Source organism: Lichenostomus cassidix, chromosome 3 (assembly GCF_008360975.1).
Source record: "Lichenostomus cassidix isolate B80296 chromosome 3, HeHo_3.0, whole genome shotgun sequence".
In the NCBI taxonomy this organism is placed as follows: domain Eukaryota; kingdom Metazoa; phylum Chordata; class Aves; order Passeriformes; family Meliphagidae; genus Lichenostomus; species Lichenostomus cassidix.
Genome location: NC_139483.1, coordinates 40,430,112 through 40,552,007, shown reverse-complemented (window position 1 = coordinate 40,552,007; position 121,896 = coordinate 40,430,112). Strand labels below are relative to the sequence as shown.

At 42.9% G+C, this 121,896-nt stretch overlaps 5 protein-coding genes across 15 annotated transcripts; 4 read left to right on the top strand and 1 right to left on the bottom strand.

Moving 5' to 3' along the window:
- Positions 1-2,467: 2,467 nt before the first annotated feature.
- Positions 2,468-44,117, top strand: TRIM67 (tripartite motif containing 67). Of its 9 annotated transcripts, XM_085055418.1 has the most exons (11): positions 2,468-3,693; positions 9,799-9,894; positions 13,754-13,876; positions 15,106-15,216; positions 17,434-17,593; positions 25,703-25,896; positions 28,739-28,877; positions 29,835-30,138; positions 36,937-37,099; positions 38,072-38,169; positions 38,493-44,117. In XM_085055418.1, the coding sequence occupies exons 1-10, from the start codon at positions 2,758-2,760 to the stop codon at positions 38,135-38,137; spliced, it is 2,292 nt and encodes a 763-aa protein (XP_084911544.1). In that variant the 5' UTR covers positions 2,468-2,757; the 3' UTR covers positions 38,138-38,169; positions 38,493-44,117. The 9 variants fall into 9 exon arrangements, with proteins under 9 accessions (XP_084911544.1, XP_084911545.1, XP_084911543.1 ...); XM_085055419.1 differs by having other exon boundaries at positions 17,434-17,587; positions 38,072-44,117; XM_085055417.1 differs by having other exon boundaries at positions 38,072-44,117.
- A 9,707-nt stretch (positions 44,118-53,824) lies between these two features.
- On the top strand, positions 53,825-73,158 carry GNPAT (glyceronephosphate O-acyltransferase). Of its 2 annotated transcripts, none has more exons than XM_085055429.1 (16): positions 53,825-54,076; positions 57,451-57,639; positions 59,661-59,837; positions 60,184-60,313; positions 62,523-62,650; positions 63,111-63,186; positions 63,771-63,922; positions 64,008-64,138; positions 64,819-65,042; positions 67,240-67,485; positions 67,899-67,978; positions 69,708-69,848; positions 70,766-70,865; positions 70,959-71,052; positions 72,138-72,199; positions 72,501-73,158. In XM_085055429.1, the coding sequence occupies exons 1-16, from the start codon at positions 53,840-53,842 to the stop codon at positions 72,542-72,544; spliced, it is 2,211 nt and encodes a 736-aa protein (XP_084911555.1). In that variant the 5' UTR covers positions 53,825-53,839; the 3' UTR covers positions 72,545-73,158. The 2 variants fall into 2 exon arrangements, with proteins under 2 accessions (XP_084911555.1, XP_084911554.1); XM_085055428.1 differs by having other exon boundaries at positions 57,448-57,639.
- Positions 73,159-73,349: 191 nt separating this feature from the next.
- PDCD2 (programmed cell death 2) lies at positions 73,350-78,087 on the top strand. Its single transcript, XM_085055430.1, has 6 exons — positions 73,350-73,695; positions 73,779-74,030; positions 74,379-74,555; positions 75,575-75,690; positions 76,894-77,010; positions 77,669-78,087. Exons 1-6 carry the CDS (start codon positions 73,395-73,397, stop codon positions 77,831-77,833), a joined length of 1,128 nt encoding a protein of 375 aa, XP_084911556.1. The 5' UTR covers positions 73,350-73,394; the 3' UTR covers positions 77,834-78,087.
- A 1,885-nt stretch (positions 78,088-79,972) lies between these two features.
- TBP (TATA-box binding protein) lies at positions 79,973-89,709 on the bottom strand. 2 transcript variants are annotated; one of them, XM_085055431.1, is made up of 8 exons: positions 89,609-89,709; positions 87,736-87,977; positions 86,759-87,090; positions 85,624-85,711; positions 83,568-83,659; positions 82,249-82,416; positions 81,865-81,959; positions 79,973-80,679 (listed from the first exon to the last, which is right to left on the bottom strand). In XM_085055431.1, the coding sequence occupies exons 2-8, from the start codon at positions 87,787-87,789 to the stop codon at positions 80,600-80,602; spliced, it is 909 nt and encodes a 302-aa protein (XP_084911557.1). In that variant the 5' UTR covers positions 87,790-87,977; positions 89,609-89,709; the 3' UTR covers positions 79,973-80,599. The 2 variants fall into 2 exon arrangements, with proteins under 2 accessions (XP_084911557.1, XP_084911558.1); XM_085055432.1 differs by lacking the exon at positions 89,609-89,709 and adding an exon at positions 89,525-89,545.
- A 1,861-nt stretch (positions 89,710-91,570) lies between these two features.
- Positions 91,571-98,431, top strand: PSMB1 (proteasome 20S subunit beta 1). The gene is made up of 6 exons (XM_085055433.1): positions 91,571-91,738; positions 92,942-93,049; positions 94,479-94,560; positions 95,002-95,131; positions 96,661-96,767; positions 98,155-98,431. Exons 1-6 carry the CDS (start codon positions 91,635-91,637, stop codon positions 98,338-98,340), a joined length of 717 nt encoding a protein of 238 aa, XP_084911559.1. The 5' UTR covers positions 91,571-91,634; the 3' UTR covers positions 98,341-98,431.
- The last annotated feature ends 23,465 nt before the right edge of the window (positions 98,432-121,896 follow it).

Below are 121,896 nucleotides of genomic sequence, written 5' to 3'. Positions count from 1 at the left end.
TGTCAAGAGTAAAGGTGTCCAAGGTCAGTCTGCTCAAGCTCAGTGACACTTTTCAACTCTTAGACCATCAGAGTCTTCCATCAGAGCAGTGCACATACAGTTATATAGATAAATACTTTTCACAGGGAGAAGAATCTGTGCTTGGCCACCTAAACTCATCAGAGAATTGAATACTGTTAAAGTAGGTGCTAGTTCCAGCAGCAGTCTCTGGTGTCATGGGGATGAAGATTTCTGCTTTGAAACTCTACAACTCCTTGGCAACAGAAGCTGTTCTGGGACCAGTAGGACAAGTAAACAAGTGTACCACACCATGCAGCTCTCCCTGCTCTCAGAGCCATAGGTCTCCTGGGCATTAACATTTCAGACTCACGCAGAAGATTAAAAAAGACTCAGCATGAAGTAAAAGTCACACCACAGAACAGAGAAGACCTGATCACCTTTTAAATCTCCATTTCTAATGTTACCTACTATAGTGATATGCTCTCAGGTCAAGTCAAGTTTGTGGAGAGAAGAAAAGTTGAGTTTGAAAGAGAGCACTTGTACTTCCAAGACCATTTCTTTCTTACCATTTCCCATGTGAAGCGCCAAGAGTTCTAGGATTTTACATAAACTCTAGTAGGATTGGAAATAGAAAAGGTAAAATTCAGTGTATTAAAACTCAGGAAGTTGCAAGCCCCTGTGAGAAAGCAGCTGTAAAGGGCAAATAGTCAGTTTTGGTGTTCATATCTTCACATTCCCACCATTTACCTCTCTATACTCTTTTTTCTCAGATGTCTCAGAGCTGATACTACCATTATATACGTTATGATTACTGTCATGTTACACACAGGACAGGTAAAGAAAGATGGCAAAAGTCCATGAAAAAGCTACTGTGCCTTCCTGATTACCATTAGGTTTATGACTTCCAACACAGACTTGAAATTTGTGACTCAGATTCCACTATAGGTCTGTGAGAAATCTTTAGAGTACATCCAATCCCACTGCTGACAGATGGTAGAGCAGAGAACAGCGACTATGAAGATAACAGTATTTCACCCACGGATTTTTCTTACTATGTAGTAGCATAAGGTAGCTGTGAAATCAGTAGTGTTTCAGAACATTTCTTGCACTGCTGAGGTTTCTGGCTGGAGGTAGCCCAAACACACAATCAGTCTATAAACTCTCAATCTCAGCACAGAGGTCACATAAAAAGAAAAGATACCTAGCCAGATGACAGGCAGGTTTATGTGGGTCACCACTGTTTCTACTATGTGCCAGAGGCCAAACCTGCTGCTTTTTGCCCTGAAATGGGGAACTACAAAGCTTTAAACCCCTTGGGGCTTTCCCCCCCGCAGCTTGTCATGAGAGTGGCTGGGCAAGATACAAAAAGGATCTGCAGAGAGGAAAGACTGAAAAAAAACTGAAGCTTTAATATATTCCTACTCTCTGACCCCATTCCTCCTTTTCTGTGCATCAACAGTTTTAATAATCTGGGAAAAGCAAAACCTGAAGCTAGAAAACCCTTTCCTAACTGGTGTCACAAAACCTCTTGTCATTTACCAACAAACGTTATGATGAGACTCAATGGTTTTAATACGTTATCTCTTCTTCTCTTTTCTTATTTTTCCCTTTTCATTTGACAGCACTTAGTTCCTAATTTTTTTAACAGCTGCTCTGAAACGACCAGTTTGCATTCTAAAAGAAATGAAAAATTAGGATCTGCTTATGGAACTGGAGTTAATACCATTTAACTTTTAAAGATAGACAAATAACAATAATAAAAATCAGTGAAATCACTCTTACATATAATCTCTTCACCATGAAAATAAACCACTGTTACATCCACGCTAAGCGTATGTAAACAAAACAGATGGGGGATTTCCCACTGCTGGTTTCTTTCTTCTAAGGATGGTTATTTTCAGTTCATAAACTCTCAGCTGTCATCCCTGATTTATCTTGGCAGCAGATTCCTGTTGGGGTCACCGGGCTGGGAGCTGGGGCGATGCGGCACGTCCCCCGCTCGCTGCGCTCTGCCGCCCCTGCCAGCCACAGTGCTCAGAGCCGGGGTTCGTGCTTCCCTTTTAACCCCTTTCTCAGCCTTCCCTCTGTCAGTGCCTGACATTTTGTGCATATCGCTTGTGCTCCAGCATGGTGAGAGCCGTGTGAAGGAGAGGCACCAGCTTAGTTTGTTGGTGAGCATCCTCCTTTAATTCGGGGAGGGGAGAGAGAGCTACTAGAGATAACGAAACCCCGCCCGCCTTCAGTCCGCTACCCAAACAATGGCTTTATTTAAAGATATGAAGACATCGCCGTGTAGAGGTCCTTTAAAAAATGTTTTCGCCTTTCCCAGCCGTAGAGAGAGCGACCACTTTATTTGCTGGAAAGGGCTCTTCCCGCCCCTTCCTACTGCTGCCCTCCCTCCGCCCCCCTCCTCCCTTCCCCATATATTATTACTCTATGCCACCAACGTTAAAACAGTCCCACCGCGCTGCCTGCCCGAGCCGCGGCCGGCGGGCAGCCCTTCGCTGGCCCCGAGCAGGCTGCGGCCGCCGGGCGGCTCCCCCGGCGCCAGCCCCGGCCTGGCCCGGCCGTGCGGAGCTGTCTGTCCCCGGAGGGTGCTGAACCGCTCGGCGGGAGCTGCGGCCGGAGCCCTGCCGGCCTCGCCCCGGCGCCGGAGCGGAGGGAGGCGGCGGAGGGGCGCCGCGGGGGATGGGGGGAGCCGGCGGCGACCCCGCGCCTCCCGCCTGAGGAGCCCGCGCACAAAGCGGCGCCGCGGCCATGGAAGAGGAGCTCAAGTGCCCGGTGTGCGGCTCGCTGTTCCGGGAGCCCATCATCCTGCCCTGCTCGCACAATGTCTGCCTGCCCTGCGCCCGCACCATCGCCGTGCAGACCCCGGAGAGTGAGCAGCACCTGCCGCCCCTGCTCCACTCGCGGGGCCCCGCGCCGCCCGCCGCGCCGGGAGCGGGATCGGGGCCGGGAGCGGGATCAGGATCGGGGCCGGGATCGGGAGCGGCCGCGGGCTCCGCCGCCTGCCTGGACTCGGAGTGCGCGGCGGGCGGCGGCGGCGGGGACCACGCGGACAAGCTGAGCCTGCACAGCGAGACCGACAGCGGCTACGGCTCCTACACCCCCAGCCTCAAGTCCCCCAACGGCGTGCGGGTGCTGCCGCTGGTGCCCGCGCCCCCGGGGGCGGCGGCGGCTCCGCGGGGCGCCGGCCCCGCCAGCTCCTCCCTCACCTGCCCGCAGTGCCACCGGAGCGCTTCCCTGGACCAGCGCGGGCTCCGCGGCTTCCAGCGCAACCGGCTGCTGGAGGCCATCGTGCAGCGCTACCAGCAGGGCCGCGCCGCCGCCGCCGCCAAGTGCCAGCTGTGCGACCGCAGCCCGCCCGAGCCGGCCGCCGTGCTGTGCGAGCAGTGCGAGGTGCTGTACTGCGCCGCATGCCAGCTCCGCTGCCACCCGGCCCGCGGGCCCTTCGCCAAGCACCGCCTGGCCCCGCCGCCCGCACACCCGGGCGCCCCCGGCGGCGGGGACGGCGGCGGCGGGAAGGGGGCTGGCGGCGGCCGCAAGCTGCCTACATGCGCCGAGCACGACCTGGAGAACTACAGCATGTACTGCGTGAGCTGCCGCAGCCCCGTCTGCTACCAGTGCTTGGAGGAAGGCAAGCACAGCAAGCACGACGTGAAGGCCCTGGGAGCCATGTGGAAGCAGCACAAGGTGAGTCCCGCCAGCCGGCTGGGAGGAGCTGCGGTGATGCCCAGCGCTGGGGTTTGTTCGTCCCAATGCCCCAGCAGCGGGTTGCAGTTTGTAGGACATGAGGTTCTTCCTGTCCATCATCCTCTCAGACTTTTCTACCTTCGGGATGGTGCTCTTAGGTCTTACTGACCCTTCAGCCCCTGCTCAGAGTTAGAAATCCCCCAGATGCACTCCTATGTTTGCCTTACCTTGACCAGAAAATGAGGCTCAACCACGTCAGGCAGATACCTGGGATTGTCAAGTCCATTTCCCTAACTTGTCTGCCTTCCACAAGGTCCTTGGCCATCCTGTCCTCAGCCTTCCCATTCTCTCATGGTGGCAGCAGCTACCTGTGAGAAGATGGGATGGTTGTTCCTTCTTTTCACTGCCTCCCTTTCATCGAGGACCCAGTGCAAGTTGTCACAACCATATGTCAATGAGGGAGAGTGGTCCACAGCCATCCAAATGTTTTAGACATGAAAGCCTGGTACAGGTGATCATGGGCATTGGGCTGTCTCCTGGACCCACTCTGTTCCCAAAGAAGACAGAAGTAATGGCTGGAGGGACTTCCATGACACAAAGATAAATAAGGAGTTGTAGATGGGGACTAGGGACAAGTAAAGCTTTTCTGATTCACATATTGTCACTGTCTGATTCATGCTTCCCTGCAAGTGATGCTCCCTACTGCTCCCTGGATCCCTCCGTGGAGAGGTCAGAGCCATCTGCTTTGACACACAGGGGGTTTGCTGAGGTCTGGTTGAGCTGGTAGGTCACTTGGTCATGCTTTTCTTGCTAACAATAAAGCTTTGCAACCATGTGAATAAAGAGCGAGACATGGCCTTAGAAGCTGAAAATGTGTGAAGTTAGCTCATTCTTGCTGAGAATAGTGGACCCTGGAAAAATGATTATTTAATACATATGAACGTACATAGGGGACTTCAATACCTGAGAGCTGGGAGCAGTCCTTTGGAGCTTCCTGCTGTACTGGGGATAAAGCACTTCTCCCACAGCTGTGCAAAGAGCACTTGACCAGCTCTGCTGGCCACAGGAATCCCTTCTTTTTACTCTCTGTTTGCAGTTAGCAGTAAAGAAAGCACTGAGAGATCCTTTCAGGCACTTCAGGAAAGGTCAAAAACTAGTCTCATCATCCCTCAGCCACGGAGTGGTTGAGCACAAGCTGGGCTAAGGTGTTTGGGAGGGAAATAATTGACTTTCTATTTTAAGATCCAAAAAAGATGCCCGCTGGGGTGATCTGCATTGTTTATCCATCCAAGAAGAAAGACAAACTTCTTCTGTAGATGTTTCAGTTTGAGTGCTCTGCAACATCTCAGGCATCACCTCCCTAAGATGATGAGTATTTGTGCAGGGAAGTTCTCCTGGCCCAGAAGCAGCAGATAAAAAAATTACTGCTGCTGTTTATATCCCAGTGGCAGAATCCACTTCAGTGAAGAATTGTTTTGATGACCAGGATCTGAGTTCACGGTTCAAATGTGGCTGATGTTTTAGAGAGCATGAGAGACCAGCTTGTGATGTATTAAAACTGTTTGGTGCCTTTTGGAACATTACACTCCTATATAATCAAAGTTCAGAATCAGTCATTTTCTCTCTTTCCTACTGTCAAACATTGAAAAAGACCCTTTTGGTTTGTATTTTTACTGCATTTTTTTCTGTGACTGAGGTATCACAGAATATGATTTTTCTCTTGATTTGCATATTCAATCAATGTCAGAATTCTAGCAAAAGGAAACCCTCGAAATTAAGTAATTTGGGGACTCTAAAACTGTGCTCTTGTGAATATTATATTTTCCAGAAAAACGTGCTTGGCAGAAAATAAATATAATGGAACTGCATAGCGAGGCAGCCTAAATCATCAGCTCACATTCATTCAGATAAATTGTTTTGGAATTAGATACTTCGGCTCAGAAATAGTTCTCTGATACAGCAATTTCTACAAGTTTATTACCTGCAGTTACTTTGGCCAAACCATAAATTACTTACTTTGACTGATATGCCAAATGTAATTTAAGGTTTATGTGCTCTCTCCAGATGCTCCAGACATAGCTGGTAGAGGCAGCTGAAAGGTTTGTTCTTAGACCAAGAAGCCTTCCTTGTACTAGCCCTTTGTTTGACTCCTCCTTTGTCTGGGCCTTACATAGTGACCAAGTGGCAAATTACAGAGTGTGTAACCTTTCCAGACAGTGCTGCAGACCATGCAAAGAAATGCACTTACCCATAGCTCCACTGCTGACACCAAGGCTGTACTAGACTGGTTGGCCCCTGTTAGTGGTGCAGATTCCCTGTTACACTGCTATATGTAACTTCTCCTACAGAGAAAGTAAAATTGGTGTAAAATAACAAAAAGGCCCCAATGGTATAAATCTGTGAAAATCCCCTGGTTTACCTGGACTTCATTATATTCACTTGCCTAAAAAGTGCATCTGGACCAGCAGGTCAAGGTTGTTAAGTAAAACTCTTAGTCTTCTGTTGAAGTTCAGTCCTTTCACGTCTTCTTAGCAAGAGCAGTGACACTGTTATCACATTTAGGTAGGACTTCCAGCCTAGGAATATGAGGGATGATGGGGGACACATTTCAGCTCTGCCCATTCTAAATGATTAAATCTATGTACATACTGAAATGCTGAAACACCCACAGCTGGATAGGTCTGTGAAGGGCAGACAGGCAGGGAGTTGCAAACAAGAGTAGGAGTCCACATGCCTGCTTTTATTTCCTGGCCTAAAGACTTGTATTCCCAAAACCATGTGGGTTTTATGAGAATTCAACACCAGGACAAGCTCATCTAATCAATAGTTAATCTGCTGCTAAAGAGAGATGGAGGGAAGGCAAGTTAAATGAGCACAAACTATTTGGTTGAAAAAGGACATGGGCATTATCAGGTTCATTTTGGGAAATCAAAGGAAGCATCAGTCTTCTCTGCCCATCTGGGTTTAATTACTTACCCTTGTGATCTCTGTGTTCCTATAATTGAAGGAAATAGAAACTTGGTGTCATTCTCCAGCCCCCACATTACTGGTTGCAAGACCAGGTATTAAAGATACCACCAGGTAGAGTGCCATTTGTCAGGAGTTTTCAATTGTCCCAGTCAATGGAGCTTGCTACATCTCAGTTTGGCTTACAATAAATATTTCTGTAGCATGAAAGATTGCTCTGGGTGTACAGGGCATTTTTTATAGCTTAGTTGTTTTACTGAGGGCTTAGTCATGTAGCTCCACTTGACTTTAATGAGAGGTGCATGACTAAATTCCACTGCTTTGCGAGGTATCTTTTACAAATGCTTGGAAAAACAAGGCTATTATCTCTGAGTGAGTTTCACAAATGGAAATCTGGTCTTCTACTCAGCTTCATGCTGCAGTCAAGTTAATGCAACCACAGGTTTTAATGAACAGATCAGTTTGCTTATGAGCCCTTTAGACAGTGACATGGCAGAATTTCTGTTGCAGTTCTTTACCATGGGAGTGTGCCAGGAGCCAGGAAGGACTGTGTTAATTGCCATCAGTACGTATGTTGGTTACAATTCATCTGTGGTGATTTTCTGCAGTGCTGTGATGCCCACATTCAGCTTTTGTCTCTTCTGATCTGGTGAAATGCACTTTGAGATTATTTGAGAGCTAGGGAAGAAGTTGGAAAAGTGGAAATTTTACTTTTGTAAGGACCAGCCATTCGTATTGATTTGAAAGAAAGGAGCCCTTGTCTCTCTGGGACAATTTGGTCAGGACAGTCAATGACAGAGGATGTAGTGGTTTTGCCACCTATTTCTTTCTTGTTTGCACCTCAGCTGCTTGGTCATATGCTGCTTTTACCTTGTTCTGTGTCAGCTTAACAAACCAAAGGCTCAGATGTGCCTTGTGAATGGAGCAGAGAGTGTGATCAAAAAAGGTGGGCTTCAAACTTTGGCAAACATGATCAGCCCATGCAGAGCTTACCTGAAGTTCTGATTGTGTGGTCTGGCAGAAAACAAGGACTCTTTCATAGACCTGGAGTTTGCTTCTGTGACCTCAAATAGTGTTAATATCATCTTTCAGGTTTTTGTGCTTTTACAAGAGTTTGTGTAGGAAAATAGTAAATATTCAAATATTGAGAAACACGCACAGTAATGTGTCTTCCCTTTACATTTGTTACAAATGAATTCTGTAAAGTGTATTTTCATTTAGAATTTAGCAGTAATATGCTTTCCAGGGGGCTGCTTTCCAGCCTTTTGTTCCCCACTCTGTCCATACACCCAGGGTTGCTCCATCCCAGGTGCAGGTGCAGCATTTGCCCCTGTTAAACATCATATGCTTGGTGATTGTCCAGCCCTTAATTTGTCAAAGTCTCTCTGCAGACCCTCTCTGCCTTTGAGAGAGTCAACAGCTTCTCCCAGTTTAGTGTTGTTGGCAAACTTAATTAGCATAACTTTGAGTCCTGCATCCTAGTAATTTTTGAAGATGCTGAAGAGTACTGGCCTGAGAATGGAGAACTCCACTAGTGACAGGTTGCCAGTCTGATGTCACCCCATTTACCCTTTGTGCCCAGCTCATGAGCCAGTTGCTCACCCATCTTATGACTTGTTTATCCAGCTGTGTCCTGGACATTTAGTCCAGAAGGATCCTGTGAGAGTTCGTATTGAAAGCGTTACTGAAATCCAGAGAGATGGCATCTCTTGATCAACTCAGTGGGTTACCTTGTCATAAAAGGTAATCAAGTTTGACAAGGAGAGCTTTCCCCTTGTGAAGCCATGCTGACTGTGACTGATGACTGCCTTGTCCTTCACTGTTTTTCAGTAATTCCCAGAATAACCTTCTCCGTAATTTTACCAGGTACTGAAGTGAGACTGACAAGCCTGTAGTTCCCAGGGTTATCCTTCTTGCCCTTCTTGAAAACTGGGGTGATGTTTGCCAGTTTCCAGTTGACATCTCCTGATTCCCAAGACCATTCAAAAATAATTGAGAGGGGTCTCACAGTGACATCAGACAGCTGTTTGAGGATATTTGGTGAATCCTGTTTGACCTCACAGATTTACAGGGATCCATCTGGAGCAGGAAATCCTACACAAATTTGGGGTTGACTGGGATTTTATAATTCTCACAGTCATGGTCTTCCAGCTCAGGGCACTGGGACCTCCATAATCCGTCACTGGTGTTGAAGACCAAAGGAAAGAAAGCATTGAGCACGTCTGCCTTGTCTGTGTCCCTGTTTGTGAGGTGACCATCCTGATCAAGTAATCAGCCTATCTGCATGGAGAAACAATGCTGGAGCACAAGCAGAACAATATGGTTTCTGTAATGCCATCCAGGTTCCCAGAGAAGCTCCACCTAGGTCCAGTCAGACCACGGCAGTTCTGGGTTTGCTGGGGGCAAAAATGCTGTTTCCTTCCCATCCTCAAAGTTCATCAACAAGCTTCTGGTTCAGCGTAGAGACCTCAGGTGTCAGCTCAGGGAAGGGAAGATTAGGCCTTCAGTGTGGACTTAGAAAAGACTTATGTTCCTTACCTTATATGCCTTACCAGTCAAAAGTTAGAGGAAGGGATTTTTCCAGCTTTTCCAGAAACATTTACCCCCTTGTTGATTTTGAGCATGAGAAACTGGAGCCCCAAAGGGCCATTACTATGAAATCTGAGAAGGCAGATTTGTCTTTAAAGTCCTAGTGTATCTCAGGTTTGGTAGGATCTACCACATTTATAAAGATTTCAGACTTGAAAGAAAAAAAAGTGTCATTTTGGAAAGCACTTGGGGATTTTTCAGCATGACAGATGCTACTGTGTAAGTGTAAGACTATTACCTCCTTATACATGTGGGTAGCTGTCTTATAAAAAGGTATTTTGACTTACCAAGTTACTGCAATAAAGTGGCATGTGCAGACACAATACTTGACTGCCCCCACATGCATATTTCACCCTCATTAAACCTTATTACAGTAAAAATTTTAACTATTCTTTTCTAGCACAAACACTTCGTGGAATTAAGAATACATGCAACTACAAGTAAGCCTTTTAGCACATTATTAATCATCAAATCCAAGGATTAGTAAGAAACACATTTGCATTTTATCACTAACCTTTTCTTTTTTCTCCTCCTTTTTCTCCTTTGCAGGCACAGCTCTCTCAGGCTTTAAATGGTGTTTCAGATAAAGCAAAGGAAGCTAAAGAATTTTTGGTTCAGCTGAAAAATTTATTGCAGCAGATCCAGGTAACTGTAGAATATTATCTGTTTTGACAATACAGTAATCAATAGAACTGAGTGAATAATTTATTTGATGACTTTGTCTCCTGTGCTATTCTCATCTTTCCTGGAATCATCTGACCTTTCTTGAAAGGATTTGCTGGGCAAAATTATTCATCAAATAATGCCTGCAAGCCCTTCTTAGCTTCAAATTGTTTGCTGTTTATTGCAAGAAGCTGATATTCAATACTGGACATCTGAGCTGTGTTGATTAGTGTTTGATTGAATCCATTAGTCATGCTTCTGGCTCCTCCCTGACTGCAATTGCTTGAATTCAGCGTTCAGGATAAGTTCTCATTTTAACACAATCAAAATTTACTACTGGGTTTTCATCTTACATTTCCTAAAAATGCACTTATTTCTGCACAAAATCCAGTCAACCTGCCTATTGGAGTACTTGTGGGCATGTCCTACATGTACTTAAAAATATAGGAATATTCTACTAAAAAAAAAAAAGTGACTGCTGCTAAATCAATGTGTCGTTTATTGGAGCATAAGTTATTTTCATGCCTGTAATTGTCCAGATTTAATAGTCAGAAAAAGGGCTCATGGTGTGTGCAGTAATTGAGGGCACACACCCAAAATGAAACAAGTCCTATTTTCAATCAAATTTAGACTCATCAGTGCTGGAGGTCAGCTGATCCCCAAGGTCCTTCTCACCCTGCAGAGAGTACCTGGAAATGTGCCACTGTAGTTTGAGCTGCGTGGTGCCCAGGAGGTGATGCTTGTTTTCTGCAGCAGCAATGCTCTGCAGTGATGGGATATACATCTTCTGCTCTTCAATAGCCCTCTCTGCCACTTGCTCATCTTTCATCAGCAAGTCCCGTGCTTGTTAGTAGCAGAAAACCAAAGCCGGAGTTCAAAAGTCCATATTTAGCTCATAATTTAATCATTAAAATATTCCACTTCAAACCCTAGATTATTAATTCCTACCACAAGAGCTGCCCAAGCTCTTGGGTTGCCTCAGGGCAGTGTAACTACCCATCCTCACAGTCTTCCATGGCCACGTGGGGAAGGGAACAAACCAAAACCGAGAAAATGGTAAAATTAAAGGATATTTAACTGAAAGAAACCAGTGCAAAGCCACTGACTGGAACCTGTGTAATGTGCTGCATTTTGGCTATAGTGTGAGGTTCCTCTCAGCTGACTTACCCATTTAAAAGTTACACAGCTCACCTAGTCTACTCATTTAGACTTTCACTGTCCAAGGAGAAAAGACAGGCACCTCTAGAGAACACTTCTTCCTATAGGTATGAACAGCTATTTTAGAATGGGATAACCCATCCAAAACAGTAGTCTATCACCAATCTTTCTTGAGTCATCTGGCTCCATTAAAAATGTGTTTTTCTCTCCTGAAACCTAGAAGTGGCCTATTATGACTATTTATGACTATGCTGTAAAATCCTTTAATGTGTTTCAATAAAATCACTGCCAAATTGCTCTGCATAAGGGAGCTGCTACAGTTGGATCAAAAGACCAAGCCATTTATTTGATGCTGCTCATTGCTTAAAATGCTGGAGGAGAGCTCAGAAGAGGAAATTATATCCAGCATTACCCTCTAACATTTAGCCAAGTCTGGGCTCAAAGCTGAATCTGACCCTCACATGTTGAGCCTGTCTTCATTCTGAGCCTGAGTGAAACGTCAAATTTCAGCAAACCAAAACAGCAGGACTAATCAGCTGCATGTGTATTCCTAAATGAAACAAGGCTGGGGCATTCCAAGATTATCACCCAAGCACTTTAACCCTTAAGGAGCTCCCTGGAATGGTTTTCTCCTGTGACAAATTGCACTCTTCTCATGTCACATCCAAGTAGCCTTTAATGATAGCATGCACCAGGTATGTACTCCTGGTTGTCAGGTTTGGTACAACCACACTCTTTGAGGGGAAAGGGTTTGGATATGGCATGAGCCAATCTGTGCCTTCTGACATTTGGCCTGACAAATAATTCTTGTACTGTTATTTTGGGGGGGAACAGATGTAGCCTTTGTGCATAAGTTTATTGCCAGACCCACATATCTCAGCACAGGTTATTTCTGGTAGAAATCTTACGACAGTGGCCACACTCGCATATGGACATTTACCCCTCAGCAAAAATGTTTTTATTAATATGTTTACACAAAGGAGCAAGCAATATGTGCATTTCATTATCCTGTCTCAATGCACAGTAGACCAGACAGCCATCCACATTCTTTAACTCCTGTCTGAGTTTGCCAGAGCTCCCAAGAACCATGCTTTTATCTTACCTGGGGCAGTTTTGCAAATTCATAATCTACCTTTCTTTCCCCTTCTTTGCAGATCTGTTGTTTCCCCCCCTTTTTTCCTTCCCTTCTCTTCTCTTCTCTGAGGTCACTTTTATATCTCTTGGTCTTTTCAGATACTGCCTGTTCCTCATTGCTCCTGTTGCTTCCTTGCTTCTCTTTGTTGCTGTCATGATCTGATTTTCACATTTTCCCATCTGCTGTAACAGTTTCATACTTTCTCACTTGAAGGAGGCATATCGCCAAACACCCCATTTGATGTGTGAATAGAAAATGAGGAGAGATATGATGCACTACAGCCATCGACTGAGTCAGGCTCTGTGCACAAACCAGCACTTCAGGAGTAACGGGATGGAAATGGGCTTAAGGGGGAGCTGGGTGCGATGTAAGCCGAGGAGGGAGAGATGCAAACAGGAAGAGCCTGAGACAAACCTGTGAGCAGGAACTGAGCCGTCTGGTGTCTCCCCAGCTCCAGATAAACCCCCCGCCCACGTCTCGCTGGCAGCTCTAGGGCTGCAGTGGAGCCTCTCTGGGAACACTGACCCTGCATCCATCAGCTGGAGAATGGGATGCACGGGTCACAGTGAGGGAAAGGAATGCAGTGCTGAAAACTTTGAACTCAAAACAATGAAGACAAACAAATGAGTAGAAAAGAAGAGAAAAACAAAAGAGCTAAGAGATAGTTATGAGTGTGATGGTTTAGCAAAGAAGTGCAGCATGTGTTTAAAATCTTCGCACATTTAATGATGCTTTTTTTTTTTTAATTTGGGTATTTGGGAGGAAAGCTGGTAGTACACATAAACATCTCCTTGGAAGAGGAACTTGAAAGCTTTCTCCTTCTAGTCTCATGAGCAGAGGAGGTGAGGGAGAATCTTCCTTTGAATGGGTACTACAGTAACAGTTCCAAGGATTTATGTAACGCTAAGCTGCACCCAGATCCTACTAAGGCTAGCGTTGTCTACCACCTGCTGGTTTCTGCCTAGCAAAGTATTTTACCCTAATGTGAATAAAAACTTGCCTTTTTTTTTTTTATACCTTTGGAAAGCTAATCAAGTACATAGCTCCACTGCCAAGTGCTAGCTATTTTTTAAAAAGTACTGGAAGCTATACACAAACCTTAGAGCTTTGTACCTCATTAATTTCCTTGTAATAAGCCAGTAGACCAGATTCTGGTCCATAATTCTGTTCTAATTGCTGTGGTATAGAGCCAGTCATTTCAAAGTTGCTACAGTGGGATAATTAAAACAGATTGGAGCAGAATCCTCTTACGTATGTATGCACTGTGTATGTTACATTTAGCATTTGCATTATGTTGTACTACATCTGTTGTCCGTAAAGTGCCAGTAAATCAAGGTTTTGAATGAGCCCATTGGTGGCACGGCATCTTACTGTTTTATTTTATAGCATGCAGCTAGTACTGGTACAGCTGTAGTGAAATCAAAAAGGCAACAAAAATGCTGAGGGTCCTGAAAGGAAATCTTTTCTGAATAGAAAAACAGGTATGATCAATAGCTTAAGCTGCAAACTATGCTTTCTTTCATGAGTATGACTCTCACCTTCTTCCAGGAGAATGGGTTGGATTACGAAGCCTGTCTTGTCGCTCAGTGTGATGCTTTGGTTGATGCATTAACTCGGCAGAAGGCAAAACTGCTCACAAAGGTCACCAAAGAACGTGAGCACAAGCTGAAGGTGAGCACTCATCAGCTCAGCACAGCTGCTGATACTTGGTGTGTTTTGTCAGGTTCCTCAGCCCTTTACAGCATGAAATTTCATAGTGACCAAATCCTAGAGTCCTTTAGCAGGTTCCAGTTCAGCAGCTTGGTGGAACTGTGCTTACACACAGTGTATACTTCAGCAGTTTGTTGAATCAGGCCATCAATCTATGTTTATCTGACGGTTTGGGGCTATGTTTTGAGAGGTGCTTGTCAGTGAAACCTGTATGTGGTTTGGGTTTTGGGACTTTCTGCCCAAGTAAACTGTTGTGATTTTGATATCTCTTCAAATCTTGAAATCCAGGCAAGCCACGTCCAGAAATACATGAGCTACTCAAACTATATTAAAGAAATGCAATATAAGGAGGTGGCGAAAAGAAATCTGAAACAGTTGAACAAAGTGACAGTCAAGAAATATTTAAATTGACACATTTCTTAAAATGCTGAATTTTATGTGATTTTGAGGTACTATAGTGCCATTCACATTAAAAAGGAAAAATTGAAGTGAATAATCTAACATATCAATTAATAAAATCTACCTGAGGTCAGCATTTGCCTTGCTTAACAAGGACCAACACTTAGAACATACTGATGACAGCACAGCAAACCCTTCCATAAACCCTGCAGCTCGTTGCTGTCACGAGTTGTCCTACAGAACCCAATGTTATCAGACCTAGTCTGCAGCCATGTGGCAGCAGAATCAAGGCCAAAATCTGGAAAAATGAGATGCAGCTCTTTTATTTCTCAGTTCCAGCCATGTGTTCTTAACTAGAGCAGGTTCAATGATAAATTATGAGGAGAATGTTAGAGTATAATCTGCAAGAAACCACTCTAGCAGTTTGCCTCTAAAGTGAAGGATTTTTTAAAAGCTCAGATGTTGGTGAAAGTGTGATTGGAAATGTGAACACTGCAAATACAGGAACATGTTCTGTGCTCTTTCTGCCCCCAGCAAGCCTAATCTTTGAGCAATTAATCTGCTCTGAAAATTGAGATTCCTCATGCACAGCATTTTGCCAAGCTAATTATCGGTATTTACGATACAGAGCAAGTGAGTGAAGCTGATGAAGATATGGCAACGGCCATATGGCAGCTAAATTAAGCATAGATTTAACACACTCTTCCATTCCTTGTCTCTTCTGAAACAATTTTATACAATTCACTACAAGCTGAGACAGTCATAGAACTGTACTGTTGTTTGTTTTCCAGGTTGTTTGGGACCAGATAAATCACTGTACACTGAAGCTACGCCAGTCAACAGGGCTTATGGAGTACTGCCTAGAAGTTATCAAAGAAAATGATCCCTCTGGATTTTTACAGGTATTTTTCTTCCTAATGTTCTTGGGGAAGAAAGGCAAATATGTTAAAACTAAGTCTAAGAATGTGTGGCTTTTTAATTAGTCTCTTCCACCTCCAAGGCAGGTTCACCTTAATTCCTGTTAATAGTGTCTAAAAGCCCAGAGAGCCTGGTGACTGCATGAATGTCCCGGCAAAGAGATGGCTCTAACAACTGCACTCTGACCAAGCTGATGTCTTTCCTCTTCTGGGCTGAAAGAGGGATACTATGCAGTTAGTGATAGATTTTTGCAGAATAGTATTTTATTGTTGTCTGAGAAACCCAACACAGAGCCCCACAGAGCCCTCTGATCAGTTTGGAGAGGTCAGTGACTCAGCAGAGTAGTACTTCTACCCCTTGTGCTTCTCCCATTTGCTTTCCCATGTGAAAGAGTCCTTTCAACATCTGCCCTGTAAGGAAATCTAGTGTGAAAGGGCTTGCATGTAGCTTTTCTTCACTGAGATTGTTGCATCTTATGTGGCTTCAAGACCTATTATAGCTCCAGGTACGCTTTCTTGGCAAAATGCAGCCTAGCCAATAATTGCCTTAATTTCCAGGATATTGTTTCTTAGGTGCAAACAGTGAGAGTGTCTATAGACACTCTATAGAGTGTATATAGATGAGATAAAACATAAGAGTGTTACTTTCCCATTAATTATTTTACAGAATTCATTCTGATACGTTTATTTTATTTTGCCCTGTTAGTTTTATTGCTTTATTAATTTCCTAAGAAAGACACATGAAACAAAATGACCTCACACATGAATGCATGAGTGTTGGGGGGGCTGTCAGAGCATCCCTAAAAACCAGGATGAGAATTAGCCAACTTAAACCTATTATCACTCCAGATTGATTGTTACTGTCATGTCTGGTCTCAAGCAAGAGAGGGGAATATGTGGTGTAGATTAATCTCAAGATTACAAAGATTTTGACAGGCTTTTGGTTGGACATGACAGTACAAATTAAACCTTTAGGTCTTACCTATGTGCTAGCTAGATATATGCTTTATATTCATTTCCACTTACTTTCCCTGTGACTTTTGTGGCTTCATTCTTTGCAGCCCCCCTTTATTAAAAAAAAAACAACAACAAAACAAACAAACAACAACAAAACCAAACCAAACCAAACCAAACAAAAAAAAAACCCCAAACCCAAACCACCAAAGCCACTTTTGGTTTCGCCTTTTCCTGGTTTATCTGATGATGCTTTCAAGACAGCCAGCAGACACTCAGGCACTGCCTTACTTTGAGCAACTACTGCTGCAGCCAGGATATTGAGACAAGGCTAAGGGATCCAGCATCCCAGTAAGTAACTCCAAAGCTGTAGGAAGATGTGGGATGATCTTCCACTTAATGCACAGGCTGATTAGGAGATATTGATGCAGGGGCTCAGACAGGAGTGCCCCAGTAAAAGTAATGGGGAAAAGCATTAGAGTTCCTGCAACAAAGAAAAACTTACTCTGAAATACCCAGGAAAAGATTCTACTCCCTAAAACTTACAGGAAGTTCACTGTCAGGGAATCCAGATATCCAAATGGCAGCATCACTGAACTCAAGGACAGCTGAGTTCATTGATTTCCACAGAGACAGGATTTCACTTCCGGAAGAGTCGGTTGTGATAATTTTAGTTTGACTTTTGGCTTAATTGTCTGTGGGCTGAGCTATAGCAAATCTTTAAAAATTAAATTCAGTTTTGATGTAATGGTAGAAAATCCATCACATACTTTGAAAATCTATCTGACAATTTATCACCCTCACTGTGAGTAATATACACCTTCCTTACCATTTGATTTTTTAATCCTTTAGCTTTCATCCACTGAATCATCTTCTCTGAATGGAGGGACTCTAACATTTAAACCTCTCTTTGTGCACCTTCTTTTTAAACAGGAGAGCTAAAGTAGAATGTGCAGATCAGAGAACAAAGTACAGAATTATATGTGGCATTCAAAGGCATGACACACAACATAATCTTTACAGGCTTTATAAATGCAGTTTTACTTTCCTAGCCTAAGAAGAGATTTATTTTGAAAAGACTAGATGAAAGGATGCAACATAAATGGACCTCACCCCAAAACGACCAGATCCCATCTCGTCTGTTTTGCTGCCCTAATCCTGTTTCCTTTGTGCTGTATCTCACAGGCATTCTGCCACTTTTAATGTGTGCATCTGCCATTTCATTATAAACCTGATACTCTCTTTCAGATTTCGGATGCTTTAATCAAGCGTGTTCAGGTATCTCAGGAACAGTGGGTCAAAGGAGCCTTGGAGCCAAAAGTGTCTGCTGAGTTTGACTTGACTCTGGATAGTGAACCTTTACTGCAGTCAATTCACCAGCTGGATTTTATTCAGATGAAATGTAGGGGTGAGCTTTTATGATTTTCCTTTTTCTGTTTTTCATGCATGTGTTGAAACAGTGCTGGGAGGGGTGAGGACACCAAAGGAGGAAAGAAGAATTACTTGAATTTGCTGGATAGTTTTAAAAGGTTTTCAGGCAAGTTCAGGTTACTGGGAATTTCCTGGAAAGGTGAGCTCTGCTCACATGTAGTGAGCTGAACAAGCTCAAATAGAGATACCAGATGCACTTAAAGATTGAAAAGATAAATTCTTAAGAGTAGGGCTTTGGAGATTAATAAGACATGAGCTGCATGAAATTTCATGCCATTTTGTAGCATTCCTAGATTTGACATGGTTAATTCAAGATACCAACTACCCCTATCTTGTCAGGAACAGCTGAAATAGAAAATAAATATTACTCACACACACACACGCTTGAATAGGGGAAAAAAACCCCAGCCTTTGACCTGTGATTTATATCTGGACTGTGTTGCAAACAGTGCCCATCTTAATAGAAAAATCTTAAGGAAGAGATTCACATGGGGAAAGTAGCTATGTGGTTGTACCATTCCATGGTTCCAGGTATCTGGATAATTCTGAGGGACAAGTGAAAGGGAAATGAGGTTAAAAAATGTATTTAAAAGCTGAAGCTGATGAACAGGAGATGCCACTGACATTAAAAAAAAAAAACCCTAGAAAATTAACATCATGAGCTTGTAATGAGGTTAGTTTATATGGAGCAGGATGAGAACTGCATCAGAATTAGATAGATCCATAGAATGGTTGGATTTGAAAGCCATTGTGGTCCCTGGGAATGATGCCATTAGCTTCCCTCAGTGGTGATTCAAGCCTTAATTATACATGTGGGTGATAGGATAGAGGCTGCCAGAAGTCAGTGAATGAGTTAAGGATATTCATGTAGTGATGTCATATGTGCTTTTTTTTTTGCTCTGAGCAAGCATAAAGATTTCTGTTCAGCTTGTGTGTTCTCTCTGGGCCTAATTCTGTATCTAAGAGACCCAAAATGAATTAATTAGGGTGGGTAATTTGGCAGATATGTGGAGAAGCAATGGACAAAGAGTTAAAGGCCAAAGTCTGCTCACTGAGAATGGTTTGCATCTTGGCATAAGCAGGCTGTGTTAAAGTTACTCAATAAACATCTGTGAACTGCTCCTTTGAAATGTTGTCAGACAGGCAAGTGGAGTCAAGAGAGAAGGAATATCACTGATAAAACTCCTCTGAATGTTGTCTGCACTTGCCTTTTAAAATCAGTTTATATTTAATGTTAGCCATATTTATTGTGAAATATATTTAATACTAATCTTTCACCACTCTCCTTTACAAACATATGAAAAATTTAGTTAAACTAGTCACTTGGATTGCTAATTAACCACAGGTTACCTGATGTGAGAGCAAGTCAGGTATTTGGCTTGTGGGCATTCACCTGGCCTTAAGCTTGAAGACTTACAAGACTTTAATTCAGCCAGATTCACTGGTGCTTTATGAAAGAAATGTTGTCTGCTATGGTCTGATTTATCATACAGTGGCAGGGAAGCTCTGGTCCTGAGCTAGACACAGGCTGAGGAGCAGGGAATCTCTGGTCCTGAGCTAGACACAGGCTGAGGAGCAGAGAAGAGGATAGGACTTTCTCTGCCCAAACCTGTGCAGAGCTTCCAAACACCCCTGGGCTTTTCTCCCCAGAGGCAGGGTTAGCCCTCAGGAAGGGCTTTTGCTTGAGCTGCCTTGGCCTTGACTAGGCATCGCCTGTTGCATGTCCAGTCAGGACACAATTGGTGTGACCATGCACATACCACACAAAGAAGAGTGGAAAGGATGTTAACCTGCCCACATTCCTGAAGGTGCATCAGGGATGACATTATTCCCCTTCACACCTCTGTGTGTGCAAGCAGAATAAGCCCCTGACCAGTTTCAAGCTAGCTCTCACAGATACAGAGGATTGTTTAATATATAGATGTGTATTTATATTTCTCCATTTATGACAGCAAATCTATTTCCAGTTGAACTGCTCAATCTGACACTTTAGCCTTTTTTTTCCCTGAAATTTTACTTCTATGACCTCAACCAGGTCTGTGTTATTTTAGAATTATAGAATGGTCTGGGTTGAAAGGGACCTTCAATGTCATCTACTCCCAAGCCCCTGTCACAGGCAGGATCACCTGTCACTAGATCAAGTTTCTCAGAGCCCCATCCTACATGGCCTTGAGCAATTCCAGGGATGGGGCATCCAAAACTTCTCTGGGCAGCCTGTGCTCTGGGCAGTCTGTGCTCTCTGGACAGTGCCTCACCACCCTCGTAGTAAAGACTTCCCTTGAATCTAAACCTACTATCTAATCTAATCTAATCTAATCTAATCTAATCCTACTCTCTTTCAGTTTGAAGCCACTCTCTTTGGTCCTATCACTACATGCTCTTGTAAAAACTCCCTCTCCAGCGCTCTAATAGGCCCCCTTTGGGTACTAGAAGGCCACAATATGGTCTCCCTGGAGCCCTTCTCTTCTCCATGCTGAGCAATCCCAGCTCTCTCAGCCTGTCTTCATAAGAGAGGTGCTCCAGTCCTCTGATCATCTTAATGGCTCTCTTCTGGACCCACACCAACAGTTCCATGTCCTTCCTGTGCAAGGGCCCTGGAGTTAGGCACAGTATTCCATGTGAGGTCCCACAAGAGCAGAGTAGAAGGGGTGAATCACCTTCCCCATCCCACTGGTCACACCTCTTTTGGGCTTCAGCCCAGGATGTGTTTGGCCTTCTGTGCTACAAGTGCACATTGATGGATCATGTCCAGCATTTTGTCTACCACCAGCCTCAAGTTCTTCTCTCCAGGGCTGCTATTGCTTCATTCTCCACCCAGCCTGTACTTCTGCTTGGGATTGCCCTGGCCGAGGTGCAAGACCTTGGTCTTGCTGAAACTGATGAGGTTCACACAGGCCATCTCTCAAACCTGTCCAGATTCCTCTGGATGACATCCCTTCCTCTCACTGTGTTGATCCCGCCTCACAGTCTGGTGTCACCAGCAAACTTGCTGAGGGAGCACTCAATCCCACTACCTGTGGGATGTTAAAGATGTTAAACAGCTCTGGTCCCAGTACTGACCCCTGAGGACAGCATTGTCACTGGCCTCCACTTGCACATTGAGCCGTTGAGCACAAATTCTTTATCTGCTGAGAGGTCCATCCATTAAAATCCTTGTCTCTCTATTTTAGACAGGGATGTCAAATGGAACAGCATCAAATGCATTGCACAAGTCCAGGTGGGTGACACCAGATCCTTTTCCCTCAACCACCACTGCTGTTACTCTGTCATAGAAGGCCACCAAGTGTGCCAGGCATGATTCACCCTTCTTCAGATGCACTATTTGCATTTTCCCATGTATAGTGGTCTTGCATCTAGAAATACAGGTATCACAGAGTATGCAACTTAGCATTTCAGAAGCAAGCACCCAGATAAATTTGGAACATCATTTTGCTGACTGTTAGTGGAAGCTGCTGTTGCACAGTGATGTTTTGCTATTTATCACCATGAGTACTAGAACAGACTGCCCAGAGAGATTGTGGAACCTCCCTCACCAGAGATATTCAAGAGCTGTCTGGACACAACCCTGTGCTGTGTGCTCTAGGATGACCCTGCTTGTGCAGAAAGGTTGGACAAGATGATCTGCTGTGGTCCCTTCCAGCCTGACCTGTTCTGTGGTTCTGTAACTTGCTTATTTCTGAGCATCCAAATTCACAAAGAAAAAATATATATGTCTCTTCACATCTGCTCCTCTTTCTTCAATCCTACCTATGCCAGCACACCAACAAGCCATCAGCCTTTCCCAAATGTTGGTGTTGAGGTGAGTGTTACTAAGTCATTTTACTGATTAATCTGACAAGGGCAGATGTAATAAAGACGTCAGTGATCTGTAAAGGAAGTTTTGGGGAGATCCAAGAGAATAGGGCCAGCGTGGCTTTTCCAGCTGCAAGTTGCTTTGTTCCAAAAGCTTTGCAATAGAAGATCTATGTTATTATTATCAGTGCTTAGTGCATGACTGAATTTCTATTTATTTTTCAAACTCTGGCCTCATTCAACCTCAGTGAGCTTGCATGGGTCATTTAGAGTGAAAGCATGCTTGTAAGTAAACATTGATTCACTGTGTTAGACAAAGAAGAATGAAAATGAGAACAAATCACATTACATTTGCTTTGATGACATGTTCATCTAACATCTGACATGTTCATAGATGTACTCTCTATATGCACATATCTAAAGCTCATCTCAAAAAATACAGATCATAGGGTTCATTTTCTTTTTTAAAGAAAGAAGAAGCAATTTGGGAACAAATTAAATGTGCAGAGATGTGATAGGTGCAGAAGTAATGCTTAGGCTGTCATGTTGACCAAAGGGTCTCACTAAATCCCACACTCCCCAGGCCAACTGACCTGAGAGACACTCACATGGCTCTAGTAACTGCTGGTATTTTCAGCTTTCCCAGATAATTTTCTCTGTCCATGTTTTTTTCTCTCTGTTGCTTTTATTGAGTGCCTTGGCACAAAATTCCTGTCCTCTGATGCCTGGCTTAATGCGTCCATCACATTTCCCCAGTTAAAGCTATTGGCACCAGCAGATACATGTTCTGGGTTTGTTTTGTTCACACAGCTGGCACTGTCATGCAGTCTTGATTGGCTGCAAAACAGGACTGGATACAAAATAGGAAAATATATAGCTACTCTACTTTTCTGTACCACCTCTAAACATTCTTTCATATACACCTTCTCCTTGTCCAGAGGGACTCCTTTCCACTTCTGCAAACCATGAAGATTCCCCAGATGCAGCTTCTGCCACAAATCTTCTCTGTTGTTCCAGGCATGAGCTGCATAGCCCTGATAATTAAAGGACAACTGTTTCATCGTAGGCTTTACTCTGGCTTTACTTCTTTACGTAGACTTACTTCTTTCTGCTCTGTGTCACGGACTCAGCTCTTTGGGGTTTCTCCCTCTCTCTTAGTAACACTCTTTGTAGGGCTCTTGCTACAGCAGTGACTCAGGCTATTCCAGGGCTGTACTGCAGTTTTGGAGGAAGTCAAAGTTTTCAAAGTTTCTTGGGGTCCTATTCTTTCCATGCATTCAAACAGGTCCTTTACAAACCAGTCTGGGAAGGTGGATGAGATCATTGCACCACTTGCTCGTCAAGAGGCCAGCAGACAACATCTTAGAGCAGCCCTACTGTAGCCTGTGAGGGGACCACCCTGATAAGCTCTGAGATGCATTGAGCAACGTGTTTTGGGAACTGCTGAGTTGACAAGACATCAGTCAGTGTCTCATTTCTTATGGAAGAGTGACCTGCATGAGGCACTTTTAAAATAGCAGGACATCGTTCAGACTCATTAGTAGGTCTCGCTGTGCCAATGCAGTATCATTTCTCCCTTTACATTTTAAATATTTTCCTTCAAAAAGTCTCTCGAGAAATTGAAGTTGGTCAAGAAGTGGGACAGCACTGTAATTTAACATCAGAGCATTTTTTTCCTGGAACTTAGCCTATATTTTTCTTTTCTTCATCCTATTCCATTGCTTATTGCTGTGAAGTATATACCAGTGTCCTGATTATTCAACTCACTTTGCACTTTCCTATGACTTTTACAAGTGTTTATTGTTTCTCCTCCCAAAGGGAATCTGGGATCAAGGCAAATCTCTGCCCATCCACATGCAGTGGAGGAAGCAGGAGGGCAGGCACAGAGAGCATCATCCAGCAAAGCCACATAGCTGCTTGGTGGGAGCTTCTTGCCTCTCCTTCAGGAGAGCTGTGCAGTTCAGGCCACAGGCTGGCTCACAGAGAGCAGGAGGCTGATATGGATTGCTCACAGAGCCTTGAATATCCTGCAGCACATTAAAGGAGCCAAGGCACTTCCCCATAGTCTTTGTGATTCTCACACATTGGGCCAAAATTCACACTTCCACTGGGAGGTGGGAACAACAGCACACTGCTGGATGAAAACATATTTTATTCCTAGACAGCATTCCTGTTTGCATAATTAAAAGGGAATTGTAAAACACATATCCTCCCGCAAAAATTCTGCTCTTTTTTTTTTTAGCATTGTGCATTACATGAACAGTTCCTGAAAGCCTCCCATCAGTGTTCCTAGGAGTTAGAAGTTTTTTTCAGAGGCTGGAAATGCTAGTGGTTTATTCAAAGGTGAAGCGGCATTTTCTGTTTTGCATCTTACAAACTTCAGGAAATAGGTTTTCATCCAGTCTTGCCTGGAGCAGTCTCAGTACTGGGGAGGAACAGGCAAATGCCTCCTGAGGGGGTTAACCAGCTAGCAAAAGTGGCAGGAGTGAGGATGGCTGACACAGCCCTGTCTTCTCCCAGGCTCATCAGTCACCAGGATTACATAGGCTAACAAACACAGACAAAGCTCCAAACTTAAAATGGTTCACTTAAAAAATCCCATTACCTCTGAATTCCTAATTTTCAGGTTTTTGACTCTTGCCACATTTCTGTGACTTCTCCAGACACAGTGTCTCCTAGAAAAAAGTCTGAACTTTCCATGTGAGAAAACAAGCAGGTTTTTATTTATGACACCCTCTGAATCATCCTTAAATATCAAGGAATAGGAACAAGGCTTCCTTTTCGCTGAAAAACCTTCAAGAGCTAATTTATAAAGCTCTTTTGTTTCATTCTTCTGGGCTACCAACCATCTGCGTTCACTGTGGTGATGGATAATGCCAGCGGAAAGCCACGGTAGCTTCTGCACTGTTTATCACAAGTGTGATGTTGACTTTCATGTCACTTCCAAAGTGGGGGTGAAGCCTCAGCCCTGTCACACAGTAGCATCCATTTTCCCACAGTCTGCTTGGTACACAGAACATGAACAGTCCTCTTTTATCCAGAGACGTAAAATAGGACGAAAGGAACAGCTCAAGGGCTTAGCTCTCACGCAGACAGAAGGAAGAAAATAAACTAGAGGGTCAAAGCATAGTAGATAAAAGAAGAGCAAATTGATATTGTTAAGCCAATGAATTTGCAGAGCACTGAGCTTCTTGTAAGACATGATTGAACTCTGCAGAAATGATATTGAGGTATTGAATGGTGAAATTTAGCCTTGGGCAGAAGACCAGGCAGGATCTGTGCACCACTTGCATCCTACTTAACCTGTATGGTTTCATCAGTGCATAAGATAATATGCCAAGTCTATCTAGAAGACTAAATTTTCTCTTTATAAATGCCCACAAAGAATGAACAGTGAGAGTTTAATTGAGTTTAGGAGAGGTGGGGGCGATGTCTCTTTCTCATAGAGACACAGCTGAATATTTTACTCTGTTTCATTTTATTTTTAAGATGCTGGTCTGGTAAACAGTCTCTTCGTGTTTCTTCTGAGCAAGTTGCTGAAAAGGCATGTTGGTAGAAAACTCTCACTTGTAATTTCCATGAATAGTCTCATGTGATGCAAGAGTTCCTTTTGCTACCTGAACTGTGGGATTTAGATAAGTTTGCAAATGGAGCAAATTTCTTCAACAGTTTATTTTAAGTATGGTTACCATAAAGACAACATATTCAAGGTAGTTTTGATGAAAAACTAGGGGGAGAGGGAGGGGTCGTAAATTAGATTTTTTAAGCCCTCCAAAACTATAACAAAAATTTTTTTTCCTGCTGTTGGTGGAGTTCAGGCTCTGTCTCTCAGCTGTACCGGGAGGAGTGGCTGCTCTGCTTGTTAACAACCCAATTCTTCATTAATGCACTGGGCTTACTGGCAGCACTGCATCTTCCATGCCACCCTATGGCCTGAGACACCCCCTGCCCCTCCTTTTGGGGACAGTGGGTATTGTGGTGTGAAAAAGAATTCTTCCAGACACTGACTCCTGGGAAGGAAACCGCACATGAGCTCCCCAGATTCTGGTTTTTATGAGACACAAGGATCAAGTCCAGATATATTTCTGTTTGCATATTTCAGCTGAATGATTTGTCTAACTGGGGAACAACATTTTGTTATATAATCTTTACTGCCATTAGTTTCAAGGAAGAGAATGGACTCTCTTCCTAACAAACACTGGCTCCCCTGCGAGGGGAAGATGGTGAGAGGTTGCCATGCTGCTCAAGGCACAGACTAATGGGGTAGGGCAGAGTTACACTAATCTGTACCCAGTTCCTGTTTCAGTGCCACCCGTCCCATTACTGCAGCTGGAGAAGTGTTGCACCAGGAACAACAGTGTGACATTGGCCTGGAGGATGCCACCTTTGAGCCACAACCCGGTGGAGGGTTATATCTTGGAACTTGATGATGGAGATGGTGGCCAATTCCGAGTGAGAATTTCATTCAGCATTTATTTGTGTTTCTTTGTATGTGAGTTTCCTCCAGATACGAATTTGTTTCTGTCCAAGGGTGGGGAGAGGGGTAGGGAAGATGTGGGTTGTCAAAACATCCCTAATTCCATTGTGTTGATGGATGGAGAAAGCAGTGGAGATGCTGCTTAATGGAAGGACCACTGGCTTAGGTAGGAAGTTTGTTTGAGGTTATTCTCAGTGCTCTTGCAAAGAGGACCTTGAGGTGTCCCCAGTGTATACCAGAGTAGAAAATCCCATACGAGCCTGCAGGAGCTGGAAGTGGTTCATTGCACAAACCAGAAATTTCTTGAAGCCCCTGCTCTCATCTCTCCATAGCACCCTTTTTCAACAGCTGATGTTCTTGGTCCAGAAATGCAACTCAGTTTTTCCTGATTTTTCTGAGTAAAAATATGAGCCTGCATAAGCATACAGGATTTCTAAATCTTTCCCCTGGGAGTGGATGAGACCAGGCTAGTGGAAGCTTTTTCCACACTCACGCTGTGATGGAATTGATAAAGATTGAAAGGCTTCCCAAGTGCTCTCCTTCCTGACCCTCAGGGTGATGCCACAACATAATGCTCCTGGCTGCAGGTGCAGGGTGCTTACAGGCTCCCATACTTTTTCAACACATGATAAACTAGATAAGCAATTCAATCAGCTTTCTTCCAGCCATGTCCTGCTAGAAGCTGTAGCCCTTCCTCCTCAGGCAGTCTTCATGCTCCTGTTGCTCCAGACCAGGCTGGCCCAGTGCTTTCCCTAGGGGATGGCGCCTCAAAAGCACCTGGAGATCATTGTGGAGTACAGCTGCTCTCTTCACAAACAGGGAATTTTGCCAAAAACATGTGATGGCATTTCTTCAGGAGCTGCAAACTGGCTCCTCACTGGAAACCTAAAGATTTCTCAGGCTGAAAACGTTCTGGCATGGATCCACCTAAGGAACTGCCAAACCAGTACACCCACAGCCAGCAAAGGTACCTGATTTGGACACTCCTCATTAGAAGAGCCACCAATATTGACAGGGCATTTTGAAGAGATCATTGTGCTTTTGGAATGTCTCCTCAGTGTCTTGGTCCAAGTAGCATTTCACAGGGATTTGAAGAGCCTGGTCTCCACTATTGAAAGTGCGAAAAGGTACTTTTGTGAGTGGCTGCTGAGACCTCCCCATATAGTTAATATTAGTAGGTAAGAGGGTTATCAGTGTGTGATGAATGAAGAGTTAAAATAAGAGTTAGAATTCCAGTATTTTTTCCCCATTTTATCCAGGATGAACCTTTTAAAGTAGTATTCATGTCTAAATAAATACTTGTGAATAACAAGATTTCAGGCTGATGCGTATCTAAGCTCATTTGTGTGGGTGAGTTTTGCTACTGCCGAGGGTTTAAGGACTGCCAGCAGTGCCATGTTAGGATTTGGGATTGAAAAAGATACAAAACCATCTCAATCCTTAAAAATATAAGGTGATAACTTCTTAGGGGAATGCTCTGCTTGCTGTGGTAGAAACATCCTCAGTTTTACCCATTAAAAGATAAAAGGCAGGCTTCTCAGCAATGCCATTTCAATAAGAGTTTCCTGACCTTTTTAATGGAGAATTATATGTCTGAAAACAATCACATTGACTGTGATTGTTTTATCAGTATTTGGTGGGTGGATTTAAAGAATGTCTTTGTTCTCCTGTTGTAACAGAGAGCAACAATCTGGATACATAGAACCAGTGAACAGTGGTAAAAATGAAGTGGATTGGAAAATCTGAGCGTTGTTCCTCAAATACAACATTTTTCCACAGTCAGCATATCTTAAGACATGGAAATAAACTTAGTTATTCTATTAAAACTCTTTTTGTCTCCATGAATGGTCACCAGCTAACTCAGTACCTAAGGGATTTTGTTGTTTGTAGCAGCCACCATGGTAGCAAAGTGGGCAAACATGTCCTGCTGTAAAATTAAGCAATCCCTTTCTTATTCATCACATACTTAATTCACTTTGGGGTCATATGAAGGAGTCTTAATTGTCAGAGCTACTCCTAGGCATTACTAAAACCTCTTAACTGAACTGGCACTTGAATGGTCTGCTTAGTGACAGATTTAAGCACTTAGGTACCTTTGCTGCCATAAACCTACAAATTTCACAGAATTTGACAAATCAGAGGTGGAAAGGAATTGTCTTTCAACCTGCTGCCAAGACAGGATTTTCTAGGCTTCCTTCAGTTCATCATAACCTGTATAATCTGATCCTCTTCAATGGTCTGTCCAGATGTTCCTCCTGCTGAAATATTTCACATTGCACAAGTACTTGGTGTTTTATGAATCTTCGAAGACTTTTTTGATGTCTCCATTGTCTAATTACTGTTTTGTCATGTGATGCATGTAATCCTAATATTTAGGAGATCATTTTCTCCTGACTCCGTGTTTTCAGGTTTCAAAATTACATTTGAACACAAGCATTGGACAACCTTTCTGACAGAATAGAGCTATACTTGGCTTTTTTATTCTTATATGCCTCCCTTTTTTTGTCTTACATAAATATAATAATGGTCACACTGTGTCAGACACTGGGTCTGCTCTCCAAAGTAGTGGTTTGGAGTAGATGTTTAGGAAAAGAGGAGCATGAAGATCTTTCTGTGTTGCCTTTTATTGCTTTGCCCTTCCAGCTTCATCTTCACCTTAGTTTCTCCAGTACTGACCATCCTTGATGTCTCCCTGCTGTGGCTGGCTGTGTTATAACAGCATAACTCATCCATCCTGGGAAGCAAAGAGCACCTATTCACTTTTGCCTTACATTTAGAAATCTTAACTATGTTAAACTATATCCCTCATCCCCCCTCTCTCTCCTTTTTTTTTTTTTTTCCTTTAATGTTTAGGAGGTATATGTTGGCAAGGAGACTCTCTGCACCATCGATGGCCTTCATTTCAACAGCACTTACAATGCCAGAGTCAAAGCTTTCAACTCCTCGGGCGTTGGTCCTTACAGCAAGACCGTCATTTTACAGACGTCGGATGGTGAGCTGGGGTTTTGCCAGTTTCTAAACGGAAAGCTGCAGGTCTCAGCAGCAGGACACTTTCATCCCTTCACACCCATTAATGTGTTTGACACTTACTGGCACTTTCCATTATCAGTTACACTCCAGCTTTCAAGTCATGTGATTTTAGTTGTCTGTAAAAGTCTAGGATCTAACTAAGATACTTGCTTTAACATACAGGAGCAGTTATGCAACTCACAGGATATTTTTTGTTCCACTTTGTCTCCCTTTCTCTGTATATCTTTGGGATTTGCCTTTTTCTCTGCTACTGCTTCAATTTCCCTGCAAGGTTTGACAATACAGAGATGGGAATTCATGCTTGTTCCTCTGTAATTATACTTGACATCCATATAGACATTACAGGAAGTTCATCTTCATTAATGATACTGTAATGAACCAAGAAGTGCATGCTATTATCACTTCCACTTTTATGCTGTGTTGCCAAAATAGGCCAGTATAAAATATTTATACTTTAAGAGCTTTTGGGGCTTATTCCCCCCTTTAAAAAAAAAAAAAATTCACTTTGATAAATTAGTGCAGTCAAGCCTAACCAGCATGGACACAGCTGATGTCCATTTCTGTTAAAGTTGATTCTGAACTAATTCACCTATGTGAGCACTTTCCATGTCATGGAGAAGCCTCCGTCTCCTCAGTGACTTTCTTGTTACTGCGTGTGGACAGAAAGTCACTGCCCTTAGCAGCTTAACTTCAGGGGAACAAGCACAAATGATATAAAGCATTTCTGAAGAACAGCAGGGTACCAGCTCAGAGTAATCTTGTGTAGCTGCCTCCAGTAACAAGGAAATATTGTCTTTATTACCTCAAAGTGCAGTGGGGTCTTTACAAAGGCAGGATTTTATCCATCTTGCTGAAGTAAAGCAAACTTGGACACAGCCCCTCCTGATACAATCCTGCCTTTCCTTTTCCCTTTCCACAGTGGCGTGGTTCACCTTTGACCCCTCCTCAGCTCACAGAGACATCGTGCTGTCCAATGACAACCAGACTGCCACCTGCAACAGCTACGATGACCGGGTGGTGCTTGGCACAGCAGCTTTCTCCAAGGGCGTGCATTACTGGGAGCTGCACGTGGATCGGTACGACAACCACCCGGACCCAGCCTTTGGCATTGCCAGGATCAACGTTGTCAAGGACATGATGCTGGGCAAGGACGACAAGGCGTGGGCCATGTATGTGGACAACAACCGCAGCTGGTTCATGCACTGCAACTCCCACACCAACCGGTGAGTGCTGCCCCTGTGCTTTTCTCCTCAGAGCGCTTTTTCTGCTATGCAAGTGTCTCACCAAGCTGTCTAGTCCAGCTCCTGGCTAAATGCACTCATTTTATTCCTTCTTAAAAATCACTAGTGACACTGATTGCACCTTAACAATCTGTGTTGTTGTTTGTTATCCTCCCTGTTATCAGTTTTCCCCTGACATGTTACCTAAATCCCCCCTGCTGCAATTTAAACCCATTATTGTGTGTCCCACCCACATCAGCAGACAGGAGCACAGCACAACGGGATGCAGGACTTGTCTCTCATTGCTGGAGGGAGAAAGGCGGTTGATTCTCTTCCTTAGAAGGAATCTTGGCTGCAGGTTTGTACAATAATTAGGCTGCAGGTATTTGTTTCCAGTTCTGAAAGCTGATTAAAGGTATTGCTGTAGGTCATACCAAGGCCAAGCTGGACACAAGGGACTGTTTAGCAGTGAGAGCTAAGTGACAGCTTTTGTTCAACTGAGCCATTGTACCAAAGAGCTTTGAAAAGCACCTCAGCTAGTACATCCAACTTAGACAAAGGGGGATTTCGGAATGCCCCCAAGCCAGCATTACCTAGCTTCTCTTTCTCCCACCAGAGGTTCTGTGTTCTTGATGCAACAGAGCAGTGGAGAGACATGTTCTAGCTGCAGGTACCTCCAGGGATGGATCACACAGAGAGAACAACTGTCAGCACAGATCCTGTGTTGTGCTGACACAGTTGCATGACTTTCAGTGCTCAGGATAGTTGCCTCTGCCTAATGCTGGCTTTTGTTTCATTGAAGTGATGCCAGACTGTGCAGGGGAGACATGCTGATCTTCACTTGAACCTCCCTGAGGCATCACCGGAGCAGAACTGCACTGCTCTCTTTGTGTTCCATGACAGGGTCAGCCTTAGCTGAAGGTCAGCTGGGTACTGAGACCCCTGAGAAGATCTCCTCTGAAGAGAGGATCCCAAGTCCCTTGTTTATTTTGGAAAATGGTGTATTTGTATACTTATTCTATCACAATGGGAAATTGATGTAAGAGTAAAATGACTGACCAAGGATGTGTAGCAGGTCTGTGGCAGAGCTGGAATCAACTTCTGTTTAGCTTTCTACTGACTGTCCCAGCAGGTCTTCTGTGCTCACTATCTCAGGTGTTGTTTCTGTTACGCCAAATGATTAAAACAAAGTTTTGCAGTGATTTTTAAAACACTGAAATGCAGGTGTCTCCTTGAAGACATAAGGTTATGTCAATATACACTGTATCCATTGGTTTTAATGTCTCCCATTGAATAGTCATTTATACTCTACAGTATACCTGTGTTTTAAGTAAGTACTCTGCAATTTCTGGGCATGTTTGTTTGGAAATATGGTTTGATTTTGCAGTTCATTACAGACAGGTGGAAGAACACTGGAGCTGGACCAAAAGCTATCTGAAGTCAATTGGATTGTTTTCCGTGACTTCAAAGACCTTAGATCACATCCTGAGACAACACAGAGTAAAATAACAACAGTATAATAAATATACAAAAAAAGTTCTCTGTCCCTTTAACATCTTGATTCGATTCAGGGCGGAAGTAATGTTAAGCTGTATTAATTTTAATGCTCTGTAGAACAGCTTATGTTTTCTGGAAAAAAGCTGGCAACAATTCTGTGTACCACTGTCCCAGAAACCTATTTTATGGATTTGGTCCTCGGCATGCTCCTCCTGGCAAGCAACACACAAGCTAAGCAGAAGCTTTTTACTGGGAAGCACAAGCAATGGAAACACTTAGGATTTCCAATCATCCTGCTTAATCAGGAGAACAAAGCGCTTTAGGTTGATGATAGTTTCTCTGGTTTTATCTGATGAAATACAAAGGCATGTGCAAGGCATGGATAGACCCATGGAATATCTGTTCGAGGGAAGGACACTCGCAAAGGGCATGTAGTCTTATGAAATCACATGCGCTTCAATGAAATTAGGTCTAGGCATTATATTTTTAACTGTGACAGTCAACTAGGTCAGTTTTTTAACTCATTAGCTGTAATAATCTTCTGGAAACAGTTACTGCTGCCTATTTGTTTTTCCCCACTGGACACTGAGTGCATGACAGCACAGTATCAAAATCCAAAGGAGATTAATTGTCAACTTTTAGCCTCTGGGATGTTATTGTGATGAAAGTTACACCTTATTAATAGTTTCATGCTTCCTAATCTTCATTAGACTAAATTAGGGTAATTAATAAATTACTATTTTCAAGGATAATCTGAGGTGGAGCTTGAAAGACCAATTCGTGTGACCTGTCACGTTTAGAGAACTTTTCTGTTCCTTTCACTCACAGCATGCAAAATTGGATCTTGAATGACTTCTGTAATGCTGGAAGGGGAATGAACAGAAGACTAATGCATCCAGAAACAGAGGGATCCTTTTGAGAACAGTTTGAGAAACCTGGTTAAGAAAACACTTTAGGGCAGAGATACAGCTTTGGGAAGTACCTTTTAGTCTTCTTGTTCCTGGAAATCTGTGCCTGAAAAAATCATGGAACAGATCCTTCCAGAAGCTCTGCTAAGGCCCATGGAGGACAGAAAGGTGATTCAAGACAATGTGCATGGCTTTACCGAGGGCAAGTCCTGCCTTAGCAGAGCTGTGGGCAGCATCCATCTGGACTTCTGTAAGGCCTTTGACATGGTCCCCCACAACATCCTTCTCTCTAAATTGGAGACATATGGATTTGATGAATGGACCATCCAGTGGATAAGGGGTTGGTTGGATAGCTGCATTCAGAGGGCAGTGGTCAACAGCTACATGCCCAAATGGAGGCTGGTGACAAGTGGTGTCCCTCAGGGGTCCATACTGGGGCCAGTTCTATTTGATGTCTTCACCAATGTCATAGAGAGTGGCATCAAGTGTACCCTCAGCAACTTTGCAGATGACACAAAGCTGAGGGGTGGGGTTGACACAGCTTAGAGATGAGATGCCATCCAGAGAGACCTGGACAAATTCAAGAAATGAGGCCATGGGAACCTCATGTGCTTCAACAAAGCCAAATGCAGAGTCCTGCATCTGGGTCAGGGGCAGTGTGGAGGACGAAGAGATTGAGAGCAGGCCTGCCAAGAAGAGCTTGGGGGTCTTGGTGCATGAGAGGCTGGTCATGACCTGGCAGTGTGCACTTGCCCAGAGGGACAACCATATCATGGGCAAAAATTATCAGAGGGATGGAACATGTCTCCTCCGAAGAAAGGCTGAGAGAGGTGGAGGTGTTCAGCCTGGAGAAGAGAAGGCTCCAGGGAAATCTGATTGTGGTCTTTCAGTACTTAGAGGGAACTTATAAGAAAGATGGGGACAGAGTTTTTAGCAGGGCCTCTTGTGATAGGACATGGGGTGATACCTTTTAAATAAAAGGGGGTAAATTCACACTAGCTATAAGCCATTCTTTACAATGACAGTGGGGAAACACTTGAACAGGTTTGCTCAGAGAGGTGGTGGATACCTCTTCCCTGGAAACACTCAAGGCCAGATTGGGTGGGCTTCTGAGCAACTTGACCTAGTTGAAGATGTCCCTGCCCTTTGCAGGGGGGTTGGACTAGATGACCTTTAAAGGTCCCTTCCAAAACAAACTATTCCATAAGAGGTGCTGTGTGCCCATTAACAAGAGGCACTGACATTCAATGCAATAGATCTGTTCCTTGGCAAACTTCCCAACAGCAGGACTACCAGGTGCTACAGGCGATACTCCAGCCACTACATGTTTATGTAAAGAAAGAGATGTAAATCACACAGAAATATTTTGTACTGAAAGGCAACGGAAAGTCAAAATCTAGAGTATTTGCATTTTAAAGTCCCCTGCAATCAGGAGAGTCTTGTCACTGACTTCAGAGATCCCAAGAGCAGGTTTTTTAATCACACAAAAATACTACAGTTGAAGGAAAAATTCTGTCATTGACAATAGATATCATAAAGTTGTTAAAGTGCTGTAAATCTAGCACTTAAAATATTGTTAATGGAGAATTGAACTAATTATTCAGTTAATTAAAATGTTCATGAATTGTTAAGGTTTGTTTTTAAATAATAGTGAAACTACTCTTCTTAATTCCTCAGGCCAATTCATGCAATCCTGTTCTGCACATTGTCCAAGCTGTTACTGAAAGCCTCTTGGAATAACAGTCTGTACTGCCACAGGCAGTGGCATTTTTCGTGGTAACCAAATTCCCATTCCAGGCTTCTGCAGAGCACTTCTGCACTCAGGACTCACTGCAGAGAGAAATCAAAGTGTGCAGGACAAATGGGATTTACCTGAAAAAATGAAACAGTGTTGCCTATCTCCAGGACTGGATTGTCATTTAATGAATACTAAGCATTTGCTGAGGGAAGTATTGCAACAAAAAAAGTTGTATTTTCCTTTTACATGAAAGGTTGCTGGGGCTCTGGGGTGTGTCATTAAGTAGCTTAAAAATGCATTACAGTAAAGGAGTAGCTTTTTCCATGGTGCCACAGAAGTGCACCAAGAAGGAGAAACATCAGTTTGAGTCTCTTGAGCTGGCTGGCCTCTTTTACCACAATAAAAGTATTTATTAGAAAAATTACTCTGTAATGCTGTCTAAATGATGTACATAAGAGTGAGGAAATGCCTTGCACAAGTTTTCTCATAAAATGGACTCTCCCACTCCTCCTAAAGAAAGCAACCAGGCAAATAGTCAAAAAAGTGCTGGAGTCTTCAAAGTAGTGTTCCCCAGGAAAGCATGGGATGCTCAGTAAGGTGCTCAGCTGTTCAGTCTCAGAAGAAGTCCAGCCTCCCTGGCAGCAGTGTGGTGAAGAGCTCTTGTCTGTGTGTGCCCTTCTTTAGTCCTGCCAGAGCCAGCTGCTCACTGTGGGGAGATGGCTGTGTAGGAATGGGGAAATCTACCTGCTGAATTCCTGCAGCCTTGGGGCAGGAAGGAAGTGAGAAGGTTCCCATCCTTCTGCTCTGCCCCCACACCCCTGTGGCTCCTGTAGGGCTCACAGCTAGGTCCTGCCCCTGCCTGGGCTGGAATCTGCAGGCAGAATCTATCTCCTCTTCAGTGTGGCTGTCCCTAGGGGCTGAAGAGGTGTCACTCAATGTCACTGTGCAGCACACAGCTAATTAACCCACAAGAAACACATTAACTTATCATATAGGAAAGAACATCATAATTTCAAAAAGGCAAAGTTGCTGTTTCTGTTTCCCTAAGAGAATCAAGGTCATTTAAAAGGATGTAATAAAAACAGGATCTAAAATTTGATGTCCTACAATCAAAGCTGTTCCTAAACAGAGGGGAAAAAATAGTGATTTGTTTGTAAATAGCTCCAAATCATAGTACTGTTGCTTCCTGCAATCTCATAATGGCTTTTAATAAAAACAGTCTGTATACTGAGATACTGAGGGTAGGTAAGCATTTTAAGTTTTGATGCAAAACAATTTACTTTGCTATTTTGGAAAAGAGCTCAAAGAGAAACCTATTGATGCTAATAGGACAAGAAAGCAAATCAAAGGAACCTAAGAACAGTGAATTTTCACATCTAACACATCTCAGATTCTTAGCTATACTATTATTGTTTGAAGAGCTTTAAATGGAGAAGTCAGAACAGCTTTCTGTAATCTACCTTCAGATGAAATGCCACGTGCCACATTCAGTCTAAGGGAAAACAATCTGTGACACCTAGTGGACAAGAGGAAAATTTCTTACCCTGCACTTTATACTTAATCATATTTCAACCCCCCCCCCCCCTTTTTTTAATGCTTTGCCTACCTATTGTGATAAATTTTATGATAAAATAGCATTAATCTTGTGAATGTTGTTTGCCTAAGGCGAGTGCATGGGACAAAAGACAGCTGCTTCCTTTTCTACTGCAAATTATTTGAAATCTGATTTACCCTGAACAAATTGTGTCAGCCTGTAAATCCATCACAGAGCTCCATGATATTAGCAGAATAGCAGTGCCTGTGGCCAATCTGCATATCTAGTGGATATTTTTGCTCAGTGTTGTTTAAAGTAATACTGAGTTTGACTAACCCCCAAGTCAAAGTGCATTAATGTCAAGTTGCTCAAGCGTGTAATGGCTGGCCGAGTTTGTCCTGGCAAGCTCTGATAGTACAGTAGCTCTCAGCAGCTGCTCCTGACACAACCAATTATCACTGGTATTAATAACTGTGCCTGCACGCTTGAGACAGCTCCCAGTCCTATAGCTGAGCACGTTGTCAATCAGGAGCTACAGCTATGCCTAACCAGCCTCAACTTCCCTTCCTCCCCCAACCCACTGTCTCTTGTACCTGGGCTGGCTCCCTGGGCTCTGGAAATCTGGGTGCCCTTAGAGCATGCCAAGGTGAGGAGTTGAAATGGAAGTCTCTCTCGAGCTTTTAGCAGGCACAATGATTAGAAATGAACACCTAGCAAAACAATTTCCTGCTTTTCCATTTCCTGCCATGAATCACTTCACTATAGCAGGGATACTCTTAGGTGCCATGTCTCCAGGACTCCACTGGCTCACCCCACCGTTTGTCATTAGCCGAGGGTACCTGTTGACTCTGGACCCCATTTTCACCTCTTAAATTGCAGTTGCAGGAGAGGTGGATCTAATTTCTCTTTAGAATCCACTAATCAAGCTCCCATGGATGTGGTACATATGCTTCAGATAAAGGTGTGGATCAGTCGTTGCCAAATGCCTCAGGGATAATCATTTCACTGTGCTGCTCCATGCTCCCTTAGCTTAGTAAGGCTGGCTCCTTACTAAGCAAAGAGAGAGAGAGCAGCACAGTGTAGCCCTCTGCCTTCACCAACTGTGTGGTCCCTCTGTACCTTAGGACTGAAGGAGGAGTTTCCAAAGGTGCCACCGTTGGTGTTCTCCTGGATCTGAACAAGCACAACCTGACCTTTTACATAAATGGGCAGCAGCAGGGGCCTCCAGCATTCGAAAACATCGAGGGTGTCTTCATGCCTGCACTGAGCCTCAATCGAAACGTCCAGGTAAATCTGCAGTCCAGCCCCACAAACCCATTCCATCTAAAGGAGATGATAAAGTCATCTATAGGTAGTCAGTGCAGATAAGGGTTCCTTGCCTCTCAGTCTTATATCTAGGCTACTCATACTTTTTGGACTGCATTTGACCTTCTGCCTTGCCTGACTGATGTGAAGAGTAATGCCATAGAACAGTAAAATACTTGCATTCACTAATTCCTGTTCTGATTTTCTTGTGACACTCCTCTTGGAAAGCAGTGTCTCTAAGGTTTTCCCCTGCCAGTTTGACTAAAAGCCATCCTAATTCCTCCTACATCTTTAACATTGGCAAATGACTGAAGTGTGAGCAGCACAGTGGTAAGGAGAGCAAAGGCAACGTAGGTCAGAAAATTAGTGCAATGGAGAAGACCCAGTCAGCACATCATTCTTGTGCTCTATGTACAAGAGGTTTTCCTCCTGGAGGAAGTCTTTAAATATAATACATTTTTACTTCAAGACCACTGCATATGGACAGAAACAGGTTGTGCTATAAGGGAGAACCTGTGGAAATACCCAGGAGCCTGAGGACTGAAGGAAGTCAGCTTAGGTCAGGCAGGACCAAGGCAGCCAGGGTGGAGCACTCTTCATGTACCTGGGCTCCTCTGTGTGATCTCTGTCCTGAAGCACTTGGGGTCCCTCATGCAGAGACCCCATCCACCTTGTACTTACCCAGCAGCACTTCTAGATACATACAGCTGGTGGCTAGATTTGGAAGAAGATACAGACACCTGGCTTCTAGGTCCCAAAGTGTTCAGGAGGGAAGGCGGGAGGAGACTTCTTTATTTCAGGGCTAGATGTCATCTCCATTAATAGTCTTGATTTAAACTCAAACCTGCAGTCCCACAGCCCTTTCCATGTCATTTACCTGCACTTTGCCTTCACAAATGCCCTTTGCTGAGGATGTCCTAGTTTTGAATCTAATGTTATTTCTTTTTTGTGCAGGTGACCCTGCACACAGGACTGGAGGTGCCACAATGTGTAAAACAGGCCAAGTTGCCCAACAACTAATGAAGCCCCTGCCTGACACTGTGCTGGATTCTGTAAGCTTTTTCGGTGTGTTTTGGCACTTTTCAGTAAGTCAGTAAAAAAACATTCTCTTTCCTGACTTAAAACACTGTGCAGCATGTTTCTCACCGAATAATTGGCTGGTTACAGCTTGTCCACTCCATTTTCAATTTAACAGCCATAGCAAGCACATCCACTGAACTGGCACTCAGCTGCAGAAAGGTACCTGAACATATCTACTCTGCATTGCATATATATGTACACATGTGCACACACACACAGACACTCACATCTATAAAGCAAAAGGTTAAATGAGTGTATTTTCTCTCTCATGGCTGGATTTGTGCTTAAATATTAGGGATGCTGGATAAAATGGGTGAGACTGAAGGACAATGGATGTTGGAGCAGTTTACCAGTAGATGAACGGGATTCCCTTGCCACCTGAAGTTCTTAAATAAAAAAAAGCATATGTTTTGACAGCTGAATTGGAGGTTATATGCTCAAGAATTCCTGGTTGTCAATTATATTCAGGGGGTCAAATGACCATTAATTATTCCTTCTGGCTTTAGACTGCAGTAAGCTATTGGATAATGTCCCCTTAGAATTCAGTGGTAGAACTTACCTTATTATCTGCAAAGAGAACAAGATTGGTTCCCAAACACTGCCATGAAACAGTTGAGCTCATTTTAGCTAACACCATGATATGTGCAGAATTCAGATACAGAAAATAGAGAGAAAAACATCCTTGATACATTTTAGTGTTTGTTATTTAGGCACGACTGTGGAGACATACAGAAGATCTGATTGTGGTTATCAGCACAACTCTTGAAAAACAGTGCAGGGGAGATTTCTTTGAACTGAACTGAGATTTATTTAAATATGACACACGCAAAGTCTCCCACATTGAGAAATGCTGCTTTCCATCCTTGATCCTGATAAACCCTGCGCAGCTGTAGTTCCAATGTAGCTTTGAGATCTGAAGCCTTAATTTTCTATTAGATTACTGTGAGCCAATTAATGTCTTGATCATAATGAAACACTTGAAAGAGATTAATAGCAGTAATGCAAAACCTGTCCCCAAGAATTTTTCTGGATTGGGACATAAATCTTTTGCAAGACCTAACCTGTGCCTGGCATCTCCCATGAAAACAAGCAGCCATTTCAGGTGCTGCGTGTGACAGCTGGTGTCTGACTGACAGTGATCTTTTCTCACAGCCATGGCACTGTCACCTGCATGCAGTTGTCAGAAAACACACTGGCTTGCCTGTGTGCTTCGTTTCCTCTGAGCCCAGTTAACGTATGCAAGTGTGTGTGTGTGTAGCAGCAATGTGTGAGGACAAGATGCAGCAGACTGGGTGAATCCATGACATCTTGGACTCTTGTCACTCTAACCCTATAGAAGTGTGGTGCTATCAAACAAGAAAAGCATAAACTCTCAAATCCTATCAATGTACTATTTCCTTTTTAAAAATCCTGCTGCTTATACAAATTTTCCTCTTCAAGCATACATATACGCACATGCATATTGTTATCAGGCATGTAATTATTAAACCTGAAAAAAAATGTTCTAACCAAAATCCAGCTTACTGCCTTGCATTAAAGCACAGCCACAGGACAAACAGCCCAGGCCTGCCTTTGGGCAGCCAGCCAGCCCCCAGATATCCTGCTGCAGGTCCACTTCTGGTCTCTTTCTGGAGCACATCACTCAGGTAGTGCTGAGTGATAGCAAGGCTTCCCTGTGGCAGAGCAGCCAGAATCCTCCCTTGGGTCATCCCACCTCACAGCGGTTGTGGAGGGGGAAGGCAGCCCAGAACAGAACTGGGCTCTTGCACAGACACAGAGCAGTCTGCCATCCTGCTGCCTGTAACCAACCAAGCATCCTGTAGCCCACCTCTCCTGCAGACCAGCAGCGCACCTTCAGCAACATCAAGACTGAAATAGGAAATAAAACCAGTGATGGAAAAAAAATGACATATGCTTTTAAGTGAGAAAGCAAAGGTACTTCCTTTAAAGTGTGGAACAGATTGTATTAGTAAACTTGTAGACAATGGAACAACTGGTCTATGCTCATCTTGGTTTTGTAAAGAATGTCAGAGACCAACTGTGTTATAATATTCGGTTTAATTCAATACCATATGAACTCATGCAAGATTTTCTAATTAGCAGGTCTGTTTTAACCTACCTCAGCTAGAACGCTACCAGACCCCAAATTTCCTCTTGAGTGTGCTCTTCTATGAACCTAACAGCTGTAATCAGAGCATTGGCTTTGAGTATTGCCAGTCAGAGCAGTGTATGGGAATACTGTACATAGATTGCACATAGGTTTTTTATATTGGGAAACATCCTGTGATAATTTTAATATGGGAGGCACTCCACTTTCACGTGTATTGAAAAAGACAGGGCATTGTTTGTTTTGGGACAGAACCTTTGTCTTTACTCCCGACTTCTGTAAAGGAAACTCAAATGAATTTAGATATTTCTAATCTTCAACCATTGCCAGATGTTTAAAATTAATTCTGAATGGGTTTTAGAAGTGTTTGCAGTACTCAGTTTTTGTTTTCATAATTGCTTTGGTATCGATTCCTGGTGTATTATATCTTGAGAAGAACACATTGAGTGACACATTGCTAATTTCTAATGAATACATGGACAGTAGGTAGCAACAGTAAGTAGAGAAGCTCAGTTTTTACCCTCTACATTCTAACATTCACAAAAGTAGGGTAGCTACCATTATAGTCTCCTTTTAACCTAGCAGAAATGCAAATACATTAAAAGGAATACAGTTAGAGGTAGGCTACCTGCATTAGTAAGACTACCCTAGGTCAAAAACTAAACAAAGTGTTTGCATGTGCTGGTTGTGTACACAATGAAGGACTTACATTTGGCATGGCCTGTAGCAATAAACCAGTTATCCTCATAGAGTGCACTCTTGTGACTTCAGCTGGATACATTTTCATAGTTTGATTAACAGAAATAATGCTTAAGTAGTTAAGATTACTCTAGGAAACTAAAATTCCACACGTGAATATTTACGCAGAGCATGCAGGGGCCATCTGAACATAAAGCAGAGCAGAATTTTCCCTTTGCAGAGCAGCAGTAGGTAGGGAGAAGATACTCCCACTGCTCTGCTCAGGCTGGAGCTAGTTTCCTTCTCTGCAGGCAACTTCTCCAAGGTCCATCTCATTATAAACCCAGCAGTTTGCACATTCTTCATCTACATCATCTCTTATGCCAGTTCTTGTTTCCTCCAAATCCTTTCTTTAGGAGGGAGTCAGCTTTTAGCCCCTGCAGAAACTTGCAGTGTGGTCCTTGCAGGAACTGTGTTGCTGACTGTCCAGGGAGAACCCAGAGAGCAGAAGAGCAGCACAGATACCCAAGGGGACCACTTTGGATGCTCTTGCTTTCTTTTGTTTCTTCAGAGTATTTCTGCAGCTCTCTGGGACTCCAAGCTCCTCTGGCACCTGGGCCCATGCAAAGCTGCCTGTCATGGGACCCTTCAGATCCTAGAGGCCAGCTTGCTTCTTATTAGCAGGAGAGTAAAGCCTTTTGAACTGGGATGAATCCCATCCACTGTGGCACAGAGCACACAAAAGGTAGCTGTAAATTGAATTAATATTTTAAAAAAACCAACAAAACACAAACAGGCCCTCCCCTTATTAACATAACAAAGCATGACTTCTGCATATGGTTTGGAGACTCTGAACAGCTGCAAAATAAATACAGCAGTCAAACTTTGTCCTGCAGAGCAACAAAGGACTCTCAGTTTTCACCTATCCCTGTGAACCCCAATCTTAGTCTTTTGTGACCCTTGTTCCTGACTCTTTCCTCTGCAAATTTCCATTAAGTTCAGCAGGAACAGACAGAAGTAGCACGCCATCAGGAGCACTGTCACACTTCCCAAGGCATGCAATGCTATACAATTTCCACTTTTATCTTTTCCTTCATCAACTCAAAAAAAAAGCTCACAAGAAGATCTCTTAGTAAGACTTAATCTCAATATAAGCACAGACATAGCTGACAATCCCTTGCTCCTTCTGCTGTGGAAAGGTATGTGATCTAAAATAAATGTCACTGAGGACAGTAACATACTGTGATGTATTGCAAATTTGGAAAGCAATTCGGTTTCTAAAAACATAGAAAAGATAGGCAAACAGCACTGTCATCTCCTATACTTGCCTATGCACTTAAGATACATAAAGGATAATATATTGGACTGAACAAAATAAATAAAATAAGCATCAGATTACATACATCAGAGTTTTAGAGGAAAAGTATTAAATGTAATTTATTATATGCATAATGTTCCATCATGTTGTAAATAATGCCATGATAGTGTATTGCTGTAGTTTGTTCTTGGCTGGTGATAGAGTTCTGTGGTAGTGCTGTGTAAGTTGTTTTTTATTTCTTTTTTCCTCAAAGTGTAATTAGTAAAGATGGCAGAGAGCACCCCATACTCTGGTTTCCGAGTTGTTCTAGAGCAAGAAGAAATGTGAGACGCAGCTTTATTTTCTTTCTTTCTTACATGATAATATTTCTTAAACAAGGTAAGAGAGATGAGATTAAGGCTAAGCTGCCACCACCACTGTGTGAAAAACACCATGTTTGCAACTGCCAGCAAGGGGCAGTGCATTTCTGGACCAAGATTCAGATCACCCATCCCTGTGAGAAGGGATGCAAAATTCCACAACCCTGTAACAGCAGCTTACTGGTGCCATCTAGTCTGTCCTTTGGTCACAAACGGAAAGATGAGGAAGGAGAGTTGTTAGACCTTATCTCAGGCCTTACCAGCTTTGCAGCATTCAGCTTAAATAGCAAAACCAATAATTGAGTTTTGAACCAGGCAAGATAATATGAAAACCCCAAGTATCTTGGCTAGATCAACTTTGGAAGGGAGATTACAGTTACAAATCAACCACATTGCAAATGTAAAGGGCACTTGTCACTGAAAATTATCAAAGATGGAGAGTTTTATTTTTTTTTTTTAGAAAAAAAAAATCATGAGCTGCTTCTAGTTTTTACTGACAACATTTCTGGTGATTCCTCTGCCCAGTTCTACTGAAAGCTGCACATACCCAACCAGGTGGAGCAGCAGGCTGAAGCACAAATCCATTAAGACACACTTGTTCTTCTCAGGTGCAGAAGCCCATATGCAAACCTCAGAGACTAGCTGTGAAGGGCTCCTGCATCTTTGCACAATACAGGAGACAGACGTGTGTGTCACTGACAGAGGCACTCAGCAGCATTTTCCCCTTCTGTTAAATGACCTTTTTGTTACATCTGTTATTGCAAACAGTTCCAAGCAGAATTAATTAAAAATATTTTTATGCTAATTGGAGGATTTCTAACATTTTCCTGTGAAGCAGTAGATAGAAATATTCCTGGATCCTGATTGCATTCCTTTATGCTCCACTTCCCTTAAATGTTGTCAATAAAAACACTAACCTTCCTAGGTAGCATGGTGAGAAGACATTATGTGATGAATATTAAAAATAAATGCATGAGGTAAACCTGCTGTTATTTCTGATTGTTATATGAAGCATGAGTAACACTAATTTAAATGTTGGCAACCAAAAAAGTGCAAAGGAATAAGATAATGGTGTTCAATTCTGGTTAAATGAAAGACACAAAGTTGTTTCTATGTTTTCTTCTTAACTACAACGTTTTCTTTTTTTACTGTCATTTCCCATAGCTTATATGAATTTGGAGCTGGTGAAATATACATCTCTGCTATATGTGTTTGTCACCAGATCAAGAAGAAAATACAAACTTTTTATAATTTTATACCTGTAGCAAATGTTTGTATTTTTTGAATTAGAACCAAACTGCTTTTTGTCTTTTGGTCCAACTAAAATTTTGTGTATTATTGCTATTATTACCCTTTTGGAAAATCTGACATATAAGTTTATGCTGTTTTACAGTTTCTAAATAAATTCTTATAACATTGCCAACAAATTCAGCATCAGTACCTTATTTATTATTACAATTTATTACTAAAAAATATTACCCCATAACATAGATGAAGCATTAATACAGTTTGCATGCCTATCTCCTGCTGTTGATACTGCTTTGTTACCAGAGTCAGGAATAATCCAGTAAATGGAGAAAGCCAAGAGTCCTTCCTCAGAGCAACCATCTGTGCCTCAACCTCAGACGTACCCTGATTCAGTGGCATGAAACACCTCTCCTTCTCAGCACCACTTCATTAGCTCTGGCTCATGTTGGTTATAGAACACCTGAGGATCTCCTACTGAGCTGCAATCCCCGTTGGATGATTTCCTAATCTCCAGAAGTTTCTGACACTGGAATAAGCAGAGCCTGGAAAGAACTGTGGCACCAGTAGGATCTGACTGGAAAGCCCTTTGGGTAAGTGTGAAAGTCAGACTGGGCAGAAAGCCTGTCAGGGCAGGGAAGACACAGACTTTGTGAGATGGTTTAAAATGACCTATCGTCCTGGAGCTGCACACCTGTATCAAGCAGGAACTCAGCAGCGCTACACAGGCAGCACACCCAGCCCCTGCAAATAGGCCCTCTCAAAGCTACACAACCTTCACTGTTGGTAAGGCAGAATAAAGCATTCTGACACAGCAGCACCAGGGTAAGAAACAGGAACACAGCCAAGACAATCAGGAGAAAGTACAGACAACAGTGTGGAGACACCATCCATCCCAGCCTGTTTTTTCTCCTGCAAGACAACAACTTGTCATCAATTCCTTTATGGCAATGGGTTTGACTGGGAGAAAAGACAATCACATGTAGCTTAACATGTAGGGAAACAGGGAATAAAAATAACTGTAATAGGAAAAATCATGAGAAACAGAGCAGATAAGGAGAAATCCTTGCATTCCTCCTTTATACCTTATTTCTCTATGCAACTGCAGACAGAGAGCAAAGTAAGATGTGCCCTGCTCTCCTCTTCCCGTAATCAATCTGTTATTCAGCCAATACTGGCTTTCATATATCAGCACCTGCCCCAAAACCAACATAGCTTGCTGTCTGTACACTTAAATACTCTGTTAATCACCAACACACACCAGCGCAGAGAAACGTGAGGTGCAACAGGTTCTCAACAGCCTTGTTTGTCCATGTTGTTGATGCATCTAGTAACAAAACAGGATTGAAAGTACCATGTTCACCCAAGCAAAGCATTCTACAAGAATGTAGCATGCCCAGCTCAAATCACCTTGGAGACTTGATATGAAAAAGCAAACCTATGTCCATGTAACAGAAGCCTTTCATAATGCACACATACCAATGTTAAACAAGTGTGAAGATGGAAAACTTTGAACAAACTTTTCATTTCCTTCTACCCAAAACTTCTGTGTTCCACTGTCAACTTGGATTTCAGTTTTCAACTTTTTAAGAACTGATTTTATTCAACCCTTTACAAACCATACAAGCTTGACTGCAAAATTTAGACACCATTCTCACCAAGTTTTGCTCCCAAATACCTTTTGGGAGATGTGGAGATGGAAAGTGAACTCTTTTAACTTAGCAAAGCTGATGGAGAACATGAAATCCCACATTATATGCAAAGGCAGCTGAAAAAAACTTTATCAAGAAGTGAGCAGTGAAAACTAAGCTCAAGGATTAACCAGGAATTAAAAAAATACACGTTATCTTACAACATGCAAAGCCCTTCTGTTGCCTCAACAAGTCTGGATGCTCTGTACTCAATTTTGCTTAGTGGTTACACCTTCACATGCCATCGTGATTTGACATTTGTTTAATGTCAAATAAGTCATTAATTCTGTAACCAGACAGGATTCTTAATTCCAGTTTGAATCTGCAACCAATACTGAGTAAGAAGAAATCAAATTATGCAATTATGAAATGTGATAACAGCATTTAGCAACCAAACTCTGCACACCCCTCCTCTTCCTACATGGCTCCAGAAACACTCCCTTCTGTTTTTTATCTGGCACTTGATCCCTCCCGGCCCTCTCCCTCCTCTTAGTCCTCTCTATGCTGGCAGAGCACTTCTCCAGGACCTGCAAGTTGGGTGGAAGGTGGGGGGGAAGCAGCGTGCCAGAAAGCATCCTTGTCTGCAGTGTGGCTCTCCCTATCCCAAAACACTTTCCCATCCTGTGAGGGGGGCAGCCTCTGATGCTGCTGTTCTGTTTACCTGCTGCAAGCTGATACAGACCTCGGGCTGAGGGATCACCTTGCTCAGGCTCCCAGCCCACAGGGGTACCAGTACACCTAGAACAAGTTTCTGCAGAAAGGACTGTTTTCCTTCTCATGTACACATCCTTCACTGCCAGAGCTGTTCCAACAAGCTCCACATCTCATTACAACACAGCACAAACTCTGTCACTTAACAGTAAACCTTATTTTTGTCTCCCCTGAAAACACTGGTTTCTTTTGTTTTGAAAGGTTACTAACCATTGTAATTTGTAATGGCCACACAACCTTAAAAGCAACAACAACAACAAAATTTAGCTACAGAAGACAAACACTGTTGTTCCAGAAACACCAGATTGCTGAAATCCAAATAGCACGAAAACTCAGTTTTGGCAAAGATTTAATACAAAAGCCTTAAAAGGCATGGAATCAAAACGAACATGAGTTAACCAGAAACAACCAGTAGCTATTTAGTGTCCATGCTCATTTGGCTCAGTCTTACATGGTTTTGTTTTTAAAAACCAGCCAATCAAGCCACCAAACCACTCTTTTAAAGTGCTTATTTGGAGATGTCTACAGAGATATACAAGTTGAGTGTCGAACTCTTTCCTGGGAAAAAAACTTCAGAAAAATGTTGTTTTCATTCCAAAGCAGGTAGTTTTGAAACAATAAGAGGTTTTGCTGGACAGAAAAAATTGGATAGTTCCACTATCTACTAACAATCCATAAGGATACAGAAACAGATTTATGTCCAATACATGTTTGGAGAACACCTACTTCAGGTTCAAAATGCATAAGATATTGCTTTTTCCATATTTCTTCCACATGAAAGATACATATATATACTAATCCATTAATTTATGGATTAGATTAGTATTCTACTTACAGCCAATAAGCTGATTCTAGAAAAAGAAATGTTTTCTTTAGCACATATTGATTTAGAAAATAGCTTGTATTTTAAATAAAAACTCTTACTTTTATTTATAAAATGGTAAATTCTAATATTCATTCCAAGGCAGAATGGTACATAAAAATCCTTCAATAACAAGTAAGATTTAAAAATTAGAATATGGTGGGAAGGTGAAAGGCTCCAAAAGTCTGTGTTGGTAGCAATGTAAATTCTATCTTATTCATATTGTCCATTTCACTCAGTACCACTAAGTTCATTTGGTAACTTTAGATGATTTAATTTTCTTTATGTCACGGCTTTGGAGAATCAAGGTCCCATCTCTGAATTTTCCAACTTGCCCTGCAGGCCAAATGCTAGGCACTGATTTCTTCCTTTTGGCCTTCCTGAAATAGGAAGAGGAAAAATAATAATTAAAAGAAACAGCAGAAACACATGAAAATGCTTAATATGGTGAAAAATGTCAACTATTTATGCAATCAGAGTTTGGTATTATGGAGTATCAAACCATAGCCTGTAATGACTCCAGAACATTTTATCTTCACAGGCATTTAAAATTTGCAGCACATTACAGCATGATTTACATTTTTAAGTGTCTAGAAACATGAAGATTTTTGTATAGAGAAGAAGACAGAGTACAGAGTGAACCTGCTGAACTAGGATGAGACTTTCAAGCCTCTGCATACTATAGCCTATGCTTTGCAGATGTGCTCTAAGTGGTGCACATGGGTCTGCACACAGGGATTTTCATCCATGTGACCTGCAGCTGCAATCTTAAGATGTGTTGAGGCAGAAGTCACATACTTTCAGTAAAGCTGCGTTACTGAAGCCTCTGGAACTGCTAGGTACTGCACAGTGTCACCATTTTTTGGGGAGCTCAACACTTGGAGAATTTCATTCCACTGTGATGTGCATGAATTCTGGATAAAACTGTGCAGTTACATAGGGAACACACACTGGGGAGACTATACAAGAGCATATTAATTTCAGCCATGTCAAAAAGGTCTGACCTCTCCTTCTGTTCTTTCTGCTTCTTCTTCTTCTTAAGAGAATCACCTTTTTGTTCCTGTTTTTAAAAATAAATATTTTAACAAAAAAGGAAGAGACCACATCAGTTAAACAACCACCTATACATAAAACACTCAGTAGCCTTTGCTTCAGAGAGCAGAAAGCACTTAAAGCAAGCTGGGAAACCTTTTGACAGAACAAGTGATGAAACACTTCATGGAGCCACTGCCAGGAGTGCCCAGAGCCCTTCCCAACACCTTATGGAAAGTACAGCTCACTCATGACCAATATGCTGTCCTTGCCACGTGCAGAAGCAGAGGCTTGCTTCTTGGGCATGTGACAGATCCTAGGGTCAGAAGATGGACTTGCTACCAGGCAGGTGTGTCCTGTCACCCAGCTGAGTGGAGATGCCAAATAACAGGGTTCAGCTGTGTCTGGTCATGCACTGGATGTACTTTGAGCCACATGACAGAGGAGGAGAAGTAGGTCTCTGGGAAAGAGGGTGGCAGGAAATGGGCTGATAGAGCAATTACCTGCCCCACCAGCCTGCTCCCACCTACATGGGAAGGCTCCATGAGGAGGCAGAGAGTAGGCTTAGAGCAGGCTTAGAGCCAGATGGGCTGTGCTAGAAGAAGGATGCAACAGAAACCTCACCCTTGCTTTAAATAATGAGTAAGATCCTAGATGGAACTGTGCTGATAAAAAAGCAGTTGAAGATCCAGCTCTCTGTGGTTAGACAACATGCAACAAACTTTAATTGAGGACCACTCTGTTTCCTCTTAAGAAGAAAGGACAAAAAAAACCCCTGCTGATTTCGTTCATCTGTCTATGAGCCTGAAAGGGTGAGGCAGTGAAACTGACCACAACACAAACCTAATTCTGTGCCTTCATACTGCTCACAACCAGCTTTTACCAATGAGATTAATCCTGTGGGAGCCAGGAACCTAATCCATGGGGAGCAGCAGGTGTCAAGCTCAGGCACTCCTCCTGCACCTGAGGCATTATCTGTCAGGCTCTTGGGCTGGCTCCAACATGCTGCCTTTTTATAGAGAACATTTCACAAACCTTTTCCTTATCAGCATCCTTTGCTGCTTTTTTCTCTTTCATTTTCTGTTGGTAAGTCCTGTAGTTTACATATTGCTTTTTGGGGGGCTGCAACAAAGATTGGGAGGAATATCACTGATTAAATTTTCAAATAGGTTCAAAAATTACTCACACACTTGCACAGACAGTATTTTTCAGGTGGTCATGGTGAAACATTAGAAATACTTCTTTCCTTTTGGGTGAGAGGAATGGACTTAAGGGATGTAAGGTAGACACTTACAAATTGTATCTGTCTTGGTGAAGACAGTACAGAGAGAAAATAATGCTCTGTTACCAGTCCTACAAGGCTTACACACACACACACACAGAGATAGAAAAAATCTCACTCCCTATAGAACACCTTTTTTTTCTTTTACACTCGTTATGATAAACTAAAAACTTTTCTCCATCTCTAACTCACTGGAAGAATGAAGTTTTAAAATGTTAGCCCCTCTCTCCAACAATTTGTTTTTGAATGGCCTGATTAAAAATTAGTAAATGTAGTTTTTCAGCTTTATCAGTCATATTTCATCTATACTACTCAGATAACACAACCAGACTAATTTTCTAATCATCTACAGAAAGCAGACAAAACAGAATAGATTATGAAGTGGGAGAAGGGTCAGAGCAGGGGATCTTGTGTTTTAAAAGAGTAGTACTGAGGCCCCCCATGTTCTTTACCACTTTTCTGAACTGTAACAGCTGGGTGACCTCCAGCACAAACCAAGGGACAGCTACCTTGGCTCCCAGCATGATGGCACGCTCCTGCTCCCAAATGCGTTGCTCCTGCTTCTTGTAGCCAGTAATTCCAAACTTGTGCACTTCCAGGCGAGCCTAGAACATTACAGGAAATTGCAACCATTTCATAATGTCCAACCTGTTGTAAAGTAATGCCTGGCAGGGCACAACAAAGTCATGCTCCCAAAGAAATCCTGGCTAATACTGGAAATATGTGAGCTCTAAAATAAAATTAGCTGAATTTGGAGCTATATTGCAGAGCAATTAACTACTGTCCAAATAATCTCTGGATGGTGAGAACTGTCCTGAGGACAACTTTCAATTCTCTCCATTTCACTCAAAGCAACACATGGAATGGATTTCCTCCACATAAAAAATGAGCTCTTAACCATTGAGAAACATGGATGGGCAGATGGTGAAGTGGTTTGACTACACATATACTCAGAGTTAGCACTATACAAGGATACCTAGGCAAAACCACTAGTGAATCCGTGATCTTTTCAAAATCAGTGATCAAATCCCCACTCTTCTTAGCATAGACAGTGGAATCTCCAGTGATTCCACTGGATCACAGCATATCCCTGAGCAAAGATTGGGCACATGAAACAACTTGCACAGATCTATAAGCAAATTAATAGCTAAGGTGGCCTATGCTAGTTATGCTCATGTAGGAACACGAGACTAAAAAGACAAACGGAAAAGGGTCATCTGTTTTTTCCAAAAAGAGATGCCAATACACTTTTTTTCCTTCCCATGTGAGATGCAAGAGATTTAACACCATGGGGCTGAAAGAGCTATGCTAAACATTATGGGAACTCAAGCACCTTTGCACAGGTAACACACGGTGATCCCCTTCAAATTCTCATTGAAAGATCAGAAAGAAAGGCCACAGAGTTGTAACATGCCTCTCTCCACACAGAGCAGGTGACAGCTGCCAGCCTGCTCCTCCTTTGGCTTGGCATCCAGCCAGAATTACCGATTAGCAAATCCTCACCTACAAGAGATAACCATTTCTGGAAGCATTTCCCATCAGTCCCACCGTAGCTTTCTCAAGTACATAAATACATATAAATGTACATTAAACCACGGACATTAGACTGGTCCTACTGACTTACCTTTTCAAAGTTAAATTCTTGTCCGATTGCATTTTTCTCTTCATTCACTGTTTGCATCTATAAACAAAACAAAACAAAACATTTCAAATTAATATGATAAGTAACATCAATAAAACTGGTGTTACCAATAAATGCTAGTTTTATGGGATAGTTTTTTGAAAAGCAGTGCAATGTAAAGTGAGTTCTATGGAAGAATACACAGGTTTCCAGCAGTATTTTTTCTAGCTTTGTTACATGGGTCTATTAAAAGAGACAGTTTCAATGGCATTTTTGTCGATATGCAAGAGAAAAACTGCCACATGTGAGGTATGCATCACTCCTATCTCCATTTCCAAACCTGTTCCAAACTGCTAATGTAGGATACTACATGAATTTTAAGTCATTTTGGTTGAGACAGAGAGCATAGTGGCAATAGTGCATGTACTGACAGCTGGGACAATATGCAGAACAAGCTTAATTCCCAACTGAATGGACATATCCAGCATTCCTAATGCCAGGGAAACAGCTCCAAAGGGTGCACTGTCAGGAAATGGAAGAACACACTTAGCGCTGTCTGAAGAAAGTACTTCCTTAAAATGAGCTAAGTGAAAACTACATCTTCTCTACTCCACAATTTACACAGAGACCTGTCATCAGCAGTTCTCAGTCTGGAGAAGTAGTCTCCAGGGGGAACAGACTATCCTAGGAAGAAAAAGAAGTGCAAAATTCCCCAGGGAGAGAGCTCCACGCTTGCTTGTTACAGGAGTGTCCCACATGGGACACTGTGGAGCAGTACAAACCTCCCAGGGTTATTTTAGACTGTCTGCTTTCTGATTTCAGACAGGGAAGATATATTCAACCACCTCTCTGTGTGGAAGCTCTGCCCACTCCCAAGCATGCTGATGTGGGCAGGCAAAATACCATCTGTCAAGAGCATAATTTGCTCACCTTCCTGTTTGCTCCCGAGGGTACAATCCACTCAGAGGAAGCAGGAATACTACATAAGTATTAAAGCTGAACTGAAATGCATTTCATGCACTTCCTTTTCACTCTCCAGGACCTCAGGGTACAATGAGCCACAGGTTCAGGCCCGAGGGTTACACCAGGGCTTCCCTCTGCATCCACCACAGCCAAATTTCTCTCAGCTCTGCAAAGGATTCTATATGGAACTGCCATTTCAACCATAAATAAACCTGGTTATCTTTAAAGCTTTTTGCTAACAAGCCTAACACCAGTCTTTTCAGGGAGAACCAATTAAGCTGTAAAAAACTTGAGAAAATTTTTAGAATAAAACATGCTGGAAAAAGCACAAAAGTTTATGGATTCAACCAACTGTTTGGCCAGTCTCTTGGAGTTCTGAATTCCAAACAATCAAACCCTAGGTATCAGTAAGTCCATCTGAATTCAAGTCAGCCATATGCTTGCCCATCAGAGCTTATTACAGAAGAGGGCTTCTGATGTCCTGGCCATAAAGACAGCTCAAGGAAAACAACCAGAGAAGCTGTAAAGTCTGGAGACAATCAACCCCCCTGCTAAGCTTTCAGCCAAACCCATCCAGGCCTCCCTGTTGAAGCAACTCAGCTACAGTTTTTGGTAGTGCAAGGTCGCTTAGCAGCAACAAACCAAACCAGAGGACTGAGATCTAATGCTGTCATGCCTCCCCACACTGACTATCCAACGCTGATCCTCCAAGACAAATGCTGCTTGCCAATGACCAGTGCTGCTGTGATGCTAGAGAAGAGAAGCAAGTTTTGGCACCTCACATCCACACCTACTGACAGGAGCAGAGCAGCACACAGAACTCCTGGGCACTGAAGTAACCAAGAAGCTTTACTTTCCATGTCATTCACTTCTTGCCACATCCTCAGGCCTGTCAGCAAATCAGTTTATTCTGCTGGAATACACCCATTTCAAATACGGGGTTCTTATCTAGAGACCTTCTGAAATTGAAAAAAGTAGTGTTCAAGTCCTGCCCACACCGCTGCTGCATGCAGCAGCCCCACTGGCAATCAGCAGGACTGGATGCCATCGAGCAGAGCCCGCGGATGCCCAAAGGCTCCCGGATTTCCAGGAAGCTGTGTCAGCAGAGGGACAAACCTGGGCAGGGCAGGGCAGGGGGCTGGCGCCGTGTGCAGGGGAGCACCCTTCGGGGAGGGCAGCTGGGGACAGCGGGCATCCCGCACCGCCCCGCCCTACCTGTGCTTCGCCGGCGGCCGCCGCCGAGGGGATGTGCCGCTCCTTCCTCTTCCTCCCGCGGAACACCACGACCTCCACGGCGGGCGAGGCGGCGGGGGGCGCCGGGGCAGCGGCGGCGGCGGCGCTCAGCTCGGCCCGCAACTCGCCGAAGAAATCGCGGGCCCCGCGCCGCCCGCCCGCCGCCGCCTGCGGCCCGGGTCTCTCCTCCTCCTGCTCCTCTTCCTCGTCCGCCGCCGGCACTGCTCTCGCTTCGCCATCCTCCGCAGCGCGCCGAGCGCCGCCGGGCTCCTCACCTGTGCCGAGCACATGCCGCGGGTCAGCTCCGCGCCGCCGCCGCTCCGCTCCAGAGCGCCCACGCCCGGCCCCCCTCCGTTCCCCTGCCCCCAGCGAGCACGGCGGTGCCGGCACAGCGCCCGGCCCGGCCCCGCGCACCCACCCAGGTCGTAGAGGGCGCCGAGCACCGCCTCCAGCCGGCGGCGCGGCTCCCGCGGCCCCATGGCTGCCGCGGCGGACGGGCGGACCGGCGTCTGACCCCCGGCGGCTCCCGTCGCGCCCGAGATGGCGCCGCCCATGGCGCGGTGCCCCCGCCCTCCGCCGCCGCACCGCACCAGGCAGCCGGGCCGGGGCGGCGCGGGGCCATGGGCGCCGCGGGAGGCGGCGGCGGGAGGCAGGGCACCGCGGCGGGGTAGGGCGGGCGAGCGGGGCGCGGGGCGGCGCGGCGGAGCTCGCAGGACCATGGCGACGGCGGCGGCGGCGGCGCCCGGGCGGGCGCGGCGAGGGGCGCCCATGTACTCGGTAGGCGGCAGCGGCGGCGGGAGCGGTGCTGCGGGAGGGGGCTGCTCACCTCACCTCACCTCACCTACCCCCGCGCCGTGGCGGTGCCGCTCGCTCTGGGGCGGAATGACGGCGTTTGGCGCAATCTCCCCCTCCGCCGCTTTGCCCCGGTTTGGGTCCGCAGGGAAGCGGGGACCGCGCTGCGGAGGGAGGGACGAGGCCTCCCGCGGGCCCCAGCGGGGGCCGAACGCTTGCCCTCGGCAGGTCACCTTCCCGCGCCCCCTCTCCGCCCCGGCGGCTCCCTCACTGCCTGTCGTGTCAGTCGCGACAGCCGGAGCTCCCGATCCCAGCGCCGCGGCTGCCCCCGGAGCTGCTGGGAAGGCTCGCCGGGCTCGGGGACGTGGGAAGTGGCTCTTGTTAGGGAGGCAGTGTCCCGGCGCGGCTCGCTGGGGCGGCAGGTGCCCGGGCGCTCCGCAGGGCTTCAGCCCCGCACAAACCTGTCCTGCCAGCGGCGGGGAGCTGCGCTGCCGGATGGTCGTGCGGATGGAGTGGCCGAAGCGGGTTTTCCCGTTGTTACGTAGTGAAAATTACTTTATTGACCTTGTTTGTTCTCTGCAGCTCCTCTGCTAGCCTCAGACAATGAGGTTTGGGTGTGGGGTGCTAAACCCTACCCTTCTGCAAGCATTTGGAGGATGGGACTAGAGAGAGAGGGAAAAACCTTGTTTCTGCAGAGATTCCTCAACTTCTCTACTGTGTCTTGTCTGTATGCTGGTACCCCAAGGGCATCACCAGCACCATTGTTACATTGCATATCCTAGTTGTATGGAAGCAGAGGAGTTCCAGGCTCCTGCTGCTGTTCTGCTTTTATACTTCACTGCTGTCCCAGTAACAGTGCACATCACTGAATTTTCTGATGTCCAGGTTTCCAGCAGTGTGTTTTCTAAGTGTGTTCTCTACCAGCTGGCAATTGAAACTGGAACAGTGGCTTGGCTGTAATGTGTAAAAGCACAGTTACAGATCTTTAGTGGTTGGTAAAGTGTGTGGTTTGGCTCCCTCAGTGCTCCTCCAGAACAGGATGTGAAAATAACTATTGCCATGGAGAGCAATGAGTTGCACATCAAGTCTGCAAACATCAGATGAGGAGCAGAGGCAGAGAGGTGATTTTTCAATGGGCCATGGCCTTTGCAAAGCTCTGCTCACCGGAGTTGCATTGGGGAGCAGCTGTCGCAGCATGGTTACTGCTGATGTGGCTCATGATGCCCATGCTGAGTGCTGGGTTTCTTTGTCTGGGTTTCATGTAGTTGCACATTGCAGGATTTGAACTTTTGTAACTGACAGAAATGTTGCTTAGATTTTCTGAGAATGCCTTGTCACATACTGATCAGAGTAGGTGTACACTTTAGAGCCAGATAATATTTTCTGCTACTATTCTGAGCTGTCTTTTTTGCCATTACAGAGCATAAGGTATTTATTTCTGTTTTATTTTTAATCAAGGGGGTTGATATAAGGTGTCAACAGCAACAGATGGCTAATAGAAACTATTTCCAGTCATCTTAACAGATCTTAGCTTACTCAGCTCTTGCAAAATACCAACCAGTTGAAAGCTGTGGAAGAAGAATGATTGAAAGCTGTAATACTAAACCATACAGGGAAAAAAAAACCCCAAAAGTTTTACATTAATAGAGGTCTTGGTTTAATACCAGTATAGGATTGTTTTGAAAGTCCCTGGAGAGCTTGTTCTGCAATTACTGTGCAGTAATTCTCCAAACTGCAGTTGCAGAAAGCAAAGTTATACTATCTACAAAATGCAATTGTAGTAGAAAGATGGTCTCCAAATTTGCCTGTCCTGTGTTGGTAAAAGAAATTGAGACGGTCAAACATTATAGCAGGATTTATGTCTTCCAATAAAACACAATTAACTTTTGATACAGGTGAAGCTTTGAAGGTTTTTTTGTCATTCTTAAGTGGAGAGATTCCTGATTTGAGGTTTTTTGTTTTGTTCTACCAAGTTACCTTGTGTTGATGAATGGACAGGAGCTAAAGGTTTGCTCTCTACTAAATGTCAGCAGCTCTGATAGTGTTGCTGATATGGCTGTGGTCGGCTGGCAGCGAAACCTGACACTCTCTTCCAAGGTTGAAAACCCAGCTGCCACTGCTGGGCATTTTGCTTATCTGTTCCTGGTGTTCCCATGTGCTTGCTGGCCAAGCTTTTCACCCAGCACTAGAAAAGTTCACTGTAAGAGCCCGTGAAACATGTTTCATCCTTCATTATCAGATTGGTTCTGCACAGCTCATATATAGAAAGAGGAGGCGGAATGAATGAAAAGGCTGCCAGTGCTATGCTTCAAGAGGTACTATGGAGGAAAACATAAGCATTTTTATTTTTAGCATCTTCTAATAAGTGAACTTGGTCATAATTAATACTTTTATACTTTTGTTTCATAGAGGCTTACTCCAGTTGTCTTACTTATCTGGTGGCTATTGCTGCAGTTTTGAAGTTGAGAGAAATACAGTTTCAGTCTTGGAAAGACTGAGGGGTCATTCATTCACACTGTAGTGATATAGGAGATAATAGGAGACATCTCTCTCCAGTGCAGGGGTCTACTGGCTCCAAGGGAAGAGTTTTGACTCTGATTTTTCTGCAGTGGGATGAGTCCACAATTAGTTCTTGATGTCCTGTGGTTTTTTCCTCCTTAGCAGTGGTATTTGTTACTCAGAGGCTGTAGTCTCTTTTTACCTATGTGTGCACCATGTTGCATTTCACGTGGCTGGCAGTGAGGTGGGTTTTTTAAATTTTTTCCTGCCTAGTAATGTTTTGTGTACCTTGCATCCAAGCCTAGTGAAAGCCACAACTCACCCAGGCCCCAGATGCAACTTTAAGTAGCAGGGATTATTTTTTGTGTGTAGATGATTGCGTTTTTATAATGTCAATCATGGCATTGTCTTAATAAAGCTGTGAGAGTTGGAATCAAAGGTCTTTTAGTTAATACCTATTAATCACAGAGAGGCTGGAGGCAAGGCACTTCAGCTTTAAAAGCCCATGTGTGCTCTCAACTTCTTCCTGTTGCATGGAATTAAGTAATGTGGCAAAGGCTGATTTGGGGATCTTTGCAGTTGGAAGGGATTAGGGTGGGGTTTTTTGGTGTTTTGTTTTGGTTTTGAATTTTTTATTTGCTTGTTTATTTTTCTTTTTAGTTTCTTTCTGTAACAGGCTTCCAAGCAGGTAGTATTGGTTCCTGCAGTCACAGAGTGTGGAATGCAGACATTATTGAAAGCTAAAAAGAAACCCCAAATGTTGCAGAAGTATTGCATATCATTATTTTGGTGCTGTGGCCAAGCAGATTAGCAAATAGTTTGAGACAGTGTCTCATTCTTCATTTGTATGTTCCTAGCAGAAAGAGCTCACATCAAAGAAAAGAGATGAGTTTGAGGATATCTTGGAGGAAAGACGGTTGTCCAGTGACTTGAGATACGCAATGAAATGTTACACGCCGGTGATCTACAAGGGACTGTCACCTTGCAAGCCAAACGCTATCAAAAGTGCTGTTCTCCAGTCAGAGCAAGTTCAGTATGTTATCAAGCAGGTGAGTCTGGACACTGAGCTTTAAGATGAGGTGGATTGAACACAGCCAAGCTTTGTGTGGCAGCAGGGAAAAAGAGATTATTGCTGACTTCGTTAAAATTATAACTGTAGTTTGGAATATGGTCTAGTAAATAAATAACTCTCTTTTGGCAGGAAAAAAAAATTGAGTTGCCACTAAAACTGTCAGGTTCATCAAACAGCGTTTTGATTTTGCATACACAGCACTTCATCATTATCCAGTTAGTTAACAGAGTAAATAATTTCAGTATTTATGAAAAAAGTTCCAAGCAAATAGAAATGCATGAGATGTTTTGCTTAGTCCTGAGTGACTAGCTACTGTAAATTTTTTCTATTTGTTTCTTTTAATGGTTAGTGTTACCTCTGATATATCAAAATATGTTATAATGTGACAAAGTAAATGATGTTCTTCAAAGCACTCCTGTTGCCATTATGGGTTGCTAAGTAGTATGAAAGCCAAAAAAAATCTTTGAACTCTAGGTACACTAAAAAATTCACTTAAAAGTGAAAGGATGTTTGTATGATGTTTTCTTCTGAAGTGCTGCTTTTTTGATGGAAAATTATTCTGATGTATATTTTCTGGGCTAGCATCAAGTGGTTGAAGGGAATTAGCAGACCTGACATTGCAGCCTAGTTACCAACTTTGCACTAGAGATTACTGGAAGCATCTAACTGAGAGTGCCTTGGGCAATGTGCCCAGCAGTCTACCATTAGGGTCCCTCCTGCCTGGGCAAAGTTTACACAGCTTTACACAGGCGCACTAGAATTTGTGCTTGTGCCAAATTGTTGAGGTTACTAAAGTTCAGGATGTGAAATCAAGGTCATTTGTTTGTTTTAGCTTGCTATGTGTGACTGGTCTGGCTTTTTGATTTCTAATTTTGGGAAGTGCTTAGTTCCATAGTGGATTTGCACTTAAATCACACAAGGTGAACTGTATGAGAAGCCTTTTGCTGGTGAATGAGAACGGAACCTCTCCCTAGTGAATAACAAGAAGAAATTTTTAGCTTTCTAAACAAGATTGATTTTCTCAGGTTTACGTGGAAGCAGTTTTGGGCTTCTTTAAGCAGCTAAAATAATCAACTTAAACTACATGTGGAAATACTTAGAATGATGGATAATGCATTTATGAAAACACAATTGAACCAGTAGATATGATAGTAGTGTGTGTGGAGGTAGATTGGAGGAGACAGATTTTCTCATATGTCATAAAATGCAAATAATTAGTAAGCAGCACTGGCTTCCAAACAGAGCCATGCTTTTTTGGAGGGTTTTTCTTCTGCCATTCATTTTTTTTTTCTCCTCTGTGTTGAGTAAAAGTAATGTTCCTTATTCCATTACAGGAACAGTAAAAGGATTAAATTTCCATTCAATAATTCTAGATTCAAAGTACCAAATGGGAGGGATGGCCATTATTTAATCCTATTTTAAGAAACTTTAAAAGGGAATGTTCATGGCAACAGAAGAAAGATCATTGATATGCACAGTTGGTAGAGACAGTGCTTTGTATGCAATTCAGCCAAAGTAATACATTAGAAAGAAACTGAAGTATGATAGTGCTGAGGTTCTTTATAAACTCTAACCCAAATGCACTTAAAATATTTACACTTTGACTGTCTCTACAAACATAGGCTTCATTTTACTATTCAAAGAAAACCACACAGAGCCTTCTTCAGACTGATAATATAGGAAATATTCTTTGAATTTAAATCTCCTCTGAATATGCTACAAGTTAAAACATTGGGATGGTGTTTGGGGCGAGGATTGTTGCACACCCTCCCCCTCACCACTGATATCTAAGCTCATTTTGATTTTTGATCAGCTTTAACTTGGCTTTGTTTTGTTGGCTGGCACCAAACAGATTCTGTATGATTAGATCTATGCCTAGCACATAAAATCTTGTGGACTATTGCAGTAATTCTCCTGTAGTAGCTGTGGCACATTAGAATGGTGTGCATGGGCAAGGAGATTGGAACAACTTCTCACTGCTGTTTTGTTTCTTTTTAGTTAGCAAAAGAGATGGGAGAATCACCTGATATTATTCAAGAAGAAGCCATGGAAATCCTGGATGAGATGGGCCACCGTATGCAACTAGGAGCTGTCAGATTTTTTGCCTTTACTCTGAGCAAAATATTTAAACAGCTTTTTCAGAGAGTTTGTGTGAATGAAGAAGGAATGCAGAGAGTGAGTACTGGTGGGAGGGAAAAAGTTATAATATTTTCATACCAGTCACTTGATCAAGAACTCTAATCTTCAAGTAACAAATATGAAAAATGCCCTTTGAAAAGAAAATAACTGCACACACTTTTATTTATTAGTGCATTTCTTTGTAAATGTGGGAGGAAAGACAGATGATACATAAGTATTTCCTGTGGGTTCCATGCTGAAAGAGGTATCGAGTGTGTGGACAGAGAAACCACCCTCAAGCAAATGGGGTTTTGTTTGCCTCACACTGGGTGAAGGTGTGTATTTGCAAATTTCAACAGTGAGTAAATATTGGGACAATATTGTTTGCACTGTTCTTTTTCAGTTGCAACATGCCATTCAGGAGCATCCCGTTGTGCTGCTGCCCAGCCACCGAAGCTACATAGACTTTCTGATGCTGTCTTATTTACTGTACACATATGACTTGGCCTTGCCTGTCATTGCTGCAGGAATAGGCAAGTATGTTTTTAACAATGTTTTCAGGATTTAGAGAATTGGTAGTATTCTCTGATAGCTGCAACTGTAAGTAGTTGTGTTTAACTTGTTTCAAATCTGTCTTGTTAAAGCCTCCTTGGTTGGAGGTGCTTACAATGTCTGAAAGCTCATTGGTCTTGAGTCCAATCAGAGGTGAGTTTTTTTCATAGCAAGTTCAACCTGAAGTACCCCATCTGTAGACCCGAGGCTGGGGCAAAGATAAGGGTTGTGAAGATGACTTCTGTTTGGTTTTATGGCCTGGGAACAGACAAAAACTTTCTCAGGAGCTGCTGCAGAACTTTAGTGATACTTTGTACAGTTTTAAGTGCAGTCATAGTAGCCAGATACGAAGTGCCAGCCACCTGAAGCTTGTTTCTGATGTGACTGATTCCTCTGAAGCACTGGCAGAACTCTGTTATGTGAAATGCTGTGAGCAGAGCTGGCTGGCAAGCAATAGTTCACATCAGAGGTCAGGATTTTGGACATAGTTGTAAAGCAGATGAAGCCAGTATGTTTGTGGGAATTCTTGAGGGCTTGAACAGTAAATGTCTTCTGAGTTAAAGTGCTTTTTTAAAATCTGGACGCTGTCAGCAGTTAACTTAGAAACCTGATCTTGGAAGTCTCAGGTATCAAACAGGTCTTCTAAGCAGGCAGAAAACCACCTCAGGTCTGGTGCAGCACTGGCACAGGTAAGCTAGCGCAGATCTTGGAACCTACTGCTTTACTGTAGTCTGCTTTTCCAGTCAAGACTAGTTTTGGAAGACTAATAGAAACTATGAGAATGTGCTTGCTATGGAAGATGAGATTTCCCTGGTCTTTGAGTTTGCGTCTGGGTAATGCAGGTTAGATTCTGGTGGATTCACAAGTTGGTGTTTCACAGCTGCCTTGATCAAGCTATTGCAGTTTGCCTGTCATGTATTATTCAGAATCTGCTCACATGCTATAATAGGTATTGGTGTAATCCTTTGCTGACTTGGAGTAGAGTACTTTTGGGTATTTTTGAGAGTATTTTTGTACCTCAAAATAGTATCTTAAGTATCTTAAGTATCAAAATAGTATCTTACTATTAGTTTAGTTTATAAGGATTTTTTTGTAGTGATTAACATTTTTTGAGTGTTCTGGGTGCTTCACGGTCAAAGTTCTCCTGAAGAATTAGGGGCTTGTAGCTTGATGCTGCCTGCATACGTGTGTTAGTTTAAATTCCTCTGGAGAAAATACAGTTCTCCATAGTTGTAATTGTATATTCTGCATATCATGTTAGAGGTTCAAAAGATGTGGTTTACAAACTCTGAAAGCAGCACTTGTGCTGGGTGGAGAGACTCTCCTACTGTAGGTGGTGAGTGCCTTTGCTTTGTTAGTTATCTCTTGGCTTCAAGCATAGAGACAGATTTGTGGGGATTAGGTACAGGAAGGTAAACTGCTGCCAGTAACTCTAGTACATTCTCATACAGTACATTAGCAAGAATCTAGCTGGTTCTGGGATTATGTTTCTGACACCTGTGACATCTTCAAGGCAGTCATTGTCAGCGTTGCAATTAGAAATGTGAATTTATTTTACTGGGTGAATATCTGTTCTCCAGTGTTTCATGGATTGAGGTAGCAAGAGCGGCATATTGCCAGCTGATGTGTAAACTTGTTTTAAATTCTTTCATAAGGAATTTGTTAACATTAAGTGTTGTTTCCTGCTTTTGACCAGTTAAGCGTTGTCTATCATTTCTTAAAACTAAAAAGCAATAAAATAATTTTAGCTGGTTTGATGTACATCACTGAAAGTGATGAGTCAGGATCATAGATGGTCTAATATAGTTTAATTGGGCAGGTAATTTCTGTGTCTTCAGGGACATGTTCAGTAGTAACTGCTTTTTTCTAAAGATGAATAAGACAATGTACTTGAGAAACATAGTCTTTATTGTGGCTGAACTCTGGCCATCTAAATGATGAAAATAAATTGTTCTAAGTGAATGCAGCTTAAAAAAAAATAAATGAAAGCATATTATAATATGCCATTCTTGTCTATATGAGTCTTGCTAGACAATCTGAAAGCAAATAAGTGTATTGGCAACAATGGAATCCTTGAAAGAGATCCTCTGTGTTCTGGTAGTCAGTGTGCTAGAGAACGTGGTTGATTCTGCTGGCTGATATTAATCAATAAATTTTGTGTGTGTGGTTTTGTTTTTCTTTGTTTTTCAGATTTCCTAGGAATGAAGATAGTTGGTGAGCTGCTACGAAGGGCAGGTGCCTTTTTTATGCGACGTTCCTTTGGTGGGAACAGACTCTACTGGGCAGTGTTTGCTGAATATGTAAAAACGATGTTAAGGGTAAATAACTCATTGAACTCTAAAAATGGATGCTTAAGAAATGCTGTGTTGGAACAATTAATGTGAAATATGCAGGACGTTATGGCTGTGTGATTGAAAGTCTTCACGGTGATCTGATCAAAAGCTTTTTACCTCAGATTTGCTGAAGGTGAAGACCATGTGTGCACTCTGGTATTATTATACAGTTCAGCAGTAAGTGATAAACAAATTACTGCTCATCAGTTACTTTGGATTGTGTGCCCATAGCTCATGACAGACACAATATTCTCATTAATTAATCTATATGTGGCAAATACAATGGATGAATATAGGCTTACAGATGACTGAAGTTAGATATGTGTGTCTTCCATTAAAAAACCAATTTACTTGCATTTAAAAAACTTAAAACTATTTGTGGGCAATAAATAAAGAAGAAGTGTTTTTCTGACTAGCTTTTTGTTTGTTTGTTTTACTTTTGAAGAGTGGCTATGCCCCAATTGAATTTTTCCTTGAAGGGACTAGAAGCCGCACTGCCAAGACTCTGACTCCAAAATTTGGTATGTTTATTGAAGATTTGGAACTTTTTAACATTACCAGTATTTTCATTAGTGGCTTTGTGCTTTGTAAGTTCTTTGGATAGAAAGGGATGTTCAAGTAGAGGGAAAATGGGGAAGTCTAACAGAATACTGGAAAACACTATGGCTGGGTTCCAAGGCCATACAAAGAACAGCAATACATGTCACTTGCACTCTACTTCTTTTGCTCCCTTTGCTCCATTGTGTACTAAATTCAATAACTCTTCACCCTTTTCTTCCTAGACAATAGGCATCCCCTGGCCAGCAGAGAGATACTGTGATTCTAACTGTAAATGTGATTGGGAATCTTTAGAAGAAAGATGCACAGAGCAGTGCTGCTGAAGAGAGCACAAATAACTGTCCAAGAGCATTGTTTCCATTTACTCTCTGTTTTAAAGCCTGGGCAATGTCTTTTGCTTCTGCTTGCTTGGAGAGAGAACAGGCACAGTGTGCACCTTTTAGCAGTTTCTAAAATGGAAAGATATCCTTTTCAAAGTTAATTTGCAGTTGCTTTTCCTTCTTTAAAAAAAGACAGGTGATTCACTTTTTTTTTTTCTAATTGGCAGGTCTTCTCAGCATTGTGATGGAGCCCTTTTTTAAACGTGAAGTCTTTGATACATACCTTGTTCCCATCAGCATCAGCTATGAGAGGATCTTAGAAGAATCTCTCTATGCATATGAACTCCTAGGAGTCCCAAAGCCCAAAGAATCTACATCTGTATGTAAATTCCTTAAGAACAGAAGTGGATGTATACACATCCTGTAGCACCAGAATTTAAGTTTTCCTCTTCCCATTTTCATAGGGGTTGTTAAAAGCCAGAAGAATCCTCAGTGACAATTTTGGTACCATACATATCTACGTTGGCCAGCCAGTATCCCTTAGAGCCTTGGCATCTGGGAGGATCAATCGGTGCCCCTACAATTTGGTTCCCAGGTACCACATCTTTCCATGGTGTATGTGCAGGAAAAACTTGTGTTTAGTCTACACCTATGTGAACTAAAATGTTTTCTTGTACTTTGTGTTCATCTTTCTCGCCTCTCCCCATCTGACTGTTCAGACTGCTGAACCTGTTTTGTTTGAGCAGAGGCTTATTGTGCTTATGGGTGTTTCTGAAATGGATTGTCACTTGCATACCTTTGCCCTGTGTTGAGGAGATGCCATTTTAAAATTTGATGATGATGTACGAACCAGGCAAAGCTCTGTTTTCTGAGGATGTGGTCTCTGTTTTTTGAGCGTGTAGTCTTTTGCCACTTAAAATTTTCACCTTTCTCTCACTTCTTGCCTTATTCCTGCAAAGTTTTAAGTGATCATGTGTCAGGGAGCTGTAGCTGTGACTGGATTGCATGGCTTTTTCAATTTTTTTATGTGAAACATTCTGCTTTTGAATTTTGTTTGAAGATAGCATGAATACAGAGGTCTGTGCTTCAGGTACTGTCATGAAGCTACTGATGTTTTGCTCTATGCTTCTGTTTTACATTGCACATAGAATCACCCTTGAGATATTAGGTGCTGTAAAGTTATGGATCTGGGAGCAATAGGGAACAAATGAAGAGGGGTGTGATTTACATTCCACTTTTTGAGCACTTTACCTTAAATTGCATTGTTTTTTTCAGGCATCTTCCCCAAAAGCCATCGGAGGATATCCAAGAATTTGTCACTGACGTAGCTTATAAAATGGAGCTCCTGCAAATAGAAAACATGGTTTTGAGCCCATGGGTGCTAGTTGCTGCTGTCCTGCTGCAGAATTTGCCAGCCATGGAATTTGAACTTCTAATAGAAAAGACCCTGTGGCTTAAAGGCTTAACACAGACTTTTGGAGGATTCATTGAATGGCCTGGTATGCAGAGGAAGTGTTATTTCTGTTCCTCTTGTTGCTTATGAAGGATAAAAGATATTTCTGTGTAAGCAGTGTATGGTGACAGCTTTACAGAATTCTTAGAGTTGTAAATGGATTTTAGGATATACAAAAATTGTGCTGAAACCTGACAGGTTTTGACTTAACCTGTTGAAAATAATACTTCAAAAAACAGTTAGGTGGAAACAGAACAGATATTTTACTGTTGGATCATGAATTGTGGCAAGAGAGGGAAATTGTAAGGTACTTTATTAAAGTACTGATGTTTGTTTAGCGTCTTTCTTTCTGAACTTTGTGTAAGGCACAGGCAGTTGCCTGATCTGCACCAGTTAACTTCGTGTAAGGCTGAATTTCCTGCTTGGTACTGACTGTAGTATAAGTTGTTACTGTTGCAAAGAACTAGCAGAAAAAAATGGGTGGGAGGAAATCAAAACTATTCAGTTATCTGTTTATTTTTAAATTTCACTTTATCTCCAGAAACAATGATGACTTTTGGAGAGAAGGCTTCTTTGGTGGTTTTATTAATATAATTATACACACACTCTTTTATATATATATATATGTATAATGTATGTATTAGCTGCTGCAAGGTTGACTGTTCTTTCAAACTTCCTGTTTTAAACTTCTCTCTATGACCCAGAGTGACACAGGCATTTAATTTTAGAGCCTTAGGATGTAAGTGGTAAAGCTAGCAAAGAAAAATATTGTGTAATGCAAGTACATTTACCTTTCCACTGTAGGTAGACTTAAATCAAGGATCTTTGCTTTCATAGTCCTGTGTATAATCAAGGATCCCTCTCACTACTACAATAAAGAAATAGGAGTAGGCTGCTGGTATAACAGAGCTGTCACTTCTGGAAGAAAACCACTTCTTTCAGGGATCAGCACTACAGGGAATGCAGACAAGGTCTGCTTCTGCTAGACTGGGAAAAGCAAGAATTTCATGGTAATTTTCAAAATAGCATTTAGAATCTTACTACAGGGTAAACTGAAAAACGTACCACATTCAGGTTTGCTTATTTATTTTGTTTATTTTCTTAGCAACAGTGAGTAAGAATTTGCTTTAGTAGAGTTGTGATATAGTCAGGGAATAGCAAAGAGGCATGGAAATTAAATGGAGGAATGGCAACAGCTGAGCAGATTTTGTTGGAGTGTGCTGGCTGTGCTTGAGGCATCAGTTGCATAGAAACTGGGTTTGTTGTTTTGGTTTGGATGTGAAAGAATAAATGCATTTTAAAGGCCAGTTTGATGATGCCAGCAACTACATGTACCCTGTCCATTCTTCTGTCTCCCAACAGCAGGTGGTTTCTGCCTTTGTCATGCTGGTTGATTGTTACAGGCAGAACATTTGCTTGGCTGTTAGAAATTTTTTTTCAAAACAGGAACTATAAAATTACTTGCTCAGACTTCTGCTTCCTATTGCACTGAGAAACTTGGGAGCTTTAGCAAAACTGGAACAAAGTAGGCTGAAGGAGTAAATAAGATGCAAGGAGATTCTACATGCAATCTGTGTTAAAGGAAAAGTGTGGTGGTTTTTTTTCTGTCAGAGGCTATATTGATTTGATATGCTTGTGGTGCTGTGAACATTTAAAGTGTATTTTAGTGTTCAATATGAAGTTTTTATTGCTTGCTTGTAAAACTGATTCCCATTTAACCAGGGCATGTTTCTCATTGAGTAGGTATGTTATATAATAATATTTATGTTAGAATTTTTATTAATTTTGTTTGGGATGAGGCCTTGCTTGTGTATGAGAGTTGGTGAAAAAATTTATAAAGACCTGTACCTCTGGTTCAAAACTTGTAGTGTCAGAAATGCTTATGCAGAAATACAGTCTCCATTTCCTTACTAATGAACGTATCCATCAAACAGATCTATCCTTTTCATATTTGGAGGGTCAGAATACTTGTTCCAGACAGAAAGGAAGTATTTATAATTGTTAGTAAGTGGAAGAATTCAAAGTGTTTTGGTTATAGAATGTTGGAAATTTGTTCTCTCCGTGTCATACTATGTCTAGTTTGCCAATTCCTGGTATGGATTATTTTGGAACATCTCTCTACCTGAATGTTTAATAATATAATTACTGTGTAATGACTGAAATACTAGTCCATTTGAGTGAGGCTGTTTCAACAGAGTTATGCTCCCTTTTGCAACTTCCTGAGTGTTGCCTTCTCCTGCTAGATAACCTGTGTGCCAAAAAAGCAGTCCTGTCTGGCCTCACCCTGCATTCCAACATTGCTCGCCTTGTCGATGGCCACGTGGTGCTGAATGACAAGGCAGTGGAAGATGGAGCTGTAGGGGAAATGGTCTTCAGGCACGCGCTGGCCGTGCTCATGTGCTCCACGTACAGGAACCAGCTGCTGAATGTCTTTGTGCGCCCGGCCCTGGTGGCAGTTGCCTTGCAGATGACACCCAGCTGCAGAAAAGGTACGATGGGGCTCTGGGAATCTGCTGGCTTTGCTCCTTGTGCTGTCAGAGGGGAGAGGAGCACGAGGTTCCTGTGACTGCTAGCGGGAGCTGTCTGAGACTGTTACACTTGGGATAGGGTGGATGTGTTGGGAGGGCATGGGGATATTTTGCTTGTCGTTTTTTTGTTTGTTTACCCTTTGATCCTTCTGTAGGATTTGCTTGTGGCATTTAATGCATGTTCTGAGAAGCTACAAGCCTCTGCTCTTTCCTTTTGTTAACAGTTGAATCAAGTACTTTGAGTACTTGCTGCTCTGTTGTGGTTTCTGCCATTGTATGTATGCTTTTAATGTCAAGTCCATATTTCACTTGAAGTAGATACTCTCTCAGATAACGAGTAAATGGCTTTTCACTTGCATTTACCATATTTTTAGAGGAAGTCTATAGCTGCTTCAGCTTCTTGAGAGATGTTTTTTCTGACGAGTTCATCTTCTTTCCTGGCATTTCATTGAAGGTAAAAACATATTTTGTGCAAAAATACTGATGGTAATGCAACCAGCTAATATAGCATCTTACTCCAGGGCTCTGCCAAACAAGTTCTTTGTGATAAACACCTACAGTGGTATCACTTTGATCTGTAAGTGGGAGGGAGAACTTAATAGGGGGTCATTTAGACAGTTGAAAAATGTTGTCTGAATCCACGAGGTTACATATGCAAATTTTTCCCTTTTCCAGTAAAAAAATCTAAAACTCCTGAAATTGCCCAATTCTGAGCTATTAAAATGAACTGTAGCACAAGTTTGGCTTTTTTTACATAAAGCTACCAGCCTTCCAGCACAGATCTGAAAATATATGTTAAAACAATATTTTAAATGAAGTGTAAATGCTGTCAGGGATGCAGCCTGTGAAGGTTTTTGAAGAGCTTTCCCAATGGGATAATAATTTCCCTCTTAGAGTCTTATGGAAGCTTTAATTGCATCCCTTTTGCTTGAAAAGAGTTTCCCCTCATTTTACCTCCTGCCCCATGCACCCATAAGTCAGACAAAGCCAGTATTTTTCCTGCATACTGCCTCATTCCAGGACTCAGTATGCCTGCATGCACCCCTAGCACAGCTGGATATGGGCAAGCTGGGAAAACTGCAGGCAGCACTTGGCTCTCTGCAGGACTTGCTCTGTCAGTTTGTACACAGACCTGCTGGGTCAGAGCTGGCTCTGGTCCAGCCAGCTAGAAATGCAGGTGAGAACAAGTTGATCACTAAAAAAACTGGTTCAACATCATACCCAATATAAATTGGTATGTGTAGTTTTATATTTGGATTTTAAACTGATTACATGTGACTTTTACCAATGCTAAGGCCCAATATATGATGGTGATGGTTGTGATCTTTCCTGCATTAAAAAGAGAGAGAAATATAATTTTCATAAGAATATTCAATACTTGCAAATATATTAAAATCACATAGATTTTTATATAGAAGAGAATCAGGCCTTTTTTAAAGGCTGATTGGCACTGTTACATTAAGTTTTATTTGTTAGCAATTGTTGCCTCTTGCAGCTTTTTTGAAATCTCGGAATGCAGCAGGGAGCAGGAAGGTGGCTTGGCTGTGGCTGACTTTACTGGAGTTGGGTGAAAGAGTTGTTGTGATGTCAAGGGATCTTTTACTCCCCCACCCCTTTATTCATTCATGTGTCTGTCATATCTGTGTCCCATCCCCTTGTGTAATATGTCCCCTTTTTGCCCATGTTGGCAGTAAAATGGTTTTGTCATTGACATTTCAATAATTTGTAACTTTTTGGCCATTTTGTTGTCTCTTTGGTGGAGAACAGTTCAGTGAACTGTATTATCATTTATTGCAAACAGGGGACATGAAATAAAGGCAAACCCTTACTTTAAAAATAGGTAAATACATAAAAAACACCCACAGAAAAAAACCCTAAACTGGACCACCTGACCCTGTTTTGACTAAATCCTGAGGCTGGCTGTTGCAATAGTAGCCATGGCCACTTTTTTTGTGCCAAGGCCTGTTGTACCTTGAGGTATTGCTGTGTTTAAGAACATGTTCCCATTGCCTTTTTTCTAAGGGTATATCTGGGAGACAGGAAAAGTTTTGGCTCAAGTCTCTTGAGAACTGAGTTCAGAAATGGAAGTGGTGCCCTGTTGTGGTTTCTGTTGTTGATTTTGTGGGAAATAGTAGCTGTACTTCCTTTAAATGTTAGAATTTCATTATGCATCTCTTGCCCAGGATTTTGAGGAAGGATGTTTTCTACTCACAAAATGTGATGCCATTCAAACAAGTCAACAGGAGATTTACCCTACTGACAAAGGAAGTGGTACAGTGTCTTTCTTGACAGCTATGTTCAGACCTTTTGTGGAAGGTTATCAGGTATGTTGTCCTTCAGAAAATGATCTTTTATTTTCCTGTGTTTTGTAGGGAAAATAAGAGAGCTGTAATACTTCTGCCATGTAAATAGTGACTGTCTTCATGGCTGCAAAATGCAAGAGTTAAGGAACAGCAGTAATAAATCTTATACACCACCCTCCCCCAGGATCCCAATTTTAGCTTTTGGCTCAGACTTGTCCAATTTACTAAAGCAGTAACTACCATGTAATGTGATGGCTCACTGTGGGTTTATAAGATTCTTAGGGAGTGTGCTGCTACCAGGTTCATTGTTCTTTTTTATGAGGAGCTCTTGCTTCATTCATTTTATGTGGGCCGTCCTGCCAGGTGTGGAAATGAGTTTGCATCTCCTATGATAGCTTTTATGATAGTCATTAATTGCATCCATATCTCTTTAAATTATTTTGGTTTTTCCAAGGTTTTAATAAGATTTAACATTTACATTCCTGTAGTAAGCAATGTATACAAACCCAGAAGGGTAAAATCTCAGGTAAATCAGCATAGGATTGGTGAGACTGTAGATGTTTAACACAGTGGAATCTAGTTAGTAATCTGATGTGTGAAGTGGGTGGAACTCTACTGATTTGCCCATGTTTTCTCATCTTTAGAACAGGTATTGCTTTAAAAAATTAAACTGTTTTTGATTGTAGGAACAAGAATGTAAAACTAATGTCTATGGTAGCTTTTATAGAAATATTGGGCCTTATTTTAATATTGGGATTCTCATACCTGTGAAACAGTAATAAAACTTTCAGGTGCCCTATGCAATGATACCTTTTGTGTTTCTCTCCTATGCTTTTCAAGGTGGAATAGAATTATTTACTTACAATGACTCATCTCTGTAATTCATTATAAGCTGACGTTCAAAATGAAAGCAATGCTCATTTTCTTTAAAATCTTAGTTAATTTTCAGATACCTTTCAAAGGAAATGAAAGAAGCATTTACAGAGAAGCAGTTTATACCTGGAGTCCGCAACTTTGTTTTTCAACTTCTCGAGAAGGGTGTGTACGGCTGTTATGTAATATGATTTTACAAGAGTAGCCTGTGAATTGAAAATTATAAAAATTTTAATTGTGTTTCTGCTTTCTCCATAGGGAGTACTCAATGTTATGAAGCACTGTCTTCTGACATGCAGAAAAATGCCTTATCAGCTCTTGTGCAACTAGGTGCAGTGAAGAGGAAGAAAATGTAAGTAACGTTAGATTTTTGGTGTATAGAAATCAGTGTGTAGTCTTAGTGGAAATTCTTAATGTCTGAGCTCCTAGTATGAAGCAGAACCCTTACTGGATTTACTGTAGCTGTGGAGAAGACCTAGTAGTTCCTTCCTGTACATGACATAGCAGTGGAGTGGCACACCTTCATAGTGGAAAGTCTCCTGTGGGACCTAGCAACAAAATTCATTAACTCACTAGGAGGCTGCTTCTGACTCTCTTTACCTTCTGGTTTTCAACTTTCCTCCCAAGGCTCTGATAAGCAGAAAGAACTGCACTGCTTATTTGTAATAGAAGAATTCTTCTGTGTGTTACAGTAAGCCTTGTCAGGCAATGTAAGCAATAATCAGGAATGCTGCTAGTTCAGCAGGGGGAGTTCAGCACTGAATTAATCTCAAACCAATTTAACTGAAAGCTTAATCATTAAATAAAGTCTTTCAACACAGTTCATGGTTTATAGGCCTAAGATTAAAACCCACCTGTTGTATTATGCATTACTCTGTTATCAAATAAATTTGTGTTGTGGTGCTTCTTAGTGTATTTAAAAGTATGACCATAGAAGTCCCCAATACAAGTCCCTGCAGTGTCTTGAGTGTTTCACAGAGCATAGTTGGCAGCTGATGACCTGAGCCATTTTGTTATACCTCTGTTCATGAAATGAATAGGTTAAGATAGAGGTCTATAGCTAAATTCCCCTTTCAAGTAAGAGGAATAAATTGAGTGTGGCGGAATTTGACATCAGATGAAGATTTGTTTGTGTTTCAAAGAGAGAGCCTTGAAAAATATGACTGAAAACAAGCAGATATGTTATTTTCCTGGGGATATGTTATGTCCCCAGTTAAAATTTAGGGAAGAGGGAGACATGGGGACTGTGAACAAGAGAAGGACAAAGAAGCTGTGACTGTTCCTGAGTAGAAATCTTACATGTCCTTAAATTTAATACGTATGCTGGTAGGATGAAAAAACATTATGTAATTATGAAAATGTTTTAATTCAGGTTATTGGTGTGAAAATGACTGGAATAAGAAATATTCATTGAATAAACTTTTTTTCTAATTGTAGGTCCAATGGATTCACTTACAATGTAAATCAAGAGGCTGTTAGTAAAATCCTGGACATGTTTGGTAAGTGTTCTCTAATTAATTTGAATAGAGCTCCTCAAGTTATAAATTACTTTGGACAATGCACATATGTTAGATGTAGTGCTTTTTCCTTAGTAGTTCCATAGATTTAACTGTATAAAAATCTTAGTAATATTTTTTAAATTTTTTTTTCTGGTGTCATTAGCTACAGCTTTGAGTCTCCCTTCTTTATTTCACATACTGTGCAACCCAGTGACCAAGGGCAATAAAGAAAGAAGTAGTTTAATGGTGTGGTGTTTACAGCATGTTGATCTGAAGTATTTAGTGTTGGATTTTTTGTTAGATGCTCGGATACCTGTACAGAAACCTGTGGCTGCACGACTCTAAATGGTCCTTGATGCTGTGAGTGGATGTAAGCTCCTGCTGAGAACTTGGACCACTGCCCCGCTGGAGCAGGGATGGGAGCAGGCAAGGTTCCCCTCTTGCCCAGCCTGCAAGCATGGGAGGCTCAGAAGTGTTTCTTCAGCTGGACAGCTCTCCATTACCACTTAGGAATTGCTGCTGAGGGGTTTAGAGGTGTATGTGCATCCTCACCGTGTTTTGTTTTTTAAAACAAATTAAACATTGTCTTTTTTTTAATAAATATTTAAAGAGATGTGCACAGTAATGGCTACCTAAATACATTTTTCTAGACTTGTAACAAGGAATATGATTGGTTTCAAATATTTCATGGATGTAAAAATGTAACAGGGAATTAAAAGACTTGCTATTAAAATTAATATTTAGAAAAATGTTGCTGGCTAAATGCAAGGCAAGGCCCTTATGAGTGAAGAGCACAAATCAAACCTTGGGCAATAACGAAAACTGGTAAATGTGTTGGGTTTTGATATATTTTTGTTTGGGTTTATTTTGTTTGGATTTTTTTTTAAAGGCAGCTTGGCATTATTTTAATTACTTAATGAATGTTATATTTAAACATTGAATTAAAGCAGCGTCGTTAACGTGTCTGTCATCTCTTACCCCCTCTCCCCGCTGCCTGCGGTGTCCCTTCAGCCGGCAGCGCTCTGCCCGTGTGTTCCAAGGCCTTTATTTTTCGCAGTGCTGCCCCTGCAGCCGGGTTACACGAGTGCAGCCGGGGCAGGGCGGGGCTGAGCCGGGAGCGCTGCGGGCGGAGCGGGGCCGGGCGGGCTCTGCGCAGCGCCTCCCCTCTCGCTGCCCGGCGGCCCCGGGGAGCAGCATGGCTCCCGGCGTGGAGCTGGGTTTCGCGGCGGCCGCGGAGGGTCCGGGCGGTGCCTGGCGGCTGCGCAGCTCCTGCTTCCCCAGCAAGGTGGGGGGCCGGCCGGCGTGGCTGGGCGAGGCCGGGCTGCCGGGCCCCGCCGCCCTGCGCTGCGGCAACTGCCGGCAGCCCTGCGCCTTCCTGCTCCAGCTGTACGCGCCGCTGCCCGGCCGCCCCGACGCCTTCCACCGCACCCTCTTCGTGTTCGCCTGCCGCGGCCCCGCCTGCTACCACCCGGCGGGCCCGAGCGGCCCTTTCCGCGGTGAGGCGCGGGGACGGAGGGAGGGAGGGACGAGGCGAGGGCCGCCGGCCGCCGCCCCGCTGACCGGCGCGTCTCGCCCGCAGTGTTCCGGAACCAGCTGCCGCGGCGGAACGACACGTACCCCGAGGAGCCGCCCCCCGAGGAGCCGCCCCCGGGCCCGCTCCCCGCTCCCCCGCGGCGGCTGGGCAGCGGCGCCGCGCTGTGCCGCGTCTGCGGCTGCCTGGGGCCGCGCTGCTGCGGCCGCTGCCGCCGCGCCGCCTACTGCGGGCCCGAGCACCAGGCGCTGGACTGGCGGCGCGGACACCGCCGCTCCTGCGGGCAGCTCGCCGCCGGAGGTGGGTCTGCGGCCATCGGGGATCTCTTAAACGGGGGGAACCCGAAACATGTGCCAGCCTGTGGTTAAAACTGCGCCGAGATGCGGGCTTTGAGTTCTTAAATGCTGCTGCTGGCACCGTTTGGTCTGCCTTCCACATCCCTTGAATTTACAGAGGTTCGAAGCAATATGAAGCGCGTTGCGGTTTTCTACTGTCCTTAATGTAGCAGTGTTTCTTACCTTCTGGTCAGGTCTAGCAGTGATGTAAATCGTTCTTGCTCATGCAGTGTTTCTGCTGTGTAGCTTTTGTGGAGAAGGACGCGAAATACGAGATGACATTGTGAAGTGGTATCTGTCTTCTGTTGTCTAGATGACTCGGCGGATGCAATTCCAGAGCATAATGAATTCCTTTTTCCAGAATATGAAATTTTGATAGAACCTGAGGAACCAGAATTTCCTGCTGACAGCACTGATGATGAACAAGGAGCTGTAGATACATCAAAGGATGTGAAAGAACAAGAGGAACTTGGAGCTGCAGGCATTGCAGGTCAGAAATAAAATGCTGCCTGTAATTCTTCCCAGCGATGCCTGGTATCACATCTTTAAAATATAAAATACTGTGATTTCGAAGTATTCATTGTAAACTACTGGTGAGAAAAGGCTAAATCCGTAGTCACTTGTGATGCAAGTTTGTTGTAGACATCCTGCAATATAAGTTGCTTTTACAGGAGAGACTGACTAAGCTCCGACCCCAGGAGCTGTTGATCAGCTGTTGCTGCAGATAGCTCAGTTACACTGTGTCCCTGTGTGCTTCCAGCCGGTAAGGAACAACTCAAGTGATGACAGGACCCTGAGCATCTGCTGCTGGATGCTGTTGGAATCAGGAGATTATTAGATTGTCCTGGCTTGACTTATTTCAATTTGTCGTAATATAGAAAATAGAATTTCTTTGAGTGTGCTAGAAGAAAACTAGTTTGAGGGTATTTAATTGACTTTGAATTAAACAATTGAAGTGTAGATTCCTTCCTCCCTGCTCCCCCTAAATTCATGGGTTTGCAGTGACCAAACTGGCTTTGAACACACCCAGGGTGGAGAGTTTGTGGTGGTGCCAGGGAAGGTTCCTGGTTGTCCCTTGCTGTGATCCAAAGCTCTCTCAAGAATGTTTAGTGCCTCCAGTTGACGTAGATGTTGGAGAGTAACAGATACACTCTTCAGTGCTAAAAACTGAAGTCTGGCATATGCGCAGCACATGTGGCCTTTTTCAAATGTCATATCCTGAAGGTTCTGTAGTCTCAGTGATACCTGCTGGGACCCATAAACTCTGGTAGATTAACTCCTTCCCTTTCCAGTATTCTAGTACTGATACCTATGTTTAAAATGCAACTAAAACTAGTAAATGGACCTGTGTGTGACTGAATTTAACATGCCATGAAAAGAAAAAAATCTTAGCGAGATCTATACCAGGAATGGTTTATAAAGCAAAGTGAATTTACATATGCTAATATTTTTAATTTTTTACTGTCTTGTATTAGCCTGTAACTTTTGTTGTTCTTTTTTCTTGCTTAGATGAAGCATTTCAGTCCTTAGATGAAGAGACATTGGAAGCAATGGCAAAACATGAGAATGAAGAAGATAAGATCTTCCGAATGTTTAAAAAACAAGTAGCTGCTGAACCAGAGCAGGTCAGAAGATGGGGCAGCCTTAGAACTTAGTAGTTCTGGCACAGCATCCTGCTGCACCTGCAACATTTCACTGCCTTTTGTACCTGGTTAGAAATGGGGATGCCTCCTCATCCTGCACACACCTAACCAATACACCCTCATCTTCCTTATGTGCTGAACCTAATTCGTGCCGTAGTAAGAGTTTAGCACCTGCTCATCAATCTTAAATGGCAGTTGGTCAGGATGAGATGGCATGAGGGTGCTGAAGCCCCTACAGTGTGGGAAGGACCTGCCATCCTGTGGTGTGGTTCTAACCAAAGGACATGGGGAGCCACTGCACTGTTCCCCAGCCTGTGGCCCTGTTGGCTGTCCTCCTCAGCAGAAGGAAAACTGCAGAGAAGAGCTCTGTCATTGTCACCAGCTACACTGGGGATTGGCTTTTTTTAAGGTTGAAGACATTAGTGATGGCTTTAAAATTTCCACTGTTTAAAACAAATCTCCCACAATGCTATTTCTTGTTACTGCAAAAGGCTAAAAAGCTACATAGTCAAACAAAACCACGGTCCCTGGTTTCATTCAGAGGAGATACAGGCCTAAATCCGTGAAAGTGGTGAAGAAGAAATTCTCTCCATGTTATACCTGGTAGCTGAGGGGTTAAGGTACACACCCAGAAAGTAGGAGATTTTAAGTCTGTTCCCTTCTTTGCTTTAGATATGTGCCTCATTCTCTCTGACCACCTCTGTAATGACTGAGCTAGTAACAGAAAAACAGAATATGTCTGAAAATACCTTCTTCAACAATAGGATAGTCTGCTTGTACTTAAATGCAAAACTGCAAACAGAAAGGTCTGGACTGCATTCCTGACTGTGTGTGGGTCTGTGCTAATTATCCAGCTGCTCTTTCTGTCTCAAGACTGTAACACACACAACCTTGCATTTCCGGGTCCGTTAATTAGGGGAATACAAATCACGGCAATTTATCCCTGGATCACTGAAAAAATGCGACATGAATACTTGCATGATTCACATAGTTGAGTGAGAAAACAGATATAAGTAACCTGTCTTATTTAGAATACTACATTTGCAAATGGTATTTTGCCATGGTTATTACTTCATGTAACTGACCTTTTTCTGCTCCATCTACAGCTTTGTCTGTGTCACTAAATACGAATGTTATACCAAGATGGAAATAGTAATGAGAACTTACACTTCTGCTGTATTTCAGATTATTAGATACTGCAGAGGAGGCGAAGGTCCACTCTGGGTGTCAGGTGAAAACAGGCCTGAAGAAAAAGATATCCCAAATTGTGTATGTGGTGCCAAAAGGATATTTGAATTCCAGGTATGTTAACTAATTTAGAAATAATACAGGTAATGTATTTCAGGCTCAGGATCTAATTGTATAGGTGTTGGCTTGTAATTTGAACAAGAAGATTGAAGTTCCTACAAACTACGCTAAATGGTAGTAAAGAGCCTTTATTTACTCTTCTAAGTGCTTTTCCCCACAAAAATTTCACATATCAAAGGTAAGTTTCCATCAGGTAATTTGCACTATCCATAAAATGGTGCACTTGTGAATATGGAACCATCTCCTAAGTAACAGAAGTCCAGTATTGTATATTAAAAAAAAAACCAAACAAAAAAAAAAAAAGACCTCATGGTGTGAATTGTAAGTTTGGCTGGAAGTATTCAGCTGTAGAATTTTGAATGCTAGAGGTGTATGGTGAACACACTTATGTCATGCAAAGGCAAAACATAGTTAGTAAGTGAACTTCAAATGGTGGGAGGCTCACAGATCGGGCAAGGCTTATAAGGTCAAATAAAACTTACATTGATTTCCATATTTGAGTTGCTGTATACATAGCAGCTTCATTTGGGATTATGGTGTAAGAGGACATAAATTCTCTACACCAAATGCAGTACTGCTCTTCAGGAAGAGAAGCGGGGCAAAGGGGAGAAGGCTGTGGCCTGCCTCTAAACCTTTTTTCTTTTCCTTGAAGATTATGCCACAACTCCTGAACCACCTTCAGGTTGACAGCCTTGGAGAGAGCATTGACTGGGGAACACTGGTGGTGTACACTTGTGCTGACAACTGCGGTGGGGGAAACGAATACCTGGAAGAGTTCATATGGAAACAGGACTATTCCATGGGCTGTACTTCATGAAGTTGAGCCATCCAAATGGAATACTTGATTTGTTTCACTGCATCTCTGCACTATGCAAACAGATAGTTGAACTAAAGTCACTGATAACTGTGGATCTTGTAACAGTGCTAAATCTGCTGTCACTAGACCCTGACAGCCTCTCTTGTGCTCCAAAGGAGCTTTTACCTTCACCTAGTAATGAAGCCAGATGCATTTGTTCAGAGAGCTTAATTTCAAATTTCATTTCTTAAAGTTAAATAAAGATTAAAAACTTACGGATTGGTGAAATTATCTTTTGTTAGTAATGGAACTTCAAAAACTTAAAGAGTGTAGCCTGTCAGGATTTTTGTTGGGCTACTCAAAAATTCATTTAGAGAAAAGCAAACTACTGTAAACTCACTTAAGTGCTTAGGTTCAGAGCTGTACAGGAGTCAGCTAAGACAAAGCTGCATAGCTTTCTGCTGTGGAGCTTAAATCCACTTCCCTTTCTCAACAGGTACACTGAATCTAGCTTGGGAGTTTGTTACATGTTCCTGACTGAGTGGTTATTGGAAATAGAATGCACAAAAATGAAGGGTTTTATCTGACTTAAAAGTATTAGCTCCCTGCAGAAATAGTTTAACTCAGTTACCTGGTACAGAAGCAGTTTAAACAAAGTCAGCCCTACCAGAACACATTTGTCTTGTTACATAGTGCCTGTAGCAGATTTTCATGCTGAAGTCTGCCATCATTGGTGAAGTTTAAAAATAAGTGTCCTCTGCAGGGATTCTTTTGCTCTATGACTGCCATATACGTGAGACAAGAGGAAAGTCAAACCATAATGCTGAGTTTACTGTGGTAGTTGCTTAACTACTCCTATGGCTATTAGCTGTATTTTGCAGGAAAGTCTTTTTTATGTGTTTCAGTACAGAATTAACTTCAGTTACATATTTGTTCATGCTGCTCCACAATTAATGGCTGCTTACCTGTGACTCTGAAAGGGATTTTATGAAAGTCCTAGGCCCACTGGGGGGTTTTTGAAATCATTTAGATGTTGAAAATACTCAAATGAGCAGGCAGAGAATGCAGTACCTGTCAGTGTTTTTTTTATCACAGAACTTAATTTCTAGCAAGGTTGTTTTAAGCCCTGGTATGTGTCATGAAACAGCAAACAGTGGCTTAAGTCACTGTAGTACAGCTCGACTGATTTTATTTAAAACCATTCCATGGTTTCTTAGGGCTCCAAGCTTTCTGAAGAGTTGAAGAATTTAGCCCTTAAGTTGGTAATAGTTCAGGTCCTGCAGAAGCATGGACAGTCATACAGTTATAGTCAAGAGCTCTCAGGAATATTCGTGAGCTCACAGCACAGAGTGGTGCAGCACTGAAGGCAATCCACTGTTTGAGTATCTTGAACTTATCCTGCACAGCTACATTAATAAATGTAATACCAGCATCCTTCTGGTAAGATCCATGAAACCAGTTATTAAAATGCCTGGAGAAACACTGGCATAGAGAGAAGACTGAAGATTAAGGTCACTCAGGATTTGCAAATGGAGCAGTATCAAAGCCAGCCAGAACTTCATTTTGTCTGGAATGAAACACCAACTTAGTAATGAGACCATTGTTTACATTTAGGCCTGTTTCAGATAAAAGCTGTTTGAAATAATGGGTAAGTCATAGAGAGGTTACTATTACTGGAAATTTACTGAAGAAAAGTTTATTTTCAGTTCTCAGCCCGTTAGGCTTCAAGCATGGTTCAGATGGAAGATTCTGTACATACTGACTCCAGTCGGAAGGGCTTTGACATTTTACAGGAACACTAATATAGTGAGGCTGTCACAGCTGGTAAAATACAAAAGTAGTAATTTAAAGAAATTCTAGAAGCTAAGCAGAGATTTTTTGTTTCAATTCAGTCAAGTGTAGCCATTTAAGACTTGCTTAAATCCCATTTGTTGAATATAAGGCAACACATACTCAAACAGAAGCTTCTTTAACCAGTCATCTCTTTTGCTTTAACATATTGGAAATATTCAAAGTCGTCATTGCCAAGGATATGACTGCTGGTAAGCAAGACAGAGCATTGTTAAGATTCTCCCAAAACGACAAGTCACTTAGAGTAGTGCGTCTGCTATTAAAAAATCGATTAAATTAAAAAAATTCAATGTATCTCATTCTACCAGCTGGGTAATTTTAAAATTTATTAAGACAGTTCCCATAGTTGTATAAACAGGGTTTATTGTACATGTGGAGTTGAAGAAGGAAAGAGAAGAAAGGTATATATTATATATATATGTACAGTGAGCCATTTTAATTAATAAATTTATTCTATCTTGCTTAATACTGGAAAGAGGGAATGTGTCTGGCACCAAAGAAATTTAAATTTGAAAAAATTTAAAAGCTAAAGTTCTGAAAATTATAAAAACCATGGTCTTATGGAAGGAACTTAAAACATATATACATGGCAATTTAAGTGGTTTATACACTGAGTGACACAGTTGCATTTGTCTTTAAACCAACTTACAGACTTTATATTAATAGAACTGGCATTAAAACTATTTAAAAGCTAGTATATAAATAAAAGTTGGAGGGACTGCTGCAGGAACAGTCCAGTAAAGCAACTCACAGTAACTCAGCAGACATATTCAAGAATACAGTTCCCCTTGAGCATCAGGGAAGTAGGCACTAACTGGGAAATAGTCCAAGTCCTGGTGTTGCAGTTGCACTGGAAGTCCATTTCTTGTTACTGCTGTGCCATACACAATACCTTTTAAAATATACCCCTGATTTCTCTGAAACGTGTAGAAACTGTTACGTTGTCTTTCTGAATCCCTTTAAAATAGGATAGATGTTTTCAAATGCTTCATAGATTTCTGCTCGTACTTTAGCACCTGGAAAAAGAGAAGGAATTAAATTAGTTTGTACCTTTCACCAATTTTAGCTTTCAGAATGTGTATTTGAACGCAATTCTATATAAAACCTATGCGTATCCATAAATCTCTCTTTTTACAATCTTTTTTTAACACATTTCATAGAGAGCTTACATTACCAGCCTTCTCTGTTTAATCTGACAACTGCTAAAGCTTTCATTAGCATCTCTGTGATGATGCTATGTTGCAAATGGAATCTTCCTACACATAATTTCCACAGGAGACCCAACAACAAAGCACAGCCCTGTAGAATGTTTGTGTAGAAAGGCCTAATGGGTGGAGCATTTTTGAGAGTGTGAATATTGTGGGGAGGAAGGTCTGGCAATGCAGACCACTGCAGAGGACTGCATTTCCCCAAACTGCAGAGACACGATCGTTCTTTTGTCTGCAGGTCTTGTGGGACTTTTTCTCCATAGTAAGACCCAGCATGAGAGGAAATGGAAGGGAATAGGTGGAGCACCCAAAGTTGAGGAGGTCCTAGAGCTCAAGTATCTCCCCTTCTTGGCTGCTGTATCATTGAGAATGGGACCAGCCTGCAGCCAAGCTGCCAAAGAACAGCTAGCTCAGTCACACATACTCAGCCCAGTCTTTCAGCTGTAAGATTTCATTCTTACAGCTTTTTTGGGCACCTGCATCCCTGACTAGGGTTCACGATCTAGCCAAATGTGCTGTTGCTTTGTGCATTCTCATCTGTTAAAGAGTATAGTGCATGTAGCTCTCTGCATAGTGGCAGTGCTGAGCTGCAGACTGAGCTCTGGGTGAAGGACTCCCAGGCAAGAGGCCTGAACTGCTGACTCTTTGCATTACAAAGCCTGGTTCTGAGCCTTAAGAAAGCCTGATCTGACTGTGTGAGTGTGGAGTGTGTAGGGAGTCAAGCAGGGCACCTGTCGGCTTGCTGGCACTGCCCACTGCCAACCAGTTTTGGTCCTACTGCAGCTGGTGCAGCTCTGACCACCTGAGTGGCTGCTGGATGGCTGGACAGGGAAGTTTCCTTAACATCACCATCCATGGAATACTCTATTAACTCTTCTTTCTCAGTACTGTCATCTCTGAAGGACAAATACCTGGCAGTTTATATATCCCTATGTGTTCTCTATAACAGTATTAAGCTTACCTCTTGGGAGTAAAGACACAGTTTTCACTTACCAGTTAAAACCACTTTTCCAGAAACAAAAATAAGCAGAACAATTCTTGGCTTAATCATTCTGTAGATTAAGCCAGGAAACAATTCCGGCTCGTAGCTGTAAGAGAAGAGAGTGAGAGTGTTTAAATGTGCTTGCTGCCATGTTTCACTCTATCTTCTACAGGACTGGGCAGGGCAGATGTAGGCTTCCCTGAAACTTGGAGAGGGTAGCAAGACAGATCATTTTGATGGGTTCACATTGGGCAGCCTCAGTTACACCTGAGGCAGCGCAGAGATGGGAACAAAGATGCAGGTTTCCCCGTGGTGCAAGGGAATAATCTAAACAGATGTCACTCTCTAAAATAGTATGCAACAAGAATGAAACATAAATGCAAGCCTTTTTCTACCTGCTGAACTGCTGGTGTGTGAGTACCAATCCTTCCAGTCTGATGGGAAATTTCACATCACAGCTGCCCACCATGTTCTGAATTTTAAAATCCAAAAATTTTGCAGGAAAACCCAGTTTCTGAACAACTCTTGCATACTTCCTTGCTGCCAGTCTGGATTGCTCCTCACTGAAGTGAGAAAAGGATATCCATATTACTGCCTCAGTTAAGTATTACTTCAAGCAACATGAAACCACAAGTAACTAAATGGGGAAAAAAAGTCTGTGTGGAGGGACAAGAGAGTTCACATGCAACATTTTTACATCCAAAATTAAAAGCTAGCACTGGTTTTCATGCTAATTTAGGTAATAGGCTCCCAGACACATTAGTGTTGCATTCACTCTTCATGAGACACAAAACAGTAAATAATAAATCTGTACCTTTTACACTTCTAAAATATTGACCAGAGTCCCTCTAAAGGAACATAAAAACTGTTACTTAAGTTTTCACTATAGAACAACCTTGAACTACTACTGCTAGAAAACTTCTGTATTTCTATAAAAATCTGTCAACTGCCAAAATCTTCTGCTTGATTCAGCCCAGGCATACAAACATGGGTTTAACACAACTGCACAGCCTCACACACTGTTGCAGAAGTCAGTTTGCCTCAGGTTTGTAAACAGCTCAGGATCTGTTTGCTCCTGATGCAGAGTAAGACAACTTGAATTTCAAGCGTCACCAGGCAGAGAAAGTGTTTCCCTGTACAGATCTATTCATTAATCTCTGCTCATTAGTTTATTCCTTCTGGTTTCCTAGCAGACTTCTTCAGAGCAGAATTTCTCCCCTGTCCACCAGAGTTAAGCTTATATTTAGTTTTCAATTCTTGTGCTTCAGTGGTGATGTTAAGAACAGATCAGACTACAGGGACCAGAGACTTGGAGCTCTTGTTCTGTGATGAATGAAGCTATTCAAATATAAAATCCTCCTGTCACCATCCTTACACTTGAAGCAGTTCCAATGCATAGTTGCTGAATTTTTTTTAATTATTAGAAAAAGCAGATAACTGCAAAGCCAAAAACTTGAATATAAACACCTCTGCAAACCAGTTCATCAGACTGAATGAAAGTGCTTCACAAATTGAACTACCATTTCCCCATAAGTTAGGAAGTCCCTTCAATCATAAACAGGCATTTTGTGTAGAAATGTGTATACTTTGAAGTAACTGTGAAGCAAGATTAGTTGTACCTGTACAACTTTGATGGATATGTATATATAAACAAGCATCACGGTACACAAGAAAAGACAGCCTGAATTAGTTTGCTTGTAGTACCTAAACATACCTTTTTGCTCCTGTGCACACCATTTTTCCAGAGCTGAATATCAGTGCAGTAGTACGTGGTTCTCTTATTCTCATAATAACAGCAGCAAAACGCTGAAGTGTGAGCATTGAGACTGTTAGTGATATATTGCTGTCATCATTACATTAAAACCAAATCTACATCATCTAAGTAGCAAGTTACTCTGTTGTGCAAAGAAAAGCTAAGGTCAATCACACTTACAGATCACTCAAAGTTTACTTGAAATGCTTAAACTGTAAGTACCTTCAAACACACACACTGCGAGGCAGAGCCAGGCAGGAAGGATATTTACTGTTGTGCTCCTGTTTATCTCTTATTACTATATATGCAACACATAAATAATGCTAATATTTGCATCAGAGCAATAAAAACAATTTAAAAAATAAATTTAAAAAAATTCCTCCATATGTGTTGAAATTTTATCTAAGTAGGATGGAAGATTAGCTGCAAAGATTTTACGATCTATTTTGTTTCTGCATCTTAAAAAATTGGATAGTGTTACAATACCAGCAAACAGAACTGCCGGAGATCAAAGTCCTGTGTAAACAGAAGTCACCTCAGCTACCACAATAGGACACAGCAGCCCAATTGGCTCTAGCTTTTTATTCTAAGCAAGCATTCCCAAATATTCCTAAATTCCTTGAAGCAAGAAAAACTGGAAACTGATGTGGGTATACACACACACAAAAACCCCTGTTTGTTATATTTAACTTCTAACAGCTCACCAAACAGTCCCATGAATTGTTCTGCTGACATAACCAAGGCGGTAGCGTGGGTTATCCAACAACACATTTGTCAAAATATGTCTTAAATAATACAGCCAAGCACCATCTTTCTTTGATAGATGAATGTACTGAGTAAACGTCAGGAGTGTATTACATAACCCTCCTTTCCCTCTGCCATGGAAAACAGTGTTTCATATTGATTATTCTAGACTCCAAGTTTGACACAGCCACCTACCCCTACCTTAGGAGTTGACAAGGCATGCTCAAATTTTTGCTGCACTAATATCTTACTCACCATTATGTAACAGCATCACTGCTATAAACTTACAGTAGCAGTTATTTATCATATATGCCTGCATGTGTGCTTTAACCTTTGAGTGCAGAGTTCAGGTCAACTGCAGCAAAATCCCTTTGTGCTAAATCCCAAAATGCTAAAACAAAGAAAACACACATACCCCAGGAAAACTGAAGCCTTCCCAAGACAAGCCAATTCAACTACACAACATCTAAACTTTTATTACTGTCCAGCTATTGTGATTGCAAAGATAACATTTTCAAGAGGAGCCACCCAAAAGAAACATGAAGCAACATAATTTTCTTGATTTAATGCTCCAGGTCCTTTGGTGGTGTTCAAATTTACCAAGCAAAAAAAAAGCCACTTATTTAGAATCCCACTACTATTTAGAAGGAGCAGGCAACTTTGAAGTCAATATGCAAAAAAATCAATTTAATTTTTCTTTCAATTTAATTTTTCAAACTTAGCCATCAGAAGCAATGAGATGGCAGACGTATGGGGGGAGAACAGAGGGAACAGACGGGAAGCGAGACTGTACTGCAACCATAAGAATTCCAGAGGAGCAGCTAGGTGGAGGAAACCACTGCTCTGGCAGGAGCCCAGGACTTGAATTCTTCTTTCCTTTCTCCTTGTTGGGAGATAGGGAACAAGATTTCATCATCAGACATTTCACAGTGATATACAAAAAGAGCTGTCTGAGCACTACAAACAAACATACCCATATGAACAGCAGCAGAGGCCAGCTCTACCACAAAAAGCCTGGCCAGTGTACTACACTGTTGGTTAGGCTCTTTCTAAATCTAATAGCTTACAACCTGGTGTGTGTCACAGCTACCTCAGCATAAAAATGCTTTTTACCCATTTGAATGTTCGAAGTTTATTACGATTTCCCTTTTAACTATAGTATAAAACTGCATATACAGCAGGTAGGTTGTCCAGTCCATTGCAGCAGCCTGCAGCCACAACCTGTGTATTTGATGTATCTGTTATAGGATGAACTCTAATACATTTCTCTTACCTTGGGATTATATTCAGCATTTCGGGCACGAAGCGCAATAGTTTTTAGGTCAAGTTTGCAACCAAGATTCACTGTCGACACAATATTCCTAAAGAGAGATCGGAGAAATACATTAAAAAGAAATAACAAATTAATGTGTCTTCCTCATTTTTAACAAAGCTTAATCAATTCTATTTTTTTATTATTTTGTTTCAACAAGCAAGTTTGAATGGTATGTTTCCTACTAACAGGAGCACTGACCAATGTTTTGGCTCAGGAACCTCCTTTTGTAGGGCAGTGGCTCCTAAGGCATGATTGCTGATTCCTCCATATCTGCCAGCTATTACGGAAAGTGTCCCATGAGAAGAATCTCTATTTCAGTTAGGCAGGAAAAATTATTGATGCTGAGAGCCCATCAGCATCATCAACCATAATCAGGGAACCTGCTGGGAACATGATAAAATGAGGTAGTACCATCTGAAATTTTCCTTGCTACACCCTTCAAGGAGGAAGGTGCAGAATTAAGTGGAAATTACCCAGGAGGTAAATCCATTGCCAAGAGGTAGGATAGCAGGTCTCCAGAAAGTTTAAAAGAAGTTCTTAGATTAAAAAAAATTGTTTTCTGGGAAAACCCTGAAATTTAAAGGTCTTCAATGAAGGAAAATAAAAATAAATATGAGAAACTACTCTTTCAATTAATGTTATCAACCATTTCTCTTTGCCCCTTCTGTAAATTTCTGAAAAAGTCTCTTTAAAACCGAAGTTCACTGAAAATACTTCCATACCTAAACTTAGAACTAGCTCTAGGGTTTTTTCCCCTTCTCACAAATTCAGTGTTAGCCATGCACTAGAAAAGGGAACATCATGAACTCCTAAAGTGCAAGGAGTTAAAAGTTGCAATGGTGTTAAATGAAGACATATATAACCCTCCACTGGTATGCTCCAAAGATGTACCGTTGACAAATCACTAAGACACTGTTTATATTACTAAGTGGTTTAGTAATGAAGCTCAGCTAAAAATAAAAGCAAAAATTATTCATATTGTTGTCTCAGGACCTCCCTTCCCACCAAAATGCATGATGATATGACTTTGGTCCTAAGTCTTTTAAGGGCTGTCTGAGAAAGGACATGATGCACTAACACATGGGGCACTCACTGTAGTTGTGGCACTATGCCAGAGCTCTCTGATGCCGGTGTTGCAGGAGTTATTGGAGTCATGGGAGTCATTGGAGAGGGGTACAGAGGTGTGGTTCCTGGTAAAGGGGCTGTGGTAAGAGTCTGTGAATGGAAGAGCTGAGGGGTTTGACCAGATGTTCCCTGTGTCGCTTGCTGTGACGTGGATTGCTGTGCTGCTTGCTGCTGCTGCTGCTGCCTCTGCTGTTCCTCCAATATGGACAGACTGTTGGTGCTCTGGACAGGCTGCGGTGTCAGTCCTGTGCCATAGGGCATCATCGGGCTAAAGATTGGGATTCCTGGAGTCATTGCACCCTACAGAAGAAAATATGACACAGAACCACAAATCATGTTGACTCCATTTTGTTTTTAAAAGACAAAGTTTTCAGGAGTCTTAGATCTATTTGATGTGCTCATATCAAACCCGAAACATGTATCAGTAAATCATTAAAAACAGAAAATCCTTGGAAATGCAGCCATCTACAGAATAAAATACTACCCATGGGGTTCTAGGGACATGACATGCTTCTCACACTACTTTGCAAGCATTTCTCAACTTTGACCCAAAATTCAACTTGAAATTGTTTGAACACTGACTGTGCTCACTGTACCAAATGCATTCATAGCCCAGCAACAATCCTATGTACATAGCTGAGGGTGCAAGCACCAAAATTAAATTAATCTTTCCAACTTGTCAGTCATGTTTCAGCTTAGAGGAACCCCGTTAAGAAATCCCACATATATTCTTACACCCCATGTATAAGAGACCACATGTTTCTTGTACTTCTGGATGTAGACATCAATGGTTTTAAAATTCTGCTTTATACTAGTAGTATTCGATACCCAGCAGAATTTTTCAGATCTGCAAACAAAAAATCGTGACGCTACATGCAAGAAACAGAAAACACTTTCAGGAAAGAAATTCAGATAACAGTTGCGTCTTAAATAATTTGTTTTTACCTGAGGGGAGGCTAAGCCTTGAGCGTAGGGTGGCAAACTGTTGTTCTGATCCATGATTCCAGTTATTTCTTTGGTGAGGCCAGAAGTACTTTCTCCAATTAATTTAAATAAACCTCAAATCCTAGAGGGTTCTTAACCGTTTAAAACATTCCAGCAAAGTAGCTTTTAAAGCCAAGCTGAAAGTGTTAGGAAAACATCAGCTCCAGAGAAATATGTTAGGAGTCTAAAACACTAACCAAAGCCTGGAAAGAAAAAAAGTAACATCTTGAGAATAATATCTAAACACAAACCCAAAAGCAAACCTATCAGCTGCTGACTCAGATAAGAGACACCCACGTACAAATACAGACAAGAACATTCACGCGTACGCACACACACATGCACAACCCATAAAAATAACATTTTTCAAGCACACTCCATAGAAACTTTGCAATATGATTCTGCTGAAGTCCCTGGAAGGTTACCTGACTCACATGGGCAGGCCTCTGTCTAACCAAACCCTCCTGCACAAACAACTCAAGATGTTAATGCTCATTCTACTCCAAGCTGTGCTTTAGCTGGAAAACACTGATTTTTTTTAGAATTTAATTCCCTGACTATTAACTGACAAGCTTACTGACACATTGCTTGTAAGTCTCTTCCTGGCCATTTTAAAGCTTGGGCTTTCAAAAATTATTTTTTTCTTCCAGGAGAAAGGCATCACTGGTCAAATCAGAGCTAGGAAAACGTCTTCCATCCATTTCCATAAAATAAAGCATTAACAGATGTCAAACAGCAATGACATGTGTTTCATGAGAAAAAAGAAATATGTGAAAAACAATTTCAAGTACACAAATGAAAAGTACAATGATTTTCTTTTATTTTTTAACTATACCGCTGTTGTTGTCTTATGGAAATAAACACCACAAGCAGAGAATTTAAATGTTATGATACCAATGATATAAAATACTTTCGCATTAATTTATACGTTTCTTAACTATTGCCCAGAAACACTCAAGGTCATTTTCAGGCCAGAGATAGGCCACCTCAAAATCTGAAGACAGCCCATTCAGCCTCTTTCTTTTTTTTAAGATACGAGAGCTTAGAATTACATTAACATTTACACTGCAGCTAAAAAGGCCTGGTTTTTTTTCCCCCATGACCACATTAACATCTTTACTCTCACCAAAGCAGATCACCCAGGTTTTACAACCTGGAGACAGGGATACATTATCCTGGAAGAAATCAAGTAAACTCCTCGACAGCCGAGCCGTTTGGTAAGAAGGCTGGATAGCAGGCATGCCAAAACCTGCAGCTAGGGCACCGTCTAGGCAGAGGTCCCTCCTGCAACCACTTAACGCGGCTCGCTCGGATCTCCTACTAACGCCGGGCAACGTTTTGGCCGAGGGAACAGAGTCCAGAAGTAGGAGACGAGCCCGGAGGAGGCCCCGACGCACCCCCGAGGCCCCTTTCGGGCTCCCTCCCCAGCCACACGGCAGCGCTCGGCGTGCGGCTCTTGCTCCTCCGCGCCCCCGGCCCCCCTCGCTCCCCATCCAACACCGGCCGCAGCCCCCGCCCCGCTCCCGCCCGCCCTCGCAGGGTCCCGCCGCTGCCCGCGCCCAGCCCGCCGCCGGCGCCACGGCCGCCGCTCGCCCCCGAGCCGCGGCGGGGGAGAGAAAGGCGGCCGCTGCCTCCCCGCCGAGGGAGTCCCTCCCCGCTTCCCCCGCCGCGGCTCAGGCCGCCCCGGAGGTGCGGAGCGAGCCCGGCCCCGCGCACCGTCCCCGCCCTCCAGGCCCGGCCTGCCCCGCACCGTCGCGGCCCCACCGGCAGCGCCGGCCCGTCCGCGGGCAGCGGGGCGAGCGGCGGCCGCGGGGGAGCGGCGAGTGCTCGGTACCTGCCGCTCGCTCCGCTCCCGCCGCGCTCAGCGCCCGCCGGAGCCCGGCCGCGCCCCGCCCCCGCGCCACCGGCGCGTCACTTCCCGCCGCCGCCGGGACAAGAGCCTTCGGAGGGAAGCGCCCTCAGAAATTAAACGAGGACAGGCGCAGGGTCCTGCACCTCGAGAGGGGTAGCCCCTTGCACAAGGATGGGCTGGGGGTCAGCCTGCTGGGAAGCAGCTCTGCGGAGAAGGACCTGGCGGTCCTGATGGGCAACAGGCTGTCCATGAGCCAGCAGTGCCCTTGTGGCCAAGAAGGCAAATGGTATCCTGGGATGCATTAGGAAGAGCATTGCCAGCAGGTCTATCCTGCCCCTCTGCTCAGCCCTGGTGAGGCCACATCTGGAGTGCTGTGCCCAGTTCTCAGCTCCTCAGTACAAGAGAGACATGGAGCTCCTGGAGCAGATCCAGCAGAGGGCTACAGAGATGATTAAGGGACTGGAGCATCCCCCTTACGAGGAAAGGCTGAGGGAGCTGGGCCTGTTCAGCTTTGAGAAGAAACACCCGAGGGGACCTCATAAATGTGCATTAATATCTACGGGGTGGGTGTGAGGAGCGTTCAGCCAGGCTCTTCTCGGTGGTGCCTAGCAATAGGACAAGAGGCAATTGGCAGAAACTGATGCACAGGAAGGGCCATCTGAATACAACAAAGAGCTTCTCACTGTACAGGTGACTGAGCACTGGAACAGATTGTCCAGAGGTTGTGGAGTCTCCCTCACTGAAGATGTTCAAGAACCATCTGGACACAATCCTGGTGCCATGTGCACTAGGATGACCCTGCTCGAACAGAAAGGCTGGGCCAGATGACGCCCTGTGGTCCCTTCCAGCCTGACGGATCCTATGAATCCCTGGCAGTGCAGCAAGCCCTCACAGAGGCTGTGGTTCCTCACGCTGTAGCTGGACAGAGTTCCACACTGCAGGGTGTCACTGCACTCTGTGTACAGTGCCCATGGAGACTGCAGCCACCACTGTGGCTGTGCTTCCCAAGCAGAGCACCACGTGTCCTCTTCATCTCACTGACCACCCCCGTCCTTCTCCCCTAGCACCTCTTCAAGCTTTTATCACAGCCCTTCCCGCTCGTTTCCACTCGTGCCATGGTGCCTGGCACCCCACCCCATGACCCACCTCCGAAGACCTGGTGAGATCCCCTCTGGAGTACTGTGCCCAGCTCTGGGGTTCTCAGCACAAGAAAGACCGGAGCCTGTTGGAGTGAGTCCAGAGGAGGGCCAACAAGATGCTTAGAGGGATGAAGCACCTCTCTTATGAGGAAAGGCTGAGATGATTTTGATTATTCAGCCTGGACAAGAGAAGGCTTCAGGGTGACCTCCTTAGGTGGAGAGGGACTTTTCACAAGAGCAGGTAGTGACAGGACAAGGAGAAATTGCTTAAAACTGAAAGAGGGTAGGTTTAGATTGGATATTAGGAGGAAGTTCTTTGCTGTGAGGGTGGCGTGGCACTGGCACAGGTTGCCCAGGGAAATTGTGGATGCCCCATCCCTGGAAGTGTTCAAGGCCAAGCTGGATGGAGCTCTGAACAACTTGGTCTTGTGAAAGGTGTCCCTGCCCGTGACAGGGGGTTTGGGACTAGATGATCCTTAGAGTTCCTTGCAACCCAGCCGTTCGCTGATTCCCGACCCTTGCTCTTCACAGCGGTTCCAAAGGCGCTCTCTCCTACAGAGCGGGAGCCACCCTGCTGCCCACCCGCCTGAACACGAGGGGTGTTTGATGGCCTCACCACAGCTACCGGTCAGTCTGCGTGTTTCCAGGAGCGGGCACGCAGGTGACAGGGCTTGGCAGCGCACGGACAAGAGCCGGAGCCGCCCGGAGGCCAAGGCACCATAGCGGTGCCACCACCCTCCGGCCCGAGCACGGCGCTCGCCGCCCGGCAGAGCAGCCGAGAGGAGGCGGTGCTGCCCTCTCAGCGCAGCTCCGCTTCCGCCTCCGGTGCCGCCATTTCGCCGTGAGACAGCAGCGGTCGGGCCGGCGCGATGCTGTCCACCGCGGGATACGGGCCCTCCCGGCCCGAGTCGGGCTACGGGCTGGAGGCGCCCGTGCAGCGCTACCGCTTCTCGCCATACACCTTCAACGGAGGGTGAGGGCCCCGGGCAGGGAGCGGGCGGGACTGGGCATCCTCGGCCCGGGCAGGGGGCCCGGGGGAGAGCGGCGCTGGGGCTGGGGCTGCCTCGCCTTACTCCTGCCTCCCTTCGGTGCCCAGGGCGGGTTTGTCTCCCCTCCCGGTCTCCTCTCTGTAGGGAAGGAGCGGCTGCACACAGGGGAGCTGGGCTCGGCCTTGCCCTGAGCCCTTGCAGCCCTTCGGGGTGTTCTTGCCTGTCCGTGTGGCTTTTGGAACACTCGGGCTCCCTAAACTTTGGTTTTAAAGTAAGCACCTTTTGCCCGCAGGGTAGTTTCTTTATAGTGGCTTAGGAAACCCAGCTAATGGTCTTATTACAGAATCACAGAGTTTTTGGGGTTGGAAGGGACCTCGAGATCATCCAGTCCAACCCCCCTGCCAAAGTAGGGTCACCTCGAGCAGGTGACACAGGAAGGTGTCCAGATGGGTTTTGAATGTCTCCAGACAGGGAGACTCCAGGAGCTCCCTGGGCAGCCTGTTCCAGTGCTTTGCCACCCTCAGTGTAAAGAAATTTTCCCTCATCCTCCACAGAGGAGGAACTTACTGTGTTTTAGTTAATGGCCATAGCTCCTCATCCTGTTGCTAGTAAACACATAACTGCATTGAATGCTATCTTGCTGTAACTATTAAAGGCAAGTGATGTTTTACACACCTGAGCTGATGATGTGATCTGGCCAGGTAGGTTTTTTTTTATGATGACTACTGCTTTTTAAAGGGCATCTCTTTGTTACTTAATGGTAGTACACCTGTGGTGGTCACAAAACTAGTTGTTAGGATGTAATAACACCAGATTTAAAAAGTAATGTCTATTTAATTGTAATTTAATTGTAATTGTTGCTTAGTACTTTGCTTGTTTTAGAAGGGTGAATCATTATCAGGCATCTGAAACGCCTGGTCTGTTGGGTCTGGTTCTTGCCTGGTGTAGAGTCTCTGTTTTACCAAGTTTTCATGCAGTTTAAATCAAAGTAGAGAGCCACATGCATGTATTTTCTTCAGTGTGTCTAGTGTCTTCTTCCTTTGCTGTTGAGTAGAGATGTGCATAGTGGGAAACCTAACAAGGAGTTTAAGGTGCTTGACAAAACCTGACTCTGGGTCTAGAAGTACTATCTAGTTTGTTTCTGTGTTGCCTAAGAAATCATGATTATATCAATACTCTTCTTTAAGGACTGTGCTGGCAATTGCTGGAGAAGACTTCAGTATCGTTGCCTCTGACACGCGTCTGAGTGAAGGCTATGCAATTCACTGCCGGGACAGTCCAAAATGCTACAAGCTGTAAGTCCAGAGCTGCAAGGATTAAAAAGATGAAAAATCTTTTGTATTGCTGACCATGTCACCTGCCTTCTGTTTAAAGCAGAATTCTTAGAAAAATAAGTAAAGTAACAAAGTAGATTTTGGAGTCATGGTGACCCTTGCTGTAATGCAAGATGTGATGTGACGATGTAAACGTAGCCAGATTTCTTGTTTCATGCTCTTGAAGTTGACTGAGAATGGAACATTTTTAGCATGATACAAAGCTTAATGTGGGTTTTTTTGGCTGGATAATCAGAAGGTTTTGTAACTTAACTGTAGTAAAACTTAATCCTATGAGAACTAATTGTGCTTTATCAGGAGACCCAGTGATGGTACACAAATGTGCCCACTGCTGCTGGTTGTGCTGTGTCTCTCTAGTTAACTGCCTGGCACTTTGGAGAGGTGTTTGTTGTAGGAGTGGTAAACTTATCAGTAGTTCCATTATTGAACTTTCTATGCTCATTTTATGCTTAGTTTGACAAACCTAGGGAGCATCTCCTTGGTTTATGGCTACATGTTATTTACATTTGACTGTAGCAGGTGCTTGCCTAGTAGGCTGTTGTCAACGACATAAACTTTTTTTTCTTGTGGATTATTGTTTCTTTTTCTAAGTTGATGACATGAGATCAGAATAAATTATATTTTTTGTGGCAAACTTGTTACTATATGTTTGACTCTCTGATACTGTCCAAATGGAGATTATTCTGGTGTAGTATACAAACTGCACATGATGACTTTGTGTAATTCTAGTCACAGTCTGAGAGAAGATTTTGTTCTAAGATGTTTTCTGAATGCCTGCTTTGGGTTAGTCTGTGTGTGTTAATGTTTCTAGACTCTTTTCTATTTCCTAGAATTAGAATTTCAAGTGTGTGTTCCTGTGGTTAGTGTTCATAAAACATTTTGAAACTGAGTGGAGAGCTGAGCTTCTGTAGTGCATCTGCAGTCAGATAACTTCTGTTGTGCTGACACAAAGCCACCAACACCATAAATGTCACATAACCATTGTACAAGCTTAATGCAGCCCTCTGGTCCAATGGAATAAAAATTAGACTGAGGGACAATATCTGTGGCTCCTCAGTGTAAAACAGATCTTCTAGCAAGACTGAGTTGCTATAGCTGGAGTTAGGGGTGCTTGAAGAAATGGAGAATTTCTTTTTGTTGGTCTTACTGACAGTTGAAGAAAGAAGTGGGTTGAAGAAAGCTATCTGCATGGTCCTGCGTTTAATGAGTCCTCTCCAAGACATAGGTTGCAGGTGCCTTTCATACACCACAGATCTGTTACTACATTTTAGACAACTGTTTTTGACAGCACTAGAAAGCCTGAAAATACATTTGATGTTTTCCTGCTGTGTAAGAAGTTGCTGTAGTTCATGCTAAGTCTAAAATTGCAACAAAATTTTACATGTTTCAGAACAGAACAAACGGTCATTGGATGCACTGGTTTCCATGGGGACTGCCTTACCCTTACTAAAATTATTGATGCCAGATTAAAGGTAACTACCTATCTTACTGTGTTTAGAAACTTAGATTCTTAATATTGCACTTGAGACCAGTAATATGACATGTTTTAAATATAACTTCTGCTGGTTTTTTTCAAGTGTTTGCATCATTACTTTTGCTAGTGAAAGATCTGGCAGGGAAGATTGGTGCTGTGTTCTTACTAGGTGTGACATTACAAAATTATAGTATTGAAGAGCTGGAGGAGATATTGTTAATGAGGCAACACCTACTAATTACAAAACTTTAAAGACATGTTAATCTTCAACTTGTAAAAAGGCTTTGCCTTTTAGACAGCATGTTTTTAGTAATCGTGCTGGTTAATTATTTTGCTTAGCATCAGATTCTTCTGTAGTGAGGTTTCAGAAAATGTAATTTTGATTGAATGTCAACTATAGTGTTTGACTTTCTTCTTGGATGTGCTCTACCACTGGCAGATGTACAAGCATTCCAACAACAAGACCATGACTACTGGGGCTATTGCAGCAATGCTGTCTACAATCCTGTATTCTCGACGTTTCTTTCCCTACTACGTTTACAACATAATTGGTGGACTTGATGAAGAAGGTAAGACTTTAAACAGAAAAAGAAAAAAAAAGGGGAGGCTGAATTTCTGTGGGTAGATAGCTGTCCCTTTATGTCTCAGGTGTACTGATGGAATTACAAAGTTTAAGTTCCTATTCCTAGCACCTGTCTTTAGGCATTATGGTACTTACACAGATCAAATACATATTATGCATCTGACTTGTTTCCCAGTTTTTGTTATTAACTTGATTTTTCATTTCTGAAGGTCTGAAAGTCTAAAAACTATGTTACAATTATTCGATTACAAAGAAAATCTCTAAAGTGAAATAATTCATACTTTAGACTGGAAAATTTTGCAACAGTTTTGCTGGATTTCTTAATTGCATCTTTAAAGGAGATTGTATATGTTTTACTCAGACCTATGAGTGTGGTAAAGGTTATTAAATATAAAGATTTACTCCTGAGACAGGTTTCTACAGTTACTTTTAAATGTTAACTAACCTCTAATGAAAACTGGGACTTCTACACAGAAGCTGTAGTTTAATGTACAGCCCTTCCAGGACTTACTGGGCTCCTGTCCAGTGATTTGGTTGAATTGCTGAAATACTGTGTTCTCTGGCTCTGAAAAGAAACTCAGAGGTGGTCTTGTTTGGATAATTTTATCCATTCCCTGCAGTTTGTTTTTACCATTAAGTTATATTGCTTTCTCAGTCTTGCTAAGACATGTGAGTGATTTGTGGGATCTGGCAGGGGATCAGTCTGCCCTGCATAATGGTAAATCTCAGATTATAAGGGTGCTGCAGCAGCTGATCAGAATCAGAGTGCAGGTTTGCTTGCATGGACTGAATTTGGGTCTGGCAAGATTGATTTTTGATTTGGCTGACTTTATCAGGGCTGTTCAGCTCCTATGCTGTGCTGCCAAGTGCACTGGCCGGTTTATTGAATGGGGTACAGCCTCTCTGAACAGGAAGGCTGGGCTTGGCTACCTCCTGCATTTTGACTGGCATGTCCTCATCAAACCCTGATGCTTCAGAGCTACAGTGCATTTGTATTTCTGATGTTGGTGCAAGCCAGTACACTTTGTACAGCCTGGCCTGGCTTCAGGGGGAAGTGTGCAAGAGACCAGAGCATCATCCCTGGTTCTGGGAGTGCAGAGGCTTTCTGGAGGTAATTCAAGAAATGTGTCATCTAAGAACGATGTCTGAGGTGCTTGTTTGTGTTAGCCTTAGAACCCCCAGGGCTCTTCGCGCAGCACTACACTCTAGCACATTTTTCTGCTTTGATTATTCTACATCAGCACTTTTTCTGTGGTAAGGACAGTAGAAAACATCTGTTGGAGCATACTTGTGGCTTAAACAGAGAAAATAACCTTGGACGTTGTATCAGACTGCAGCCATAGTGAGCCAGCTGTACAAAGCATCATCTGAACATACTCTGTGCTGTTTGGCAAAGGTTTGCAGGGATCTGCAGTGTCCCAGACACTGCTTATCCAGAGAGCTAGTTTTGGTTGAAAATTGTCAGTATTGAGCATTATTCTGAATGGTGATTGCGTGCTACTTTATTTTTTTCAGGGAAGGGAGCAGTTTATAGCTTTGATCCAGTGGGCTCCTATGAGAGAGATTCTTTCAAAGCAGGTGGATCAGCAAGTGCCATGCTGCAGCCTTTGCTGGATAACCAGGTAAAATTGCTTGTTGGCTTTTGTGGGTTTTTTTTGTTTGTTTGTTTTTTTTGTTTTTGTTTTTTTCCATATCTCAGTAAGCATTTGTAACGTTCAAATTCATGTAGCTTTCCTTTAGGGAAATACTACTTTTGAGAGAAGTTTTAAATCTGTTACAGGTAGGATCTGTTAATCCATACATTTGTAAATTGTGTGGCTTTACTTTCTCAGAAGAAATCACAGTTTTGCTTTGGGATGTATTCAGGTTTTTAATACGTTATTGATAGTGCAGTGCCTGTTTAAAAGACAGAAATGTTTTGATTGGGGCTCTGTGTTTCTCACACAAGTTGGGGGTTATTTTTTCTGGGTTTTGGGTTTTTTTTCTTAGCTGATAACATAAATATGCCTGCTACTTAGCATGAAACAATACCCAATTAAGAAGATAAAATTAATACGTACATTTTATCATTTACCATACCTTTGTTTAAGTCTTCAGTTTTGTACAATGCAGAGACCATTTTCCAATAAGAATGTTCTTGTATAAAACTGCTGGAAACTTACTCAGTTAAATATGTCTAAAATACTTGAAGAATATTTTTATATCTAGTTGAAGCTGTTAATGATTGAATGGGAGAAATACCAAGCATGTTTTACTCATTTTACTTTTTGACATTGGTGTTGGTATTTATTGATGTCAACACCTGATGTCAACACAACTTCTGTGGTTACAAAAGTAGTAAGCATTCTTGACTCTTACCAGATGAGAAAGGAATAGAATCTTTCCTTTTTTTTTTTTTTTTTAAACTTTATTAACTAAAGGAAATACCTTCTACAAAAACCAGGTTGTCATAAGTAATTTTTTATTGCTTATGGGTTTCAGGCAAAACATGTGACTCTTATCCTTTACCTGTTCTGATGCTTAAATGGACAATTACATTTATGAGCTAACTTATGCTATTTAGTAGGACCAGATGTGCTCCAGTATAGACTTATTTTTGAAGTTTAGATATCTTGAGAAATAGTTGCTTTTAAGAAATGTTCCTAACTACAAGTGACCAGAGAAAAAAAGCTTGTGTGCAGTTCTGATACTGCCAGCCCAGTGAGAAGTTAGTGAAGAATTAGATCTGTCCAGATCTGAATGTTCATTGTGATTTCATGTATCCTGAATGAGCAGGAGGAACTGTGCTGGCTGCATATTGGATCTGCTTCTAGTTGTCTTTCTAAGAGTATTGGTATTGGCAAAGCTCTCAACTGTAAACTGTGTGGAGGAATACTTTTTCAGCTTTGGGTTTTTTTAAACAGACGAGTAATTTCTTCTTTTTAATTCTACTAAATCTGTTCATTCTAGTGCAGAGACTGAAACAGTTTTCATGCTAGACGGATAAAATGCATTTTCATCTTTTCTTAGATTGGCTTTAAGAACATGCAGAATGTGGAACATGTACCTCTGACCCTGGAAAAGGCTTTGCAGCTTGTTAAGGATGTCTTCATTTCTGCTGCTGAGAGAGATGTGTACACTGGGGATGCACTTAGGATTTGCATTATCACAAAAGATGGAATTAAAGAGCAAACTGTCCCCTTACGAAAAGACTAATTCAGTTCATGTATCAGCAAGTAATCTCTGATGTATGATTTACCTGTGTTATGAAGACACTTGTCTTATTAAATGTTTTTAAGAAGTTCAACTACTGTGATGCTGAGTATTTTTTGCCTTTGTTAGAAATGGTAATGTTTTTTAGGAACCAGAGCAATTCATGGTAAGGAAGCAGCGAAATCTTAGTCTATTGATCAATCTAATTCTAATGCAAGTTTAATCCCCTCTCACAATCCCTCATGCTGCAATATGGGGGAGTTTAAACTTACTAAAATTTAGATTCACAGACTGTTCTGATAATTCTTTCAGTTCAGTCTTGATTTAGTGAGAAAATAATTTGTTCTCTTCGTGCTTCCTTCTTTGTCCATTCATATCTTTCTTTTCCTATCTTCTCATTTATTTCTCTGACATGCTGTCTTGACATTTGACTTCTGTGTACTTATTTGCAAAGGCTGCATGGGTCATCTGAAACCAGTATCACTGTGTTAGAGGGAAGAATGTTAAATGGGGTCTTTCAGAGTTTAATCCTGAACTCTGCATCTGGGTTCAGCTCTACATGTTTCTGTTTGGTTAATGCCCAGAATCTGAAGCATCGTCCCCTTCTGGCTACTGATGGAACATTACTTAGAATGGAGATTCCTGAATGCCTTTTAATGCCTGAGGCCTTTGTTAACCCTACTAGTGCTATTGATTCTTGGGAAATTGTAGTTTGTGTGATGTGCTGTATCACACTTCAGGAAATTGGCTTCAGTACTAGGACCCTTAGAAATACAGAGCTGCATCATCAAGGGCAGGATGATTTTCTCTTGCCTGGGAGGTCTTTTGCAATCTGTAGCTATTTAAAAAAGGATGTATTTTGTATCTCATTTCTTGAGGTGACATACTTGTTCCTTAAAAGAACAGTTTTGCTGACGTGCTTCACCCACGGGTAACGTTGTCTCCTGTTTGGATGTGACTGGCTGATTTCAGTGAGGTGTTTTGGGTGCTGTGCATTATTCCTAGCTCTGGCTGGTCTTCACCATTGATGGTAGTCTCAGGCTTCCTAAAGAGTTGAGATAGTGGGTAGCATTTTGAACCTCAATAATCGAACAGCTAGTGCATTTAAACGGACTCTAGCTGTGTTCAGGAAATGCACCAAGTTTTCCAAAGAGTTTGTGAAGATTTTTGACCACTGGGTGCCAGTGTTGGGCTGAGTAAGGAGGGAAGAGCTCATTCCTGGGTAGTTGGGCAATAAGAAAAGCATGCAGCATCTCAGTCTGAGTAACACTGGGGCTGGAGTCACTTGGTCACCCAAGCAAAATTTCCAGATGTTTTCAGGTAACTTAAAGGGATGTTTAATATTATTTGAAGAAGTCATCTTAGATGGACAAGATTGATTTTGTAAATGTCTTTAGCTGTATGCTGTCTCTACTGAGCAAACAGCACACAATGCAATAATTCTAAGAACAGAAAGTCCTGTGCCTATGAAGTACAAATCAGCAATACTAAATTAAATACATGCTCTGTTACTTCTGTAAAATTAAGTTAAAGCACCTTAAGCTCAGCTGTCTGATACCAGATTTATGTTGAATTGCTCAAGTGTGTCACAATAGGCTGTTAGAGCTTTATGCAAAGTTGGTGAAATCTGCTGAAACTAAATCGTATTTCAGTTGCAAAAGAAAGCGGGAGAGGGTAGCAAGTTGACATGCCTGCCTTTGGGCTCTTTGCAATATGTAAGGTCTAAACAGCAAAGGGAAAAGCAACAAACAAGGGGAACTGTCTGATTTCTACATGAATTAATGTTCTTGCAGGATGTCAGACATGTAGGAGAGCTGCAGTGATTTAACTCAAAAGTTTTGATAAATTTGGCTGCTCTTACATTTAAGGGTAAATTTTACATCCAAAATAAATGCATGTCGACAGATTTTAGGAATTACTGGCTTTAGTTTGATGTGGCTAGGCTTGCCTCTCTTGAAGTTCTTTCAGGAGAAACACAAGGTGATTAGAATTTTCAGGTGTCATTTGCAGTCTCGGAAGAGGTACAACAGCAGGTACCTGTTTTCCTGACACTGTGTGTCAGTGCCATCCTGCAGGTGCACTTGTGCCAATGTGAGATGGCCATTTCGTCTCCTTTTCAGATTTTCCTGCAGAGTACATCTAGCTGAAGAACCAGCAGGGAAATGAAGCTTTTGCACAGGCCCATTAGACTGAAAACACCAAATTTCTTTCACAGACCAATGTAGCACTGTGTTCTCTCCTTTTGTGGAACCAGTGAGATAAGAAGGTTTATTTCCCACATTTTTAACTTTCCAGTTATGCCCTGCCCTGATGTCATCCCTGCTTGTGCTCGGAGTCAGGAATTGCAGGAATGACAGAAGATTTTTGAATACAACAGTATTCATAGGCTGCTCAGCTAAAAGTTACTTGCTTGTTAGAATTAAAACACCCATAATGTCAGATGTGTATTGCAGATGAAAGGCACCAAGAGGGTTTTTTTAAACGCACCAAGTTCCCTAGCTCTGTTTGTGAAGATTGTCATCACCTCAGGATGCAAGCTAGGAAGGCCCTGAATGTCTGCAGCTCTCCATAGTTCCATGGCTGTACTTCCCATGTGTAAATCAGCTCTCTGATTTACACATGGGAAGTAATTGTATTCATCTAGCACTCTGTCTACTATGCAAATTAATAGTTTATGAAACATTTTGAGCCTCGCATGGTTACAGAACTGCCTAGGCAGGTAGGTTGTAGAGGTGCAGCTAGGTAAAACAATAGTAACTGTGCCACTTAGGGGTGCTAGAAGCAAAGGTCTGGGTTTGGCAGATCTACTTGGACAGGAATCAGACGTATTTAACACAATTTTATGAAAGAAAAAGGAGGGAGAACAAAAATATTTATCTTCAATCCTTAATTTTAAACATGTTATATGTACCTTTTGGGAGAGGGGTGTGCTGCAGGATTGGAATAACCTTACTGCGAGCACTTATAACTACAAGGGTGTACAAGAAGAGCAGGGGCAGCCAGCTCCACTTCACCTGCAGCAGTACTGCAGGCCACCCTAAGGTGGCAATAGCTGCTTGCTGTCGCAGGCCTCGGCACCATTCCACACGGGATGGGTGGAAATAGTCATACATCCTTCCCAGAGTCCCACGATAATGTGCTTTGTGATGCTGTTCGTTGAGGAGATGGGAGCTTTTATTTTGATCTCAGCTAAATGGCTGTGTACCCTTGCTTATTTAAGGGACTGTACAAAGTCAGAATCAGCCTTAAAAACTAGGTTTGTAAAGCAAAGTCTACTTTATTATTTTTGCATGTGTTTCCAGCAATATTGTTTATGCATCAAGTGCATTTTATGTACAGAAGAGGGGGCTTATTACTATGGAAAGTGAAAGTGCTTGACAGGCATAAGTATTGCATATATGCTTCTAAAAGCTTAGTTCACTATATCAGTCAGGGATAAGTTTAATTTTCTTTTAACTAAAACCAAGAGTTTCTTGAGGCTGAATCATCAAATGTTGTTATATAAACCAAATACCAAGCTTTCTCACACTAGGGCGACATTTTTCCTTTTACACTGAGATATGCCTGTAACACTACATACGCCTTAGTGTGATGGGAACCAGGACCAGGCTGCTGACCAGACAAAACCATTTAAATGGAAATTATAAAACACCATATGAAATGCAGTATTTTGAAGTGGTCCTACAGCAACTTTACTCCTTTATATTCTTAAGTATTTATTTACTTAGGGGACAAAGTTGTAATTTTCCACATTTGATAAATGTTTTCTAATACCCTGTAATCATACATCCTAGAAAACTGCTTTGGCAATCTTTTTATCTCAGTTTAGCAATTGGGGATTTTACAAACCTAAACTTGGGGAAAGGTGACAGGAGCAAGTGGGGACTGATTAAAGCAGCATTCACATGAATCCAAGCAAAATAAAGTAGTCCTGTTTCTCTCCAGTCTAGCTGAAGATAGTTTTTAGGAGCATAAAGTAACTGCTGCCTTATTCAGGTTTCCTTATCAAAAGTCAGGGACCAACTTTTGAGTAGAAGGGATTTAGAAATGACAGCTTTCAAATTCCTCTTTTCTCTTTCTTTCAGCCATTGCTTTTGTTTAGTGTGAATGTCCTTTACTTTTAGGCCATTTGGGGCAGTCATAAACCAGACAATAAGGCACATGGGCCTGAAGTTAACTAAGATTTGTCTCCAGATCTCTCTTCTCAAGCCAAATTCCTTCTGAGAAGGGGTTTTGTCTGTGTGAGTGCAACAGAGTGAGACTGGTCTCATATTCTTTCAACACTAACATGTAGTTAGTTTAATTGTATGGACCATTTTCTGTGTACTTCCTTTTCCAAGCAATTTCAACAAAGTATTCATAATTACAAAAACATGGTTTAGCAGAAAAAACAAACAAAAAATCCTGAGTATCTTTCCTGTTAGGCTGTTCTTGGCCCTTTTCCTAACAGTTGCTGGCAAAGTTCAACTTCTCTGTTCATTTCAGAGGCTCAAGTGGGGGTAGGGATGGACTTCACTGTAGCCTACAATAATTAATATTCTTTGGCACAAGATACAGATTAAAGGGCTACTGGCAAGAGAGTAGTCACAGTACCAGAAATTTAACCAGCCCTTTGTACTTAAACTCAAAGAATAATAAAAGGAGAGTTAAAAAACAGGATTCCCTTTTGTGCTGAGGAATAGGAACAAGGTGTCGAAGTTTGTGGTGTTACATAGATAGTTCATGGCTGAAATTAAAGTGCTATTGACTTTCCTGAGACCTGGCTTCTCTGAAACTTAGGTATTTCTGCAGCTGCACAGGTTTGGTGATCTCCTTGATGGCTCTACAAGAAGTCACTGATGTGCTGACTCACCTAGGTGCCCACCCAGCTGTTGGTATGTGATACCCGCAGTGCCTGGCCCACTGAGGTGGCTTAGCTGAACAGGATTACAGCCCCCCTGGACCAATCCTTTGTTTAACCAGGCTCTGTGGAAACTGGCTGTGATCATCAGGCCAGGTAGATGACTGAGCTGTTCCCTGGTCCTTCAAGGCTACACTCCCATACTGGAGTTGCTGGTGGCTCCAGTCCTGTGGACCTCCTGTCCACAACCAACCTGAGCAGCTGATGGAGCGATCCATACCCAGCTGGGGGTACCTGGCAGGTGGGAGATGCTGTAGAATGCCTTGAAAGTTGATCCCCTACCAGGAGCCCATCCTCAAACATCCCAGTAGAAAACATACTTCTGTTTGTAGTTTGCTCATGCAGCCTTTGCAGAGAACCTCATGCACCGAGATACCAGAAAGTTGAGACTCCTGATGGGGAAACACCACCCCCGCCACACACGGCAAAAAACAAGAATTGAGGTGGAGGCTTTTTTTCAGGGTTTATGTAAGTGACTGCTTTAGAGAAAGCTGCATTCCAGTGTCACTGCCTTGTGCTTGATCTGAACTTTTCTTGACACGTACCCTTGAATGCAGAACGGTTAACACAATCTCCACTAAGTCCCACGGCAAACAAACATTTTGGTGCGGCTGGTATGTGTTTGCTAGTTGCAGACAAGCCAATCTCATTAGAACTGCATTTACAACTTTTGCCAAGCGTTTTGAAACTGGTTGACATGCACAACAGCTGCCTGAGCTGGAATGGCATTCCATTCCCTGCCTCCATCTTATTAGTGCAGGGGATGGCTTGATTAATGACAATTAAATGGGATTTCTAAAAATTAAAGATAATTTGTCTTTGGAAAGGCCATGCAATGTGTTTTCATTCTCTGATTTAAAATAAGTCACAAAGTCTAGGTTTTTAATGGCTTTTCTCAAAAGCTGAGAGAAATGCTTACCCTGAGCTAACCCACAGAATTTGATGTGAAAATATTTTAAAGGGCAATGCAAAGTGTTTTCAGCTGGTATTCAGGGGGACCTTTTACATTAAACCGCTCTTTAAGAAACACAACCAAACAAGATTTCAACTGTGACAGATCTTTCTCATACAACTCTAACATGGGGATCACTGTGCAAGATACGGGATGGAAAACTTTGCTCTCCATACTCTTTGGCATGTTAAGTGATGCTGAGCAGAATTCCCGTAAACCCATGTGAAGTTCACTGTGATGTGTGGCTCAGCTTGGGCTACACATTTGTTAGATCAGAGTATAACAGAGTGTATCTGCACCCCTCTCAAGCTGTCACCTGGGTAGCCAGTGTCTCCTGGCCAGCTGTCCTGTTTCAGCCAGAGCACGCACTCCATTGCAGACAAAAGCATTTCCACAGGAATAGGAGGACCTAGTTTTCCCCTCATTTCTCCAGGCCCTCAGTGCAGAGCTGCTAAGTTTACAGCCTTGAATAGCTCTCTATTCACTCTTGAGTCAGTGCAGGCTGTTACATCTAAACCATCCAATGTATCTTGTTTGGCTCTAAAGCCTCTAAAGTCAGTAGCTGTGGTGTCCTTCACCTCTGTTAAGATGCCTCTCTGTCAAAGGGACACTCTCTATCAAACACAGCAAAGCACTAAATAGACAAGATGCTCTTCTCTGAGCAGCTGAGGAGTCACAGTGGCCAAAGCAGTATCTATATGCTGGCAGTCAGATGCCTAACTTAACCCATAAAATTCCTGCACAAACTTATAACAGGGGCTCCTGGTGGTTTAGTTTAAGTCCAGTGCTCAGTTTAAGATCAGTGTTAGCAGAAAAGCTACACTGATATTCATTCTCTGCACAAACCTAGAGCTCTGAGCTCCAATTCATGCTCCCAGATAAATTTAACTATGCTGCTAGAAGTCATCATTGCAATTAAAATTTAAAAAAGGGCAGTGAATCAGACTCCTGAAGTAAGTGAGGTCCTTTTGATTAGTTGACTCTGATTAAAATAAAACAAAACCCAGATTTTTCATAAGAGAATGTACTTGCAGTGTTTTAACTAATATTTTGACCTGCACAGGTAAAGGATTGTTTTCATAAATGTTTCCATTCAAAGCCAAAATGCATTTTGGAACTACTCCAAGGATTTAGTTTCTATAAGAGGCTACATAAATCTGTCCTTTTCCTGCACCATTTCCTCCTCACACTCTTGCTAACAAAAGAACATCAAGGCCATGCCATCCAACAGCAAGCAGTGGACAGCCCTTGAGTTTCCAGTTTGAGATCCCAGCAGTCTTGGCTCTGAACTCAGATTAAAAGACGAAAGATTAAAAGCCACTTGTTTGCTGATTTTAACTGAATTGCTCCAGTTAGTCTCACTGCAGAGAAGGTGAAGTCAGAGGTGGTCTGATTGCTCCAGCTTTATCTTAGGAGCTGTGGGATGAGTTCACGAAACACACAGTTTTCCACACACATCCACATCCCAACCCATGGGCAAGTGCCTGGTAAGCCAGTGTGGCTCCAGCTACAGTGTTGGACTACAGGACTGCTGCCTTGTAAATGCCAATTGTAAGTTTTAATGAGACAAACCAATTAGATGGCTTGACAGACCATCACAACAGTGACGCAACTGCGCTCAACCCCCATTACAGAGGCAGCAGAATTTTAAAGAACTGCTATTAAAGAAAAGTCACAGAATAGCTCGCACACAGCCCTGCAAACAACAACATCACCCACAGGCTGTGGAGCAAGGGGAAGGGCTATGAGAGTAAAGCAGAAACAAGTGAAAGGAATTAATCCAAATACTGATTTTTCCCTCTCTAACACTCAGCATGGGCACAGCTTGGGTTTCAGGTACCATCTATGAAATACAACTGCTGCACATAACTTCCACTGTATTATTGGTCCAACAGTGCCTACAGAGAGTTATAACAAGGCCTTTGCAAAAATGCACATGTACAAAATCACTTGTGCCAGGCAGTGCATTACATTGTCCTGCAGATACCAACTGACGGACAGGGCTGCATTCACTGATCCTCCCACCCCCACAAGGCATTTCCTTCCTAAAAGCCAGAGGAAATTTTTGTCTCTCCACACCCTGACTGCAGAGGATCAATGAATACGTATTTTGGAATTTTGTCTCCTCTTCATCCTACCTTGAGTAACTGTTCATACATCACCTGCTGTCCCTCCTGGTTTGAACTAGGAGTCTGGCCATCCCCACAGCTTGCCACAGGCAAACTCTCTGAACACTTAGCCTCAGAACACTTGTTTTCAGCATGTCCAGCCCAACACCTTAAATGTCACTATGACATAATCCAATTAATGGAGTGTTTGGATGATGCTCCCAAAATAAAATTCACTTTGCAGAGTGTGCATTGCACACTTCTCAGCAGTTACAGTGCTCTCCTGTTGACACTGAAAGAGACATCAAATAGAAGGTCCCACAGGCATGGCAAGGCCCCCCTTGTCAAACCAGAGAGCATTTTACAAAGCTTTTCTTTCCAAAGGAGCCACTTTGCCTTATTTTTACGTATGTGTCAAGGAGGTTCCAAGACTAACAGAGTAATGCAAGTTGCTGGTTACTGAATTCGCTGTGGCTTGTCAAAGTTATTTTCCCTAAATTAAGGACCCATAAACACACCCCTCTTGGACTGCATGACACATGGATCATAAAAGGAACCTAAGCTGATGCTGAGAGGTCACTTTGTTCGTGTTACTCGTGAGAGTGAAGTGGGACCCCTGTGATGTGATGATCACGCTGAGAGGGATGCAGGCAGCAGGGGCTCACACGACTGTGTGGAACATCTGTTCTGCCCCATGGATGCTGTCCAAGTCTCTCTTTCCAGCCTACTGCTAGTCATCATTCAAAGAAGTATTACACAGAGTGACCTCCTTTGCCATCAGCTCTGACTGAGCCCTGTCCCAATAAGTTCTTGGTAGAAAACATCCACCAAGGACAGTGAGGCATCATAGTGTAGTTTCTTGGATCCAGTAACCATAACATAGCTGGAGCTGCAACACAGGCCACCACAGGCTGCAAACTCTCTGCCTGCTTTTCATGTCAGTATAAATCACTTGACACCATGTGGAGTATCTTTGCCAGCTCTTGACAGCCTCTCAGTAAGATCCAACAGACCACAACATGTCAGTGGGAGTTTTGCCTTAACAAGTCCAAGCCGAGCTACCCCAATCCTTGTGAGCAAAGAGCAACACTTCAGGAGGAGAATAGATGAACTTTGTAGCACTAGAAACATGTCTGTATTTGTTTCTGCGGGGCAAAATATTCTGTCAAAGTGCAGGTCATTAACACATCACTAGCTAGTTTTCAATAAACTGGTGCCCAGCTACCGTGGCAGTAAATGATAACCTAGTGCCTGGTAGCATCAGCGAAGCCAAAGGCTGTGCCACACCTTGGAGCTGCCCTTACAGCCTTTGTCCCAGGCCCAGAGAAAGGGGTGTTCTTGGGAATGCATCCTCTATGCACATGTATCACAGACACCGGTGAAGAGTTGCTGTCACAGGGATGTGGTGGGCAGCAGCACAATGACTGCTTTCTAGGGACATGGGCTTGACGAGGGGAGGCAGCTGAGTGCTGCACAACAACTGCCTCGCTTTCCACACTCCATCCAGAGCACTAGAGCCAGTGACAGGTCAGACCTCTGCAGACTTATGTCAAGGGTTAAACAAAAGCCAAACTGCTGTCAGCAGCAAAGCGAGCCCACAACTGTATGCCAAAACATGTATGCAGGTCTGCAGTGTGCCTCTCTTGCAGAGCACGCTGACAACATTACTCAGTAGGCAGAAAATCAAGCCAAAACAAAAAAAAAAAGAAACCAACCAAAAAAACCCACTAAGATGGAAGAAAAGCATTACACGTGGCATACAAGGCCATTAATTGCAAGATGGAAGTCTTGCATGCAGTGGCTTCATGGTTAATCCAGTCAGTGAACCTTGGAGGAGTGGACAGCAATGCCATTTAGGAGGAGCAGAGCAAAACTACAGTTTTCAAGATTTTCCCCGGCCACAGCTTTTATCCTTACGTTCCCCAGTAAAATGACTGAAATGCAAACTTGAGATAACAGAGAGGCACAGTGCAAAACTGAGGCCTTTCTGCCTGCAGCCACTTCCTTCCCGTTTTCTCAGGCACCTGTGTGGTAGCATCACACCCTGTCAGAACACAGCCTCGGTGCTTCATGCCTACCTCCCCTCTGCCCCCCAAAACGCACCCGGATTTGTCACAATGGCTCAAGAGGGAGTGAGGCTGGCTCTCCTGCGCTGGCCCCCTCACAATAGAGGATTGCCCTATTTGTGTGTGAAGGAGAGGGGCTGCCGCCCCGGCCCTCGCATCTGTAAGGGCTGGAGACAAGCCGCACAGATAGGCAGAAATCAATAAGCTGTTGGATCAGAGGGCCCGGCGGAGGAGCCGCTCCTTGCACACGCACAGGGGCCGAACATCTGTCAGGCAAACAAAAAGCAACCCAAGCGGAACAAAAGAGAGGATTATTTTAACTCAAGTTCTTCTTCAGTCTCAGCAGGCAACGTTCAAGCCGTCCTCGTATTCAGACACTGAGGCCTTATGGAGTACGGGCTGTCCGGGAAATGCCAAACGCTGTTACCAGAAGACAAAAGAGGGGGAAAAGAAAAAAAAAAGTAGATATGGAAAATTCAGAATGTCTTGTTGAGTGCGATTGAGCAGGGGGAAGGTGGAGGGGCACCAATAAGGGGGCAGAGGGCAGGGAGGGGAGGAGGACAGAGTGACGATGCGATGAAGAAGCTGATGACAAATCTCCACAGCGGTATTGAAAACAAAGCTGATCATATAAAATGTGCCAGAGAAGCACAAAATATGGTTGCACGGCTATGGATTGACAAGCACTGAGGCTGCACCCCCCAGCTCCCTCCCTCCTGGGAAAGGGCAGCCTGGCAGCAGACCTTCTGCTTGCACAGGCAAACCCTGGGGAGCTGGCAGAGCTGTCCCCACACCCCAGTGCCCTCCTCATCTGGAGCAAGCCCAGCTTTGACCACAAGCCCTTGGCACTTCTGGAGGAGCAAAGGATTTAGGATAAACTCAGAAACAGTCTGCCATGCCTCTCTCCCTTGTGCCTGGTGTTAGCCAGTGTACACTTTGGTTACTTTGCAGTAATTCAAATGGTTACCTTTGGCCTCTCCTTATCCAAGTTCCACTGGTCCTGACACTTTGCCTCTTCTACAAAGAGTCTCATCCAGCTTCCCCCTGAGAAGAGCCCTAAACCCAGAAGCAGAGTATATCTCCCACTGCTGCTTCTGGCCTACCCAGGTTGTTGTTGACTTTCCTTCACCAGCAGTTACTCGACTCAGCTGCAGCCTTTCCTGGATGCCTCACTTCACCTGGGCTGCAGGTTTTTGTAAGAAGTGCTTCCAGCTGAGTGCTTGGTCCTGTCTCAGTAATTTCAGGGGTTACCTATTTTCCTTTTGCAAACAGTTCTCACACAGACCATCAGCAGCAAATCAATGCCTTCTTATTACACTGTTAGGATATTACTAATGTTTGTCCATAATCAATGTTTTTCCTTAAAGCCAAAGTACTCAAGTTTCTTTTGCTCTTTTGGGTTATTTTTTGCAGGTCTTGAACCAAGTACAAGTCCTATGTTAAGCCATACAAGCAAATGCTTCTATAGAACTGGGCTTTAGAGAGATGCTGTTACAACAAGGTGCTGGATGTTATGCTGATAAATAATAAAAAAATAATACAAAGCTGAACATTTACAGAAGAGAAAATTGTTTAATATGAGGAACAGTTATGGTAAGGGAAGAGTATAGTACATTGTGCAATAAAACTGGGAAGATGTTACCCTTTGGTGTCCATCACAGAAACATGCTCCTGATTCTCCTTGTGCACTGACTCCTCCAGCAGCTGGATAAGGACCAAAGGAAAAGAGAAGAAAAGAAAGTAGTAATGAAAATAATTTATATCCATGTTTTGTTTGAAATTCTGCAACTTTGCCTTTGGAAAATAAATTTGTTTGATGTGTTTAATTTTGTCATTGTCTGTCAGCAATGGAAGAGAAGCCATCTCATCAGTAGGATCTTCTTTTGAAGGGGATTAGGCCTGAGCCAATCTGGCTGTGAGAGGCTCTTGGATTAGGGTCTTTTTTGCACACAAAGTCTGGTGTGGCTGGTTCCTTAGAAAAACAGGCTTTGGGGCTGTTTTGATGCCTGTGAGCTTGCTCAACAGGCAAAGGAAGGATCTTGAAAATACAAACCAGGGACAGGGAACCTAGACAGAAGAAGGCACTTGTCACCTGCAAGGGCAACCTGACAGAGACCTTCTCTGAGAGCAAATCTGATCTGTCAGTTTGAGGGGTCCCCATTTCCTCTGGAGCCATGGAGCACCCTGCAGTCTGTCCATGCTCCTTCTTGACACATTAGAGAGACAATGCCATTATGTGATAGAATGCACATGATGCATGTTAGAATGGCTTTGCAGGTGAGTTGACATGGCCCATTAGACTACACCTTGGGCATTCCTGCTCCAAGGGCCTAAAAGAGAGATTGGACTAACCAGCAACTCTCAGACAGGCAGCTGTGACATGTGATCACAATAAATTGATGGTGGCCACAGTTTTGATGGTTTCAATCAGAACTGAACAATCAGAGCAAGTTTTTGTCTTGTGGCTGCAGTGAATTCCCTGGTCGCTGCATGCAGCCACTATTATTGTCTTTGAGAGTCACTGCCCTAAGAGATGAGTTCTTTAACAAGTGAACAAATAACTCAATTAGAAATTGAAACAGTACATTCCTGAGAGGAGTTCAGCAGCCTCTTTTCCCGTTAGCAACAGCAGGAGTTGCCATGCTCGGCATGTCACCCAGCAATAGCTCTTCTCCTTCCTTCAGCAGACAGCTCCGCTGTAATCGATTGCTTCTCAGTGTCATCCCAGTTTTCCTCTTTTGGGTACCAGTTGCTGATATGTGGGAATGTGCTGATTTTTCTGCAAGTTTCAGCCTAGAAAAAAGTGCTATTACACAAAGGAAAGTGGAAAGGGCAGGGAGTTGGAGATCAGATTTATGAGGTGATGAGCAAACTTTTTGTTGACATATACTTAGTGAGTGCTCACTTTGTGGATGAGCTTGTTCTATCAAGGAGAGAGAAAAATAAGTCATTCTAGGATCTAAAACCATTGAAGAAAACAAACTCGGGCAGTTTGAGGATGATAGGTAGGTCAATCTGAATTTTGTGAGGAGTACAGATATACCAACTTTTCTCCAAGGTAGGAAAGAGAGAGAAAAGTATTTTTATTAAATGTATTCAGTGAGCGTGGGAAGCCTCCTGCAAGGAATAAAATGTCCTTTGAGTCTATGTCGTGGTAGTGTGGTACTGAAAAACAGAAGGGGTGAAGGAATTGTGAACAGCTGGTGAGTGGCAGTCCTATACCAAAAGAATGAAATGTGGAGGAGGGGAGAAAGCAATTAAAAACCAAAACAACAACAAAAAAGAGCTGAAATCCTAACAACAGTAAAATAAAACCCAAACAGAAAAACAAAACTGAAGTGTTGGGAGTGTACTGTCAAACACCAGCTTCCCATGGACTGTAAGAGCAACAGAAGCCATTGTCCTCTGTTGGGGATGGGAACCATAAAAAATAACAAGCTGGGCTGGGAACATAGCTGCTGTGTGCTCTCACTCCCATTTCTCAACTAAGCCCAGCACAACTCTGTCTCTTCAGTATTCTGGATGCTTCACAGAGGAAGAACGCATCCCTGCCTAGCTGGGGAGATCATCTGTGAGCACTCACCTTCATTAAAAAAAACCCAAAAACAAAACCAAAAAACCCAACAGTTAGGATGTAATTACTTCATCAAGGCTCTCAGGTGAGAAATAAATAATTTCCATGGCAGGGCGCTGGGGATGTGGGGCAGGGACTGGCAGCCAAACGCGTGGCGCAGCCTGCGGCCAGCTCCAGGGAGAGGTTAGGGCTGGGTGTTTGCAGGCGGCAGCACGCCTGGCTCCGGGCTCACAGCTGGCACACAGCTCTGCTCCGGGGCTCCTGTCCTCAGAGCTGCACTCCTGCCTGACGAGAGGAAGACACAGGTTAATTCCCAGCCTCAGGGAACGTGCGCTGACTTTCCTGGCAGGCTGTGCCCGTGGCACGGCATTACACAAATTTGTCCTTGCGTGCTTCCACCTGGCACGGCAGTGGCTCAGGGGTTTGGCAGTCGTGCGGGAGAGCTGGGAGGAGCTGCCTGCTCCCGTCCCGATTGCCAGGCACTGCTCGTGGCTGAGGCAAGCCCGGCACGCTCCGGAGGACGATGGCACAGCCCAGGACTTGCCCCGTGTTTCCTACCCCAGCCGGGTGAAATACCGCACAAAGGTGCTTAAAAGCAGCAGGGATTTTTGAGAAAGGGGGCACTGAACAAACGCTGAGCAACACAGTGATGTTTAACATTGTGACAGATATAGAGAGGCAAGAAGGGAAAAGTTTTTCACCTCTTCTAACAATGCAAATATTAATGGACTTCACCCGAAACGATGTTACAGCAAGGTCAAGACAGAGGCAGCATCTCTTCCTGTATAATATCAACTATAAACACAAAGAAACAAAGCTAGACAAGAGTGGTTTATAAATGCAATTCAACACAAAGATATGGATACAACATGAACTCAGAAATTCTTAAATCACAGAATGCCAGGAGGATACACAGAAGGAATTGTCTCTCTTTGCTAGCCCTGTTCTTACACAGTTCTCTTGACCACTGTTGGAGGCTGGAAAGATCTTTCCTGAGCACAAGTCTTGTTTTCTTAAATTTTTCATTTTTCCTTTAAAACTTGGCATCCTTAGTGATTAGAAAAGAACCTGTCTTTGAAATAAATATATCCAAATCACATGTATCTAAAGTGCTATGTAACCTTACTGCCACACATTTTGACATTCAGTATTTTTAAACTTTTTAAAAGGCTTCTGCTCATGGATGGACTCATCTTTTTCAGGGCGTGATTGACAGGGGTCTATTTCAAAATACCTCCCATTAAGGAAAAAAAAGAAAAGAAAACTACCTTAATGGTGAAGCAGGGAATGACAGCAGCAGACAAAAGGTCGTTGCTTCTTTGTTCTTGAAATCTGAAGAAAATACACAGAACTCCATTGTATGACTTTTTCATGCACAACATTGTCTCCCTTGACCCCATGCACATCTGCAGCCTGAAGTCCTCTGTTATCTCTGGATAACAGCTGTTGCATCACTGATTATTCATCAGTTCCACTTTAGTCTGCCTAAGGTGCTGTGAAAAGCCCACAAGTTGCTGAGTTTACTAAGTGAATTCAAGATAAAACCTAAAATTGCTGGGAAGAAAAAATAGGAATAACAATGGATAACTCTTTACTGGACATTTTGTTTGGCTGTCTGTAGCACACAGGCCTATACTTTAACATATTGGAATTCCAGGATCTTTTAAAAATCTCATAGAATCCCCTAATTTTTTTCACTTAACTCCTTTATACTTTTCATTTGGCTTTAGAGAACAAAATGCAAGGGCAAGGAATACACACCCTCAGTACCAGAGAAACAAGAAAGCCCTTCAGCTATATGATGTGCAGAAGCAGAATTTGCGGAGCAATTAATTAGTGAGGATTTCCAGTTAAAAGAAGGGGTCCAAAGAGGTACGTGCACAACTCAACCCCTTTGAATGCAAATACTCCTTGATCTTTATTTGGGGCAGAGGAAGTAATTTCTCTTCTGTGCTCTCACACTTGCTATGGAGACCACAATTCAGTATGCACCTCCTCCCCAGGTAATTCATCTTCTGGGCTCTTCCATCACCACCTCCCCCAACCATTTTCCACCCCTACCACTCCCCAGCTACCAATGCTCATATTCCCACATGGGTGCTAAATCCCATCAGTTTTTCTGTCCAAAGGATAAGGATGGAAGAGGATTTCTTTGATCTCCAAGACTCTTTCATGGGTCATTTGAGAGGTGAGGACAGAAGAAGGTGAAGATTTCCAGTTTATCAGCAAGGCATTGATGGCCACCAGATTGCTGGGAACATAATAGTGGATATTCCTGAAAAAAAACCACCCCAACAACCAACACCTTGCTTTGCAGCCCTGCACTAAGTTGTTAATGAGGTCCTGGTGTAAATTCATGGGGTGCAGGGACTGACCTAAGCAGGTGGCTCTGCAGTGACATGCAGCCTCCAGTTGTTTACTTCCAAGTTTGTACAGCTCCTGTCACTGAAATATCTGCATATTAAACACGTGAGTTTAGATTACTGTTATGGAGTTCACAATGTGCTAGGCATTACTAGAAATATAAGCCCACCTTGCAGACTGTAAAGCAGAGAAAATAGTTCCTGTAGGAGCCCCAGAGGAGGCAGAGGCTATATTGTGGGGTGGCCCCACATCCTGGTACTGGTGGCTCATTTGCCTTGTGGCCATCTGTAAAGCAGACTGCTTCAAAGTCACCAGTCTTTGATCTCTCCAAACGTGGAGGTGCTGCACATGCACAAATGTTGCAGGTAGCTGCAGTTTTTCTGTAGGAGTTATGAGTGCTGTAGCTCAGGTACAGGATGAGTAAACACCTAAGCCTATTGCAATGATACAGACGGACAGAGTTAAAAGTACATATTCAACCTTTGTTCTAAATTCCTTAATTTGATTGCAAAATTACTTTTTTTTTCATGCTCTCAACTTGTCTTTTGTCTCCTCCGGTTCATCTGCATCACATCCCTAGCAATTATATCACACTCCCTTTGTCCATATGCCAGGAATTTGCCAAGGACTTGCAAAATCCTCATTCCTGATTGTTTACCTGTTTGGTACAGCATTTCTGCCTTTCTTCAGAAAACAATTCTGTTACAGCCTCCTTCTGTTGGGCAAAATTATGCAAATTGCACAGATTAAATTGCTGTATAATTGTTGATCAGCTTTTCCTTATTGTTTGCCATTTGCTACACAGGATTTGCGTGCATTTAAGAGTTTTATGTGTTTAATAGTTATTTAAGAGGCTTAGCATAGCTAATACCTTCAAGCAGTTCTGTCCCTGCAGACTAGAGAGAAGTAAAGGCTACCTCTGGCATCAGTGGTTTTATCTGGAGGAGTTTTAAAAATTGTTTTAAAGGCCGGAGTGGCGAAGATGCTGGGGAGAGGATGCAGTGGCTGCTGGCATTGTTTGGAAGGAGTGTTGCTGTTTACCAAACTCTCTTCTGTCTCTCTTTGGTAAAAGGAGCTACAAAACAGATCCAGCTCCCACTGGAGGAACGGGTCCAGCAGGATGCAGGCCTCCAGATTCCTTGTTTTCTGTTATAGATCGTTTCCACTCACATACATGCAAATGCTTGGATTCACTTTGGCATGAGCATAGGCTCCTATTCTGGCTCGAGGCTGGTTGCAAGAGAACACATAGGCATTTCCTCTCAGTTGCCAGATCCTGTTCTCGTTAACATTTTGCCAAAGCATTAATCATATCCCAAATCCCCTGTGCCCCTGAGCAGACTTTCCCTCCCAGCTGCCTCATCCCCATTCCTTGATAGACAGACTTTCATCTCTCTCCCACCCCTTACACATCCCTGATCTTTTCCAAGAGCTGCAGCCCCACCAGAGCAAGGAGGACAGGAACAATGAGTGCTTTGCTGCCATCGAGCTGGCTTTGAGGAATCCTCGATGGCCGCATGGTGGAAGCCACTCCAGTGCACTCAGCAAAGCACACAGAATCCATGCAATACCTACGGCTTTTCTGTAAGCAATTAACTGAAGAAGTCAGGTTTGGTTTTCTTAAACAAATTAGCCTTTTAGTATTGAGTTATATACACCGTTGAGAAAACAGAGAGTAAAGTAAATACGTCCTTGAAAAGCAGCCCTTCTCCCACGCAGCCCCAGAGAGTACTACTCACACATTTGCCCACTGCAAACAGATGGGCCATTTTCTTGTGTCTCTATTAGGTAACAGGCTCAAGCTGTGAACAAATAAAGCCGAAAACACCCAATATGCCAATGTGTTAATTTTGTCTTCCTGTAGGTGTCCCTGTCGATTGCAAAATTGAGGCAGCCCCAACTCTTCATTTCTTCTTTTTTTTTTTTTTTCCCAACAAAGACAAGCCATAACATTTTTCCTGGGCAAAATACATTCTGAGCATTTTTCACAGTAACAGATATAAAAAAGTTGTTGAATAAGCCATATGTTAGAAACAACAAAACTAACCCTAACAACTTGATAGTCTGTTTGTAGCTGTGTTATTTATTTAGATAGCTGGATTCTCCACTAAAGGGTACATCTCTATACACATTATTTACCAACAAGTTTTAATGATATGTCCAGAACCATTGTATCTAATGTGCATATGAATACACACAGTCTATATAAATATTTGTCACTTGCATGTGGTACATGATGCACTTTTCTGGGGTATAGCTCAGGGCAGCATCTGGCTCAGGCTCCACAGATCTTAAAAACTAGTAACATGTGTGAATGGTTCATCATTACTTTTATGCACCACACCGTCCCCATACTTGCTCTGGCACTGCCAGAATGTTTCCACAGGGAGCAAAGTGGAAGATAACAACTCCTAAAGAGGTCTATATATTGACTAAAAAAAAAACCAAAACCAAAACAACTCAGTATTCTTTTTTCCAAGGTGCTCAGTGCAATTCTGCAGTTGTACTTGTTTTGCCTAGAAAATTTTTCTCCTTGAATTCTCCTTGAATTTCTCCTTGAAAATCTTTGTCCTTGAATTCTTTAGCCCAAGGAAGAGAAAGTGCTGAGTGCCACAGGGATTTGTGTAGCTCCCAGAACAAATTCATCAGTTCTTAATGTACTCAGGCCTGTACCCAAGAGATATAAAGGTGCTTCTCTTTCTTTAAAGCTTAACCTGATTAGAGTCACTCCTATGACTCTTAATTTACCACTATCAAACTGCCTCTCCTATTGTTATAACCTTTCTTTCTTTCACGAGGGCTCTTTGGAAGCTTTTCACATACTTGTTAAATGCTCTTGGTCACAAAGCCTGCTCAAAGTTCCCTTGATCATGTCATTGCTATGGTGTAAAATTGAATTACTTTTACAATGCGTGCTGTACCCTGGCAAAATGAAGCCTTTCCCACAGTTAACAGAGGTGGAAGGCCTCAAAAATAAATGAATAAGGGAGGACCAAAAAAAGTGAATTTTCATTAAAAGTGGGAAAATAACTTTTTCTTGAAATGCAGGGATGGCAAGTACAAACAGTTCTTTAGTAAGTATCTGCCAGGCACATTATATCACTGTTTCAAAAGAGAAATGGACTGCTGGGGAGGGGTTAATAAGAGTAAAGTAAAGCATTTAAGATTTGCTTGATTTTTTTTTTTGGTGGTGGTTATAGACAACATTTTGTCTCCCAAGAAGAATCAAGAACATGAACAGCTTTTTTTGTTGCTGCAAATGGCTGTGGGATATTGTAGGGCTGCAGATCACAAAGTTAGCTCTCATCCTTACTTGTGTCCTTTTTATAGGGTTGGACAACAAATGAATGAGGTTATCCACACTGGAAATAAGTGTTAAGACTAGGCAAGCATACACTGAAAGCATACTCCCCACACCCCTAAAAGAAACCTTCACACATCCCTTCCTGGAAAATAAGCCAGGCTTTGTTACTCATATTGTATCACCTAAATAAAGGACTTTGATTAGCCCTGCTTGTTCCGGATTCTCATTGCACTGCACAACAGCAGGGCCAGACTGGCAGCCCATTGCTTCCTGCTGCAGATAGCAGAGTGCCCCTTGGAAGGCAAGGCTCTCTTTGGGAGAGTTCTGTGGTGTTACGTGGTCTACAAGGTGTGAAACACATGCAGCAAAACACATGGGCATGGCTAACACCTTCCTTGGGTTCAGCACAGCCCTCCAGTGACTCCATTGACCAACTATTTTATCTGGCATCAAGAACTCAGGCTAATTTTCCTCTCTTCTCTGCTTTTCGTGCCCAACCTGTTCATTGCTATTACACCATGAAGCTCATGGTCCCTTCTGTCACAGGCACAGTGCCTTCCTTCAGCTTCAGGTTTTCCCATCCCTGACAGCAGATTCAGTCCCTAAGCCAGCAGGCCAGGACCAGCAGGAGCTCATGGCCAGGGGTGCAGCAGTCATGGCCAAAGTCCTAGCTGGAGAGGCTCTGGATGCAGCTGATCTTATCTTTGGTGACTCAGACTCAGTCTCAGGAGTCCATAAATTTCATGACTGTCCTGAGTGGTTTCAGTCCTGCCTTTTCTGTAAAAGAGGCTGTGCTGCCATGTCACAGGGTAATGATAATCTTCCACTGGTGTTCTTGCAGGTATACATTCTGCTAAAAACATGTTTTTGTGAGAGCTTGGTCCTGCCAAGAAGGGAGATTTCACTGTACTATTATGGTGAAAGGTGTTTGTGTGGAGCTGCTTCCACAATGTCCTGCCCTCTGGTGCAGGCACAGCACATCTGGACAGATGTGAGCCCTCTGTTGCTCAAAGGGATTCCCAGTTAACCAAGCAGCAAGGAGAACAATGTGGGAGCAACACCCTTTTGACTTGCATGTTTTTCATCTTTCTTTTGCTTCCCCTGGATTTTCTAAGGCAGGCTGTGAATGCTGAAGTGTCACCACTTGCACTTAAAGCCTTTGCAGGTGATAGTGTGATGCTTGTTCACACCAGTATGAGAGGAACCCCCCAGCAGGAAGTCACTTCTTTCAGACCTCTTTAGAAATGTGTGATAATCTTATAGTGTATCAACACTTTCTCCCTCCCCTCTCTCCCTGACTCTAATTTCTCTTAAACAAGGCTGTGTTAGTCTATGTTTTGATGCTGCTGCTGACATAGCTCTCCTTTCTCTAAATTTGTTTCACACCTCAGTACTCAGTGCTTTGAGGACAGGTTTATGCATTCAGTCCTCACCTAGCCTGCTGTGTTGCACTCTCCATGATGCTTTTTTCCACATGCTTTGGAAAGGACACATTTGGTGATAGATATGCAGGCCTTTCTGTGTTCTCTTTTTTTTTCCTTTCTTCTTTTCTTCCCCCTTATGCCTTGCCTTTTCTATAAGTGTTCTTCTGTATTTAACATTTGCACTTATGAATCACATTCCTCATATTCTTACTATGTTCAGAACCAGTCAGGTTTTTGTTTTGTTTTGTTTTTAACACAACCAGCTTTTATTTTGTACCATAATTCTGAACTTTTCCAGGAAAGGAAAGCCCCAGGTTCAAGACCCTCTCTGGAGTCAATGGCAATTTGAATGTGAATCCACATCCCATATGAGCACACTTATGTCAAAATGATGTTAGTTTTATGTATGTATTTATTTCAATTACCAGTCCACCAAACAACCTTTGAAAGATTGTTTTATCTTGATGTGCAATAAAGTTGAAGGATTTGAGAAGTGTTTCCTGGCCAGCCCTATTTATGTCACTGCAGTCTCTGAGTTTCTTTGAGAAGCTGATTAATTTGCTCATGCAATCCAGCAAACAAGGCAGCAACATATCAACTTGAGTTTAAAGTTGGCAAATAAAGACACAGAGGACAGGTCAAGCAATTTTCCCAAGGTCATGCTACACACAGGAATGTGCTCTGCCACCAGACTGATTGGGAACATGTCACACCAACACCACATGTGCCTTGATTGTCCTCATCATAAACCTGAGAGATGAGAGATGAAGGGCTTCAGACCCTAAACTTTGGTTGCACTCAGTGCTACTGTTTTGTTTGATGCAGAAGGGAAGCAGCTCAGGAGCTACTTAGGTGTGAACAGGTAAGTGTGTGGCTAAACCCACACCTCTGAGAGTTGAAGGGGACACCTCTGCTCACTCCTGACCTGTAAAACAGAGTGAGTAACTCAGATTAGGTTTGAAGTGTCTCTCTAGTGACAGGAGATAAGGTCCCTGTTGCTTGTTTAGGGAAAGACAAATTAAGTACAGTGAAAGGCCTGGAGGGAAGGAGGGAAAACTATCATGAGAAAGACAATACCTTCAGTATTGCCCTGAACCTGTAAAAGAGAAAGGGGGCAATGACCAAAGCCCTGATCTAGATTAGATCCAGAGATCTGGTTGGGACTGCAATAAGATCATCTTCAAAGCTTAAGTACTGACTTCAATATTTGTTTTCTCCTCTTGGGTAGGAGTGGGTTTGAGGGTACTGCTTCAGGCACACCTTGAATACAAAATAGCATGAAATTCAAAGTGATCAAAGAAACAGATAGAAATAAGTCGTTTGGGAGATGAGAACTTTAACCAACACTGAATGAAATTATGCAGAAATTCCAAGATCAGTCAAGTAGGGTATCTTAACATATTTTATCATGGTTAAATGCCTGTTAACGTGGGTCTTTCCAGCGTCTTTTGATGCATTAGAAAGAATCAGCAAAAGAGTAGTTCTCATGGCTCTTTGAAAAACTCTTGGTTTTTAAAAACTGAAGTAAGAGTTGGATTTCTGCCCGAAATCCTGTATCACAGATTGTCTCTCCCAGGGTGAAACCCTGTGTTCAAACATGTGCACATCTTTGCTATATCCAAGCCCTTTATTGTTATGGATTATTCTTTTTAGAGGTCCCTGAGGACTTTTAAGTAATTTTCTTATAATTAGGGGTACATGGTGAAGCATGCACAACAGCACTCAAAATGGAAATGTTCCTCATCCTGCATTAGCTGGCACACTCCTTCTGAGGGGTGTCTGGTTTGGGCTGTAGGGTTTTTCTAGTTCATGTTTGTGGAGTTTTTCTTACATCAAAAGAGAACCAAGAGAAAAGGGAACAAAATCTTAAACCCATTCTCTTTCCTCTGCCACTACTGTGAAATATGTTCCCAAGAATGGGAACAAGAATGAGAGCAGGTCAAATTATTCAGCATTGGTATATAAGTGCTCTGGAAAGGGTTACCAGGGCATTTCCATTATTTGCTGTGGTTGTTCAGTGGTTGTGACATTTAGAGGGTACTTTGAAGAAAATAGCCCGGCTGGTAAATGACAGCAGAGAAAGGGGAAGGAAAGCAAATGGAGAGGAGGGAAGTTCACAGAGATTTCCTGACAAGATGAAAGGGGGAAGAAAACTCAGTGAGTTCTTATTCAAAAACCATTTTGGTGGCCTCTGAATGAGAGAACTGTTTCTTAGCATGCTTAACAACTACTTGGTTCTGTCCAGAAGTATGCTTCACCAGATGTCTGCTGTATTTAACACCACAGTCAACTTTGTAATGTGTGATGAGAATTATTTTTACAGCTGAGCTTCTTAAGAGAGGCCCACACGTGTGTAAATCCTGGTGGGTTTTAACACACCTCCGTTGCACTAAAGAGAGAAATGCTGATCTTCACCAGGATTTATAAGGAACACAAAAGTATTAACACCTGATGTTTAAGCCAAAAGAAAAGCCTCAGTACCTGGTGTTCTCTACAGGGAACCCAGGCTGTGCATGTGTTGAGACACGGACAATGACTCTACTTTGCTGATTCACAGCACAGTTTTGGTCATGTTACCTCCAAACCCTTACACAGAGAGTTGCGAATTGTAAGATATCCTCATGCTTACAACAATAAACAAACAGTTAAAAGCTCTAGCTTTTGCTGAAATAATGGTGAAATGGGCGGTGGAATCTGAAGGGAAAGAGGTCCAAGCCCTTCAGCAGTGCCTCCATGCCCTGGGCAACCTGGCCACCTCCGTTTTTGTGGCAGCTTCTTTGTCTATGCAGAGCTCTTCACCCAGCCATCAACACACTGAAGGTCATCATTTCCTAACCTGCCCTGTTGGCTACCCCACGGGATTTACT

Bases quoted from the DNA above. Each gene is read 5' to 3' on its own strand.
- TRIM67 (XM_085055418.1), top strand. From the start codon at position 2,758: ATGGAAGAGGAGCTCAAGTGCCCGGTGTGCGGCTCGCTGTTCCGGGAG. The intron at 13,877-15,105 runs GTGAGCACTCAT...TTTGTTTTCCAG, and splicing joins AACGTGAGCACAAGCTGAAG to GTTGTTTGGGACCAGATAAA. The intron at 28,878-29,834 runs GTGAGCTGGGGT...CCCTTTCCACAG, and splicing joins CATTTTACAGACGTCGGATG to TGGCGTGGTTCACCTTTGAC.
- GNPAT (XM_085055428.1), top strand. From the start codon at position 53,840: ATGGCGCCGCCCATGGCGCGGTGCCCCCGCCCTCCGCCGCCGCACCGC. The intron at 54,077-57,447 runs GTAGGCGGCAGC...GTATGTTCCTAG, and splicing joins GAGGGGCGCCCATGTACTCG to CAGAAAGAGCTCACATCAAA. The intron at 69,849-70,765 runs GTATGTTGTCCT...TTAAAATCTTAG, and splicing joins CTTTTGTGGAAGGTTATCAG to TTAATTTTCAGATACCTTTC.
- TBP (XM_085055431.1), bottom strand. From the start codon at position 87,789: ATGGATCAGAACAACAGTTTGCCACCCTACGCTCAAGGCTTAGCCTCC. The intron at 87,091-87,735 runs GTAAAAACAAAT...TTTCTTCTGTAG, and splicing joins AAGGCTTAGCCTCCCCTCAG to GGTGCAATGACTCCAGGAAT. The intron at 85,712-86,758 runs GTGAGTGCCCCA...ATCTCTCTTTAG, and splicing joins GGCATAGTGCCACAACTACA to GAATATTGTGTCGACAGTGA.
- PSMB1 (XM_085055433.1), top strand. From the start codon at position 91,635: ATGCTGTCCACCGCGGGATACGGGCCCTCCCGGCCCGAGTCGGGCTAC. The intron at 91,739-92,941 runs GTGAGGGCCCCG...CTCTTCTTTAAG, and splicing joins CCATACACCTTCAACGGAGG to GACTGTGCTGGCAATTGCTG. The intron at 94,561-95,001 runs GTAACTACCTAT...TACCACTGGCAG, and splicing joins TTATTGATGCCAGATTAAAG to ATGTACAAGCATTCCAACAA.
- PDCD2 (XM_085055430.1), top strand. From the start codon at position 73,395: ATGGCTCCCGGCGTGGAGCTGGGTTTCGCGGCGGCCGCGGAGGGTCCG. The intron at 74,556-75,574 runs GTCAGAAATAAA...TTTCTTGCTTAG, and splicing joins TGGAGCTGCAGGCATTGCAG to ATGAAGCATTTCAGTCCTTA. The intron at 77,011-77,668 runs GTATGTTAACTA...TTTTCCTTGAAG, and splicing joins AAAGGATATTTGAATTCCAG to ATTATGCCACAACTCCTGAA.